Genomic DNA, 144,179 nt, shown 5'->3' with positions numbered 1-144,179 from the left:
AGTGTATCAGGTCCCTCTGAACCTCAGGTAATTATCCACAGTCCTGTTCTGACACTGATTCTTCTCCCCATGTCTACACCTTATGCTCCATTACCCGGATGCGTCTGTCAGTTTGTCCTACTGTGGGGGATTGTCTGTTGCTGTGATGCTGGAGGCTATGCCACCGGTATTCAAATACCAGCAAGGTCACCCATGGTGGACAGGTTTCAGCTGAGCTTCCAGACTAAGACAGAGTAGGAAGAAGAACCTGGCAGTCAACTTCTGAAAAGAATTAGCCAGTGAAAACCTTATGAATAGCAACAGAACATTGTCTGTTATACTGCAAGAAGATGAGCCCCTCAGGTTGGAAGGCACTCAAAATAAGACTGGGGAAAGCTGCCTCCTCAAAGTAGAGTCGACCTTAATGACATGGATGGAGTCAAGCTTTCGGGACCTTCATTTGCTGATGTGGCACAACTCAAAATAAGAAGAAACAGCTGCAAGGATCCATTAATAATTGGAAGCTGGAATGTACAAAGTAGGAAAATTGGAAATTGTCAAAAATGGAATGGAACACATAAACATCGATATTCTAGGCATTAGTGAGTGGAAATGGACTGGTATTGGTCATTTTGAATCAGATCATCATATGGCCTACTATGCCGGGAATGACAATTTGAAGAGGAAAGGTATTGCATTCATCATCAAAAAGAACCTTTCGGGATCTATCCTGAAGTACAATACCATCAGTGATAGGATAATATCCACGTCAATAAGGAAGACCAGTCAATACGACTATTGTTCAAACTTACACACTAACCACTAAGACCAAAGATAAAGAAATAACATTTTTGCGAACTTCTGCAGTCTGAAACTGATCGAACATGCAATCAGGATGCATTGATAATTACTGGTGATTGGAATGTAAAAGCTAGAAACAAAGAAGAAGGATCAGGAGTTGGAAAATAATGGCCTTGGTGATAGAAACGATGCCAGAGATCAGATGATAGAATTTTGCAAGACCAATGACTTCTTTATTGAAAATACCTTTTTCACCCACATAAACAGAGACTGTACACATGGGCCTTGCCAGATGGAATACGCAGGAATCAAATCAACTATATCTGTGGAGAGAAACAATGGAAAAGCTCAATATCATCAGTCAGACCAAGGCCACGGGCTGACTGTGGGTCAGACCATCAGTTACACATAGGCAAGTTCAAGTTGCAAGAAAATTACAAAACATCCACCAGAGCCAAAGTACAACCTTGGGTATACCCCACCTGAATTTAGAGACAATCTCAAGAATAGATTTGACATGTTAAAAGCTAATGATCAAAGACCAGACAAGTTGTGGAAGGACATCATACATGAAGAAACGAAGAGATCACTAAAAAGACAGAAAAGAAAGAAAATGTCAAAATGGGTATCAGAAAAGACTCTGAAACTTGCTCTTGAAAGTCAAGTAGCTAAAGCAAAAGGAAGAAACGATGAAGTATAAGAACTGATGAGAAGATTTCAAAGGGAGGCTCGAGAAGACAAAGTAAAGTATTATGATGACATGTGCAAAGAGCTGGAGATAGAAAACCAAAGGGAAGAGTACGCTCAGCATTTCGGAAGCTGAAAGAACTGAAGAAAATAATTCAAACCTCAAGTTGCAATAGCGAAGGATTCTATGTGGAAAATATTAAACAACACAGGAAGCATCAAAGATGGAAGAAATACACAGAGTCATTATACCAAAAACAATTGGTGGATGGTCAATCATTTCAAGACGTAGGATATGATCAGAAACTGATGGTGCTGAAGGAAGAAGTCCAAGCTGCACTGAACACACTGGCGAAGAACAAGGCTCCAGGAATTGACAGAATATCAATAGAGAAGTTTTAACAAACAGTTGCAGCGCTGGAAGTGCTCACTTGTCTATGCCAAGAAATTTGGAAGACAGCTACCTGGCCAACCAACTTGAAGAGATCCATATTTATGCGTATTCCCAAGAAAGAAGATCTAGCTGAATGTGGAAATTATCGAAAAATATCATTAATATCACACACAAGCAAAATTTTGCTGAAGTTCATTCAAAAAGGGGTGCAGCAATATATCAACCGGGAACTGCCAGAAATTCAAGCCAGATTTAAAAGAGGGTGTGGAACCAGGGATATCATTGCTGATGTCAGAAGGATCCTGGCTGAAATCAGAGAATACCAGAAGGATGTTCACCTGTGTTTTATTGACTATGTAAAGGCATTCGACTGTGTGGATTATAACAAATTATAGATGACATTATGAAGAATGGGAATTCTGGAACACTTAATTGTGCTCAAGAGGAATCTGTACATGGGTCAAGAGGCAGTTGTTCAAACAGAACAAGGAGATGCTGCATGGTTTAAAGTCAGGAAAGGTGCATCAGGGCCATGTCCTTTCACCATACCTGTTCAATCTGTATGCTGAGCAAATAATCGGAGAAGCTGGACTATATGAAGAAGAACGGGACATCAGGATTAGAGGAAGACTCATTAATAACCTGCATTATTCAGATGACACAACCTTGCTTGCTGAAATTGAAAAGGACTTGAAGCACTTACTAATGAAGATCAAAGACCACAGCCTTCAGTATGGATTACACCTAACACACACACAAAAAAAAAAAAACATAAAGGAAACAAAAATCCTCACAACTGGACCAATGACCAACATCATGATAAACGGAGAAAAGATTAAAGTCGTCAACGGTTTCATTTTACTTGGATCCTCAATCAACAGCCAAGGAAGCAGCAGTCAAGAAATCAAAAGACACATCGCATTGGGTAAATCTGTTGCAAAGGACCTCTTTAAAGTGTTGAAGAGCAAAGACGTCACCTTGAAGACTAAGGTGTCCCTGACCCAAGCCATGGTATTTTCAATCTCCTCATATGCATGGGAAAGCTGGACAATGAATAAGGAAGCCTTTAAATTGTGGTGTTGGAGAAGAATATTGAATATACCATGGACTGCCAAAAGAACAAACAAATCTGTCTTGGAAGAAGTACAGATGGAATGCTCCTTAGAAACAAGGATGGCGATATTACGTCTCACATACTTTGGCCATGTTGTCAGGAGGGATCAGTCCCTGGAGAAGGACATCATGCTTGGTAAAGTACAGGGTCAGCGGAAAAGAGGAAGACCCTCAATGAGATGGATTGACACAGTGGCTGCAACAGCGTGCTCAAGCATGGCAACAATTGTGAGGATGGCGTAGGACAGGGCAGTGTTTCGTTCTCTTGTGCATAGGGTTGCTATGAGTTGGAACCTACCCGGTGGCACCCAACGACAACAAACAACAACATGCGAAACTGAAACTCATCTGTCTACAATTGTCTCATGACACCACTGGTTGAAAGAAACACTCTTGCCTTGAAACCAAACCCACTGCCCATAAGTCGATCCCAACTCATAGTGACCCTATAGGACAGAGTAGAACTGCCCCATAGAGTTTCCAAGGAATGCCTGGCAGATTTGAACTGCTGACCTCTTGGTTAGCAGCCATAGCACCACCAGGGTTTCCTCCTACCTTGAAATCTTGTGTAAATTACGTTTCCTGTGATTCACTCAGAGTTCACAGTTTTCAGCTGAGACAACATTTGACATTAAGGTAGTGGATATAAAGGGCACCTCAAGTCCCCCATTTCTGTCATAGGAGACATGCATAGGTAGTGTCAGTGGTTGCTAGCCTATTTAAGAAGAGATACTTCCAAGCACAGGATACCCCAAAATTCTCACACCACAAACCATGAGAGGAAGTAGTCTTTCATGAATTATCTCATCTGGTAACAAAACTTACCTTTCAAAAGCTTTTTTGGCAAGAACAAAAACTAAAGCTACTAGCACAATTTTTTAATACACCACTAATGACAGCTTTCCCCACACCTGACAGATTTTATATAGGAATGCCTCTTCAGCAGACTGGGGCAACTATCGCATGATAACCAGCCTGTGGGTAACCACAAGCATTTAGCTCACAGGGTCCAGAAGCAACTAAACATGACAGCCTCGCCAAGGCCTGCAATGCTGTTCTCCATATCTGTGTCTTCAAATAGGCTCAATCCCCTGTCCTGAAACTTTCCCCTCTCTGTTGCCATAGGTAACTCTGTCTCATTTATAAACCACATGCCATGTACCTCCTCTCCAAAGCCTGTCCTGAAACACCTCCAGGTCTGCAGAAGACATCCTTTATCTGTCCTCCTGTACACAGCGCTCAATGCTGACAAAGTGACACTTGCCATACTACTGTCACTCTCCCTTTCAGTGTCTAGATCCCTGGACACAAAGTCCTCCCCAGGGCAGTGTAATTTGCACAAAGATTTCTTAATGAAAGATAGAGTTATAACCCAATCAAAATACCCCCAGAAAAAGAAAGCTGTGATCCAGAGACACTCACCTGTCTGAGAGAGGGCCACATATAAGTCCTCCCAGCAGCATTCCAAACATGAATAGGAATTGAGCCACCAATTTCAGTGACTGAGATTCACATACCAGGTCCCACTGGAAAACAAGGAAACCAACACTCTAGAGCTTCAGAGCAGCTTACAACACCTCAGTGGAAACCTGCCCCAAACACCTTACACCAACTTGCAAGTTTCAGTATATCAGGCCCCTATCTTCCCATTCAGCTTTGCTTTCCTGCATTAGCCGAACTTTACCAATCAGTTCTCAGCTTAAGCCTAACTTTTCTAGTAAGGCTCACATAAACCAGAGGGGTTATATTATTTCCTTGTCTTTACATTTATTTTGTACTCAGTCCCAAGTGTGTCTCATACCTGGCCACGGAGTGAAATCAGTTAAGGAGCTTTAAAAAATTAATAATGGCTGATTTTTACCCCCTGTGCATCTCTTAAAACTCTTCTGAGGTGCAGCCTGAGTGTGGAGGTTTGGTCAATCTCCCCTGATGTTTCTAACTTGCAGACAAGGTTAGCATTACCGACCTAGCAGACCATTTTTCATAAGTTATATAAATGACTTGTTTAAACTTTGGTCTCCGCAAGAATAAGAACAGGGTGAGAGTAGAGCTTACGTCTATTTTTTAACTCATTAGTCTGGCTTTCTGCACATGCCTGGCATTTAGTAGATAAGGAATAGATACTTGATGAAAGAATGAAGAATTCAACTTTCATAGCGACTGAGGGTTTGAAGCATGTTCATTACTTGTGTTACCTCTAAACACCCAGATCATGCCCTCAAAGGAGGAAAATGGTGCCTCTTACCTTAGCCACAGTGGTTGAGGGGAAGGTGCCTTTGTCATACACCCAGCCGTCCACACAGGGCTCTGTGTCTGGCTCACTTGTGTTGAGGGAAGACTCATTGAAATGAAGGAGCTGCCACTGGGGGTGGAGGAAGCGACGGCACTTCTGTGGCTTCAGATTTGAGTCCAGTGGGATGGAGATTCTCAGGAGGGCATCATGGCTGAAGATCCCAGTGCCATTATCAGAGTCAGTGTCATTGTCAAGGATGGGGACCCAGCAGCGATGATCAGGGGTGGCAGCAGTGAAGTTCTCCAATGGAACATGCATTTGCACTATGACATTGGAGATAAGAAGAAAAACCATCTGAAGGATCTGGAATCTCCCCTGGCCACCAACTTGATGCAGAAGGTCCTGAAATCCCATTGAGGCTGAGTTCGTGATCCCGAGAAGAGGCAAAATGACTCTATGTAGATAAGTTCAAAGGGAGGAAATGTCTGTTTTTAGTAAGTCCACTAAGTTAGTGTTGATGTTGACAGTCCTTTCTCCTCGATGGGTCCAATGTCACCAGTGCAGCAGAGCAGTGGAAGCAGCTTCCTCAAGTTGTTTTGGGATCAAGCATCCAGCTCTTTTCAGAGGTTATAATTTAGCAGAGAGAATTTAAGTTGTTTCAATTAAATCTGTTTAAAGATCTACTCTGCGAAAATCTTTGTCCTCAGAAACACCCAGTTGTCAGTATTGGACTTTGATCTGCAACATGTTCCTCATCAAATTAAGATAAAGTTGCAGTTGATTTGCAGTAATTTCCCAAAAAATAAATTATTGCACTAAAAAAAGGCCAACTGTTTTGTGATTTTGCCTGAAAAGAGCAGAATGTGGGTGTTTTTCTTGTGTAATATGAATTTTGATTATTAATGCCAAATTTTGATTATAAAAGCTAATGAAAGCAATCCTGGGTTAAATTTAAACAAGTGCAATGTGGTGTAATCACTCATTTGTGGCATCATGTACTCTATTTCAATACAAATCGTACCAGGAATCTACACTGATATAAGGTCAGTGTAACAGGGGAAGGGTCGGTAGAGATGTAGGGAAGAGAGGGCAGCCAGTGCTAAGCTCACGTAAGGGTTTATTTTCCCAGTTTATCGATTATTTGCATACCATTGTGATAATCTTTTCTGTGCTGGTTCTTGGAATAGAGCAACATGTAAGACAAGGTCTGTAAGAGTTTTATACTCCAGTGAGTAAGGGAAAGGCACGTAATTACACTTTGATATTCAAGAAACATTAATAGCATAAGCCCAATGTGCTGTGGAAAAATCGTAGAGAAAATACAGGAGAAAATGTCACCTTGATTAACACTACGTCTTTCATTAAAAAAATTTTTTACAGTGTTATTGAGATATAATTCACACACCATGCAATTTATCCTGTGAAAGTGTATGCTTATGTGGGTTTAGTTTATCACAGGTTGTGCAACCAGGGTTGTTTCTGTCATGTACCATTGAGTCTGTTTTGAGCCATGGCAAGGCCATGTGACAGAGTAGAGTTGCCCAGTAGGGGTTTCTAGGCTGTAATCTTTACGGTAGCATATCATCAGGTCTTTCTCCCGTACAGCCCTTAAAAAAAAAAAAATTTGTGAGCTCAAATAGCCACCTTTCATTTACCAGCAGAGCACTTAAAATTTGCATCACCAGGGCTGTTTGTGCAACCATTACCACTAATTACAGAAAATTTTCATCACCGCAAAAACAAATCTGTACACTTTAGCGGTCACTCCTCATTCCCTATTCCCTAGCCCTTGGCAACCTCTAATCTACTTTCTAACTCTATAGATTTGCCTACTGCATTTCATGTAAATGAAATAATAAATATTTGGTCCCTTGTATCTGGCTTCTTTCACCTAGCATCATGTTTTCAAGGTTCATCCATGTTGTAGCATGTATCAGTATTTCACTTCTTTTTCATGACTGAATAACTCTCCACTGTATGAATATACTGCACTTTTTTTTATTATTCATTAGTCAGTAGCTGGGCATTTGGTTTGTTTCCATTTTTTGGCTACTATGAGTTATGCTGCTAAAACGATTTGTGTACCTGTTTTTGTGTGAACATAAGTTTCCAATTCTCTTGAAGGAAATGGCTGGGACATATGTTAAGCCTGTGCTTAACACTTTGGGGATCTAGCAAGTTGTTTTCCATGTTGGCAGCATCAGTTTTCATTTCCACTAGCAATGCATGAAGGTTTTACTTTTTTCACAATCCTGCCAACACTTCTTATTACCTGTGTTTTTTATTATACTTATACTCTGGTTCATGCAAACAGTTAACACACTGAACTGCTAACCTAAAGTTTGGAGATTTGAGTCCATCTAGAGGTGCCTCAAAAGACTGGCCTGGAAATCTGAAAAATCAGCCCTTGAAAACCCCATGTAGCACAGTTCTATTCTGACACCCAAGACATCGCCATGAGTTGGACTCAATGTGATACAACTGTTACAGAGCACGCAGCTGTGCATAGGCAGGAAACTGCCATTTCAAGGTGAATTCAGAAGAGGAGATGGAATGAGGGATATCATTGCTCTTGTCAGAAGGATCCTGGCTGAAAACAGAGAATATCAGAAAGCTGTTCCCCTGTGTTTTATCGACTACACAAATGCATTTTAAACAAATTATGGATAACACTGCAAAGAATGAAAATTTCAGAAAACTTGCTTGTGTTCACATGGAACCTGTACATGGATCAAGAGATAGTTATTAAAACAGAATAGGGGTTATGTGTGGTTCAATATCAGAAAAGTCATGCAGGATGGTTGTATCCTTTCACCTTCCTTATTCAATCTGTATGCTCAACAAACAATGTGGCATTAGGATTGAAAGAAGACTTATTAACAATCTGTAATACTCATATGGCACAACTTTCCTTGACAAAAGTGAAGATGACATAAAGCGCTTGCTGATAAAGGTGGAACACTACAGCCATCAGAATGGATTACACCTAAACATGAAGAAAAGTTTCCTTAAAGGGGACCAATAAACATTATGATTAATGGAGGAAAAAAATTGAAGTTCATTCTACTTGGATCAACAATCAATGTCCATGGAAGCAGTCATCAAGAAATCAAACTATATATTGCATTGGGGGTATTTGCTGCAAAAGACATCTTTAAAGATTTGAACAGCTAATATGTTACTTCGATGACTAATGTACATCTGACTAGAACCATGGTCTTTTTTTTTTCCTGTCATTCATATTTTGGCTTTTTTTTAATAATTTTTATTGTGCTTTAAGTGAAAGTTTACAAATCAAGTCAGTCTCCCACACAAAAACCCATGTACACCTTACTACACACTCCCAATTACTCTCCCTAATGAGACAGCCCCCTCTCTCCGTCCACTCTCTCTTTTCGTATCCATTTCACCAGCTTCTAACCCCCTCCACCCTCTCATCTCCCCTCCAGGCAGGAGATGCCAACATAGTCTTAAGTATCCACCTGATCCAAGAAGCTCAATCCTCACCAGCATCCCTCTCCAACCCATTGTCCAGTCTAATCATTGTCTGAAGGGTTGGCTTCAGGAATGGTTCCTGTCCTTGCCCAACAGAAGGTCTGGGGGCCATGACCACCAGGGTCCTTCTGGTCTCAGTCAGACCATTAAGTCTGGTCTTTTTATGAGAATTGAGGTCTTCATCCCACTGCTTTCCTACTCCCTCAGGGGTCCTCTGTTGTGTTGCCTGTCAGGGCAGTCATCGGTTGTAGCCAGGCACCATCTAGTTCTTCTGGTCTCAGGATGATGTAGTCTCTGGCTCATGTGGCCCGGTCTGTCTCTTGGGCTTGTAACTACCTTGTGTCCTTTGTGTTCTTCATTCTCCTTTGATCCAGGTCGGTTGAGACCAACTGATGCATTTTAGATGGCTGCTTGCTAGCGTTTAAGACCCCAGACGCCACTCTTCCAAGTGGAATGCAGAATTTCTCCTCAATAGATTTTATTATGCCAATTGACTTAGATGTCCCCTGAAACCATGGTCCCCAAACCCCTGCCCTGAGAGATAAAAGGAAAGGGAAACAAGCAGAGAGTTGGGAACCTCATACCACTAAGAAAGCAGTTCCAGGAGCAGAGCAAGTCCTTTGGACCTGAGGTTCCTGGGCTGAGATGATCCCAGACCAAGAGAAGACTGAAGCATGACAAAGATCTTCCTCCGGAGAGATAAAGCATTCCTGTGGAGGTGATGCCCTGAATTTGGACTTGTAGCCTACTCAACTGTGAGAGAATAAACTTCTCTTTGTTAAAGCCATCCATTTGTAGTATTTCTGTTATAGCAGCACTACATGACTAAGACAGCGCTCAATGTGTCAAATCTATTCCTGAGATAGTCTTTAAATTCAGACAGGATGTACTCAAGATCATACTTTGGCTCTAGCGACTTGTTATAATTTTCTTCAACTTCAACTTCAACTTGCATATTAGCAACTGATGTACTGTTCGACAGTGGCCTTGTGGCCTTGTTCTGACTGTATTGAGCATTTCCATCCTCTCTTTCCACAGATGTAGTCAATTTGATTCCTGTGTATTCCATCTGGCTAGGTCCACGTGCATAGTCGCTATTTATGTTGTTGAAAAAAGATATCTGCGATAAAGAAGTCACTGGTCTTGCAAAATACTACCGTGAGATCTCTGATGTTGTTTCTATCACCAAGGCCATATTTTCCAAATACCAGTCCTTCTTTGTTTGCAATTTTTGAATTCCAATCGCCAATGCATCTTAACTGCATGTTTTATCAATTTCAGACAGCAAAAGTTGGTAAAAATCTTCAATTTCTTCATCTTTGGTCTTAGCGATTGGTGGGTAAATTTGTATGTCGTAGTTTTTTTTTTATTAACTGGTCTTCCTTGTAGGCATATGAATATTACTTTATCACTGACAGAATTGTACTTCAGGTTATAAAAAACTCATTGAGGTCACCACAACTGGACTAATCCAAAAGCAGTTTCCTGGATACAACGGAACAGGGGTGAGTGTTTGGGGACCATGGCTTCAGGGGACATCTAGGTCAACTGGCATAACAGAATGTATTAAGAAAATGTTCTGCATCCCTCTTTGGTGAGAGGCGCCTGGGATCTTAAACGCTAGCTAGCAGCCATCTAAGATGCATCAATTGGTCTCAACCCACCTGGAACAAAGGAGAATGAAGAACACCAAAGACATATGGTAAAGATAAGCCCAAGAGACAGAAAGGGCCACATAAACCAGAGACTATGTCAGCCTGAGGCCAGAAGAACTAGATGGTGCCCAGCTACCACCAGTCACTGCCTTGATGGGGAACACAACAGAGAATCCTTGATGGAGCTGGAGAAGTGTGGAATGCAGATCTCAAATTCTCGTAAAAAGACCAGGCCTAATGGTCTGACTGATACTAGAGGGACCCTGGAGGTCATGGTCCCTGGACCCTTTGTTAGCCCAAGACGGGAATCATTCCTGAAGCCAACTCTTCAGACAAGGATTGGACTGGACTATAAGATAGATAATAATTCTGGTGAGGAATGAGCTTCTTGGCTCACGTAGACACATGAGACTATGCGGGCAACTCCTGTCTGGGGGCTAAATGAGAAGGAAGAGGTGGACAGGAGCTGGCTGAATGGACGTGGGGAATACAGGGTAGAGAGGAAGAGTGTGCTGTCTTATAGGGGTAGGAGAGCATAGCAAGGTTTGTATAAGTTTTTGTATGAGAGACTGACTTGATTTGTAAACGTTCACTTAAAACACAATAAATAAATTTAAAAAAAAGAACTTGTTGCCGTCAAGTCTGTTCCAACTCATAGCAACCTTATAGGACAGAGTAAAACTGCCCCACAGAGTTTCCAAGGAGTGTCAGGTGGATTCAAACTGCTGACCTTTTGGTTAGCAGCCATAGCACTTAACCATTACGCCACTAGGGTTTCCACCTTAGAATAGATGTTGAAATGTTCTAGAATGGAGTATAGGCACGTAGAATATCAAAGTTTTTCCTACCATTTTGAAATTGCGTTTTTACTGATTCAGCATTTGCTTAGGTGCTGGTTTCCAGAGTTTTGACAATGTTAGTTCTGCTAGTTTTTGCTTATATTTTGGTGCTCCATGGAGGGGGTGGGGAGCTTTGGGGGGATGGAGTGTGAAACTGTTTACTCTGCCATTTTGCTCAGGTCCTGCACTCCATAGTTTGAATTCCATCCATCAGCAGTCTTTAAAACAACCTCATCAAAATTCATCCACAAAATTATAACTAGATTTTGAAATTGTGTCAAACCTAAGGCAACATGTTTTCTATTTCAAGGCTCAAAAGGGACCTGTTCAACTCTCAAAAATGACCTGATTTTTTTAATGGAACAATAAACACCATATCTAATAAAGAGTGCTTAAAAAAAAAAACCCATTGCCATCCAGTTAATTCCGACCCACAGCGATCCTAGAGGACAGAGCAGAACTGTCCCACAGGATTTCCAAGGAGAGATTAGTGGGTTTGAACGCCAGGCCTTTTGGTTAGCAGCTGTATCACTTAATCACAGTGCCACAACGGCTCCAAATAATGCATAGGTAGTTGTATGTAGTTGTTGTGGAGACAATATGTCTACATATAACATCTCTATAAAAAAACATATTTAAACACTGATGGACTGTGTGTCCAGACAATAGTCTGTGGTGACTGAGGCACAGCCAATGCCTCATAATTATCAGTAGCTCATTGGCTCTGGAGACAATGAAGTCTGGAGGAAGGGGCATATGTAATATTCTACTTGAATATTCTGAAAAGAGGATGATGTATCCTTGGGATGGTGAATCCAGTCTTTTAACAATTTTATGAAAGGCCCACTTGAGCTGGATCTCTAGTTCTCACACACTTCCTCTTCCTCAGCTCTAGCAACACCAATTTGTTCTACTGAGGTAGTAAGGAGCTCACAAAAATAATCCTCTGTACTGCTTATTCCATCAGTAAACACTCCTATTACTGGGACTAAGGAGGGGGTGGATGTTCAGTTTCTGAGTTTCTCTTATCTTTGGCTGTTGTTGTTAGTTGTCATTGAGTCAGCTCTGACTCATGGCAACTTTATATATAACAGCATAAAACATTGCCCAGTTCTGCACAATCCTTATGATCATTGGTATGGTTTGAGTGCACCGTTGCGACTATTACATAGTGTCTTGCAAATTAGGAGGTTCGTCATTCAGCACTCTATGGGGCAATATTCTGTTACCATCCATAAGAATTTTACTGGCTAATTTTCAGAAGTAAATCACCAGTTCTTTCTTCCTAGTCTGAGTCTGGAAGCTCTGCTGAAACCTGTCCACTATGGGTGACCCTGCTGGTATTGGAAACACTGGTGGCATAGGTTGCAGAAGCAGAACGACATGTAAGCCGCCACAGTACAACAAATGACAGGTGGGTGGTGGTAATTTTGGCTAATACATATCAAAGATTTCTTCATGCCTTGCTAATGTATGGCCTCATTCTTCTCAAAATTTTGACGTGTGGTTCTGATCAAACTACTATCTGGCCCACCTTCTTCACCAGAGCAATATTTCTATATTTGTGCTGATACTTTTCAATAAATATGTACCCCACTGTTTTTATTCCCTGCACCAGTGAGTATCTTTTGGGCCACTGCTGTGAATCTGTAACAGCAAAGGTTCATGAAGACCTGTGGAACACTCTCTCCCATGCAACATCAGGTACTGTTAACTGGTCGCAGCTCTAGGAATGATGAACAACAAGAGCCACGGTCTGTCTTTTGTCATGATGGGGACATAAACCCATTATTAAGTGGACGAACCTGGCTGGATAAACCAATGATGTTCCTTATGGTTTATTTCCCTGAAATTTCCCCTGTCTCTTTCCCACATTCCTGCAGGTTGTCATCTTTATGCTTCTTGATCACTTGGAAGGCTTTTGGCAGGTGAAAAGCAAAAGAAACCTATAAATACTGGCTTGACTTTTTTTTTCGAAACTAAAGCCCATAGGATAACTACGTACAGTGTGGAAGAAGCCACAAGAAAGAAAAAAAAGTTGAGTGTTTGGGAACAGCTGAGGATGGCAGAGGAGTATAGGGAAGCAAAGACCCAGCTCTAATCCCTGGCAGCATCCCAAGGAAGCCTAGACCTTTAAAAGAGTGGCCGCATAGACTTGAGTGGTCACATTGTAAGCCCCAGATTCCAGTATCTTACTGTGGTGGCACACGGCAGAGTCGCAGCACCTAAGTGTGCACAGGCCCATGACAACATGGTAATCTCTTTGAACAGATAAATTATAACCCATGCAGCCCCTCCTTGTTCCCACTTCATCCCCCTGCCACTGTATTCAAAAAAAAAAAAAAACCAACTCGTTGCCTTCCAGTCGATTTCCGACTCATAGCAACCTTTTAGGACAGGATAGGACTGCCCCATAGAGTTACCAGCAAGTGGCTGGTGGATTTCAACTCCCAACCTATTGCTTCGCAGCTGAACTCTTAACCACTGTGCCACTGTATATGCCCCTAGAATCCTGATAGCTCTGGTGCAGAGTATTTGCAGAAAACTGATTTGCAATTTCCCTCTAACCCTGAAGGAATGTGGATTTCTAATTAAAACTATGTTGACCTGTAGTAAATAAAAACGTGATGCCACACCTGCATTTGTGGACTCATATCTTCTACATGTTTCTATGCCTTTTTTGTTTCCATCTCATCTTTGCTTCCAGGGCTTCTAGCACACTGTTAGTAGCTATTACATGCTGAATAAAATAGTTGCTGAATTAATAGAAGATTATTGTAATGTTCTTGATAATGATGCCAAACTGTGATTTTAGCAGCTCCATAACATGCAGGTATTATTTTAAAATTCCTTTTTTTTTTTTTTTTTTTGCATTTCCAATTAATAGCACTCTCACAAACCTCTAGTAGACTTTAAAAATCTTTGCTCTTTTGGAAAGCAAATTTGGTACATAATTTTAGTTCCTAAGTCTTTAATTTCTAGTGAGATCATACAGGTTTTTTTTAGAAATTTACTAGTCATGCGACTTTTTTGTCTTGGAAATTATATGTTCTTGTCTTTTGCCCATTTTTCTGCTAAGTTATTTTTTCATGGATGCCCATACGAATTCTATATACTAAGAATATATACATCTAGAGAACTCTTCATTTTATCCTTTGCATTTTTTATTTTTGAGAATCTTACAATGTATTGAAATGTGATATGTTCCTTGTTTGAATCTTAAAGAAAGAGACTTACAACATAGAAAGTAAAAATCACTTAAAAGTCCACCATCGGAGTAGTGTCTGGGGTCTTAAAAGCTCATGCACAGAGATCTAAGATACTCCACTGATCCCACCCCATCTGGAGCAAGGAAGAATGAAGAAAACCAAAGACACAAAAGAAAGTTTAGTCCAAAGGAATAATGGGCCACAACTACCACAGCCTCCACCAGACTGAGTCCAGCACAACTAGATGGTGCCCAAAGGCTACCACCAACTGTTCTGACAGGGATCACAATACACGGTCCCAGACAGATGTGGAGAAACATGTAGAACAAAATTCTAACTCACAAAAAAACACCAGACTGACTGGTCTGGCAGAGACAGGAGGAAATCCAAAAGTATGGTCCCGGGACACCCTTTTAACTCAGTACTAAAGTCACTTCTGAGGTTCACTCTTCAGTCAAATATTAGACAGGCCCATAAAGCAAAACGAGACTAATGGGCACACCAGCCAAGAGACAAGGACAAGGAGGCAGGAGGAGACAGGAAAGTCAGTAATGAGGAATCCAAGGTCGAAAAGGGACTCTGTTGACATGTCATGGAATTGGTAATCAATGGCACAAAATGCTATGAGTAACTAAAGCAAAAGGAAAAAATGATGAAGTAAGAAAGCTGAGCAGAAGATTTCAAAGGGTGACTCAAGAAGACAAAGTAAAGTATTATGATGACATGTGCAAAGACCTGGAGTTAGAAAACCAAAAGGGAAGAGCATGTTCAGCATTCCTCGAGCTGAAAGAACTGAAGGAAAAATTCAAGCTTCAAGTTGCAATACTGAAGGATTCTATGAGAAAAATATTAAACAATGCAGAAAACATCAAAAGAAGATGGAAGGAATACACAGAGTCACTATACCAAAAAGAATTGGTTGACTTTCAGTCATTTCAGGAAGTAACATAAGATCAGGAACAATGGTACTGAAGGAAGAAGTCCAAGCTGAACTGAAAAAAAAAGAAAAAGAACTGAAGGCTTGGTGAAAACCAAGCCTCCGAGAAATGATGGAATACCAAGTGAGATGTTTCAACAAATGGATGCAGCGCTGAAAGTGCTCACTCATCTATGCCAAGAAATTTGGAAGACAGCTACCTGGCCAATCGACTGGAAGAGATCCATATTTATGCCTATCCCCACAAAAGGTGATCCAATGAATTGCGGAAATTATTGAACAATGTATTAATATCACAAGCAAGCAAAATGTTGCTGAAAACCATTCAAAAGTGGCTGCAGCAGTATATCAACAGGCAACTGCCAAAACCAAGCTGGATTTAGAAGAGGACACAGAAGCAGGAATATCATTGCTGACGTCAGATGGATACTGGCCGAAGGCAGAGAATACCAGAAGGATATTTACCTGTGTTTTATTGACTATGCTAAGGCATTAGATTGTGTGGATCATAACAAATTATGGATAACATTGTGGAGAATGGGAATTTAGGAACTCTTAATTGTGCTCAGGAGGAATCTGTACATGGACTAAGAGGCAGTCATGCGAACTGATCAGAGGGATATTGTGTGGTTTAAGTCAGGAAACACGTGCATCAGGGTTGTACCCTTGAATAGGTACACTTTCATCATACCTATTCAATCTGTATGCTAAGCAAATAATTCCAGAGTTTGGACTATATGAAGAAGAACAGGGCATCAGGATTGGAGGAAGACTCATTAACAACCTGCATTACGCAGATGACACAACCTTGCTTGCTGAAAGTGAAAAGGACTTGAAGCACTTACTGATGAAGATCCAAGAACACAGCCTTCACTATGGATTACACCTCAACATAAAGAAAACAAAAATCCTCACAACTGAACCAATAAGCAACATCATGATAAATGGAGAAAAGATTGAGGTTGTTAAGGGTTTCATTTTACTTGGATCCACAATCACCACCCATGGAAGCAGCAGTCAAGAAATCAGAAGACACATTGCATTGGGCAAATTGGCTGCAAAAGACCTCTTTAAAGTGTTGAAAAGCAAAGATATCACCTTGAGGACTAAAGTTTTTAATCGCCTCATGTATGCGAAAGCTAGACAATGAATAAGGGATGATCAAAGAAGAATTGACACATTTGAATTCTGGGGTTGGTGAAGAATATTGAATATACCATGGACTACCAAAAGAATGAACAAATCTGTCTTGGAAGAAGTACAACCAGAACACTCCTTGGAAGCAAAGATGGCAAGACTACGTTTCACACACTTTGGACATGTCATAAGGGATCACTCCCTGGAGAAGGACATCACACTTGGTAAAGTAGAGGGTCAGTGAAGAAGAGGAAGACCCTCAACAAGATGAATTGACACATTGTTTACAACAATGGGCTCAAGCATAACAACAATTGTGAGGATGGCACAGGACTGGGCGGTGTTTTGTTCTGTTGTGCATGGAGTCGCTATGAGTTGGAACCAAGTCGCCTGCACTGAACAACAATTTGCTTTGTTAACCTTCATCTAAAGGACAATTTTTTTTAAGTCTACCATTAAAAGTTAACAGTTTTTTAATCGTTGCATTAATTTTTTTTTTTTTTTTAGATTCTCTGATAAGTTTTGGGGGTTTTTCCAGCAGAGGCTTTAAATGAATAGTCAAATACTTACCTGTAAATTTCTGGTGTTTGCTTTACTATTGAGAACTATTTCTTATCCCAAGATTTTTATCAAAAGTTTTCTACTGAAAACTTTATTTGTTCTATTTTCTTTTTAGGGAAGTGGAAGTTTTTGTTTGTTTTAGGGTATAAAATCAAATTATTAGTCATTTATTTTCAGATATTAGTGCTCTTTTTGCATAATCCTTCATTTTCCCCATTGACTAAGATGTCAAAATTATCATATGTTAAGTGGTATACATAGTTCTGTTTGTGAACTTGTTTTGATTTGTAAAAGCATCTGCTATTACTGTTTTGACTATTGTAGCTTTTAATGAGGTTCACCGTATGCTGCCACAGGTGCCAGCCAGCCATATCCTCACTCCATGATCCTCCTTTTTGGAATCCTCCTGTCTGTTATAAATTTCCAGATAAATTTGGAACTACTTGTCAAGTTCTTCCAAAAAACGGGCTTTCTCATTATAAATACTTCATCAATTGCTCCACCAGTTAATCACTGAAGAATCAATATTTTTAATGCTACTCAATCTCCCTATCTTGAAACATGTTAAGTATCTACATTTATACAAATATTCTGATAGTCTTATAAAGTATTATGATTTTCTTCACATTTCTTATTAATATTTTATACTTAATAATTTACAACCATAGTTGTGAATGGGATCCATGTTCTTCATTATCTTTTTATTTTCTAAATTTGCAAGTATACAGGGATGGTCTTGCTTTTTTTCTCTTTAATTGGGTCTTTGATCAGCAGCAGTTCTGGAATTCCTTAAAATCATCTCACTTTTATGCTTTGCTTTTCTTGAGCCTTTTCTCCTGGGACAAATACAATGAAACCAAAAAATAAACACATAAAGGAAAAGACGTAGAATAAGCTTATGTCTGTATGCACCAGATCAAGTTAATCCTATGTTCACTAATTTTATATAAACCATGACCCATTACCCAAGGGTTTAAGTAACACTTGTGAAGTAAAAGACATTCTCAGGGCAAGAACTGGCTAAGTAGCTTTCAGAGTTGCTGTTCTCACCCTTGGTCACCATGTCATTGGTCAAAGGGGTCTTTGGAAAAAGGCAGGGAAGCACAGAAAAGGTTTGGAATGCTTTCTCATTCTTTACCAGTTTCAATCCCCACCCCCTCTTTTTTTTAATCATTTGAGGGGGGTTCTTTTAACACTTTCATTTCCAAAGAAAACCAGATTAACTGAATCTCACAGGCAACACAACAGGACTCCTTCCCTTTGGATGTACTGTCATTGTGTGAGGACACTCTTGTCCTCCATATGATCTTCCCCATTTCTTCCATGTCCAGGGTAGCCATCAGGCCTACAGCTAAGGGCAGTAACAGCCAGCTCATGGGCACTAACTGGGCTGGGGGGACACAAGGACTGAGGGATGGGAATCAGGTATTTGGTTTTGTGCAGACTTGCGAAATACCATCAAGGGGGTTTGCCTCATACTAGGGCCAGGGAGAGGGGAGCATAGGAGACCTAACTGTGGCCTCTTCTCCAATGAACCTGCTGGTACAACTGGGGAGAGCTGGTCTGTGAGATCTAGAGACTCTCAGGTGAAGTCTGACGTCACTGTAGGTGGGGATGGGGCTCCCACTGAACTGAAGGCGCTGTCACAAATGGAAACAGCCCAGGGCTGAGCCTGCCTAGGGAGAGAGGCCCCCAGTGGTGTTTTGTTTTTCTCATCAGAGACTAATAGCACATAGCATCCCCAACAGGCAGCTAGATGGGTTTACTCACTCATTTTCCACATCCTGGATGGTGTCAGGCAGAGGCCGATTCCTGGTTTCAGGAAGGAGGAAGACAACAAGACCAGCCAGGATGGATAAGGTGCCATAGATGATCCAGGGCAGGGGGGCAGAATACATTGCTAGGGTCATCGAGAGGGGAGCCAGAACTGCAGCACTACTATTGGCTATTTGCATGATTCCTAAAATTCTTGCCCCAGGGTGCATGCAACAATACAAAAATATCTGATAAAATCCACACATGAAATTTTGATTCATTATTTTGCCTTACGGGGAGGCACTATAGCAGCATTTGAATACTTGGAGGTTGACAGCATTCCCTTGCTTTTGAAATGTGCTGTCTTGTTTGCTGGGTATTAGCTTTAAGTTAACAAGTACATTAACACATGTAAAAAATAATGATCCCTTCAGCCAAAGTTTAGACAGACCCATAAAACAGACAATAATACACATAGCTAAATGGGCACACCAGCCCAGGGCCAAGGACAAGAAGGCAGGAGGGGACAGGAAAGCTAGACGAATGGAAGTGGGGAACCCAAGGTCAAGAAGGGGAGAGTGTTGACATGTCCTGGGGTTGGCAACCAATGTCACAAAATAATATGTGTATTAATTGTTTAATGAGAAATTAATTTGCTCTGTAAACCTTCACCTAAAGCACTATAAAAAAAAAATTTTTTTTTAAATAATGATGCCCATAGCACCTACCCTTTGAATGGTTCAGAATATTAGGTGAGATGATGCATTAAAGGGCTTAACATGGTGCCTGGCAAAAAGTCAGTTTTCAATGAATTTTGGCTATAATTTATTGTTGTTATTATTATTACTATAAAAATGGATGGCTTCTGATAACTAACCAGTCTGTTTTCTTCCTTCCACAAGGGCCAATTAGGTGGGAAAGTTCTGTTTTGACCCTGACAGGCATTTTGTACCTGATCTCTGTGGGAAAAGTTCACTGAAGTAAGCAACGGAACAGGTGACAGCAGCAGAAGCAGCGCCCATTCCCAAAGTTGCCAGAATCACATTCAGGGTCTGCATTTCTGGAGAGAGGAAGACCAGTCAGATCAGGAAACCTGAGCTGAAGCAATCAGCAATCCCAACATACAAGTGAACAAAACCCTATCAAAGGTGTTTGGAAGCATAAAACACATTGTATGGAAACTGCAGAGGCAGAGAATATGGAGTGGCTGATGAACTGAGAAATGTGACTTGTCTACTTATTACATCTTAAATTGTGTGATGGTTAATTATATGTATTAACTTAGTTAGGCTATGGTTCCCAGTGCTCTGGCCAAACGCTGGACTAGTTGCTGTTCCATAGTGTAATCTAATGCTATGTAATGCATTCATCTTCCAAACTCTGCTGGCGTAGTGGTTAAAAGTTTGGCAGCTAACCAAAAGGTCTGCAGCTCAAGTCCGCCAGGCTCTCCTTGGAAACCCTATAGGGCAGTTCTACTCTGTCCTACAGGGTCACTATGAGTCAGAACGGACTCGACGGCAATGAGTTTGGTTTAGGTTTTTCTATAATGTAATGTAATATAATGCAATGCAATGTAATGTAATGTAAGGTAACGCAATCAATCAGTTGAAAGGGAAGTTTCCTTAAGGTGTGGTCTGCCTCCAGATTATAAATAGATATTTTCAAAGAAGTATTCTCTCTCTGGACTGTGAACTCTTCCTGTCTCCTGACCTACGGATCTTGGGACATGAGCCAGCAGGATGCTCCAGCCTGACCTATGGATTTTGGACTTGCCAGTCTACCCGATTGAGTGAACCAATCCTTTGAAGTAAATTTCCCTCTATAAAAAATATATATGTGTGCATATATCTCACTGGTTCTGTTTTTCTAGAAAAAGCTGTGTAAGACAAATAGTGCATTAAAAGATCTGAGTTATTGCACCAACTCTTCCTTCATATTCAAGATTTTCCAGAGGACGAGAAGAGAGGGTGAGTCTGCAGGAGTTTCCTTCCATTGATTCTGCCAGGGCCTGCTATACTCCTACTATAGAGCATACGACTGTCATATGGGCAAATACTGAGGTGTCTAGGACTCATTCACGTCCTTGAAGAGTTTAAAACTTAAGTACAGATGCAATACTCAATGCTAATGGACAGGATGAAGAGAAGATTGACTTAGAATGATGTTTCAGCGATCAATAACAAGGAATTCTTTGGGGAAAAAAGATGTTGTGACTGGGGTCTTGCAGTGGGGTTGCAGTGGGATCTATTGTAAGGGAGCTGACTAGCTTCATTGCTGACATTCAGTAGGATTGGAGTCACCTTCTGGTCCTGTGGGATACATTGCAACACTGGGAGATTCATGAAGCATGGTTCATAGAGCACCTGGGGTTCACTAATTCTCACACCCACCCACTGCCGTCGAGTCAATTCTGACCCATAGCGACCCTATAGAACAGAGTAGAGCTGCCCCATAGAGTTTCCAAAGAGCTCCTGGTGGATTTGAACAGCTGACCTTTCGGTTAGCAGCCATAGCACTTCACCACTACGCCACTAGGGATTCCAATTCTCACACCGAACTCCACTGCCTTCTAGTTGATTCTGACTCACAGTGTCCCTATAGGACAGAGTAGAACTGCCCCATAGTTTCCAAGGAGCACCTGGCGGATTTGAACTGCCAACCTCTTGGTTAACAGCTGTAGCACTTAACCACTACACCACCAGGGTTTCCTAATTCTCACACAGGATCATTAAATTTAGTAAAATTAAAATCCTAAGAGATGAACTGAATCTGCTTAATCCCTTATTTCTACTGTACACTTCATCTCTGCCTGACACAAAGGGTTTTATTTCCTTAAAGTCAAAAAAGCCACCGCTAACTCAGGTTTGCAGTCATGGTGACCTAATGCCAGACATGCAAATAGATACATAGAGATCAGGGAGTAAATTGTTACTAAAGCTGTTGTAATGAGAGCCCAGACAGGGAAGTGTTTTCATCCTGGGATACAGTTGCAAGGCCTAGTCCCTCAATGATTTTATTAAATGTGTGATTGGACAAAGGGCAAGTGATCAACTGTGGTTCTACAGAAAATGTCAGGGAGAAATGGCATCATTTTCCACATATTTCTAAGGAATGATGAAGATAGCCATATGTCTGGGCCAAGCCTTGCTGGCCTTCAGCTTCTTTCCCGACAACTTAATGGCAGAATCTGTCCTAAACCTGCAGATTGGTTTCAAGGAATTTCTAAGTCCCTCTCCTCCTGGCCAAGGCAGGTGTGATAGTACAATCCCAGAGCAATGGGAGAGAGCCACTTCCTTTCTCTAAGACCTGTGATGTTTTCTCACCTTGAGGCACAAATGTAAGGATCATAATGGAAATTCCCAACAGGAACATAAAAACTATAAAACTTCCTCAATGGCCCACATGATTCATTGCCAAAAGCAAAGCACAATTGGCTGGAAGGGTGACAATGCCAAAGAGAACCTGGAACAGGAAAGCATTGTTCCCCAGGTGCCGAAGGTTGAGCAAGAGGCCAAAATAGGGTACAGTGCCTACAGATCTGTGGTGAACAAAAGAGGAAAGACACGTCATAAGATTTAGAGCTTATGTTCTACAATCGACCGTGGCCTTGGCCCAGGTAGCCAGTGACTGTTGGTAAAGTATTAAGGTTGGTATGTTTTATAGAATATTTCCTTCCAGGTGAGAACTTTTAAATTGTTCTAAAATAATTGTAGGTGATGGGAGTCAGAGTTTTTGTTAAGTTTTTTTTTTGGGGGGGTGCTGGAGAGTATGTTATGGAGGATGCATGATGGGACTTCTTAGAAATTAGACTGTTTCTATATCTCAATCTGGGTATTGGGCACATATTTACACACGGAAATATTCATTGAGCTGTATATTCTTTAGTAAACTTTGCTGTTTATAAGTTTTCCTCAATTAAAATGGCAACAAAAATGAAGAAACTTAAAACTCAAGGTCTGCAGTGTGATTCACATTCTCACCATCAGTCCCCTGGGATGGGCGAGACTCGTAGGGTGATGTGACATACGTACTCCTCATTGTATAATTATCTCCTGTGAGACTCGTAGGGTGATGTAACATACATACTCCTCATTGTATAATTATCTCCTCCGAGTCTTTTCATAACCCTTTGACCAACTCCAAACACAGAAATTATTTTGTGTTTTCCTCATCATTTATCTCCAAGTCTGTCCCCCACAACACTGTTGTATCCTTTGAAATAAGAAATAGACTCACACGCTGTGTGAAGCCTACCTCACAAAAAGTGTGAGGTAGATCCATTTACGCAGGTTGGGTGCGTGGAACAAATCACACACAGAGGCTGTGCTGCCTCCAACTCCTTCTGCATGGTGGATCTCAAAACCTGCAACAACAACAGCAACAACAAACCTTCATCAGTTGCACCAAAGTGCTAGGCTTTGGGAGGTGGACTGGGCACCCAACAGAAGGAGAAAGGGACAAGTTCCTTTCTGTATAGTGGAAAATATAGACATTAAACCTGCATTTAGAGGTGTGAAAATGGTATGAACAGTAAGTTAGGGAGTTAAAGGAGCCTCAGGGAAATTAATGCAGCGACAAGACATTTTAAATAGGAACTAGAGAAGGCTGCAGGGCATCAAAAAGGGTAAATAGGTTAGATACTCAGATCAGGAAGTGAACCTGGCTTTCAGCTGGTGTCCTTGGTAGCAAGTGTGTCTCGTGAAGGAGAGAATTTCTTGAGAGCCCTTATTTTAGTCCTCAGCTCAGCCTTTTTCAGAGAAATCCTGGCACATGTGTCTTCATGAATGAGATGCCTAGAATTAAATCTGAAGAGAAAAGCAGAGAGGTCTTGGTATAGTATGATTTATTCCCAGGCCTGGTTATAACCTGGTGTCATATTATGGCTCTGCCACTTGCTTGAGGAAGATAACAGCTCAGGATGTCAATTTTCCATCATGTAGAAGACAGAAAAGGAGAAGAAAAAAAGAAGAGAAGTAGGAAGAGGACATAGGGGAGCAGGAGGAACAGGGATAGGAGAAGGAGAAGAAGATAAGGAGGAAAAAGATAATGCCACTCTCATAAGAATTTCATAGGTAAAAAAATATGCATATGAGCTGTCAGGCATTTATAATTATTCAAATAATATTAACTCCATTCTGATCCCACCTGTATAAGTAAAACAATGTCTAAGGAGCCATTTTGAATATTCTAGGAAGAAGTTAATTCAGAAAAATGAAAACCCACCCTAACGAACAGAACTTACCCAATCAAGAGCGTCCTTTTAGTTTGCGGTACCAGCCTGAGCAACAAAATATTTGGTTTCTGTTTTTGGTAGAGAGAAGTCATGGCAGCATCTCCTTCCTGCTCCCGACACCAGAAACTTATGACCACAGACCATTGTCATGGGTGGTGTGGTAAGAAAGGATTCCAGCATGGGCCAGATGAGGGATGCAATGCCTGTGAGACTGAGCTTCAATTCCATTCAGTATCAAAGCAAAAGCTAGGGATTTGCTGGGATTGTTTTGTATTGGTCTTTCTTTCATGGTAAGCACACAGAAACTGTGAACACAGTTTCCAGAACTATTCAGGAAGGGGCCATCAGATCATTTATTGGAATGCATGAGGCTTCACCTATCTGGTGGAATCCTTACTGAACACAGGTGCTAAGATATAAAGCTCTACCTACCTCTAGAAACTAGGGTACCAAAAAAAAAAACCAAACCCACTGCCGTCGAGTTGATTCCGACCCATAGCAAACTAAGGTACAGGAGACCTATATTCTACTGGGAGTATGCTGTTGCTCCATCTGTTTTATGAATCTTCCTCCTTAATTTTTACATCCTATTTCTAATCACAACACCATAATGTGGTGAAAATCATGAAACAGCCTCCTGTGTCAAGCCTCGCCCAGTGTTGTACTAGAGTCAGCTGGTAGAGGTTCACAAGAGCCACTTGTTAAATATTTTAATAATTTTTGAGCCCATTGCTGTCACAATGGTATCCTGATGGTGGTATTCACAACAGAAAAAAATGACAGTTGTCACACATCAAGAGATCAGGGCTTTAATTTTTTTTTTCCTTCTGGGAAGCTGGCTGTTAAGCATATACCAACACACCACTGGCCTTGTTCCTCTTCAGTCATTCAGACTGCTCTCATTCAGACTGCAAATTTCATCATATCCCTGCCCTACTTAAACCTGGCTATTTCCACCTCATCCTCTAAGACTCATTTTAAATATTACTACCCCTAAGACCGCCACTGGTCTGTCAGTTTGTCATACTATGGTGACTTGCATGTTGTTACTTTACAGGAAGCTTTGCCACCAGTATTTCAAATACCAGCAGTGTCACCCATGGTGGACAGGTTTCAGCAGAGCTTCCAGACAAAGAGATTTTGGGAGAAAGACCTGGTGATCTACTTCTGAAAATTAGCTAATGAAAACCCTATGAATCACAACAGACTATTGTTTATACGGTCCTGGAATATAGACGAGCCCTCTGTATTGGAAGGCACTACGCAATTGCTGCTTCAATGGACTCAAACACGACAATGATCATGAAGATGGTAAAGGACTGGCCAATGTTTTGTTCAGTTGTACATGAAGCTACCATGAGTTGGAGCTGACTTGACAGCAATTAACAACAACAACACCACCTCCAAGATGCATTCAATGCCTCTATCTCTGCAATCTTGTTGTTGTTAGGTGCTGTCGAGTCGGTTCCAACTCACGGCGACCCTATGCACAACAGAACAAAACACTGCCCAGTCCTGTGCCATCCTTACAATTATTGTTATGCTTGAGCTCATGGTTGCAGCCACTGTGTCAATCCACCTCGTTGACGGTCTTCTTCTTTTCCACTGACCCTGTACTCTGCCAAGCATGATGTCCTTCTCCAGGGACTGATCCCTCCTGACAACATGGCCAAAGTATGTAAGACGCAGTCTCACCACCCTTGCTTCTAAGGAGCATTCCAGTTGTACTTTTTCCAAGACAGATTTGTTCATTCTTCTGGCAGTCCATGGTATATTCAATATTCTTCACCAATACCACAATTCAAAGGCATCAATTCTTCTTCGGTCTTCCTTATTCATTGTCCAGCTTTCACATGCATATGATGCCATGGAAAATACCACGGCTTGGGTCAGGTGCATCTTAGTCTTCAAGGTGACATCTTTGCTCCTCAACACTTTAAAGAGGCTATTTGCAGCAGATTTACCGAATGCAATGCGTCTTTTGATTTCTTGACTGCTGCTTTCACAGCTGTTGATTGTAGATCCAAGTAAAATGAAATCCTTGACAACTTCAATCTTTTCTCCATCTATCATGATGTTGCTCATTGGTCCAGTTGTGAGGATTTTTGTTTCCTTTATGTTGAGGTGCAACCCATACTGAAGGCTGTGGTCTTTGATCTTCATTAGTAAGTGCTTCAAGTCCTCTTTACTTTCAGCAAGCAAGGTTGTGTCATCTGCATAACGCAGGTTGTTAATGAGTCTTCCTCCAATCCTGATGTCCTGTTCTTCTTCATATAGTCCAGCTTCTCCAATTATTTGCTCAGCATACAGATTGAATAGGTATGGTGAAAGAATACAACCCTGCCGCACACCTTTCCTGACTTTAAACCAATCAGTATCCCCTTGTTCTGTCCGAACAACTGCCTCTTGAAGTTACCTAAGAAATGTTGGGGATATAGGGAGTGTTCACTGCCTAATCCTCATGTTTCCATGTGCAGGGACTTAGAAATATTAACACTTCTGGCCTTCTCTACAGAGCCCCGGTGGCCCAGTGGTTAAGCATTTGGCTGCTAACCAAAAGGCCAGCAGTTCGAATCCACCAGCCACTCCTTGGAAGCCCTATGGGGTAGCTCTGCTCTGCCCTGTGGGGTCGCTCTGCTCTGCCCTGTGGGGTCACTATGAGTCAGGATCAACTCAATGGCAATGGGCTTGGGCTTGGGCTTGCCCTCTCTACATACCCTAAGCAGACCATGGGGGACTGTGTTAACAGCCTGGGAGAACACAGTGGGCCTGCACTTGCATTTCACTCTACATTTTCATAATGGTTCAGTGCATCAGGGCCTCAGGGCCATGCCATCTATTTGAAGGACAGGCCCTTCCCCTGCTGGGAAAACCTGTGACTGTTGAGTTAGCTCAGTTCAGTGAAGAAGTGATAGCAAAGTTATTGTTGCCACCAATTTAAAGCTGTGTCTTCTAATCCAGTTTTCATAGTAGTAAAAAATGTAAATTCTGATCTCCATCTCTCTGAACACTTCAGCTATAAGTTGTTTTTGTTTTGCGAAGAGGAGGTGTGTATTATTTACTGGGCTACAAAACCCCCTTACTGGAATAACCATAGGCTGATATTTGCATGCATATAAATTGGAACAGCTTTAAGTCAGATTGTCTAAATAGGATGTGTCAGGCAATCTGTTGGATTTAGGTAAAAACAGGACTAAGACCACAAATCAAGTTGATTCACTAATGGATCACAATAGGCGTGACAGTTTTGGTGGATGGGACACTGAGAAGCAGGTAAGAGCTTTGAAAAGAAAAAGAAAGCGACCAGTCTAGAAGTCATGAACTTGTCTGGCAGGCTGAATCTGGTTCACGAGTGTGTTATATTTGATTAGAACAGTGATCTTATACAATATGATTTCGTTGTCAAAATTTTCACATGGGAATTTTGGCAATACAACCCAATTTTTCATTATCTTAAAAAAAAATCAAATTATGGTGCCTTGGGGTACTCATTCTTGTATAGGGTCCGCTGACTAACACAAGCTCCCATTGCTCATTTTGTGCAATGCTCTTTTTTCCACCTGGCACTGATGTGATTTTCAATTGACATTCACCTTGGTAATACATTATACTTATCTAACATCTGAGTTGTATTACTTATTTTTGCTCTCCACCGGGACCCTGTAAGTGTTCTAGTTTTCATGCTCTGGATTAGGTCAATCTGGTAAATAAAACTGTGGTGAAATGAGTTCCTTTATGTGCCTTTTGTTTTGGTTCTTTGGAAAAACACCTTGAAAGATTTTTTTCCCTAAGCCTTGAGGTGTTAACTTTGCCCTATTTTTGTACCCCAGAGGGTTTGTTACTTTTGTCCAGATTGATTGACATTTCCTGGGTAAGCTGTAAACAACTTGGTTTTCATACTTTTTGTCTGCCCCTGGCCTGCATCCTGCCCTGTGACTGGTGTGCACCTTGCAGAGATTGGTCAATAGATTACTGAAATGAGGTGAGTTGTAGCCTACTATGTAAGTTAAGCATCTATGGCCTATCAAGAGGGGACTGGTCAGGCCGTGGGAGTACCCAGTGGGAGTGCCATGTCTTGAAATTGACAAGGAGTTTGTGTATTTAAGCATCCAGCCCCACAGAGGCTTTTGAGACAAAAAGAAGCAAGAAGAGAAGCAGCAGGAAGAAGCAGAATGAAGAAGAGAATAAAGAAGAAGCAGAGAGAAAGAAGGTAAGGAGTCTCCTAAAAGAGACATAACACGAATCAAGGGCTGTAACACTGAAGACAGTGAGTTCGAGCCCAGGGACAATGCAGACTGTGACGGACAGAGCCCTGAGAGGACCAAGAGGAGCCAGTCTTGAGGGGGCTAGGAGGGGCCTATTCTGATGGGGCCAAAAGGAGCCTGTCCTGAGCAGGCCAAGAGGAGCCTATCTTGAGGGGCCAAGAAGAGCCTGCCCTGACAAAGCCAAGAGGAGGCTGTCTTCAGGGGGTCAAGAGGAAGACTGTCCTCAGGGAGCTGAGAGTAGGCTTGCACAGTTGAAGGGAGCTGAAAGAGTTGTCCTACATGTCTACGTGCTTCCTGATCCTGAGTTGTCACCTGTTGATTCTGATCCCAAGTTATACCCTATTCCTTAATAAATCACATAACAGTTCTGTGTGGCCTTTGAAACAGATTACAAACCCAGAAGAGAAGTAGAAGGTGCTGTGGGATGGATCACTGGTGTGAGAATTGGTAAAAGGTTGAATGGTGGAGGTATGTCTTACCTCCACCTCATAGGGAGCAGCCTTAGACTGATTTTGATTTGCATTATCCCCTCTGAAGTTAGATAGCTTCTCATGATGCTAATATTACTATTACCATTCAAATTTTACAAAAATTCTTGATACAAAGACATTTCCTGAGAAATTACTTAGTCCAATGCAATTTTATATACTTTAGGCATATAAACAGAATTCTTAGGACTGCTGTATAACTCTATCCCCATGTGTCTGTCAGTTTTGTTGTACTGTGGTGACTTGCATGTTCCTGTGATGCTCAAAGCTATGCCGCCAGTATTTCAAATACCAGCAGTGTCACCCATGGTGGATAGGATTCAACAAAGCTTCCAGACTAAGACAGACGAGAAAGAAGGACCGCAATCTACTTCTGAAAAAAATTAGCCAGTGAAAACCTTACAAATAGCAGCAGAACATTGTCTGGTATAATGTCAGAAAACGAGTACCTCAAGTTGGAAAGCACTCAGAATACGGTGGATTAGACACGGTGGCTGCAACGATGAGCTGAAGCATAGCAAAATTGTGAGGACGGCACAGGTCCGGGCAATGTTTCGTTCTGTTGTACACAGGGTCGCTATGAGTTGGAACCAACTTGATGGCACCTAACAACATAAAAAAAAAAAAGCTCCACCTAAATTTCAAAGTTTCCTTGTTTTTAAAAAACCAATGCCAATGGTGTCCCATCAAATCAGTACCCTCAGTGCATTGTTTCTGCAGTGGCTTCATATTTGTGGAAACCTTTAATTCTTTCCACCATCTTCAGTGGGATCTGAACTCTCAGGAGCATTTTTTTCTTCTTCATTAAAGTATTCTGCTAAATGATCTTCTAATTTTTTCTGGGCCTATATAGCCTGTCACATGTGCCATTGAACATATTTTTAGACGTGTTTTTTTTTTTTTCTTCCTCTTTGTCTGTCTAACTCCTAATCTTCTCCTTTCACAAGGAAATAAGAGTAGATGTTTCTTCTTGTGCTCCTGTGGGGAAATTAATTCCCTTATTTGGCCTTTGCCCTTGGTTTTTGGAAAAATAATTTAGGGGATTTCCTATGTAATTGACTAAACCTGTGTATTTGTTGGAGCCCTGGTGGCACAGTGGTTAAGATATCAGCTGCAAACCAAAAAGGGGGGAGCTCGAATCCACCAGCTGGTCCTTGGAAATCCTGTGGGGCAATTCTACTCTGTCCTATAGGGTCACTATGAGTCTGAATTGACTCAACAGCAATGGGTTTTGGGAGTTTTTTGGTGGATTTATTAGACACCAGTATAGCTAGGCAGCCTACCTAGTAACTTACTGGAACACGTGGACTGGCTTTAAAAGCCCTGTTACATGGGGCTCAGAGAGCTTTTTCCTCTGATAACAGTCCTGATCCAGATCTGGCCTGATTGAGAGCTGTCCTAGTCAGGAGCTTTTTGTTCCAAGAGCTGTTCTGATTGAGAGTGGTCCGGGATGAGGGATTTTTGCTCTGAGAGCTTTTCTGACCAAGGGCATTTCTGCTTCAAGAGGTGTCCTGCTTTGTGAGCTTCCCTGGTTGCCTAAGGGAACCCTTCTAAACCTTGTCCATGTACCTCTTCATGAAGCGGATCCTGAAGTTATATCCTATTACGCTAATAAACCTCATAACCGTAAGATTAATCCAAGAGCTCTTGAGAGTTTACAGTGAATTATCAAAGCCAGCAGAGAAAGGGCTGTAAGGTAATGCCTGGTATCAGAGATAACAGAGAGCTTAGAAAGCGGGGATATGCTTGATCGCTGCGTCTTAGAAACCAGCTTTATGCCTATTCTTATTAACAAAATTATCAGTGTAGCTCCATTGTCACTCTTTCCATTCTCTTATCATTGTGTAAATTTGGATTTACAATTGGCTATTATTTTTCTTTCTCATAATACTGTGAAAACTCATTGAAAGCTGAGTTCCTGACTTATTCTGTTATTCATGGTCTAGCCACCTGCCTGGCACACAATCATTGCTCAGTAAGTGCCTATATATGTGCCTGACATGGTGAATAATTTACTTAATGGTCCACAACAATATCTGCCTTTTGTACCTGGAGCGAAAAACAAAGAAAAGAGAAAGACTTCTCTGAAGTATTTCCACTCAGTTATGCTCTTGGAACTTGTAATATGTAGAGTATAAACTCCACGAAGCAGAGATTTGGGGCTGTTGTGGTCACTGCCATGTTTCCAGGGCTAGAACAGCACCTACCACATGGTTCATTAAACACATCTTGAAAAGGAGTGGGTGACTGAATGAAGAAATAAGTGACTCTCCTTATGCTCTCTTCTGCATGGTCACTAACCCTTCCTTCTACTGGCCTTAATACCTTTAAAAAAAGACCCACAGATATTAATTTGAAAGGAACATATTAGTTTTAGTCACTTTACCTTGTACAATGAGAGAGACAAATATACAATCTCTCCATTTATGAATACTCAATGCTTTTTGCTTCTGTGGAGCCAAAATTCCAGTGTTCAATGCTTGTTACCATATTCTTCTTCAGTGACAAAACAAACAATGTTGATGCCCATCGAGATATAGGGCAGTCAGGATAGAAGATCCATAACCATACCTGCATCTCACCCTCTGTTCAACTTTGGACACCAACTAGTTTAGAAGTCAAGTTATGTCGTCCTTTCATCTCTTCGTCAGGTCTCCCTTTTAGCTCACCTCCATGGTCAAGGTCTCTCCAGCATTCTTTATTCCATTTATGTGTGCAACTTTTCTAAGTTCCGTTAAGCCCTCCTTGGGTTTATTGTTGACAATCAGCCATCGAGCAGACTCTGCCAACCACCTGAGCAAAGAGGAAGACACAGGAGCAATCTCTCAGTTGCTTATTTTTCATATAACCTCTGTCCCTAGAGGCCTTTTCACTTCCATCTACTACCCACTGCTTTTTTAGATACACCGAGGAATATAACTTACCTTCTCTTGTATCATAACTCGAAAAATATGGGGCTGACACTCCTGCCCCCATGCAGTACACCTTCACTGCTGAGGATGCTGACTTGGAGACAAAACATCTCCCTTCTTACTCGGGTGCAAATTTACCATGAAGCTCCTGAAGCTGAAGCTTGACTTCCCCTCACTTGTATAGACCTTTTCTACGGCCTTTATAGAAGCCTAGCAAATACATATTCAAAATATGTTGTCATTTTCTAAAAGAAGTACCTTCAAGACGGTTATGTACACTTACAGCCTCACAAAGACTGGACTCACTCCTGATTCTACCAGCTATGAGGGAAACTTGCTACACAAGCAAGGTACTTACTTAAATATGTATCAGTTTTTGTTTTTTTGTTTTTGTTGTTGTTAATGGAATTGGGGCAGTGGTGAGTGCCAACTGTCATGTAGGGTACTTTTAAGGATGTAAGGAGATAATGGATGAGCCTGACATGGAGTACATCCTCTTCTCTATTTGAATTCATCTCATTGTATTAAACCTATGATTCCAGATTATCTCTCTGAGGAAGACTCATTTCTAACCAAGTAAGCTTCCTCCACTGAATGAATCTTCTTAAGGAGAGGGGAACGTTTAGACACCTGAAGGCTTCTAAAGAAATTGTAGGGAAGAGGAGTACAGAAAATGTATACAAATCATCTACTCTTCCTGCATTTGTTAATTTTAATTGAATACTGAGTAGATGAAAGCTTCTCCTTCAATCTGTGTTTTACACCCAGCGAAACCATATATGACAGGCTGCTCTTTCTTCAGATAATTTTGGAGGTAAATTTGGTGCACCTCCCTCTCATCCAGTGTTGTTCTTGTTGTTAGGTGCGGTCAAGTCGCTTCCAACTCACGTACAACAGAATGAAACACTGCCCGGTCCAGTGCCATCCTTACAATCATTGTTATGCTTGAGCCCATCATTGCAGCCACTTTGTCAATCCATGTCATTCAGGGACTTCTTCTTTTCTGACCCTCTACTTTACTTTACCAAGCATGATGTCCTTCTCCAGGGACCGGTCCCTCCTAATAACATGTCCAAAATATATGAGACTAAGTCTCACCATTCTTGCTTCTAATGAGTGTTCTGGCTGTATTTCTTCCAAGACAGATTTGTTCGTTCTTCTAGCAATCCGTGGTATAGTCAATATTCTTCCCTGATATCATAATTCAAAGGCATCAATTCTTCTTTGATCTTCCTTATACATTGTCAAGCTCTCATATACATATGGGGCAAAAGCACCATGGCTTGGGGCACACACATCTTATTCCTCAAAGTGACATCTTTGTTTTTTAACACTTTAAAGAGATCTTTTACAGCAGATTTACCCAGTGCAATGCATTGTTTGATTTCTTGACTGCTGCCTCCATGGGCATTGATTGTGGATCCAAATAAAATGAAATCCTCGACAACTTCAATCTTTGCTCCGTTTATCATAATGTTGCTTATTGGTCCAGCTATGAAGATTTTTGTTTTCTTTATATTGAGGTGTAATACATACTGAAGGCTGTGGTCTTTGATCTTCATCAGCAAGTGCTTCAAGTCCTCTTCACTTTCAGCAAGCAAGGTTGTGTCATCTGCGTATTGTAGGCTGTTGATGAGTCTTCCTCCAATCTTGATGCCTCAATTTTCTTCATATAGTCCAGCTTCTCAGATTTTACTCAGCGTACATATTGAATAAGTACAGTGGAAGAATACAAACCTGACGCACACATTTCCTGACTTTAAACCACTCAGAATCTAATTGTTCTTTTTGATCAAACTGCCTGTTGGTCTAAGTTCAGCTTCCTCGTGAGCACAATTAAGTGTTCTGGGATTCCCATTCTTCTCAGTGTTATCCATAATTTGTTATGATCCACACAGTCAAATGCCTTTGCATAGTCAGTAAAACACATGTAAACATCTTGCCGGTATTCTCTGCTCTCAGCCATGATCCACCTGACATCAGCAGTGATATCCCTGGTTCCATGTCTTCTTCTGAATCCAGTTTGAATTTCTGGCAGTTCCCTGTCAATATACTGCTACAACCACTTTTGAATGACCTTCGGCAAAGTTTCACTTGCCTGTGATATTAATGATATTGTTCAATAATGTCCACATTTTGTTGGATCACCTTTCTTTGGAACCAATACAAATAGGATCTCTTCCAATCATTCGGCCAGGTAGCTGTCTTCCAAATTTCTTGGCATAGACAAGTGAGCAACTCCAGCACTACATTCATTTGTTGAAACATCTCAATTGGTATTCCATCAATTCCTGGAGCCTTGTTTTACACAAATGCCTTCAGTGCAGCTTGGACCTCTTCCTTTAGTACAATTGGTTCCTAATCGTATGCTACCTTCTGAAATTGTTGAATGCTGACCAATTCTTTTTGGTACAGTGACTGTCTGTATCCCTTCTATCTTCTTTTTATGCTTCCTGTGTCATTTAATATTTTCCCCTTAGAATCCTTCACTATTGCAACTAGGGGCTTGAATTTTTTCTTCAGTTTTTTCAGTTTGAGAAATGCCGAGCCTGTTTTTCTCTTTGGGTTTTCTATTTCCAGCTCTTTTCACATGTCATTATAATAGTTTTTCTTTTCAAGCCACCTTTTGAAATCTTCTATTCAACTCTTCTACTTCATCATTTCTTCCTTTTGCTTTAGCTACTCTATGTTCAAGAACAAGTTTCAGAGTCTCTTCTGACATCCATTTTGGTCTTTCTTTCTTTCCTTTCTTTTTAATGACCTCTTGCTTTGTTCATGTATGATGTCCTTGATGTCATTCCACAACTCTTCCGGTCTTTGGTCATTAGTGTTCAATGCATCAAATCTATTCTTGAGATGGTCTCTAAATTCAGGTGGGATACACTCGAGTTCGAACTTTGGCTCTCACGGACTTGTTCTAATTTCCTTCGGCTTCAATTTGAACTTGTATATGAGCAACTGATGGTCTGTTCCACAGTTGCCCCTCGCCCTTTTCTGATTATATTTAGCTTTTCCATCATCTGTTCCCACAGATGTAGTCAATTTGATTCCTGTGTATTCCATCTGGGGAGGTCCACATGTATAGTCTCCATTTACGTTGTTGAAAAAAAGTATTTGCAATGAAGAAGTCATTGATCTGTTACCACGTGTCTGTCAGTTTATCGTACTGTGATGGCTTGCGTGTTGCTGTGATACTGAAAGTTTTCCCACTGGTGTTTCAAATATCAGCCAGGCCATACTTGGTGGACAGATTTCAGCTGAGCTTCCAGACTAAGTCAGACTAGGAAGAAGGACCTGACAGTCTACTTCTGAAAAAATTAACTGGGGAAAACCTTATGAATAGCAGCAGAAAATTGTCTGATACTGTGCTGGAAGATGAGCCTCTGCCTTGTCGAGTTTTAACTTCCTCTTTCTTCTGCCAGGACCCTGATGATGTTCCATTACACTTAGAATAAAACCCTTCCAGACTCTAGAGCTAGGCTTTCTTATCTCCTACTACCCTCCTCTTATTTCCAGCTAGTCCTCAAACATCAAGTCAGTTCCCACTCCAGAGCATTTGCATTTGATCCTACCCCTCAATGGCACTGGGTCCTGGGTCTACCCCTAATACTCTTTTCCCTGATCCTCTCTCAACCTGTGCCTCCTAATAACTTAAGTTCACGTGTATGCCATCAAAGATCTTTTCCATTACTCCTTATCTAGTGTTGCCCCCACCTAAGCTACTCTCACTACATTTTCCAGCCTTTATTGTCTTTTTAATGTGAGTTTTACCACATGAACCTTTAAAGGTCATACTTCTCTATTGGGTGGTAGCAGAGCCATTTCGGAGGCTACTGAAATAGTCTGGAGGAAGGATGCTAGGGGTGTAAATTAGTGAGGTATCTATATAAATGATAAAAGGTACTTGGATTTGGGAAGTGTTTTAGAGGTAGAATTCTTTTTTTTTTTTTTAATATTGGGGAATTGCCAGTGAGATCAATAGATGAATCCAGGGAGGATACAGGGCTTGGCTTGAACAATTGAGTAAATGCTAATGTCACTGTACAAAATGGGAGAACACTAGGGTAGAAGCAGATTTGGTGGCGAAGACCAAGATGTCTGCTTTGGAATTGCTGAGATGGAGGTGACTATTGACATGCATATGGAACTGTCAGGTACATAGTTGAATATATAGATATGATGGTAAAGAGAGAGGTCAAGGCTGGGGACATAAACTTGATATTTAATCAGAATTTAAATAGTTCTTAAAGCTATGAGACAGGGAAGTATCACATAGAGAAGCCAAATTGTGAATGCAAAGGAGAAGTTCTTGCAGGAAATTAAAATTAAAAGTGTTACTACAGTGAACACAGGAATGATAAAAAAGCAAAACAGCCTTATTACTGATATGAAGAAAATTTTAGTGGTCTTGACAGAAGGTGAAACCAACCACAGCATTCTCTTAATCCAAAACCTAATCCAGAGCAACGCCCTGTTGTTGTTGTTGTTAGGTGCCATTGAGTCAGTTTCGACTCATACTGACCCTGTGTACTACAGAATGAAACACTGCCCAGTCCTGTGCCATGCTCACAATCATTGTTATGCTTGAGCCCATTGTTGCAGCCACTGTGTCAATCCATCTCTTTGAGGGTTCTTCCTCTTTTCTGTTGACCCTGTACTTTACCAAGCATGATGCCATTCTCCAGGGACTGATCCCTCCTGACAACATGTCCAAAGTATGTAAGACGTAGTCTCGCCATCCTTGCCTCCAAGGACCACCCTAGTTTTACTTGCTCCAAGACAGATCTGTTCATTCTTTTGGCAGTCCATGGTATATTCACCAACACCACAATTCACAGGCATCAATTCTTCTTTGTTCTTTCTTATTCATTGTCCAGCCTTCACATGCATATGATGCTATTGAAAATACCATGGCTTGGGGTCAGGTGCACCTTAGTCTTCAAGGTGACATCTTTGCTTTTCCGAGCAAAGGCCTTAACTCTCCAATTCTATGAAAGCTGAGAAAAGTGAGGAAGCTGCAGAAGCAAAGTTTGAAGCTAGCAGAGGTTGGTTCATGAGGTTTAAGGAAAGAAACTGTCTCCAGAACATAAAAGTGCAAGGCGAAGAAGCAAGTCCTGATGTAGAAACTGTGGCAAGTTATCCAAAGATCTAGCTAAATAATTGATGAAGGTGACTACATTAAACAACAGAATTTCAGTGGAAACCAGACAGCGTTATATTGGAAGAAGATGCCATCTAGGACTTCCAGAGCTAGAAAGGAGAAGTCAATGCCTGCCTTCAAAACTTCAAAGGACAGGCTGGCTCTCGTTAGGGGCTAATGCAGCTGGTGACTTTAAGATGAAGCCACTGCTCATTTACCATTCTGAAAATTCTAGGGCCCTTAAGAATTATGCTAAATCTACACTGCCTGTGCTCTGTAAATGAAACAACAAAGTCTGGATGAAAGCGCATCTGTTTACAACATGGTTTACTGAATATTTTAAGAGCTACTGCTCAGAAAAAAAGGATTCGTTTCAAAATATTACTGCTCATTGACAATGCACTTGGGCATGTCCAAAGAGATCAATGTTGTTTTCGTGCCTGTTAACTCAACTTCTTCTTGCAAGAAGTACAACTAGAATGCTCCTTAAAAGCAGGGATGGCAAAACTTCCTCTCACATACTTTGGACATGTTATCAGAAGGGGCCAACCCCCAGAGAAGGACACCATACTTGGTAAAGTGAAGGGCAATGAAAAAGAGGAAGACCCTCAATGAGGTAGATTGACACAGTGGCTGCAACAATGGGCTCAAGCATAACAACAATTGTGAGGATGGCGCAGGACCAGGCAGTGTTTCATTCTGTTGTACATAGGGGTCACTATGAGTCAGGATCAACTGGATGGCACCTAACAATGACAACACAACATCCATTCTGCAGCCCATGGATCAAAGAGTAATTTCAATTTTCAGCTCTTATAATTTAAGAAATACATTTTGTAAGGCTGCCATAGATAGTGATTCCTCTGATGGATCTGGCAAAGTAAATTGAAGACCTTCTGGAAGCATTCACCATTCTTGATGCCATTAAGAACATTCATGTCTCATGGGAGGAGGTCAAAATACAAACATTAACAGGAGTTTAAAAGAAATTAATTTCAACCCTCATGAATGACTTCGAGAAGTTCAAGACCTTAGTGGAGGAAATAACTGCAGATGTGTTGAAAATAGCAAGAGAACTAGAATTAGAAGTGAGCCTGAAGATATGACTGAATTCCTCCAATGTCATGGTAAAACTTTAATAGATGAGGAGTTGCTTCTTACAGATGAGTAAAGTGGTTTCTTGAGATGGAATCTACTCCTAGTAAAGATGCTGTGAACATTGTTGAAATGACAACAAAGGGTTTAGAATATTATATAAACTTAGTTAATACAACTGTGGCAGAGTTTGAGATGATCAACTCCAATTTTGAAAGAAGTTCTACAGTGTGTAAAATGCTATCAAACAGCATTGCATACTACAGAGAAATGATTCTTGAAATGAAGAGTCAATCGATGCAGCAAACTTCATTGTTGTCTTTTTTTAAGAAACTGCCGCAGCCACCCCAGCCTTCAGCAACCACCACCTTGATCAGTCAGCAGCCATCAACATCAAGGCAATACTCTCTACCAGAAAAAGATTACAACTCGCTGAAGGTTCAAATGATGGTTTGCATTTTTTAGCAGTGTTGTTGTTGTTGTTAAGTGCTGTTGAGTGAGTTCCAACTCATAGTAATCCTATATACAACAGAATGAAACACTGCACAGTCCTGCACCATCCTCATAATCGTTGTTATGCTTGAGCCCATTGTTACAGCCACTGTGTCAACCTATCTCATCGAGGGTCTTCCTCTTTTTAACTGACCCCCTACCCTACCAAGCATGATGTCCTGGGACTGGTCCCTCCTGATAACGTGTCCAAATTACGTAAGATGAAGTCTCACCATTCCTGCTTCTAATGAGCATTCTGGCTGTACTTCTTCCAAGACAGATTTGTTCCTTTTTCTGGCAATCCATTCAATATTCTTCGCCAATACCATAATTCAAAGACATCAATTATTCTTCCATCTTCCTTATTCATTGTCCAGCCTTTACATGCATATGAGGCAATTGAAAGTACCACGGCTTACCACGGCTTGGGTTAGGCACACCTTAGTCCTTAAAGTGACATCTTTGCTTTTTAACACTGAAGGGTTCTTGTGCAGCAGATTTGTCCCATGCGTCATTCGATCTCTTGACTGCTGCTTCCGTGGGTGTTAATTGTGAATCCAAGTAAAATGAAATTCTTTACAATTTCATATGTTCTCTATTTATCGTAATGTAGCTTACTGGTCCAGTTGTGAGGATTTTTGTTTTCTTATGTTGGAGGTGTAATCCGTACTGAAGGCTGTGGTCTTTGATCTTCATCAGTAAGTGCTTCAACTCCCTTTACTTTCACCAAGCAAGGTTGTGTCACCTGAATATCAAAGGTTGTTAACGAGTCTTCCTCCAATCCTGATGCCCTGTTATTGTTCATGTGGTCCAGCTTCTCGGTTTGTTTGCTGAGCATACAGATTGAACAAGTATGGTGAAAGGACACAACCCTGACACACAGTGTTCCTGACTTTAAACCACACAGTGTTCCCTTGTTCTGTCTGAATGACCACCTCTTGGCCTAAGTCCAGTTCCGTGTGAGCACAATTAAGTGTTCTGAAATTTCCATTCTTCGAAATGTTATCCATAATTTGTTATGATCCACACAGCCGAATGCCTTTGTATAGCCAATAAAGCACAGGTAAGCATTTTTTTGGTATTCTCTGCTTTCAGCCATGGTCCATCTGACATCAGCAGTAATATCCCTTATTCCATTACCTCTGAATTCGACTTGAATTTCTGGCAGTTCTCTGTCAACTTACTGTTGCAACCGCTTTTGAATGATCTTCAGCAAAATTTTACTTGTGTGTGATATTAACAATATTGTTCGATAATCTCTACATTCTGTGGGATCACCTTTCTTTGGAATGGGTACAAATATGGATCTATTTTCCAGCCAGTTAGCCAGACAGCTGTATTCCAAATTTCTTGGTATAGACAAGTGAGCATCTCCAGCACTGCATGTTTGCTGAAACATCTCGATTGGCATTCCATTAATTCCTGGAGCCTTGTTTTTCTCTAATGCCTTCAGTGAACCTTGGACCTCTTCCTTCAGTACCATCAATTCCTGATCATATGCTACCTCCTGAAATGGTTGAACATTGACTAATTCTTTTTGGTACAGTGACTCTGTGTATTTCTTCCATCTTCTTTTGATGCTTCCTGCATTGTTCAATATTTTCCCGGCAGAATGCTTCAACATCGCAACTTGAGGCTTGAATTTTTTCTTCGGTCCTTTCTGTTTGAGAAATGCCAAGCATATTCTTCCCTTTTGGTTTTCTATCTCCAGATCTTTTCACACTTCATTATAATACTTTACTTTGTCTTCTCAAATCACCCTTTGAAATCTTCCATTCAGCTCTTTTGCTTCACTATTTCTTCCATTTTGCTTTAGCTACTCTACATTCAAGAGCAAATTTCAGAATCTTTTCTGACATGCATTTTTGTCTTTTCTTTCTTTCCTATCTTTTTAATGACCTCTTGCCTTCTTCGTGTATGATGTCTTTGATGTCATTCCACAACTTGTCTGGTCTTTGATCATTGGCATTCAATGAATTAAATCTATTTTTGAGATGGTCTCCAAATTCAGGTGGGATATACTCAAGGTAGTACTTTGGTTCTTGTGGACTTGTTCTAATTTCTTTCGACTTCAACTTGCATATGAGCAATTGATGGCCTATTCTGCAGTTGGCCCAGGCCTTTTCTGACTGATGATACTGAGTTTTTTCATTATCTCTTTCCACATATGTAGTTGATTTGATTCCTGTGCATTCCATCTAGCAAGGTCCATGTGTGTAGTCGTCATTTATGTTGTTGAAAAAAGGTATTTGCAGTGAAGAAGTTGTTGCTCTTGCAAAATTTCATCATGCAATCTACAGCATCGTTTCTATCACCAAGACCATATTTTTCAACTACCAATCCTTTTTCTTTGTTTCCAACTTTTGCATTCCAATCACCAGTAATTATCAATGCATCTTTATTGCATGTTTGGTCAATTTCAGACTGCAGAAATTGGTAAAAAGCCTCAATTTCTTCATCTTTAACCTTAGTGGTTGGTTTGTAAATTTGAATAATAGTTGTATTAACTGGTCTTCATTGTAGGTGTATGGATACTATCCTATCACTGACAAAGTTATACTTCAGGATAGATCTTGAAATGATCTTTTTGATAATGAACACGATGCCATTTCTCTTCAATTTGTCATTCCCAGCATAATAGTCTATATTATTGTCTAATTCAAAATGGCCAATACCAGTCTATTTCAGCTTACTAATGCTTAAGATAGCAATGTTTATGTGTTCCATTTCATTTTTGACAATTCCCAGTTTTCCAAGATTCATACTTCATATATTCCACTTTTCAATTATTAATAGATATTTGCAGCTATTTATTTTCATTTTGAGTCTTGCCACATCAGCAAATGGTCCCGAAAGCTTGACTCCACCCATATCATTAAGGCCAACTCCACTTTGAGGAGGCAGCTCTTCCCCAGTCATCTTTTGAGTGCCTTCCAACCTGTGAGGCTCTTCTTCCAGCACTATATTAGACAATGTTCCACTGCTATTCATAAGGTTTTCACTGGCCAATTTTTTCAGAAGTAGACTTCCAAATCCTTCTTCCTAGTCTGATATTTGACATACCAGTGGCAAAGCTTCCAGTATCACAGCAACGTGCAAGCCACCACCGTACGACAAAGCGACTGATGATACCGAGTTTACTGTATGATACAGAGTGCCAATACGTAGTACCAATACTCCATGCATATTGTCACACGTTAATGCTGAAACAGTATCATGTTCCTGAGGACACACGAAGCTTCATGTTTGGAACCCTTCAAGACTCTGCCCTATGTGTCTCTGCCTTTTGCAGGTTCTAACTTGTATCCTTTTCCTATAATAACTGTGATTATAATGAGTTTCAGTGGGTTCTACGAGTCCTTCTAGCAAATTGTGGAACTTGAGTGTGGTTTTGGAAAATCTTCCTGAGTTTGAAGTTGTTGTCAGAAGTGATGGTGGTCTCAAAAAAAGACCAGACTTACTGGCCTGACAGAGACTGGAGAAACCCTGAGAGTATAGTCCCCAGGCACCCTTTTAGCTCAGTAATGAAGTCACTCCTAAGGTTCACCTTTCAGCCAAAGATAAGACAGGCCCATAAAACACAACAAGACTAAAGGGGTACACCAGCCCAGGAGCAAAGACTAGAATGCAGGAGGGGACGGGAAACCTGGTAATAGGGAACCCAAGGTCAAAAAGGGTAGAGTGTTGTCGAAATGTCCTGGGGTTGGTAATCAATGTCATGAAACAATATGTATACTAACTGTTTACTGAGAAGCTAGTTAGTTCTGTAAACCCTCATCTTAAGTACGATAATAAAAAAATTAAAAACCTACAAACGAAAAAAGAAGTGATAGTGGTCTTGTATGGACTCTTTTAACTTTTAGGTTGAACTTTCTAACTACGTAGTTGAACCCTAGCTTCTTGCAGTTGGGGTCGGAGGTCTTGGGCAGACTTGGCAATCTGAAGGACTGTGCCCTTAATCGTGAAAGTTGGCTAACTCCAGGTAGTCATCTTTTTGTCAAGTTTACCACAAATTATTTTTATTCCCATATAATCTTGTGTTTAATATTTTTTTAGGTTTGGGTGGAAGGTGATGTTGAGATGTTGTTTCTTCCAGCTCACCATTTCTGGTACTTGTATGGCCTTTGCTCCCACCTTCCCCATTTATTGTTTACTCCATTTTTTGGCAGGATTCTTTATCACATCTCTCATGTCAAATGCTTTTATTCTAAGTCAATAATTCAGACATTTCATTATCTCCATGCCTTGAATTGGCCTTGAAATTTTGCCCTACGTCTGAAATTAATATCATGCCTGTGTCTTTTTCCAGTGTCAGAGTGGACAGTGCCCAAATTTCAAGCCGCAGAGATGTCAGTGTTATTCATTGCCTTCAGTATTGGACAGATACTCCTGGGAGGACTAGCTTTTGCCATTCAAGACTGGCACAGACTGCAGTTAACTGTGTCTATGCCCATGTCTGTCTTTTTTGTGTCCTCCAGGTATAGATAATCTCCACCTGCTTTGCCTTAATGGAGACAGTGATAAGAACAGGCATGAGAATCAGGACACTTGGGTTTATTTGGTCCCTGGGTTAGTCCTGAGCCATGGTCCCCTGTCTGTACCCACCGTGCAACTTGGGAAACAAAAAGAGTAGAATGACGTTCTACCTGTGGGGCTGGGGATTTCTACTACTCATGGTTATTAACTCTTTGCCTGTATAGTCAACACAGAATTATAATTGTTATTTTTCTATTTTTCTTAACAGAAAAGCACCATAGGTTAGGGTAATTCATAAAGCAAATATACTATATTATTTATTTAACTTTGGAAATCATTGATGGAGATGTTTTGAGTGCTTTTAGTCTTTCTGGATGAGATTGGACAAAAGGTAAGGGGAAAAATTATCTCCATAACTATTATCTCCAAAATTATTCCATTTTATCCTCCTAACAACCCTACAAGTTAGCAGAACTACTTTCCCCATTTTCCACTTGGTGAATCTGAAGCAGACATTGGTTATACAACTTGCTCATGTAGCAAGTTTTCAACATAGCTGGTAAGACCCAAGTTGCAGTTTGTAGGGCGGAAGTGTACCTAATTTGGAGGCTTTCTTTAAGAAAAATATTACAAATTACTAGTACAAATTTGCTAGGGCCTCTCCTAGGGCTTTGGAAGGAGACTGCAAATTATGCAATCCAGCTCCCTGAGCTTCGTGATAAATCTACCTTGGCTTAAACCGTAGGGCAATCTAATCTGACTACACAGCCTGAATTACCAACCATGCCTCATATACTGCCTATGTTTTGTTTTGCCTAATGAGAGCATGAGTTTCTATTCCAGAGTGAAATCCAAGCATTGGTTTTATTAGAAGAAATGGGAAATGCATCTCAGGTATAAGGTTCTGTGGTGAAAACGAAGGGAAGACCTTATTGAATCTGTGCTCTTTTCTTTGATCACGTGGCTGATGGAGTCTGCTTGGTGGTTGATCGTCACCAACAATTTGAATGAGGGCTTCAAGCAACTCAAAAGAGTTGCACACATAAATGGAAAAAAGAATATTGGAGAGATCCTAAACTTGACAGTAATCTGGAAAGGAAATCTGGTTAGTGGGATGAAATGAAGATTTAACTTGACAAACATATTAATCTGGCTCCCTGGGGTGAATACAAGGCCAGAACTGGAGTTCTACGAATGGAGTCTTCTTAGATTTCTGTGCTTGTTCTCAAAGGGTGTCACTATTTCAGGAGCAGGGACATTGAAAAATGTGTCTTGTCTTTTGTCAAGGATTTGGACATAGATATTGCAATTCACTGGCATCTGAAGTGCATAAATTTGTATTGCTATTACCCTAGATATGTAGGAGGAAGTAACAGAAACACAATTAATTTCTTGCAATTTCACTAACCCAAGCACCCTTTTAGGGGAAATAAGAAAGCCATTAAAAGGAAGGGCAATTAGCCATGCAGAAGACAGCATAAAAATGATAAGATTTATACTTTCATGCCTTTATACATTTATTTATTCATTTCATTTAATATTTATTGAACACAAATTACAGGTCAGGTACTGTTTTAAACACTGCAGATATGGCAGTCAACTAGACAAAAACCTCTTTTCCTACAGGGCATATATTCCCCTCAATGGAACGTACCAAGAGTGTACATGAGTGGGAAAACTCCTACACATATTTCTTTTTTTAAGTCTCCCACCTCACACATGGAAGCCAGATCCTGATGTGTCTAATTCATTCACTTTCTCACTCATTCATTTAAAAATACTTGTTCATCTACATTGCTTCAGCCTAGTGTTGGATATTAATACAGCAATAATTCAGAGTCCCTGCGCTCAGGAAAATTGCATTTTACTGTGGGACACAGACAAATTAAGACACCATTATAATACAGAATATGTGCTATGACAAGATGTACACAGAGTTCTTTGGTCAACACAGAGGAAGCATCCACCCTAGCTTTAGTGATCCAGGAAACAATTAAGAGTTAGCTGGTAAAAAGGAGGAGGGAGGGTATTTCCGGCATCATTCGTGTGTACCAGTGTAGACAGAGGCACAACCGATAGAAGCCCAATGTCAGCCCGGAAAAGAGTAGATGCCTTATTCCATTGCCGTCGAGTCGATTCCAACTTGTAGCAACCCTATAGGCTAGAGGAGAACTGCCCCATAGGATTTCCAAGGCTGTAATCCTTATGGAAGCAGATTGCCACATCTTTCTTCCACGGAGCAACTGGTCAGTTTGAACCGCTTACCTTTCAGTTAGCAGCCAAGCACTTAACCACTGTGTCACCAGGGCTCCTTAGATGCCTTATAGGAGAACCTAATAATAAAGGAGAATTCAGTGGTTCTAAAAATGAAGAAACCCCTGAAGATGATAAGAAAAAAAGAATTAAGGTATCCCCAGAGGAGATGTCATTACACAAGGACAAGGGCCTAAGAGTCCTGATTAAATGAAGACATGGGCTGGCATGGGAACTCATACTTAAGGGGAATTTTAATACCAATAAGTCTTCCTTTTAAGTGGAACTGCTCTCAAAGACTTACTTCTTATGTATCTGTCCACATATGAGATAGATTAAGACCTTTGTTTCCCATTAAACAGAAATGCATTGAGGATAGGAAACATGTCTATCTCATCATATAGCACTTACCACTGTGTCTGGTGCTTTACTGGCATCTCATAAATGTCTTTTGTTGCTTTTGTTGTTGAAGTTTGTGAGATCCACCATGCAGGAAGTGTTGGATGTAGCCCAGATCCAAACATCAGTTTCTGACTTGTTCTGTACACATGAATTGCGTATAAGAATATTCTACTTGTCCTTTGTGAGGTAAGCTCCATAAATATATATGTAAATATATATGTAACAAAAATTTGTCATTTCAATGTTCTTCACATGTGCAATTCAGTGACATTAGTTATATTCATCACATTGTTCAACTATCACCATTATCTGTTCCCAAGTTTTTCCACTACTTTTAGAGAAGCTGAGTGCCCTCTGAGAAATGTCTCACTCTTTCTCCCCCGCTCCTGCCGCCTCTGGTAACCACTAATTAACTGACGCTGAACTCTTAAATCCATTTCTTATTTCAGAAAACTAACTGGAGCATTGTGCGGATACAGTAATAATGTTGTGGTGGTGGTGGTGGTGGTTGTCATTGTTAGGTGCCATTAAGTTGGTTCCAACTCATAGTGACCCTGTGTACTACAGAATGGAACACTGCCTGATCCTCTGCCAGCCTCACAATCGTTATTACGCTCGAGCCCATCATTGCAGCCACTATCTCAATCCATCTCATCAAGGGTCTTCCTCTTTTTCACTGACCCTCTAATTTATGAAGCATGATCTCCTCCTCCAAGGACTGGTCCCTCCTGATAACATGTCCAAAGTTTGTGAGACAAAGTCTCTCCATCCTCACTTCCAAGGACCATACCAGCTGCACTTCTTTCAAGACAGATTTGTTCTTCTGGCAGTCCATGGTATATTCAATATTCTTCACCAACACCACAATTCCCAAGGCATCCATTCTTAGGTCTTCCTTATTCACTGTCCAGCTTTCACATACATATAAGGTGATTGAAAATACCATGACTTGGGTCAGGCACACCTTTGTCCTCAAAGTGACATCTTTACCTTTTAACACTTTAAAGAGGTCTTTTGCAACAGATTTGCCCAGTGCAATAAGTTGTTTGATTTCTCGAGTGCTTCTTCCACCAGAGTTAACAATAATATACAAGAGTATTTTAAGATAGCCTAGTATTATGAGAAGACTCAATGGGGTCTAACTAAATAGATAAAAGTTATGAATGTCACGTTCCAGCACAAAATTCTTCACAGGATATTATGACGCTGAGAACTTTTATCATGAAATATACTTTGGCTTTTGATTTTTTTTTTTTTTAATTGACATATCTGCTGCTGTCGAGTCGATTCCAACTCATAGTGACCCTATAGGACAGGGTAGAACTGCCCCATAGGGTTTCCCAGGGGTGGCTGGTAGATTCCAACCACCGACCTTTTGACTAGCAGCTGAGCTCTTAACCTCTGTGCCACCAGGGCTCCTTTACTGGCATATAACTTTCATAAAGGAACATGTACACATCTTAAGCGTGCAGTCTAATCAATTTGACAAATGTATCAACCCACATAACCACTACCCAGATCAAGCATACCTGAATGATCTCTCATGTCCTCCTTCCCCCCAGTTACTACTTCTCCAAAAGTAACAATTACTCTTACTTCTATCACCATACATTACTGTTTACTGTTCCTGAATTTCATATGAATGAAATCATGCTATATATACTCTTTTCGTGTATGTGAAATTCATACATTTTGTTTTGTGCAGCAATAATTTGTTCTTTTTAATTTCTGGTCATTTTTCCTCTATATGAATATGCCATAAGTCATCTATCCATTCTTCTGTTGATGAACGTTGAGTTTTTCCCAGTTGTCTAGTCCACAACTAGGAATAATGCTGTTTTGTGAACAATCATGTATACACCTTTTGGTGGAATAACCAATAATTTCTGTTTGGTTTATATCCAGGAATGGAATTGCTGGATTTAAGGTATATGTATATTTGACTATAGTTACAAAGCAAATAATATTTCAAATTGGTTATGTTAATTTACATACCTACAACAAGAAAGTGTGAATTTTGGTTGCCCCATATCCTTATCAACTCTAGTTATTGTGTGTCCTTTTAATTTTAGTTATGCCTACGGTTGTATGTTGTATCATGCTGTAGTTATAATTTACTCTTTCCTGACTACTAATGGTGTGGAACACCCTTTCTTGTCTGGCTTTTCTCCATTTTTATGAAATTGTTCCTTTTTTCTTATTGATTTTTGGGAAGTTCTTTAAGATTTTTTAGATCTGTGTTACAAATATCTTCTCCAAGTCTGTGGGCTGTCTTTCCACCCCTTTAATGGTGTGTTTTGAGAAACAGAACTTCTTAATTTTATTGAAGTCCCATTTATCATCCTTTTATTTTATGGCTAGTGCTTCTTGTGTCCTGGTAAGAAATCTTTGATAACTCAAGTTTCTGAAAACATTCTCCTATGTTTTCTTTTCAAACCTTTTGTTAACCTTTCACACTTAAATCTATTATCCATTTCAAACTAATTTTTGTGTAGGGTTTGAGGTATGCGTCAAGGTTAATATTTCTTCAGATGGATGGCCAAATGGCTCAGTAATATTTTTTGAAAGAACCATCCTTTCCCCCATTAAATTGCAGAGATACGATTGCCATAAATCAGGTGATCATATGCGCATAGTTTCTGGACTCTCTATCCTGTTGCATTGTTATTATTTCTTGCTTAAATGTTTAGAAGAATTCAGCAGTGAATCTGTCTGGGCCTGAAGTTTTTCTCCTGGAAATATTTTAAATTAAAGATGTAATTCTTTTAGTAGAGATAGAAGCACTGAAAATCATTTTGTCTAGTCACAACAGTGAAATATGTAGTAATTTCTTTTTATTAGTGATAATACTATATAGTGCTTGTGATCTTTTTTCCTTGATTCATCTTGTTAAGACTTTCTAAAGTTTGATAACTTTTTCAAAGAAATAATTTTGTATGTATTATGTATCTGCTTTTATTCCTATTACTTCTTTTCTTCTACTTACTCAAGCTTAATTTGTTTGTTTTCTGGTTTCTTTGTGTATGTGTTTGTTTTTAGCTTCTACGCACAGAAGCTTATTTTTTTTTTTTTTTTTTGCAAGCTTCTTTTTTCTCTAAGAAATGCATTTACAACTATAATAGTCCCTGTTGTGTTGTGGCTGTTGTTAGGTGTCGTCAAGTCAGTTCTGACTCATAGCAACCCTGTGTACTACAGAATGAAACACTGCCAGGTCCTGAACCATGCTCACAATCGTTGTTATGCTTGAGCCCGTTGTTGCAGCCACTGTGTCAATCCCTGTCCTTGAGAGTCTTCCTCTTCTTCTCTGATCCTCTACTTTGCCAAGCATGATATCCTTCTCCAGGGACTGGTCCCTTCTGACAACATGTTCAAATTATGTGAGACCTAGTCTCACCATCCTTGCTTCTAAGGAGCATCCTGGTTGTACTTCTTCCAAGACAGATTTATTCGTTCTTTTGGCAGGCCATGGTATACTCAATATTATTCGCCAACACCACAATTCAAAGGTGTCAATTCTTCTCCCTTATTCACTGTCCAGCTTTCACATGCATATGATGCCATTGAAAATACCATGGCTTGGGTCAAGTGCACCTTGTCTTCAAGGTGACGTTTTTGCATTTCAACACTTTAAAGAGGTCTTTCACAGCAGATTTGCCCAATGCAATGCATCTTTGGATTTCTTGACTGCTGCTTCCATGGCTGTTGATTGTGGATCCAAGTAAAATGAAATCCTTGACAACTTCAATCTTTTCTCCGTTTATCATGATGTTGCTTATTGGTCCAGTTGGAGGATTATTGTTTTCTTTATGTTGCGGTGTAATCCACACTGAAGGCTGTGGTCTTTGACCTTCATCAGTAAGTGCTTCAAGTCCTTTTCACTTTCAGCAAGCAAGGTTGTGCCATCTGCATAACACAGGTTGTTAGTGAGTCTTCCTCCAATCCTGATGCTCTGTTCTTCTTCATAAAGTCCAGTTTCTTGGATTATTTGCTCAGTATACAGATTGAATAGGTATGGTGAAAGGATACAACCCTGATGCACACTTTTCCTGACTTTAAACCACACAGTATCCCCTTCTTCTGTTTGAACGACTGCCTCTTGATCTGTGTACAAGTTCCTCATGAGCACAAGTAAGTGTTCTGGAATTCCCATTCTTCTCAATGTTATCCATAATTTGTTATGACTCACACAGTCCAATGCCTTTGCATAGTCAATAAAACACAGGTAAACACCTTTCTGGTATTGTCTGCTTTCAGCCAGGACCCATCTGACATCAGCAATGATATCCCTCATTCAATGTCTTTTTCCGAATCCAGCTTGAATTTCTGGCAGTTCCCTGTCAATATAATGCTGCAGCTGCTTTTGAATGATCTTCAGCAAAATTTTGCTTGCATGTCATATTAATCATATTGTTTGATAATTTCCGCATTCAGTTGGATCATCTTGGGAATAGGCACAAATATGGATCTCTTCCTGTCAGTTGGCTAGGTAGTTGTCTTCCAAGTTTTTTGGCATAGATAAGTGAGAGCTTACAGCCCTGCATCTGTTTGTGGAAACATCTCAACTGATATTCCGTTAATTCCTGGAGCCTTGTTTTTCACCAATGCCTTCAGTTCCTGATCATATACTACCTCTTGATATGATTGAACGTCAAGCAATTCTTTTTGGTGTAATGACTCTGTGTATTCCTTCCATCTTCTTTTGATGCTTCCTGGGTCATCTAATATTTTCCCCATGGCATCCTTCATTATTGCAATGTAAGGCTTGAATTTTTTCTTCAGTTCTTTCAGCTTGAGAAATGCTGAGCATGTTCTTCGGTTTTGTACTCTATCTCCAGCTCTTTGTACATGTCATTATAATACTTTACTTTGTCTTCTCAAGCCGCCCTTTGAAATCTTCAGTTCTTTTACTTTTGCTTTAGCTGCTCGATGTTCAAGAGCAAGTTTCAGAGTCTCTTTTAACATCCGTTTTGGTCTTTCTTTCTTGTCCTTTTAATGACCTCTTGCTTTCTTCATGGTTGATATCCTTGATGCGATTCCACAACTCATCTGCTCTTTGGTCGTCAGTGTTCAAGGCATCAAATCTATTCTTGAGAATGTCTCTAAATTCAGGTGGAATATACTCAAGGTCATACTTTGGCTCTCGTCAACCTGTTCTAATTTTCTTGTTTCAAATTGAACTTGCATATGAGCAATTGATGGTCTGTTCTGCAGTCAACCCCTGGCCTTGTTCTGACTGATGATATTGAGCTTTTCCATCATCTCTTTTCACAGATGTAGTCAATTTGATTCCTGCGTATTCCATCAGATGAGTCCATGTGTATAGTCGCCATTTACGTTGTTAAAAAAAGGTATTTACAATGAAGAAGTCATTGATCTTACAAAATTCTATCATGCAATCTCCAGCATCATTTCTATAACCAAGGCCATATTTGCCAATTACTGATCCTTCTTCTTTGTTTCCAGCTTTCACATTCTAATCACCAGTAATTATCAATACATCCTGATTGCATGTTAGATCGATTTCAGACTGCAGAAGCTGGCAAAAAATCTTCTATTTCTTCATCTTTGGCCCTAGTGGTAGGTGCATAAATTCGAATAATAGTCGTATTAACTTGTCTTCCTTGTAGGTGTATGGATATTATCCTATCACTGACACCATTGTACTTCAGGATAGATCTTGAAATGTTCGTTTTGACAATGAGTAGTGCACCATTCCTCTTCAAGTTGTCATTCCTGGCATAGTAGACCATATGATTGTCCAATTCAAAATGGCCAATACCAGTCCATTTCAGCTCACTAATGCCTAGGATATCAATGTTTATGCTTTCCATTTCATTTTTTGAGGATTTCCAATTTTCCTAGATTCATACTTCATACATTCTATATTTCAATTATTAATGGATGTTTGCAGCTGTTTCTTCTCATTTTGACCTGAGCCACATCAGCAAATGAAGATCCCTGTTAGCATTACCAAAATTATAATCTACATTACGATGCTGTATTTTCACTCTAAAGCAGTTCAAATAATTTCTGATTTCCATTTTGATTGCTTCCATTTTGATGGTTTTTTGATCCATACGTTATTTACAAATGTGTTGGTAAATTTTCAAACATCTGTGGACACTGTAGTTATCTTTTTGTTAGAGATTTTAGTTTAATTCCTCTATGGTCAGTTCTAGCTTAATTATTCTGTAAATTTTATCCCTTTGAAATTTATTGAGAATCACTTAATGGTCCAAACTATAGTCTGTTTTTGGTAAATATTCCATGTGAAATTTTTTAAACAATGTGTTTGTTACAGTTGTTGGTTGTAGTGTTCTACTTAGGTTAATTAGTTCAGGTTTGTTAATCATGTTTTAAAAACTGCAACCACACTGTAGATTTATCTATCTTTCCTATTAACTCTGTAACTACCAGAAGAGATTCACAATTGCTAACGACCCACTGAAAGAAACTGTTTGCCAAATTTCCAACATCTAAGCCACTCTACGGAGCCCTGGTGGTACATTGGCTAAGAGTTCAGGCTGTTAACCAAAAGGTCAGCAGTTCGAATCCACCAGCCATTCCTTGAAAACTCTATGGGGCAGTTCTACTCTGTCCTATAGGGTTGCTATGAGTTGGAACCGACTTGACAGCAATGGGTTTGGTAGGTTTTTTTAAGCCACTCTATAAGCAGCCTTGGTGGCGCAATGCTTAAGCACTTGACTGCTGACCAAAAGGTTGGTGGTTTGAACCCATCAGCCACTATGCAGGATTAAAGACCTGGCGATCTGCTCCTATAAACATTATAACCTAGGAAACCCAATGCGGCAATTCTACTCTGTCCTATAGGGTTGCTATGAGTCAAAATCGAGTTGACGGTGCACAACAACAATAACAAGACAGTTTATATTCAACGTTTTTTACCCTCCATTTGGGCGATGAGCTCAAATTTCATGTTAGGGTTTCCTACCTTGACGGTTTTAAACTGTCACTTGAATATGTATCCATTTACCTCCTTTTTTCTTGGGATCTCAGGCAAAATTATTACAACAAATAGTCCATTTAAATATCCTGTTTCACAATAATGTTACGGTAATTTAAGACCACAGCCTTAAATAAATAGAAATATTCTACTAACAGAATGGGCCTTTTTCTTTAACACTCACCACCAACTACCTATGCCAATATTATTGTCAACTGTAGGACTTACCCTTAGATCTTAAGGAATGTTATTTTAGGCTTTAAATCTTATGGACAGTGTCTCTGTTCCTTTTTTCATTGCAGATTGGCCATCACTATGCCCTATTTTGGCCTGATTCTCAAGCCGCAGCACTGGGGAAGCAATATTTTCCTTTTCCAGGTTCTCTTTGGAGCTGTCACCCTCCTAGCCAAATATGTTAGCGTTCTGACAGTGAATCATATGGGTTGTCAATTAAGCCAGACATCGTTCACATTTGTTGTGGGACTTTCCATTCTGGCCACCATATTTATGCCTTAAGGTGAGAGAGACAAGAATTTGGGGAAAGGAAGTGGCTACTCCGAAACTAGGAATTGCATTGATCTCATCTGCCTGGAGCAAAAAGAATGGCATCTGCCATTGAAAGCCAAAGGATTACTTGCAATCAAAATGAAGATTTGAAACCAATTATGCCAAGAAGTTGTTAGTAGGACTTAGGCTGTTGCTGAGACAAGGTCAGCAAGGGGGGTTCAGACATATGGTGTGGTCTTTACATCAAAGTTGGACCTGGACATCAGTTCCCTTTATTCCTGGTAGTTTCTTGAGAACAATAATTGATCACTGGACCTTTAGACAATGACTTTTTTTTTTTTTTAATAACAATCATGGAGTGGTTATGCCTTATAATTGTATCCCAAACTAGGGACATAATGCTCTCACTTCCTCTGTTTAGTACCCTTTCTTATTACTAAGCTCTCCCCTAGTCATTTGTCTACCCTTTGGTCCCTATATATTCATTTGTGAGTCTGTTATTAAGTCACCATGACTGAAACACTTGTTTAGGGGAATGTCCTTGACTTCAAGGAAGTAAGTCGTTGTCTTCAGGTAGAGTGTACAGGAGAACAAGGAACTAAGCAGATTAAGAACTTAATGCAGCCACTGTTAGGTGACTGTTTTACTCAGTGGATGAAATGGTTATATATAATGATTATTGTTGTTGTTAGGTACTGTTGCATCACTTCCAACTCATAACCCCCTTGTTGGTAATGATTAGGGGGACCATATTGGTCACTGTGCTTCACCTACCTCTCAGATCAGAAATGTGTTTTAAAAGATCCCAAATTGGTGAGCTCCACTGCTCTTCTTGAATCTCATCAATAGTGCAAGTTCGCTACCAACAATGTCCACTCCAATGTTATCAAGCACTAATTATGTACCTTTTATTGGCCAGAAAGCTGGCTTTTCTGAAACTTCTTGTAAGTGGCTCCCAAGCTGACATTATTTATTTCCAAGTGATTGGACTTATGCTAAGTTTTTATTCTAAGGCTTGTTTCTTTTCACATTATCCTTTCCCAGATAAATCCAGTCCTTTCCTTACCATCTGAAGTAATACATTCCCCATGTCAAAAACCGTCTCCGCATCCTTAACTTTAAATTCCTCAGAGAAGTGGTGAGTCTTAAACACCTCAATTATTATCCATATATAGGCCCATGTTCTATAAACATACACAAAACCAGTTGCCACCATGTTGGTTCTGACTCACAGCGATGCCATGTGTGCAGAGTAGAACTGTGCTCTGTAGGGTTTTTGAAGCTCTGACCTTTCCAAAGCAGATTGGCAGATCTTTCTTCCAAGGTGCCTCTGGGTGGGTTTTAACCATCAAACTTTCACTAGTGGTCAAACAAGTGTGCAAAACGAAAAACCAAACCAAACCCATTGCCACTGAGGCGACTCCAACTCATAGCAACCCATTAGGACAGAGTAGAACTGCCCCATATGGTTTACAGGGAGCGCCTGGCGGATTTGAACTGCCGACCTTTTGGTTAGCAGCCATAGCTCTTAACCACCACACCCCCAGGGTTTCCAACAAGTGCACAGTAAATATTAAGTAGAATGAATAAAAAACAATATTTACCTGCCTCTTCTTCCCCCTCTCCTTTACTGGCTATACTCAAATATTTGGGGAGAGTTGAAACTACTAATTTAGATCTTTCTTTCAAAGTTTAAGGAATAGTTTGTTCTTAAGTCTACGATTCTCAGTTTATCAACCATTCCATAATCTCTGGCATGATTCCATCTATCTACCACGTATTTCACATTTGTAAACCCCACCAACGAGATTTTTTCACACGTGTTTGGGGTTGGCAAATTCTTCAGCCCAACCCTCCTGAGTCTTCCTGGACTTCCTTTCTACAGAAATACAGACTCTGCGTGTGGTTTTAGCAACATTGGGAATTGGTGCTTCTGCTGTCGCCAGCACTTCTGCTTCTATCCACCACAACGAACTCATCCCCACCATAGTCAGGTACAAGAGCTAATAGATCATCTGTCTAGGTCCAAAACGGGACTTTCCTAACTAATCGACATTTATTAGGAATAAAACTGAGACTGTTTATGTGTCAGAAGGAATCAGTTGTAATAGAAATAATGGCAGTTACTTATAGGCAACAATTTTGAAACCTGGCTTGGTGCTTGATACTATGCCAAATCCTTTAAAGCATCATCTCATTTAATCTTGAGAACCAGTCTACAAGATAGTGCTGTTGCTATCTCTGTGTTAATAATGATGAATCAGTTTTATAGCAGTTACAAACATGATGATGTTGAAGGTAGAAAGCAATAAAGATTAATCTCCTAACTAAGGGTCTGCTGTCAGGGCCCGTGTGTTTAACAACTATATAGTCTCCCATTATAAAATCAAAATGATTTTATTTGATGAGAACTCACATGTATAGACTTTTATTTTTTTGTATTGTTATTTGCACTCTAAGGGCAACAGTTGGAGGAATCAATTTAATGGTCAACAGGTGTGGGACAGCCCTGGCTCCCCTCTTGATGACCTTAGCAGTGTATTCTGCCCCCTGCCCTGGATCATCTAAGGAGTCTTCCCTATGCTAGCTGGCCTTGTTGTACTTCTCCTTCCTGAAACCATGAATCAGCCTCTGCCTGACACCATCCAGGATGTGGAATATGAGTGAGTAAACCCTCTAGCTGTCCCTTGAGGGTGCTGTGTGCTCTAGGTTTGTGATGGGGAAGGCAAAAGACCACTTGGGGCCCTCTACAGGAGTTCCTGGAAAACCTGGTGGCACGTGTAGTGGTTAACAGCTACAGGTGCTAACCAAAAGGTCACCAGTTTAAGTCCACCAGCCGCTCCCTGGAAACCCTATGGGGCAATTCTACTCTGTCTTATAGAGTTGTTATGAGTCAGAATCGACTCGATAGCTAAGGGTTGGGTTTTTTCAGGTTTTTTTTAAGGAGTACCTGGGTGACACAATCAGTTAATAACTCGACTACTAACCAAAAAATTGGTGGTTTGAAGCCACCTCTTTTGAACCCACCCAAAGGGACCTCGGAAGGAAAGCCTAGCAATCTGCTTCTGAAAGGTTACAGCAGTTCTACTCTGCATACATGGGATTACCATGAGTTCGAATCATCTCAATAGCCACTGATTCAGTTTTTTGTTTGGTCTTTCACGCAAGCACAGGCCTAGGCAATCTGCATATGTGTCCTTGTCCTTTAGTTCAGTGTTAGCCTAATCTTTAGATACAATGACATCAGACTTCTTTTGAGACTAGATAGCACAGACTCTCAGACCGAATCGACTTGACAGCAATGAGTCTGGGTTTTTTAGTTTAGACAGCACAGAGGAGCTCCTGGGTGGTGCAAAGTTAACAAGCTCAGATGCGAACCGAAAGGTTGGAGGTTCAAATCCAGCCAGGTGCACCTCAGAAGAAAGGCCTGGCTACCTACTTTTGGGAAAAATTAGCCATTGAAAACCCTGTGGAGCACAGTTCTACTCTGACACACATGGGGTCACCATGATTTGGGATGTACTCATACTGTTGTAGATAGTACAGAAGAGCTCTGTCAAGCCTGCACCAATAGGTTTAGTGTGAAGAAGACAAAATTAGCTTTGTTGTGAATGGCACATACTCTCTGCCTTTGTGGGAGATACACACCCCTGATATTTTTTCACAAATCTGCTAAGACTCAACTGTGCTATTCTCATCCCACTGGCTTAATTACCCACCAGTCTAATGAATGCCTGACATATTGTGGGAAATGGAATGAGATTGCCTCATGAATGCAAACCTGATTGCTGCTTCAGTGAAGGGATAATTTTAGGACCATAGCATAGAGAACAAGACCCTCCTTGCAAAAGTGACAATGTATTTGAAAGAAGTAGATCTTTTAAGATGCCTGAGAAGTTCAATCAGTCTTGCTGCCACAGGTCATGAAAATGTTGAGGAGAGAAAAACTAAGGAAATAGGAAAATGTTCTTACAGTTTTCAACCATCCCCTTGATTTTCCGAAGGTGTCACTGATCACAAGCAGGCCTAAAGAGACAATGATGACAGTAACAACATTCAAGCTGCCTACCCAGGTCTACCCAGGCAGCAGAGCCTTTTCCAGCACAAGATCGTCAATTCCTACGTGGTATTGAGTTATCCGGAGCCCTGGTGGTGCAGTGGTTAAGAGCTACAGCAGCTATCCAAAAGGTCAGCAGTTCGAATCCATCAGCGGCTCCTTGGAAACCCTATGGGGCAGTTGTACTATGTCCTACAGGGTCACTATGAGTTGGAATTGACTCATTGGCACCCAACAACAACAACATTGAGTTATCCAAGGCTGGTGGACAAAGGATCAGCTCATGCAAGTGCTATAGGACATATGCATTTATTCTATGCCTTTTCTTTGTTTCTTGGTTTTGTTTTTGATTGTGTTTCTTTTTCCCAGCAGAAGAGGCTCAAGAAAAGCAGAGCAGGAGGAAACTTCCATAAAAGTAACCCAATTTTAAGGAGTTTCCAAGAGCTCTCTGTTGATCAGAGGTGGAACAAAATGAGGAGAAAAAGCCAAGAGTGCTGTTTTATGCCTGCAAAACTAGTCAAAATGTATAATGTACAGATGAATGTCACTCAGATTTACAAAGCTAAATATATCAATTTTCTCAAAATAATTTCAGTGTATAAGGAATTCCATGGAACAATCTCATATTTTCTGGAAGAAGTTGCAAAAAATCATTCCAAATTTACCTAGAAAGTAATAATATCCAAGATTATTTAGAAAGAATAGGGTCACAGCATGAAAAGGGGGATGACTTGTATGATGAAGTATGTTTTATTAAAAAGCTGCAATAAAAAAAACAGTAATAGCAGATTCAACAACAAATCAAAGAAGTCCAGACAAAGACCCAAGTATGTATAAACACTTAATATATGATACGTTTGGCATCATATCACTAAGAAATCAATAATGTAACAAGTAGTGCTAATTATCTCTTTCACATCATCAGGAAGGATTAATCACTAGAAAGACCAACATTTAGAAAATATCTGATAAAGTAGAGGGTCAGCAAAAATGAGGGAAACCCTCTATAAGATGAATTGATATGGTGACTGCAACAATGAACTCAAACATACCGCAGATTATGTGAATGGCACAGGACCGGGCAATGCTTCCTTCTGTTATACATCAGGTCGCCGTGAGTCAGAGCCAACACAACAGCAACTAACCACTGAAACTCAGGATTCTAACGCAAGGCTGCATCTCAGCTGGTGCTGGTAGCTCAGAGCTTGTTGGAGGGGTCCCCCGAGCCTGGGACCTGGCCTCTGAGGAAGGTCATCTCGCTCAAAGTGATTGAGACAGATCAAAATAGAGCAACCACACAAGACAACAAAAGCCACATGCCTTTTATAAGATTGGAAATGACATCCCATTACCTCTGCCATATTCTGTCCATCCTATTCATCAGAAGTGCATCAATAAGCCTAGCTCACACTGAATGGCACGGGGTTACATAAAGGCATCAAAACCAGGAAGCATGGATAATTAAGAGACGTTTTAGACACTGCCTACCACATCATCCTATTTAAATAGCATCCTTATCTATTGCTGTCACGGATTGAATTGTGTCCCCAAAAATATCTGTCAACTTGGCTAGGTCATGATTCCCTTATATGATTGTATGATAGTCTACCATTTTATCTTCTGATGTGATTTCCCTGTATGTTGTAAATCCTATCACTATGATGTAGTAACATTGATTAGCGGCAGTTATATTGATGAGGTCTACAAGGTTAGGTAGTGTCTTAAGCCAATCTCTTTTGAGATATAAAAGAGAGAAGTGAGCAGAGAGACAGGGGACCCTTATACCACCAAGAAAGCTGTGCCGGAAGCAGACCGCGTCCTCTGGACCTGAGGTTCCTGCACTGAGAAACTCCCAGACCAAGTGAAGACTGATGACAAGGACCTTCCTCCAGAGCCGACAGAGACACAAAGCCTTTCCCTGGAGCTGGTGCCCCGAATTCAGACTTCTAGCCTATCGGTCTGTGAGAGAATAAACTTCTGTTTGTGAAAGCCATCCACTCGTGGCATTTCTGTTATAGCAGCACTAGATGACTAAGACGATCTCCATCTTCATCGTTAGTCTCCATTCTCTTTCCCTGTTCTGTTTTTCTGGTTTCTTTGTGTATGTGTTTGTTTTTAGCTTCCACACACAGAAGCTTATTTGGGTTTTTTTTGTTTGTTTTGTTTTGTTTTTGCAAGCTTCTTTTTTCTCTAAGAAATGCATTTACTATGCCTGATGGGTTTTTTTTTTTTAATTATTATTATCTTCCCAATGCTAGAATATAAACTCAGTGAAATAAAAAACATTGTTTTGTTCACAACTATTTCCTCGTCACCTAAGACACTGCTTGGAATATACTAAATACCAAGTAAATATATGTGGAATGTTGAATGAATTAATTACTATAAGGAATGTCAATACATGCAGCAAAAGGCATGGGGCCAGGGTGGTGGAATTGTGCAGTCCACTTCTGTTTTTCTCCATAGAGCACACTCCTTTCCTCAGCACCATTGCCTAAGTCATGTATCCTTTCCACATGACCTGGGATGCCACCTGTTCTGTATACCGTAAACATTCTCTGATGTCTCATCAATGAATTTGCCTGCTCCTGTTGCATTATCTCACTTAGTTTCATTACTATGGTTTTATAGAATACGTGTTTAACATCTGTTGGGGTGGAGCCCTGGTGGCGTAGTGGTTTTGGCTACTAACCAAAAAGTCGGTAGTTCCAATCCACCAGCCACTCCGTGGAAACCCTATGGGGCAGTTTTATTCTGTCCTATAGGGTCTTTTATAGGGTCGCTATGAGTCGGAATCAACTTGACAGCAACAGGTTTTATCTTTGCTATTTTCTTTTTCAGAACAGATATAGCCATTGTTGGAATTTCGTTCTTTTGTTACATTTTATAAATTTCTAAAACTATTGGGATATTTCATTCATTTGGAAGATTGTACAAAACATATATGTTCATCTTTTTTAAAAATTAGAGTATAAACACCTGTGTTCCCACTGTCCAAACTAAGAAATAGAACATTGCCAGTACCCAGGTGACCACCTGTGTGCTGATCCTAAATAACATAACTTCCCTCTCCTCTAGAGGTAACCACTATCCAATCTTTTGGGATAAGAAATTCCATGCTTTTCTAGTTTTACACAAAGATATGACTCCCTATGCATATAATTTAGCTTTGTCTGTCAATGAACTTTATCATACTATGTGTGACTTACTTTCCTCTTCAATATTACGTATGAGATTCTTTCGTGCTGATGTGTTTAGTGATTTTTTTTTCATTGCTATAGTTTTCCACAGTGTGAATAGACAAAAATTTGTTTTATTTATTCTACTGCTTACAAATATTTGGATTTTTCTACCATAATGAACAATTTTGCAATTAATACTCTTATACATGTCCCCACAAGTCAAGCACATGCAAGAATTTCTCTGGAGATTGCCTCTAGGGCTAGACTTGGTAGTAGTGAATATGTTTACTTTTGTGTTTCCTACTTAATAGAAAGTTATTTGCCAACATAGTTAAACACATTTACTTTGAAACATTTTAAAAATTATTAAATCCCAACTTTGGGGGCATCTGTGGGTCTGCTTCTGTTAGGTATTTTTCAGTTGGTTAAGAGTCAAATTTTCCTATATCTTCACTTGTCTCATATGTATGTCTTCACTTTTGTATACAATACTTGTATAAAATGTATGTTAGAAATAGAGACCATTTCTTCTCTTGGAAATTAAAAATTGGTATCTTATTTTAGTTTGTATGCTTCTCAATACTAGTGAGATTGAGTTTTTTTATTAATTTATTAGTCATATCCATTTATCTTGAAAATTTTATGTTGTTTCCCTTTACTCATTTTTTCTGTGGGAATGTTAGTCTTTTAATGAAGAATTTCTATAATCTCTAGATACAAAGAATATATACACTTTGAAAATTTTATTCTGACATCCATTAATTTTTGACAATATGTTCATTGTATTGTAAAAGTAATGTATGATCATTGTTTAAAAATTGAGTGCAGGAAAGTACAAAGAAAAAAGTAAAAATCAGTGAAAATGCCACCATTAAAGGATAACTATGTTTTTTTGGAGTCCCTGGGTGGTGCGAGGAAACCCTGGTGGTATAGTGGTTAAGAACTATGGCTGCTGATCAAAAGGTCGGCAGTTCGGTCCACCAGGCACTCCTTGGAAACTCTATGGGGCAGTTCTACTCTGTCCTATAGGGTCGCTATGAGTCAGAATTGATTCGATGGCAGTGGGTTTTTGGTTTTGGGTGGTGCAAAGGGTTAGTTAACAAGCTCAGCTGCTAACTGAAAGGTTGGAGGTTTGAGTCCAACCAGAAGCACCTCAGAAGAAAAGTCTGGTCATCTACTTTCAAAAAATTAGCCATTGAAAACTCTCTGGAGCGTGTTTCTACCCTAACATACATGAGGTTGCCATAAGTTGGAAACAACTCAACAGCAACTGGTTATTGCTACATCTGAATATCCACTGTTCTGATTTGTATTTATAGGGTTTTTATTCCACATAAATTTCTAATTCGTATTTAGCTCTGTTTAAATTTCTGCCATTTGCCTTTATGTTCAGAATATTTTTCATTTCTAAATTTCCTAATTAAGTTTACTATTGACTACTTTTGGTTTAATTGTAACCAAACTGAAATTTATGTTGATATTAGGTGTAGTATGAGGCTATTTATTATTCATTGACATCCAAACACCAAATTAATAGTTCCAGTAACATCTAATTCATAATCCTTTATTTGCCCAAGCAGTAATGTTTAACATATATCCTTCATTTGCCCAGTGATTTCTGATCTTAAAAAGCATCATATACTAGTAATTAATATGTATCAGGGTCTGATTTGGAGCTATTTTCTATTGTAGATCCACCTATTTGTTAGATAATGGAACATCACTATATTGAATAAGTCAGCCTTATAATAAACTTTAATAAAAGTGCCACCATTAACACAGCCAAACTCACCCTCTTTCTTATGATTCCTTTTTGTTCCTGTAAACAATATTCAGAAATATTTGGAGGCATTTTTTTAACTTTGTCCAAAACATGAGATTCTCATTAGCATTATCTTACACAGGAACAAACTAGAAATCTCTTCTTTTTTACTCCTTCTGACATTTCATGATTTTCTTCATACTTCTTGAGATTATTCAAAGTATTTTATATTTAGTACTACAATTGTAAATTTGGACAATTTGCATTATGTTTTTACTTGTTGTGAATGGTTATAAAAAAACACTTCATTTTTCTCTTTTCTAGATTGGTCTTTAATCAGCACCCAACTCCCGAGAACACTTTAACATCGGGTTATTTTCAGGCAGGTCTCTCCATGCTTTCCTATTGCTGAACTTTGTCTGTTAGGGGAAAGAAAGAGCAATCAAGAAAGCAAAAAGAAAATAACACATAGAATAACTTTATATATTCATAATGAACCAGTTCAAACTGATTCCTCCGCCAGTCAACATTGGTATAACCCATGACCCAGAAGGGTTTGAGTGACACTTGTGAAGGAAAGGACCATCCTTTTTGGGAAAAACTGGGGTAAACAGCTTTGGAAGTTGTTTCTTTAACCATAGTGCTCTATGGCCATTGGCTAAAGAGGCCCTTTGGAGATGCAAGAAAAGAGTTGAAAATTTTATGAATACTTTCCAATTACTCCTTATTTTAAAATACTCTTTCCTTCCCTGCCCTTTTTCTCTTTCCTCCAACAATTCTACTCCCAGTGACAAGTTCACGAACAGAACTGCACTGGTATCCCATCAAGATTCACTTCCCTCATATAGTCTGTCATCTGAGAATGGGAGTTCTATAAAATCCTTCACTATTCTTCCTTGACTACAGCAATCATCTAGGGACAGGATCACAGCCCTCCCCTGTGCCATTCCCAGGCTATCTTGGGGATAATAGGTGCTAAAGCAAAGGGGAGTATGAAGCTCTTATAGGAACCTAAGCAAAACTGAAAAATTCAGAAGTGAGTGCACACTTCCCAAGGGCAGGGAGAATGTCCCATGAACAATAGGCTTAATATTGGCCTCTATCCTCTAAAGCTAATGGTGAAGGTTGGGCAGAGGCGGTATATGAAATCTAGGGAGCCTCAGATGGAGGAGGACATCATTTTGTTTGGAGACACAAAGGCTCAATTAGTTGAGGCCTGGGCCTGAAAACTGGGAAAAGGACTCCAATGGTCTCTGTGTTTCTCGGGCATTAAATGCCTTCACCACAGACCCAGAGAACATATCATCACCAAACACTCATTTGAATGCTTACTCACCTGTTTTCCACATCCTGGATGGTGTCAGGCAGGGGAAGATCTCTGGTTTCAGGAAGAAAGACAACCAAAAATCCAACAAGGATGGGGGAAACTCCATAGATGATCCAGGGCAAGAGAGGCATATAAACTGCTAGTGTCATCATGAGGGGAGCCAGTGTTCCTCCAATCCTACTGGCCACTAAAATGATTCCTAAAGCTGTACCCCTGCAGGTGAAAAAAATCTTGTAAAACAGTCATAAGTCTAATTTTGTTTGTAGCATTTTTATTTGATATTGAGAGATAACAGAGCATCGTTGTTAGGAGCTAAAACTCGAAGGCAAATGCTTGGTTTTGAGATTTTCCTCAACCATTTCCTAGGTGTTGAACATTTGTGAAGTCCTTAACTGCCCTGATCTTTGAACTCCCCACCTTTAAATTATACCTTTAATTAAGTATACCTTTAACACCTAACTTACAGAGCTATCCTAAGGATTACATGAGATAAGGCAGTAAAAGGATAGGAACAGTGCCTAACACAAAGGGAGTTTTCATTAAATACTTGGTTGTTACTTGTTGATACTAGTCATAGCATTTTGTTATTGTTGGGTGCCATCGAGCTGATTCCAGCTCACAGCAACTTCATGTGACAGAGTAGACTATCCCATAGTGTTTTCTTGGCTTTAATCTTTATGGAAGCAGATCACCAGGTCTTTCTCCCACGGAACGGCTTGGTGGGTTTGAACCACCTGCCTTCTGGTTAGCAATCAAGCTCTTACCTGTTGTACCTCAAGGCCTCCTTGTAATAGTATTAGTATTATTTGTATTATTTATTGTTTCTGAGATTTATCCAGGCACAGCTTTATACCCCCAATGAGTATCTCTTAGCAGACAAATAACTTCTTTGGCTCTGCCAGAGAGTCCATTATCTCTAGTACCTGAGTGTGGTGGGTATGAGCTCATTGCGATAGACAGCAATACTGGTACTAGTGGCTGAAACTGTGCAGATTCCTAAAGCTGCCAAGGTCACAATCACCGTCTGCATTTCTGGAGAAAGAACGACCAGTGAGACACAGAAAAAAAGCTAAGTTGCAAACCCCTAGTTAAGGATGAGAAACACCAGGCTGATGAATTGTCACAAGGTTAAAAAAATATTGTAGGCAAATTCAGTGACAGAGAACAGGGTATGGTTGATGAGCTAAGTTACAGATGCATCAACCACGTCTGAATTAGTTGTACCAGCCCTCCCTGAATATCTGCCCACTGCCAGTGAAGATGCAGTGAAGGAGACTCTAGCAGAAGTTAGCACTATTTCGCTACCAAGTTTCTTCTGAAGGCTGGCTTAGCGTATGGGACTATCATGTGAGTAATAACAAAAAGGAAATAACTCAGTCTTGTCAGAGAAATTTACAATTTTGGTGCAAAGACTCTTTAGAACTAGGGAAGGTATTGCATCCATTAATGTTAAGAAACAAGACTTTGGAGACCAGAAAAAGGGTAAACAGAAGCCAGTCCAAGAATGATATTTCAAGAGTAAGTAACCAAAAATAGGGACTGATTTTTGAGAAAAAAAGAAATGTGAAATGTTGGGACCATTAAAGGGAAGATTTAAAGGCGGATTTCCTAAACAATATTGAAAAATCTGTTAAAGTACAGGACTACAGTGTCTTTCTGAAAGTACCTTCTGCATTACTCTACTACATTAATAAAATTGTCTCATGGCCTATTAAACAGAAAGGTTTCTTAACTGCTCTGCCTCTGACTCCCTATAATATGATGTCCTCGTGTTCACTTTTCATCACACAATCAGATATGTTTATTGCACCCAGAAAGACTTTCCTAAGCCAGTATGCCTACACGTAATCCACTGCTGTTGAGTCATTTCCAACTCATAGCAACCCCTACAGGACAAAGTAGAACTGCCTCATAGGATTTCCAAGGAGTGGCTGGTGGATTCAAACTTCCAACCTTTCGGTTAGCAGCTGAGCTCTTAACTACCAGGGCTCCAGTATGCCTACATGGTGACTTAATATCATATTCTTAAGTGGATGCATACCAAAACCAAAAAAAAAAACCACACCTGTTGGCATCGAGTGGATTCTAACTCATAGTGACCCTATAGTGGATACACAGAGATTGGGAAATACGCTAGTTCTGGAGTTTTTATTAGAGGAAGTCCCAAACCAATGGACTCTTCAGTAAGGGATAGCCTGTTTTGATCACCTGCTATTCACACCAATAGTGAGAGAGGGATTCCCACCCTAGGATTATGAAGATGGCTGAACATATGACATGCAACACTGGAGAGATGAGATTGAAAGCAGTTAATAAGCCACATATATTCACAGCCTGCACTCTTTAGAAACTCTATGGGGCAGTTTCTACTCTGTCCTGTAGGGTCGCTATGAGTGGGAATCGACTCGACGGCACCGGGTTTATATTCACAGCCTGTGGGAGGAGGACACCACATGCCATGCAGGGCCACACAGGGATTGCACTCCAGAACAGAGTGAACAATCAGAAGCTGTGGAAGGTAGGCTCTGTAGTATCAAGAGGGTAGAATGACCCCTGGTTCCCACAGGAAGACAACTGGTTTATTTGAGCAATTCCATAGGCTGTTGGGAACTGAAACCTACTACTCAGAAAAAAAAATTTTTTTTTTTTTTGAAGCAGAAATTGTGCCTGGTTCCCTTGACAAAGAGTGTTGTTTGGCTAGGAGACCTTATAGGTGGAAGCAGAGTAGGGAGCAGAACTTGTGGTTAGGCCAGACGAGGCTCTCCGGATTTTACCACATGTCAAGGCAGCACAAAATATGAGGCTTGATTTTAGGTCTTACACTATCTAGCCTGTCCTGCAATGTGATAGAGGGAACTACTTTTCTGAACATCCCCTTGCTGATCTTCGGTTCTTATACCTGTCAGCTACTTGCAGAAGGAGTAACAAACAGAATAAGTCCCAAACCTTCAGATTGGATTCAGGGAATCTATAGTCCTCAAAAGGCACTTCCCTTTTTCCCAGCCTGCAAGAATGTGAGCAATGTTAACCTTGAGGAACTTCCTTAAAGTTCAATCTTCTCTCACCTTTGGCCACAAACACAGTGGTCAGAATGAAAAGTCCACTCAGGAACATGAACAATATATGGCTTATTCTGCGGCCCATATGATTCAGTGCCAAAAGGGCAATACATCTTGCAGGGAGGGTGACAGCTCCAAAGAGAATCTGGAACAGGGAAATATTGGTCCCCAAGTACTGCAGGTTGAGAGCAAGGCCATAAAAGGATAGACTGGTCGAAAATCTGTGGAGTAAAAGAATGAAGACACATCCATTGAGACTTAGAGCCTAAGTCCCGCAATTGATGACAAGATTGGCCCCGGCAGTCAGTGGTCATTGTTGAAAAATATAGTCTTAATTTGTGGGTCCAAACAAGCTGGATTAAATGCATTCTATTATATCCATCCTAGCAATTAAACAAAAAACCCTGGACCAAATGCTTAATTAACTATCAGAAGACTCTGAAAAGTGAGAAAATGAAGGCAGGCTCACTAAGATCCTCAGAACTTGAGGAATGACACTACTGTTATCTCCCTACTTCCTCTTCCCCTCAAGGCTCCTGCCAACCCTCTCCAGCTTCATAGGATTTTTTTTCTTTTCTTTTTTTTGCCTTCTATATATCCCAGTCTAGGCATTAAGAAGCCTGCACCACACAAATAAAAATGAATATAGACACCAAATAAAGCCTCAAGAAAATCTGGCTCTCTTCAGCGAAAGGACAGGAAAGGCGTGATCCAGCAGGACACAAACTTTTAACCATGCCTACCATTTCCCAGATGAATACCACAAAGAAGGCTGTGCCCCTCCCCTTGTCCATCAGGTATAGGCAGCAGAGTCTGTAAGCGGAAGCCCTCCTCTGCTGAGTCTAAATTCCATACCTCCAATGCAGTAAGGAAGCAGTACCACCCCGACCTGAAGCTCTGGAAAGAATCCTGACTTCTGAAGCACTCTACCGCAATAAAACAGCACCTTCTTGTCTCACTCTTTGGATAGAAACTTGATGTCTATCCCCACCCTATAATGAAGAGATAGCATCCCTATGCAGACAAGCCTGGGAGTACATCCCTGTTTTCCATCTCCACTCTCCAATAATAAAGCAGCAACCATCCCTGGGACAGTCTGAGCAGAGCTCTGACTTCCATTCTGCCCAGCAGTAAAGAGGGGGTACCACTCCCCAGCTAAGTCAGTAGATGGAGTCCTGAATTCCATTTCTACCAAATAATAATAAGACAGCATCACTCCCTCTCCACAATGGTTTGCAATGGCAAGAAGCACTGTACAGTGGGACCCTGTTGCCTATACTAAACTATGCTAATGCATGCAGAGATGGTGCCCTTCCTCCCCTCCTTTGTGCTATGGAGATGTCAGAGTGGAGTCCTGTTCTCTGGATAGCACATGTGGTGCAAACCAGAATAACATTGCAAAGACTTTGTAAATTAAATTGGCATCTAAACTACAACCCAAAAAAGCAAGCTAGATTTGCATTCCGTACTTAAAAAAGTTGAGTGCATACTAAAAAAAAAAAAAAAAAAAAATTTATTTTTAATTGGAACCAGAGACTTAAAACACTCAAAATGTCCAGGATATAGTCCAAAATTTCTCATCATAAAAAGATCCAGGAAATTTCACATTAAGAAAACACAACAACAGAAGCTAACACTAAGACGACACAGTTGTTGGAATTTTTTTTTTATCATAAAAAACACTCCAACAAAAAATTATAAGCACTCTCAAATAAATTTAAAAAAAAAACAGAAAATTTCAGCTAAGAAATAGAAGATAAAAAGAAGAACCAAATGGAAATTTTAGAACTAAAAAATATAATAACCAATACAAAAACTCATTGGATTAACTATATAGCATAATGGACATGACAGAATAAAGAATCAGACAGATCAATAGAAACCATTAATCTAAGAACAAAACAGAAAACAGATGGGGAATTTTTTTCAAAGCCTCAGGAACCTCTGGGTCATTCTAACATTCTAAATTTCATTCAATGAGAATCCCAGAAGAAAAGGTAAAAGAATAGAAGACAGAAAAAAAATATTGGAAGAAATAATAGGTAAAAACTTCCAAAATTTGGTGAAAGACATAATCTACATATTCAAAAAGCTGAGTGAAACCCAAACAGGACTTGGGTAAAAAAAAAAAAAGGTATATAAGAGATACACTTTAAAACAACATATATAAATCATGATGGAATAGTAAAAATGTTCAAGTAATCCTTGAGGAAGACAGGAAAAGGGACACAGAAGAGAGAAGACAAAAGGGACAAACAGAAAATAAAACGGCAGCCTTCAATCCTAATATATCCAAAATTACACTAACAGAAAAATTCTAAACACACCAACTAAAAGAGATCAGAAGAGTGGATTAAAAACATGAATAAACTATATGCCATTTACAAGCAATTCACTTCAAATATAACAATATAGGCAGGTTCAGCAGGTTTGGGTGATTCAAGATCAAAACATAAAAATGTATCATATTTCTATATACTAGCAACAAATATGTGGAAATTGAAATGAAAAACACCATTCCGTTGACAATTGCTCTAAAACATGAAGTACCTGGCTACGTACCTAACAAAGTTACTATAGGATCTGCATGCTGAAAACTATAAAAAGCTCTTTAAAAAATTAAATAAATATATGGAGAGACACACAGCATTCATGGTTTGAAAGATTTAACAAAGTAAAAATGTAAATTCTCCCTGAATTAACCCTATAGGTTTAATGTAATTCTTATCAAAATATCAACAAGATTTTTTTGTAGATATAAGCAAGTTTATTCTAAAATTTAGATGGAAACACAAAGGAGGTAGAATGTAGCTAAAACACTTCTGAAGAAGAAGAAAAGGTGGGAGGAATCAGTCTACCTGATGCTAAAACTTACTTCATAGCAACAGTGATCAAGAAAGCATGGTATAGCCGGAGGGATAGATGTGTAGATGAATAATGAACCTAGAACCTAGAAAATGACCCATATGAATACACCCAACTGGTATTTGACAAAATTGTGAGACTAATTCAAGGGAGGAAGGATACTATTTTAAGCAAATGGTGCTGGAACGTTTCAACTGGATGTTCATAGACCAAAAAACTGAGTCTTAATCTAAACCTCACACGTTAAGCAAAATTAACATAAAATGGGTCATAGGTCTAAATGTGAAAATATAAAACTTTTAGAAGAAAACACAGGATAAAATCTTCAGGACCTAAGAGTTCTTTTTTTTTGTTATAACACCAAAGTCACAATCCATAAAATAAAAACTCAATTAAGTGCACTTCATTATATTTAAAGCATTGCTAGGCAAAATATCCTGTAAAGAGAATGAAAAGATCAGCCATAGACTGGGAGAAAATATTTGCAAATCACATAGAAAACAAACCAAAGGACTTACATCCAAAATAAACAAAGAACTCTCTAAATTCAACGGTAATACATAATCCAACTAGAAAGTAGCAAAAGGTTTGAGAATCATTTAACTGAAGAAGATATACGAATAACAAACAAACCCATAAAAGTATATTCAACACCATTAGCAATTAAAAAGAAAAAGCAATTAAGGAAGCACAAAATAAAGTTACAATGAACTATCACTACACATCTCTTAGACTGGTAAGTAAGTAGATAAATAAACATTGATGAGAAAGCAAAGTCTTTGAATCTTCCGTACATGCTCGTAAGCACGTAAAACGCTGTAGCACTCTGGAAAACAGTTTTGCATTTTCTTATGAAACGAAACATACATTTTCCACATGGCACAGCAATCATACTCCAGGGTATTTATCCTAGAAAAATTAAAACTGATGTTCACACAATAGTCTGTACACAAAGACTCAAAGCAGCCAAAAATTGCAAGCAACCCAAATGTCCTAGAATAGATTGGCGGTTAAGTAAACTTATGATACATCCATATCGTGGAATACTACTCAGCAGGAAAATGGAACGAACTATTCATGCAGCAAAAATTGGATGAATCTCAAAAACATTATGCTTAGTGAAAAAAGCAAATGGCAGAAGAGTGCAAACAGTATGATTCCATTTACGTAGTATTCTCTAAGTGATAGAATTAAGGTCATGGATACAGATCAGAGGTTGCCAGGGGCTAGATTTGGGGAGAAGTGTGATTATAAAGGGGTAACGTGGGGAAGTCTCTCAGTAGTGATAAAATAGTTCTTTATCCTGACCGTGGTGATAGATACATGAATCTATACATGTGATGAAATTTCATAAAACTATGTATCCAAAAACAAAAGCACTTATAAAAAACTAGAGAAACAGGAAGCGATGCCAATGAAAAATGGTGAAGTAAGGAGCTCCAGGGCTCTATCCTTCCACAAAAGCAACTAATGAGTTTACAAAAGCTGTCAGAATCAACTTTGACAAAACTCTGGAATCTAGTCAAAACTTTGAACAACTAGGTGAAAGCTTGCTGCAGAAATAAGCTGCTGCTTTACAGAAAGAAGGAGCCCCTGGTGGCGTAGCGGCTAAGCGCTACAGCTGCTAACCAAAGGGTTCGCAGTTCAAATCTGCCAGGCACTCCTTGGAAACTCTATGGGGCAGTTCTACTCTGTGCTATAGGGTTGCTATGAGTCGGAATTGACTCTATGGCACTGGGTTTAGTTTTTTGGGTTTTTTGTCAAGGAAAGATGGCAGTGTGGCATTTAATTGTCCATCTACCGTCCCCCAACCCCTCAACTGGTGGCAGCCATGAAGATAACAGTCTTCACTCTTGATGCAGGTTGCTAGTGCCAGACAGAGCAACATAGGCTTTATTCTCTGGTGCCTAACTGAACGACTGGTACAAGGAATTGTCTTTGTTTTGCCTGACTCCCAGGACTGGCATGGTTTCCCAAAAAGCACTTGCTGAAAGCATTTATAGGCACAATTATTGTCTGCAGCAGCTGTGACAAGACAAAACAGTTGGGAAAAGCAATAAACAGACTGAACAGCCTGGGAAGGAACAGGTAGGAAAGAGGTGTGTGGGAGGAAAGGGCTTTTAAAAGCTCTTGCATATACCGGGGAGCTAAAATGCCACGCATATGACCAGGGCTAGGCGCGTGTTTGGAAGAGAACTTAGAAATCTCTAAACTTTCACCTCTAGCTGACCTTCAAGTTGTACAGAAGCCAGAAGTGAAGACTAAAGCAAAGTTATGAACTGTGTGGCTAGGAACTGAAGGAGTGTCCAAACACAGAAACGAACTGCAAAGACTGGAAGAGTTATTTTTCTTTTTCATCCTTTCCTTTTTTTGAGGCGGGGAGCAGTCCAGGAATTTAAGGGAACTACTGAAACACTAGGTAACCACTGCTAAAAATATAACCAAGGGACTAGAAAGCAGTGACACCAACAGACATACGTACACCAATGTTCATTGCAGCACAATTTGCAATAGCCAAAAGGTGGGAACAACTTAAACGCCCATCAGTGGATGAATGGATAAAAAAATGTGATACATACATACAATAAAATACTGCTACTCAGCCAGAAAGAGAAAAGAAGTCTATTTCAGGACGTGGCATATAATCAAGAACCGGTAATACTGAAGCAAGAAGTTCAAGCTGCACTGAAGGCATTGACAAAAAACAAGACTCCAGGAATTGATGTTTCAGCAAGCGAATGCAACCCTGAAAGCACTCACTTGTATATGCCAAGAAATTTGGAAGACAGCTACCTGGTCAACTACTGGAAGAGATCCATATTTGTACCCATTCCAAAGAAAGGTGATCCAATGAATTTTGGAAATTATCAAACAATATCATTAATATCACATGGAAGTAAATTCTGGTAAAGATCATTCAAAAACAATTGCAGCAGTACGTCCACAGGGAACTGACAGAAATTCAAACTGGGTTCAGAAGAGGACATGGAACAAAGGATATCACTGCTAACGTCAGATGGATCTTGGCTGAAAGCAGAGAATAGCAGAAAGATGTTTACCTGCTTCATTGACTATGCGAAGGCATTGGACCGTGTGGATCATAACAAATCATGGATAACACTGCAAAGAATGGCAATTCTAGAACACTTAATTGTGCTCGTGAGACACCTGTACATAGACCAAGAGGCAGTTGTTCAAACAGAACAAGAGGATACTGCATGGTTAAAATCAGGGAAAGTGTGCATCATTGGACTGTATCGTTTCACCATACTTATTCAATCTGTATCCTGAGCAAATAATCTGAGAAGCTGGACTATATGAAGAAGAACATCAGGACAGGAGGAAGACTCATTAACAACTTTCAATATGCAGATGACACAACGTTGCCTGCTGAAAGTAAAGAGGACTTGAAGCACTTACTGATGGAGATCAAAAATAACACCCTTCAGTATGGATTACACCTCAACATAAAGAAAACAAAAATCCTCACAACTGGACCAATAAGCCACATCATGATAAACTGAGAAAAGACTGAAGTTGTCAAGGATTTTATTTTACTTGGATCCACAATCGACACTCATGGAAGCAGCAGTCAAGAAATCAAACGACATATCACATCGGGCAAATATGCTGAAAAGGCCTCTTCTTTAAAGTGTTAAAAAGCAAAGAAGTCACTTTGAGAATTAAGGGGCTCCTGACCCAAGCCATATTTTCAATCACCTCATATTGTGATAGCATGAGAAACCTGGACAATGAATAAGGAAGACCAAAGAAGAATTGATGCATTTGAATTACGGTGTTTGTGAAGACTATTGAATAAACCATGGACTGCCAGAAGAATGAACAAATCTGTCTTGGAAGAGGTATAGCCAGAATCCTCCTTAGAAGTAAGGTTGGTGAGATTTTGTCTCACATACTTTAGACATGTTATCGGGAGGAGCCAGTCCCTGAAGAAAGGCATCATGCTTGGTAAAGCAAACGGTCCGCAAAGAAGAGGAAAACCCTATGGACATGGATTGACACAGTGGCTGCAACAATGGGCTCAAACATAGCAACCATTGTGGGAATGGCTCAGGACCCAGCAGAATTTCGTTCTGTTGGACATATGGTCGCTATGAATCAGAAGTGACTCAACAGCACCTAATAACAACAACAAAATTGGAAAGAAGAAATAAAGCTATTTCTTTTGCTGATGATGTGATTTTATTTACAGAAAAAAAAAAAAAAAAAAACCACGAGAAAGTTACTAGTCCTAACAAATAAATTAAGCAAGGTGGTGGGATACAAGGCCAACACACAAAAATCTGTTCGGTTTTTATACATTAGCAATGAACATTCTGAAAAGGAAACTGAAGAAACAATTCCACCTAAAACAGCCCCGAAAAGAATAAAATGTCGTTGTTGTTGTTAGGTGCCGTCGAGTTCGTTCCAACTCATAGCGACCCTACGCACAACAGAACAAAACACTGCCCGGTCCTGCGCCATCCTTACAATCGTTGTTGTGCTTGAGCTCATTGTTGCAGCCACTGTGTCAATCCACCCAGTTGAGGGTCTTCCTCTTTTCTGCTGACCCTGTACTTTGCCAAGCATGATATCCTTCTCCAGGGACTGATCCCTCCTGACAACATGTCCAAAGTATGTAAGACACAGGCTCACCATCTTGCTTCCAAGGAGCATTCTGGCCGCACTTCTTCCAAGACAGATTTGTTCATTCTCTTGGCAGTCCATGGTATATTCAATATTCTTCACCAGTACCATAATTCGAAGGCATCAATTCTTCTTTCTCGGTCTTCCTTATTCATTGCCCAGCTTTCGCATGCATATATGACATGATTGAAAATACCATGGCTTTGGTCAGGCACACCTTAGTCTTCAAGGTGACATCCTTGCTTTTCAACACCTTAAAGAGGTCCTTTGCAGCAAATTTGCCAGTGCAATGCGCCTTTTAATTTCCTGAGTGCCGCTTCCATGGGTGCTGATTGTGGATCCAAGTAAAATGAAACCCTTGACAACTTCAATTTTTTCTCCATTTATCAGGGTGTTGCTTATTGGTCTAGTTGTGAGGATTTTTGTTTTCTTTATGTTGAGGTGTAATCCATACAGAAGGCTGTGGACTTTGATTTTCATCAGCAAGTACTTCAAGTCCTCTTCACTTTCACCAACCAAGGTTGTGTCATCTGCATAATGCAGGTTGTTAATGAGTCTTCTTCCAGACCTGATGCCCCATTCTTCTTCATATAGTCCAGCTTCTCCGATTGTTTGCTCAGTATACAGATTGAATAAGTATGATGAAACACTACAACCCTGACGCACCCCTTTCCTGACTTTAAACCATGCAGAATCCCCTTGTTCTGTCTGAACAACTGCCTCTTGATCTATGTAAAGGTTCCTCATGAGCACAGTTAAGTGTTCTGGAATTCCCATTCGTCACAGTATTATCCATAATTTGTTATGATCCACACAGTTGAATGCCTTTATATAGTCCTTAAAACACAGGTAAACATCCTTCTGGTGTTCTCTGCTTTCAGCCAGGATCAATCTGACATCAGCAATCATATCCCTGGTTCCATGCCTCTTCTGAAACTGGCCTGAATTTCTGGCAGTTCCCTGTCAATATACTGCTGCAGCCGTTTTTGAATGATCTTCAGCAGAATTTTGCTTGCATGTGATATTAATGATATTGTTCTATAATTTCTGCATTCAGTTGGATCACCTTTCTTGGGAATAGGCATAAATATGGATCTTTCCCAGTCAGTTGGCCAGGAAACTGTCTTCCATATTTCTTGGCATAGACAAGTGAGCACCTCCAGGGCTGCATTTGTTTGTTGAAACATCTCAATTGATATTCCATCAAGTCCTGGAGCCTTGTTTTTCACCAGTGCCTTCAGACCAGCTTGGACTTCTTCCTTCAGTACCATTGGTTCCTGATCATATGCTACCTCTTGAAATGGTTGAACATTGACTAATTATTTTTGGTATAATGACTCTGTATTCCTTCCATCTTCTTTTGATGCTTCCTGCATCATTTAATATTTTCCCCATAGAATCCTTCACTATTCCAACTCAAGGCTTGAATTTTTTCTTCAGTTCTTTCAGCTTGAGAAATGCTGAGCTTGTTCTTCCCTTTTGGTTTTCCATCTCCAGCTCTTTGCACATGTCATTATAATACTTAACTTTGTCTTCTCCACCTGCCCTTTGAAATCTTCTGTACAGTTTTTAACTTCATAAATTCTTCCTTTTGCTTTAGCTGCTCGATGTTCAAGAGCAAGTTTCAGAGTTTCCTCTGACATCCATCTTGGTCTTTTCTTTCTTTCCTCTCTTTTCAATGACCTCTTGCTTTCTTCATGGATGATGTCCTTAATCATTCCACAACTCATCCGGTCTTGGGTCATTAGTGTTCAATGCCTCAAATCTACTCTTCAGATGGTCTCTAAATTCAGGTGGGATATACTCACGGTCATATTATGGCTCTCGTGGACTTGCTCTGATTTTCTTCAGTTTCAGCTTGAACTTGCTTATGAGCAATTGATGGTCTGTTCCACAGTCAGCCCCTGGCCTTGTTCTGACTGATGATTTTGAGCTTTTCCACAGATGTAGTTAATTTGATTTCTATGTGTTCCATCTGGTGAGGTCCATGTATACAGCTGCCGTTTATATCGGTGAAAGAAGGTATTTGCAATGAAGAAGTGGTTGGTCTTGCAAAATCCTACCATCCCATCTCCAGCACTGTTTCTATCACCAAGGCCATGTTTTCCAACTACTGATCCTTCTTCTTTGTTTCCAACTTTTGCATTCCAATCGCCAGTAATTATCAATGCAACTTGATTGCATGTTCGATCAATTTCAGACTGCAGCAGCTGATAAAAATCTTCTATTTCTTCATTTGTCCCTAATGGTTGATGCGTAAATTTGAATAATAGTTGTATTAACTGGTCTTCCTTGTAGGCGTATGGATATTATCCTGTCACTGACAGCATTGTACTTCAGGATAGATCTTGAAATGTTCTTTTTGACGATGAATGCAACACCAATCCTCTTCAAGCTGTCATTCCCAGCATAGTAGACTATATGACTGTCCAGTTCAAAATGGCCAATACCAGTCCATTTCAGCTCATTAATGTCTAGAATATTGATGTTTATGCGTTTCATTTCATTTTTGATGATTTCCAATTTTCCTAGATTCATACTTTGTACATTCCAGCTTCTGATTATTAATGGATGTTTGCAGCTGCTTCTTTTCATTTTGAGTTGTGCCACGTCAGCAAATGAAGGTCCCAAAAGCTTTACTCCGTCCACATCATTAAGGTCAGCTCTACTTTGAGCAGGCAGCTCTTCCCCAGTCATCTTTTGAGTGCCTTCCAACCTGGGGGATTCATCTTCCAGCACTCTATGAGACAATGTCCTGCTGCTATTCATAAGGTTTTCACTGGCTAATGCTTTTCAGAAGTAGACTGCCGGATCCTTCTTCCTAGTCTGTCTTAGTCTGGAAGCTCAGCTGAAACCTATCTTCCATCTGAATACCAGTGGCATAGCTTGAGCATCACAGCAACATGCAAGCCCCCACAGTACGACAAACTGACAGGCACATGGGGGATAAGAATAAAATACCTAGGAATAAATTTAACCAAGGAGGCTGACAACTTGTGCACTGAAAACTATAAAACATTACCAAAATTAAAGACCTAAATAAACAGGAGGACATTTTGTGCTCATGACTGGGAAGAAAACATTGTTAAGATGTAAATATTACCCAAAGTAATCTATAGACTCAATATAATTCCCATCAAAATTCCAACAGCCTTCTTTGCATAAATGGAAAAGCCAATCCTCAAATTTATATGGAACTGCAAGTGACCCTGAATAGCTAAAGTAATCTTGAAAAACAAGGAAGTAGGAGGACTCACACTTCCTGATCTCAAAACACACTGTAAAGCCACAGTAATTAAAAGTCTGCTACTGGGATAACAATAGACCAGTGGAATGCATTGAGAGTACAGAAATGAACCCGCACATCTATGCTCAACTGGTTTTTGACAAGGGTGCTAAGTGTGATCGATGGAAAAAATAGTCTAATAAATGGTGCTGATAAAACTGGATTTCCACATGAACGAAAATAAAACTGGGCCCAAGCCTCACACCATATATGGATGAAAGCCCTGGCTAATGCTTTTCAGAAAATTACTTCAAAATGGATGAAAGCCCTAAATGTGAGATCTAAAACTATAAAACTCTTAGAAGAAAACACAGGGCTAATGCTTCGAGACATAATTTTTAACAAGGGATTCTTAACTATGACATCAAAAGCAAGAGTAACAAAAGACAAGATAAATGGCACTTCATCAAAATTAAAACTGCTTGTGTTTCAAAGGACTTTATCAACAAAATGAAGAGACAGCCTACAGATTGGGAGAAAATATTGGGGAAACCATATATCAGGGTTTAATATCTAGGATATATAAAGAACACCTACAACTCAACAAAAAACAACCCAATTAATAATTGGGCTAAGAACTTGAACAGACATTTCACAAAAGAAATACAAATAAACAACAAACACATTAAAGATGCTCAAGGTCATTAGTTATTAGGGAAATAACAAATCAAAATTAGAACGCTTCTCTACTGCTGGTGGTACTGTAAAATGGTACAACTACCATGGAAAACAGTTCGGAGGTCCCTCAAAAACTTAAGGACAGAATTACCATATGATCCAGCAATTCCACTTCTAGGTATATACCCAAAAGAATTGAAAACAGGAACACAAAGAGATAAATGTACACCAATGCCACTGCAGCACTATTTATAATAACCAAAATGTGGAAACAATCTAAATATCCATCAACAGATGAATGGATAAACAAAATGTGGTACATACATGCAATGGAGCATTACTGTGCCATAAAGAGAAATGAAGTCCTGATACATGCTAAATATGGATGAACCATAAAAACATTATTTGAATGAAATCAGTCAGTCACAAAATGACAAAAATCATATAATGCCTATAAAATAAAATATCTAGAATAGGCAAATGTACTGAGAATAAGGTCTATTAGTGGTTACCAGGGGTGGAAAGGAGGGCAAAGGGGGAGTCATTTCCTGGTGGACACTGAGGTTCTGTTAAGGGTGATGGAAAATTTTGGAAATGGATAGTGGTGATGATTCCAAAACATGGTGAAAGTAATTAATGTCACTTAATTGTGTATGTAAAAAAAATTTGATATAGCAATTTTTGTTTTATACACTGGGGTTATATATATATATACTCACCACAATAAATAATAAATACATGAAAATTGTTTTTTAAAAACTCATGAATAAAATTACTAACATCAGGGTGAAAAATCAGGTGTAGTTCTATACATGATTAATGAACAATATAAAAAGGAAATATTCCATCAACAATAGTATCATAAAGAATACTTAGGAATAAATTTAACCAAGGAGATGAAAGACTTTTGAACTAAAAACTACAAAACATTGCTGAAAGAAATTAAAGAAGCCCTAAATAAATGAAAAAGCATCCCATGGTCATGGATTGGAAAACTGAATATTGTTAAGATGGCCTACTTTTCAAAGAGATATACAGACTCAATGCAATCCCTACCAAAATCTCAACAACTTTTTTGCAGAAATGGAAAAGCTGATGCTACAATTCATATGCACTTGCAAGAGACCCTGAATAGCTTAAACAATCCCGAAAAGGAATTTAAAAAATGGAGAACTCACACTTAGTGATAAAAAACTTACTACAAAACTGAAGTAATCAAAACAGTGGGGTACTGACATAAGGACTGACATATAAACAATTGGAATAGAACTTCAGGTCCAGAAATAGACTCATACATGTATGGTCAGTTTATTTTTTAATAAAGCTGCCAAGAAAATTTCATGTAAGTATTTCTTAAATTATATGTATTTATGATTGTGCACATTAGTGTTTATCAGTCGTATCTCAGTAAAAAGTGAACATAAATGCATAAATAAAAGTCCATTTAGTGATGGCAACTCTCAACACCATAGTGACCAATGATGACCATTGTAGGAGAATGTAAGATATGTGGCTCATGATTACATACTTAGGTCCTAGTGAGTAGTTCCATAAGTTAGACTACATCAAAGCACAGCCCTTGCTAAAATACTTTCATGTACTGCTTCGTCATCTTAAATGTATTAGTCAGTCCCCCAAGACTGTTGTATTCTTTGAAAATAAAATAATGGATTGAGGTTTCCAATATCTTAGTGCTCCTCAGGACCTTATGGAGCCTACCTCAAAAGGCAAAGGACGCACATTCTTTTACGCATGTTGGGTGTGCGGAACAAGTCAAATGCAGAAGTTTTGGTCTGTGCTGCTTTCAACTCCTCCTGCATGGTGAGTCTCAAAACCTTAATTAAAACAAGAACAACAAACATTTATCAGTTGCCAAAAAAGTGTTAGGCATTGGGGGCACTATGCATCCAACAGAGCAATGTTCCCTATTTCAAGAAACTTTCTGCTTAGTTCAAAGACAGTCATTAAATAAGCATTACAAATGTGAAAAGTATTACAAAAGAACTAGAGACTTATAAGGAAACCCTGGTGATGTAGTGGTTAAGTGCTACAGCTGCTAACCAAGAGCTCAGCAGTTCGAATCTGCCAGGTGCTCCTTGGAAACTCTATGGGGCAGTTCCACTCTGCCTACAGGGTCGCTATGAGTCAGAATCGACTTGACGGCAGTGGGTTTGGGTTTGGTTTTTGTTTAGGGACTTACAAAGACAAAGTTATTTTAAATAACAGGGTTAGAGAGAAAAATGCATTGACAAGAGAAGCTAGATAAGAAATTCAGATCAGAAAAGGGAAACAAATGTGGACATAAAGCTTCATTATTAACAGCTTGGCAGGAAAGATCTGGGAATTGAGCCCGCATCTCAGCTGGCTGCCATTGTTAGAAAAGCAATTTGTCCATATCTGTAAAGGAGGAGGTGAATTTCTGGAGAACAGCAGTCCTCTCTTGTTTGGATCTGGGCACAGCATCTATCAGGATACCCCTAATATTTTTGCTGCCATGAATGGGATGCTAAGAATGAAATATTAAATAAAGAAGGAACTTCAGATCTTAATGTAGAGATCTTAATACAGTATAATTTATTCTCAGACCAGATGTTCTGAGAGACGATGGAAATGATGCCACAAGCATGAGTTTCAGGGTCTGACAAGCCTTCCATCAAATTCTGGTTCTGCTCTTACAATAGTTGACCTGGGGAAGTTCACCTAATGCCTTTAAGCTCCAGACTCCTTGCCATTAAGAGAGAAAGCAGCAATCTCACAGGGATATCGTCAGAATCACTTGACATCTAAAATGTATATGGGAATATTGACCCAACAAATAAATTTTGTAAAGATTACATGAAGTTTCAAATAAACATAAGAAAATAGATCCATCACAAAAAAAAAAAACAAAAAAAAAAACTTGTTATCTTCAAGTCGATTCTAACTCATAGTGACCCTACAGGATAGGGTAGAACTGCCCCACAAGGCTTCCAAGGAGTGGCTGGTGGATTTGAGCTGCTGACCTTTTGATTAGCAACTGTAGCTCTTAACCACTATGCCACCAAGGCTCCATCCACCACAGGGTGGGCTCTTTAGAACTGATTCGATAACATTAGCTCTGTTCTCACCTCCACTTTACCACAACCAATAATAAAATAACTGAAACAATATTTCCGTTTCAAGAAGACTCTTATCCTAGCTTTCTCACTGTCTTTATCCCTGACCCCAGCCACCCAGGTGGCACTTTTTCTCTCTGACTCTAGCCACCCAGACTTAGGTTAGGCCTTACAAGTTAGAAGGACTCTGCCCGGCAGATCGACTGCCTGCACAGACCTTTTCTGTGCCCCAGTCACCCAAAGCTGAGTCTTGACAAGTTATGAGGACTCTGACCTTCCAACTGCCACATAGGCAGAAGCCAGGCCCTGCTGGCTCTCACTGCCCCTGGTGCGTTCCATAATTTGTTAAAATGACTCACAGGCTATACTCACTATAGTATATATACACATGAAGAGATGCATAGGCCAGGTAAATAAAAAAAAACCAAACCCACTGCCATCTAGTCAATTCTGACTCATAGCAACCTTATAGGACAGAGTTACAACTGCCCCATATGGTTTCCAAGGAGTGCCTGGTAGATTCGAACTGATGACCTTTTGGTTAGCAGCCATAGCCCTTAACCACTACCCAAAGCCCAAATTGAGTTCTTTGTATCACACAAATCAAGAATAATTTTCAGAGGAAGTCATGGTCGTGTGTCCCTCACTCACTTCTTACAACCAATAGCCATGGCTGAGATCCTTGAAATTTTTGTTTTGTAAGAATGGACTGGAGGTAGACCTTAAACAGGGCACACTGAGAGATGCTGTACCTAGGAAACTTAATTCAAATTCAATCCTGCATTACCATATAGGAAGGTCACAGACTCTTTTGCACCAGTCACCTGCTCCTGGCCCAGCAAGCAGAGTTGTAAATGGAGTTTGCAGAAAAATATAGGGAATGTGGGGACAGGATATTTACAGGAACGCTGAAAACTTCTCACACCTGACAGAATCCTTACCACAGATGGTGTCATTGGCAGTATTGCCAGTCCGTGGGAATTTGAAACCACTGAAAATGCTTGGTAATATTTAAATATGTGTGTAAGAGAATAAATTATTAAACTTAATTTATTCAAATTACTGAAATGAATAATCCATATCAATATAGTACCTGCCTTCCATCCCTGAGATGAAAACAAAAAGGAACAGACTTTTCTGAAGCATGACCTTGGCACCCCCTGATAAGAATGAAAACTGCACAAAACAGGGAATGGGGGCTGTTGCATTTCTTGTCAGTTCTCCAAGGCCTAGAACTGAACCTGGCACACAGAGTATACTCACTAAATATGTCTTGAATGAAAGAAAGACTGAATACATGAACAAACAAGCGAATCTTATTCTTTTAATGCTTGTGTTATCACCAACCCCTTCCTTCTACTAGCCTTATTTCTCTGAAAAAAATATGGCCACAAATTAGTAACTGGAAGACATAAATTCGTGTTGGTAACTTTTCCCTCCGTAGCTGTGGTAAGAGCAGTACATAGTCTCTCCCATTTTAGTACATTCAGTGCTCTTTGCCCAGGTAGCATCAAAATTTCTGTGGGCAAAGCCTTATCACCAACAGGATTTACCCTCTCAAAGTCTGTCAAACAAACAACAGCCAGTGAGAACCAGGTCAGTGATGGATGAAGACCCTTAACAAAACCTACAACTCCAGCCCTGTAATCACCCCATTAAAAGGAACCCTGTTGGTGCAACAGTTAAGTACTCAGCTGCTAAATGAAAGGTTAACAGTTCGAACCCACCCAGCAACTCCATAGAAAAAGACCTAGTGACCTGCTCCCATAAAGATGACAGCCTGGAAGACTCTATGGGACAGTTCTGCTCTGTCACACAGGGTTGTTATGAGTCAAAATTGATTCAACAGCACCTAACAACAACAACAACAACAATCGGCCCATGGATTTAGATTAATGTAGTTTTCAGGTTATGTCTTCCCTACACCCAATTATCAGCTCCCCTTCTCTCTCACCTCCATGGTGAGGGTTTCTCCAGCATTCTTTATTCCATTTATGCATGCAACTTTTCTAAGTTCCTTTAAGCCCTCATCTGATTTGTCGTTGACAATCAGCCACCGAGCAGACTCCACCAGCCACCTGATCAAAGAAGACACAAGTGCAAACAAACATCCCTCACTTATTAGCCATATAACCCATGATCTAAGACCACACATCCCTTGCCATCTAATACATATCACTGTACTCATGTTTTCATTATCCAAAATAAACCATATTGAGAAAAATAAGAGAATGACATTGTGTAACAAACAGTTGTTGTTAGAAATCACGCTTTGGAGTTTAATTGGATCCTGTCTTAAAGACAGGTTTCCCAGGAAGCTAGCAAAGTTTGGGTTTCAGGAACTCTCGATTACTCCATAAATTATTTAGGTCAGGGGATGGAAACCCAAGCCTTCCTGTCAAATCCAGCCCACAGAACTCTTTTGCAAATAAGTTGTATTGGAAGACAGCCTGATTATTCATTTATAAATTACCTATAGCTGCTTTTGCACTAGGATGACAAAGTTGAGTAGTTGCTAAAGATACCACATAGCCCACAAAGCCTCAAATATTTACTGGGTGACTCTTTATAGAAAAAGTTAACAGACTCTTCACCTCTTAACCTAGGTTTATGTTCCTTTCTATTATAAAAATAGTTTCAGAGGAATTTTACTTCCATAACGTAGCACAGTCCCAATGTCCCTGACAGAGGGTCATTGCTGCTCCCACTTCTCCATTTGAAATGGGACAGAGAGCACAGATGGGACCATGAGTTTAGAACCACGAAAGGATCAAATAGAAGCCATCTGAATTAATTCCTATGTCTGTTCTCATGACAAGGGCCTCTGGAGACAAAATTTAAGAGTCGTCTCCTGCCTAGTGGTATGGTCCCACAACATGATGAACATCGTCAACGTCACTGACCCGTACACGTAAAAATTGTTGAATTGGCAAATGTTATGCATACTTTTATGACATTAAAAAAAGTGAGTAAACGCCTACCTTGAGGGCAGAATGAAGACAAAGAAGGGCACCGATACCACCAGCTGCAATATGCGCCACTCTTGAATAGCAACACCCAGGCCTCCCAGGATTATCTGTCCAATACTACTGGCACAGTTTCCCAGTGTTGTTACCAAGGCTTTGGATTTGGTCACTGTCCACTCACTGGCTGAAAGAAAACTCCAACGTGATTTTAAATTCAAAGGTGAAATTTTATAATCTACTGCAGCTCATAGAGAAGGCCTAAAAGGTTGACTTACTGAGCAAGCCGCAGTTGACCGTGACACCCATGGAAGAAAACCCACTCAAGAAGCGCAGTGAGCAATAAATGAGGAAGGTGGGAGCAAAGGCCACACAAGTCCCAAAGACAGCCAGCTGGAGGACACACCATCTGAGCACCAACCTCCGTCCAAACCTAAGAAGGAAAGGAGCCAGGTGAGATTACTTTGGACAGAAATCATCTGCGGTAACACTTAATAAAAGTATCATGTCTGGAAATCTAACACAAATTTTTTTTTTATTGTTGTAACCTAACATTTGCCATTTCAACATTTTTTACATGTACAATTCAGTGATATTAATTACATTTGCCATGTTGTGCAACCATCACCACTATCCATTTCCAGATTTTTCTATCACCCTTAACAGAAGCTCAGCGCTCCCTAAGCAATCACGCCCTCATTCCCTGTCCCTCCCACCTCTGGTAACCACTAATAAACTTAGGTCTCCATACATTTGCCTATTTAATATATTTCATATAACTGGGATCATATAATGTTTGTCCTTTTGTGACTGACTTATTTCATTCAACATAATGTTTTCAAGGTTCATCAATATTGTAGCATGTATCAGGACTTCATTTCTTTTTATGGCACAGTAATATTCCATTGTATGTATGTACCACATTTTGTTTATCCATTCATTGTTGATGGACATTTAGGCTGTTTCCACTTTTTGTCTATTGTGAATAAATGCTGCAGTGAACACTGATGTACCTGTTTGTGCTCCTGATTTCAATGATTTGGGGTATCTATATAAGAATGGAATTACCAGGTCATATACGATAATTCCATGTCTAACTTTTAGAGGAACCGCCAAAACGTTTTTCCACAGTGGCTATACCATTTTACACTTCCACCAACAACGGACGAGGTTTCAATTTCTCTACATCCTCTTCAACACCTGTTGTTTTTTTGTTTTTTGTTTTTATTTTTGTTTTAATATTTGCCATCTTAGTGCGTGTGAAGTTCTACCTCATTGTGGTTTTACTTTGCATTTCCCTAATGGTTGGTGAGGAGTATCCGGATGGCATAAACTGTTAAGTGCTACACTATTAGCCAAAACGTTAGCAGTCTGAACCCACTCAGAGGAATCTCGGAAGACAGGCCTGACACTCTGCTTCTGAAAGCTCACAGCCTTGAAAACTTTATGGAGCAGTTCCACTCTGCACACATGGGGTCACCATGAATCAGAACTGATTCAATGGCAACTAACAACGACAACAATGGTTGATGACATTGAGTATCTTTTCATATGTTTCTTGACCATTTGTATTTCTTCTTTATTGAAATGTCTGTTCAAGTCCTTACCCATTTTTTTAATTGGGTTGTCTTTTTTTTTTTTTTGTAGGAGTTCTTTATACGTTCTGGATATTAAACCCTTACCAGACAGATATTTCCAAAAAAATTTTTTTGCAACATGTAAGCTGACCCTTCACTTTGTCGATAAAGCCCTTTGATGTGCAAAAGTTTTTAATTCTGATGAAGTCTCATTTATCTATCTTTTGTTGCTCATGCATTTGGTGTCACATCTAAGAACTCATACTAAGTCCCAAAGCATTACCCCTGTTTTCTTCTAATAATTTTACTGTTTTAGTTCTCACATTTAGGTCCTTCACCCATTTTGAAGTAATTTTCATATATGGTGTGAGATATGAGTCCAGCTTTATTTTTGTATGTGTGGAAATCCACTTGTAACAGCACCAATTATTAAGGAGATTGTTTTTTCCCATTGAACAGACTTAGGACCCTCATCAAAAATCAATTAACCATAGATGTGAGAGTTCATTTCTGGATTCTCAATTCTATTCCATTGGTAAATTATTATACCGGTACCAGAATTTTGATTACTGTATCTTTACAGTGTGTTTTGAAATCGGGAAGTGTGAGTCCTCCTACTTTGTCCTTTTCCAAGATTGCTTTGACTATTCATGGCCCATTGCAGTTCCATATAAATTCAAGCATTGGCTTTTCCATTCAAGCAAAGAAGGCTATTGGAATTATGATTCAAGTTATATTGAATTTATAGATTGCTTTGAGTAATATTGACATCTAAACAATCTTGACTTTGTACCCATGAACACAAAATATCCTCCCATTTATACAGATCTTTAATTTCTTTCACTAATATTTTATCACCCATTGCTATCAAATCAATTCCAACTCATTGTTGACCGTATAGGACAGAGTAGAATTGCCCCATACGGTCTCCAAGGAGTGCTTGGTGGATTCGAACTGCCGACCTTTTTGTTAGCAGCCATAGCTCTTAACCACTACACCACCAAGATTTCCACCATACATGAAGAAAGCAAGTGGTCATTGAAAAGACAGGAAAGAAAGAAAAGACCAAGATGGATGTCAGAGGAGACTCTGAAACTTGCTCACAAACGTCAAGCAGCTAAAGCAAAAGGAAGAAATGATGAAGTAAAAGAACTAAACAGAACATTTCAAAGGGCAGCTCAAGAAGACAAAGTATTATAATGACATGCGCAGAGAGCTGGAGATGGAAAACCAAAAGGGACGGACACGCTCAGCATTTCTCAAGCTGAAAGAACTGAAGAAAAATTTCAAACCTCAAGTTATAATAGTGAAGGATTCTATGGGGAAAATATTAAATGATGCAGGAAGCATCAAAAGAAGATGGAAGAAATACACAGAGTCATTATACCAAAAAGAATTAGTCAATGTTCAACCATTTCAAGAGGTAGCATATGATTAGGAACTGATGGTACTGAAGGAAGAGTCTAACCTGCTCTGAAGGCATTGGTGGAAAACAGGGCTCCAGGAATTGACGGAATATCAATTGAGATGTTTCAACAAACAGATGCAGTGCTGGAGGTGCTCACTCATCTATGCCAAGAAATATGGAAGACAGATTCCTGGCCAACTGACTGGAAAAGATTTATATTTATGCCCATTGCCAAGAAAGGTGATCCAACTGAATGCAGAAATTATAGAACAATATCATTAATATCACATGCAAGCAAAATTTTGCTGAAGATCATTCAAAAACAGCTGCAGCAGTATATCGACAGGGAACTGCCAGAAATTCAGACTGGTTTCAGAAGAGGACATGGAACCAGGGATATCACTGCTGATGTCAGATGGATCCTGGCTGAAAGCAGAGAATACCAGAAGGATGTTTACTTGTGTTTTATTGACTATGCAAAGGCATTCAACTGTGTGGATCATAACAAATTATGAATAACATTGTGAAGAATGGGAATTCTGGAACACTTAACTGTGCTCAAGAGGAATCTTTACATAGATCAAGAGGCAGTTGTTCGGACAGAACAGGGGGATACTGATTGATTTAAAGTCAGGAAAGGGGTATTTCAGGGTTTCACCATGCCTATTCAATCTGTGTGCTGAGCAAATAGTCCAAGAAGCTGGACTATATGAAGAACGGGGCATCAGGATTGGAGGAAGAATCATTAACAACCTGTGTTATGCAAATGACACAACCTTGCTTGCTGAAAGTGAAAAGGACTTGAAGCACTTACTGATGCAGATCAAAGACCACAGCCTTCAGTATGGCTTGCATCTCAACATAAAGAAAACAAAAATCCTCACAACTGGACCATTGAGCAACATCATGATAAACAGAGAAAAGACTGAAGTTGTCAAGGATTTCATTTTACTTGGATCCACAATCAATAGCCATGGAAACAGCAGTCAAGAAATCAAACGACGCATTGCATTGGGTAAATCTGCTGCAAAGGATCTCTTCAAAGTGTTGAAAAGCAGGGACGTCACCTTGAAGACTAAGGTGTGTCTGACCCAAGCCATGGGATTTTCAATCACATGCAAGTGAAAGCTGGACACCGAATAAGGAAGACCGAAGAAGAATTGACGCCTTTGAACTGTGGTGCTGGTGAAGAATGGTGAATATACCATGGACTGCCAAAAGAACGAACAAATCTGTCTTGGAAGAAGTACAACCAGAATGCTCCTTAGAAGCAGGGATGGTGAGACTGCGTCTTACATACTTTCGACATGTTGTCAGGAGGGATCAGTCCCTGGAAAAGGACATCATGCTTGGCAGAGTACAGGGTCAGCAGAAAAGAGGAAGACCCTCAGTGAGGTGGATTGACACAGTGGCGGCAACAACGAGCTCAAGCATAACAAGGATTGTAAGGATTGCACAGGACCAGGCAGTGTTTTGTTCTGTTGTGCATAGGGTCCTATGAGTCGGAACTGAGTCAACAGCACCTAACAACAACAACAACAATATTTTATCACTTTCAGTGTACAAATTTTCCCTTCCTTTGTGATATTTATCTTTAGTACTTTATTCTTTTAGGTGCTATTGTAAATGGAATCGTTTCCTCAATTTCTTTTTTAGAATGCTTGTTGCTGATGTATAGAAACCAGACTGATTTTTGTGTGTTGATCTCATACCCTACCATTTCGCTAAACTCATATGTTTGGGCTCGTAGCTTTTTTGTGGATTCTTTGGGTTTTCTATATATAAGATCATGTCATAAGCAAAAAGGAATCATTTTACTTTTTCCTTCCCAATTTGAATTCCTTTTATTTCTTTTTCTTGTCTAATTGTTCTGGCTAAAACTTGCAGTACAATATTAAGTAGCAGTCATGACAGCAAGCATCCTTGTCATATTTCTGATCTTTAGGGGAAAGCTTCCAGTCTTTTTGCATTGAGAATGGTGTTAACTTGTTGCCGTAGAGTCAATTCCAATTCATAACGACCCTATAGGACAGAGTAGAACTGCCCTATAGGGTTTCCAAGAGCACCTGGAGGATTCGAACTGCCAACCTTTTGGTTAGCAGCTGTAGCACTGAACCACTATGCCACTAGGGTTTCCAAGAATGGTGTTAGGTGTGGGTTTTTCATAAATGCCCTTTATCAGATTAAGGAATTTCCCTTCTACCCCTAGCTTGTTGAGTTCTTTTATCAAAAAGGTTGTTGGATTTTGTCATAAGCCTTCTCTTCCATGATTGAGGTGATCATGTGATTTTTTCTTTGTTCTATTAATGCGTTGTGTTACACTGATTGATTTTCTAATGTTGAACTACCCTTGCATTTCTGAGAAAAATCCCACTTGATCATGGCATATAATTCTTTTAATATGCTTTTGGATTCAGTTTGCTAAATTTTTTGAGGATTTTTGCATTTATATTTAGAAGGGATATTGGTCTGTTTTTTTTTTTCCTTTCTTCTGGTGTCTTTGTCTGGCTTCGATATCAAAGTAATCCTAGCCTTTATTGAGTGATTTAATAAGTGTTCAGTCCTCTTCTATTTTCTGAAAAATTTTAAGGAGAATTGGAGTCACTTCATCTATAAATGTTTGGTAGGATTTCCCAGTGAAGCCATCTGACTCAGGGCTTTTCTTTTACGGAAGGTTTCTGATTACTGATTCAAGCTGTTCACTTGTTATGGATGTTTTGATATGATCCAATCTGTTCACTTGTTATGGGTGTTTTGATATGTTCTATTTCTTCTTGAGTCAGTGTAGGAAGTTTATATTCTCCAGTCCTTGGAGAAGGACATCATGCTCGGTAAAGTAGAGAGTCAGTGAAAAAGAGGAAGACCCTGAAAAGATGAATTGACACAGTGACTGCAACAGTGGGCTCAAACATAGCAATGATTGTGAGGATGGTGAAGAGCCAGGCAGTGTGTCATTCTGTTGTGCATAGGGTCGCTATGGGTCGAAGCCGACTTGACAGCACCTAACAACAACAACATCTTTTGTCCCCAGTTAGTACGCCCACAACTACCTTGATTTCAACACTATAGGTTAGTTTGTTTTTCTCAAATTTTTACAAAAATGAAATCAAGCAGTATATACTCTTCAGTGACTGTCTCAGGGTTCTCTAGAGAAACTGAGCCCAATGTACATATGTATATGAGAGATTTTGAGGAATTGACTCACACGATTGTAGGGGCTGGCAATTCCAAAATCTACAGGTCAGGCAACAGTCTGAAAATTCTGGCTGTCTTGTGTCCCAAAATTGGCAGATCAGGTAGTGGGGGCAGGAGAGGAATTCTGGCAAGATGTCTGTTTATAGTCTGGAGGCCAAATCCTTCCTCGGGAAACCTCTGGTTCTGTTCTTAAGGCTTTGAACTGATTGGATTATGCCCACCCACTTTATGGAGGGTAGTCTGCATTACTTCACTTGACTACTAGCTGAAAGGTTGGCAGTTCAAAACCCACCCAGAGACACCTGGGAAAAAGGTCTGGCAATCTACTTCTGAAAAATCAGCCATTAAAAACCTTATGGAGCACAGTTCTACTCTGACACACATGGGGTCTCCATGAGTTGGAGTCGGCTGGATGGCCACTAACAACAACTGCTTTACTTAAGACCACCTGATTTAAATGCTAATCACACGTAAATACTTCATAGCAACAACTAGACTAGTGTTTGAGTAAACAAAATGGCACCATAGCCTAGCCAAAGTGACACTAAAATTAACTATGACAACGACAGCCTTCATTAATATAATTGGAAGAAATTACTCACGTCACCAAATATCAAAATAGTTTTTTTTCATTTTCATAACTATATAGAAGACCACTTCATACTTACTACAATTCTACTTTGCCAATGAATGATATTTTCAGTGTGGGGATATTATGAATGCTTGAGCTTGAATTTTTCAAAATGTCAATGTGACCATTTCCCTCCCCTGCACAAACCATCAATGGCTTCCTTAGATTTCTGAAAGAAGTTCAAAGTCCTTAGCTTAGCATACGAGGCCCTGCCAAGCCTTGCCTAATTCTCTACTCTCATCTTCTACCTCTTTCCCTCAGTTAATACTAAATCAAAACTGCTCTCCCTCCTCTCTTCTCCATTTAAACTATCATGTAATTTTAATGAGCACCACCAAGTCTCAGGTCTGAGGATTGGTGAAAACGAGCAGCAAGGTCCCAGAAATATTATAGTTACACATCACTGCAATAAGCTCAAAAGACACGATTTTCTGCAGAGTTTACAAGAGGGTGTTAGGTTGCAAGATGATCACAGGCATCTCAATTTCCCCCAATTTTGTCACTGAAGAAAAAGGCTTGGGTGGTGGCAATGGTTGCCTGCTGAGATGCAGTGTGTTATTTAATATGGCCCTTCCATAGGGTTGCTATGAGTCAGAACAAACTAGATGGTACCTAACAACAACAGCCAGGCGTGGTCTTGTAACTCCCACAAAATGATTGAGTGGGTCTATGCAAATAAGGTGCCTGTGGGGATTAAATAGTCTGCTAATGCAAATAGGGTGCAAGGAACTCTTGAGGGAGTGGCTAATGCAAATTACATACATGGAATTCTTGCAGAGGATTGGTTAGTTCATGGTCTTGCTGGGGGAAGCTAGCCTTGAAATTGACAAGGAGCTTGCTATATAACCAGCTTTCCTGACAGAGATTTTAGAGGGAGAGAAAGAGAAGAAGGAGCTGTAACACTGAAGACAGAGAGAGACGGCAGCGCAACAGCACAGGAGACCGGTGCAAGAGGGCTGTGGTGAGGCTTTCCAATTCACAGAGGTAAGAACTGTAACACTTGCCCAAGAAGGCCCTGAGCAGGGCCCGGTGGCAAAGGGTGAGAAGAAGCTGTCTTGATCGAAGAACTGTATCCTGCATTGTTCCTGCTACTTCCAAGTTGATCCTGATCCCGAGTTGTACCCTATTACGTCCCTAATAAGCCACTTAACAGTAAGTACAGTTTGTGTGTTCTGTGAGACATTGCATGGAATTACCAAACCCGAAGATGGAAGGGAGAGTACTGAGGGGAGAAGGGGTAGTTGACGTTAGAGATGATGGAGTACTACAGCAGTTTGGAGAAGTTGGACATTTGGGACAACTTTAACCCCCACCTCATAGGAACCAGCTTTATGCTTATTCTTATGGGACCTCCAGGTCATAAGAAGCACAAAACTGAGCATTCTGAGCTTCTTATACTCCAAGCCATGAAAGATCCTTCCACATTTACCTTGTGCGGCTACAAAACAGTCTTTATCTAACTTACCATCCATAACTAACATCCATGGTACACACAAGTACCCTCTTGCTACCATCCAACTAATTTTATAACTATCTCAAAACATCATACCTGTGCAGCTACTTTGCAACTATGAAATGACGGCCAGACCCTGTGACACTGCAATTATTTAGCCCCTACATCACAGGTATAGGAGATTCTGGATATAGCTAAGGTTTAACGTGCTGTTTCATATTTCTAACCTAACCCTGTGTCAGGGTATCTCCTCTGAAAGTCCTTTCCTGATACTCTTATGTTCCTTTCTCCCCCTCCATGCATATGACACTTCCAACTCTAACTATGACACCAATTATAATTTCCAGTTCATTGATCCCATTAGACTGTAAGTTTCTGTGGGAGACATCAGAACCAAAGACAGAGCCAGAAAATAAATGTTTGTTGAATGAAGAAGCAAATACATGAGATGATAAAAAAAAAATTTTTTTTAAGTTGACACTCACCTGTCTGCCAGATGGCCGAACATGAGACTTCCCATCAGCCCTCCAATCATGAAAATGAATTGAGACACTGATTTTAGAATCTGAGATCCACATACCAAGTCCCACTGAAAGAGAATGAAGCAGCACATAGGAGCTTCTGAGTAGTTTAAACCCATCCAGGGGCCCCTGATTCAAACCTCCTTACATGTTCTGCAAGGTTCTTTGCTATTTTGATACTGCTCACCAACCCCATGTCCATTGTCTCTACCCTGCATCCTAAACTCAACAAATAATGAACTTCTTTCAGCTCTTTGTAAACAACAGTAGGATTTCTCACTTCACAAACTTCCAAAAATCTATTCTGTCTGGATATCTTTTTCTATTTCCTCCTTCCACTGTCTAACTACGATAGTTCACTAACCAACACACATCCTTCGGGTCTTAGCTAAAATATAACATTGTCCCAGAAACCATTCCTTAAGCAAGAGGTCTGTTTAGGAGTATGCAATGCAGTAAATTACTTAATATGACCCTTCTAGCCCCCACACATCTGCCAGTTTGTCATATTGTGGGGGCTTGTGTGTTGCTGTGATGCTGGAAGCTATGCCACCAGTAGTCAGATACCAGCAGGGTCACCCATGGTGGACAGGTTTCAGCTGAGCTTCCAGACTAAGACAGACTAAGAAGAAGGACCAGGCAGTCTACTTCTGAAAAGAATTAGCCAAAAAAAGGATTAGGCAGTGAAAGCCTTACGAATAGCCGCAGAACATTGTCTGATAAGGTACAGGAAGATGAGCCCCTTAGGTTGGAAGGCACTCAAAATACGACTGAGGAAAAGCTGCCTGCTCAAAGTAGAGTCCACCTTCATGACATGGATGGAGTCAAGCTTTCAGGACCTTCATTTGCTGATGTGGCATGACTCAAAATGAGAAGAAACAGCTGCAAACATCCATTAATAATCTGAATCTGGGCTGTACAAAGTATGAACCTAGGAACATTGGAAACTGACAAAAATTAAATGGAATGAATAAACTTTGATATACTAGGCATTAGTGTGCTGAAATGGACTGGTGATAGTCATTCTGAATTGAAAAATCATATAGTCTACTACACTGGGAATGACAACTTGAACAGGAATGGCGTTGCATTCATCATCAAAAAGAGCATTTCAAGATCTATCCTGAAGTACAACACTGTCAGTGATAATATCCATACACCTACGAGGAAGATCAGTTAATGACGTGGTTACTCAAATTTATGCACTAACCACTCAGGCCAAAGATGAAGAAATTGAAGATTTTTATCAGCTTCTGCAGACTGCAATTGATTGAACATGCAATCAGGATGCATGGATAATTACTGGTTATTGGAATGCAAAAGCTGGAAACAAAGAAGAATCAGTAGTTGGAAAATATAGAAACAATGCTGGAGATTGCATGATTCAATTTTGCAAGACCAATGATTTCTTCATTGCAAATACCTTTTTCACCAACATAAACATTGACGATACACACAGACCTCACCAGATAGAATACACAAGAATCAAATCGACTACATCTATGAAAAGATATGATGGAAAAGCTCAATATCGTCAGTCAGAACAAGGCCAGGGGCCGACTGTGGATCAGACCATCAGTTACTCGTTTGCTAGTTCAAGTGGAAAATGAAAATTAGAACAAGTCCACGAGAGCCAAAGTATGACCTTTAGTATATCCCACCTGAATTTAGAGACCATCTCAAGATTAAATTTGATGCTAATAACTGAAGACAGACAAGTTGTGGAATGACATCAAGGATATCATAAATGAAGAAAGCAAAAGGTCATTAAAAAGACAGGAGAGAAAGAAAAGACCTAAATGGATGTCAGAAGAGACACTGAAACTTGCTCTTGAATGTCGAGTAGCTAAAGCAAAAGGAAAAAATGATGATGTAAAAGAGCTGAACAGATTTCAAAGGGCAGCTCAAGAAGACAAAGTAAAGTATCATGATGACATGTGCAAAGACCTGGAGATAGAAAATCAAAAGGGAAGAACACACTCAGCATTTCTCAAGCTGAAAGAACTGAAGAAAAAATTCAAGCCTCAAGTTGCAATACTGAAGGATTCTACGAGGAAAATATTAAGCATCAAAAAAAGATGGAAGGAATACACGGAGTCACTATACCAAAAAGAACTGACCAACATTCAACCATTTCAGGAAGTAACATATGATCAGGAACCAGTGATACTGAAGGAAGAAGTCCAAGCTGTATCAAAGGCATTGGCAAAAAGGGCTCCAAGAATTGATGGAACACCAATTGAGATGTTTCAGCAAATGAATGCAAGGCTGGAATTGCTCACTCATCTATGCCAAGAAATTTTCTTTTACCGAGCCAACCAACTAGAAGTTGTTGCTGTTGTTGTTAGGTGCCATTGAGTCGGTTCTGACTCATAGCGACCCTATGCACAACAGTATGAAACACTGCCCAGTGCTAAGCCATCCTTACAATCGTAGTTATGCTTGAGCTCATTGTTGCAGCCACTGTGTCAGTCCACCTTGTTGAGGGTCCTCCTGTTTTCTGCTGACCCTGTACTCTGTCAAGTATGATATCCTTCTCTAGGGACTGATACCTCCTGACAACATGTCCAAAGTACGTAAGATGCAATCTCGCCATCCTTGATTCTAAGAATCATTCTGGTTGTACTTCTTCCAAGACAGATTTGTTCATTCTTCTAGCAGTCCATGGTATGTTCGATATTCTTCGCCGACAACACAATTCAAAGGCATCAATTCCTCTTCCGTCTTCCTTATTCATTGTCCAGCTTTCACATGCATATGATGTGATTGAAAATACCACAGCTTGGCTCAGACACACCTTAGTCCTTAGGGTGACGTCCTTGCTCTTCAACATTTTAAAAAGGTCCTTTGCAGCAGATTTACCCAATACAATGCATCTTTTGATTTCTTGACTGCTGCTTCCATGGCTATTGATTGTGGATCCAAGTAAAATGAAATCCCTGACAACTTCAATCTTTTCTCTGTTAATCATGATGTTCCTCATTGGTCCAGTTGTGAGGATTTTTGTTTTCTTTATGTTGAGGTGCAACCCATATTGAAGGCTGTGGTCTTTGATCTTCATCAGTAAGTACTCCAAGTCCTCTTCACTTTCAGCAAGCAAGGTTGTGTCATCTGCATAACGCAGGTTGTTAATGAGTCTTCCTTCAATCCTGATGCCCCATTCTTCTTCATATAGTCCAGCTTCTCACATTATGTGTTCAGCTTGCAGGTTGAATAGGTATGATGAAAGGATACAACCCTGATGCACACCTTTCCTGGCTTTAAACCAATCAGTATCCCCTTGTTCTGTCTGAACAACTGCCTCTTGATCTATGTAAAGGTTCCTCATGAGCACAGTTAAGTGTTCTGGAATTCCCATTCTTTGCAATGTTATCCATAATTTGTTATGATCCACACAGTCCAATACTTTTGCATAGTCAATAAAACACAAGTAAACATCCTTCTGGTATTCTCTGCTTTCAGCCAGGATCCATCTGACATCAGCAATGATATCCCTGGCTCCATGTTCTCTTCGAAAGCGGGCCTGAGTTTCTGGCAGTCCCCTGTCAATATACTGCTGCAGCCATTTTTGAATGATCTTCAGCAAAATTTTGCTTGCGTGTGATATTAGTGATATTGTTCTATAATTTCTACATTCAGTTGGATCACCTTTCTTGGGAATAGGCATAAATATGGATCTCTTCCAGTCAGTTGGCCAGGAAACTGTCTTCCATATTTCTTGGCATAGAGGAGTGACCGTATCCAGCGCTGCATCTGTTTGTTGAAACATCTCAATTGATATTCCATCATTTCCTGGAGCCTTGTTTTTTGACAATGCCTTCAGAGCAGCTTGGACTTCTTCCTTCAGTACCACCGGTTCCTGATCATATGCCACCTCTTGAAATGGTTGGACACCAAATAGTTCTTTTTGGTATAATGACTCTGTGTATTCCTTCCATCTTCTTTTGATGCTTCCTGCATCGTTTAATATTTTCCCCCATAGAATCCTTCACTATTGCAACTGGAGGCTTGAATTTTTTCTTCAGTTCTTTCAGCTTAAGAAACACCGAGTGTGTTCTTCCCTTTTGGTTTTTCATCTCCAGCTCTTTGCACATGACATTATAATACTTTACTTTGTCTTCTCGTGCCACCCTTTGAAATATTCTGTACAGTTCTTTTACTTCATCAATTCTTCCTTTTGCTTTAGCTGTTCGACGTTCAAAAGCAAGTTTCAGAGTCTCCTCTGATATCCATCTTGGTCTTTTCTTTCTTTCCTGCCTTTTCAGTGACCTCTTGCTTTCTTCATGGACGATGTCCTTGATGTCATTCCACAACTTGTCTGGTCTTCGGTCACTACTGTTCAATGTGTCAAATCTATTCTTCAGATGGTCTCTAAATTCAGGTGGGATATACTCACGGTCATATTTTGGCTCTCGTGGACTTGCTCTGATTTTCTTCAGTTCCAGCTTGAACTTGCATATGAGCAATTGATGGTCTGTTCCCCTGGCCTTGTTCTGATTGATGATATTGAGCTTTTCCATCGTCTCTTTCCACAGATGTAGTCAATTTGATTTCTGTGTGTTCCATCTGGTGAGGTCCATGTGTATAGTTGCTGTTTATGGTGGTAAAAGAAGGTATTTGCAATGAAGCAGTGGTTGGTCTTGCAAAATCCTATTGTTCCATCTCCAGCATTGTTTCTATCACCAAGGCCATATTTTCCAACTACTGATCCTTCTTCTTTGTTTCCAACCTTCTCGTTCCAATCGCCAGTAATTAGCAATGCATCTTGATTGCATGTTCAATCAATTTCAAACTGCAGCAGCTGATAAAAATCTTCTATTTCTTCATCTTTGGCCCTAGTGGTTGGTGCATAAATTTGAACAATAGTCGTATTAACTGGTCTTCCTTGTAGGCATATGGATATTATCCTATCACTGACAGCATTGTACTTCATGATAGATCTTGAAGTGTTCTTTTTGACGATGAATGCAACACCAATTCTCTTCAAGCTGTCATTCCCAGCATAGTAGACTATATGATTGTCCAATTCAAAACGGCCAACACCAGTCCATTTCAGCTCACTAATGTCTAGGATATTGATGTTTATGTGTTTCATTTCATTTTTGATGATTTCCAATTTTCCTAGATTCATACTTTGTACATATCAGGTTCTGATTATTAATGGATGATTGCAGCTGTTTCTTCTCATTTTGAGTGATGACACATCAGCAAATGAAGCTCCTGAAAGCTTTACTCCATCCACATCATTAAGATAGACTCTACTGTGAGGAGGCAGCTCTTCCCCAGTCATCTTTTGAGTGCCTTCCAACCTGGGAGCTTATCTTACAGCACTATATCAGACAATGTTCCGCTGCTATTCATAAGGTTTTCACTGGCTAATGCTTTTCAGAAATAGACTGCCAGGTCCTTCTTCCTAGTCTGTCTTAGTCTGGAAGCTCAGCTGAAACCTGTCCTCCATGGGTGACCCTGCTGGTATCTGAATACCAGTGGCATCGCTTGAGCATCACAGCAATATGCAAGCCCCCACAGTACAACAAACTGACAGACATGTGGGGGATCAACTGGAAGAGATCCATAAATATGCCTATTTCCAAAAAAGGTGATCCAATCGAACGCAGAAATTACCAGACAGTATCATCAACATCACACGCAAGCAAAATTTTGCTGAAGATCATTCAAAAGCAGCTGCAGCAGTATAATGACAGGAAACTGCCAGAAACTCAGGCCAGATTCAGAAGAGGATGTGGAACAAGAAATATCACTGCTGATGTCAGATTGATCCTGGCTGAAAGCAGAGAATACCAGAAGGATGTTTACCTGTGTTTTATTGACTGTGCTAAGGCATTTGACTGTGTGGATCATAAGAAATTATGGATAACATTGCGGAGAATGGGAATTCCGGGATACTTAATTGTGCTCTTGAGCAATCTGTACATGGATCAAGAGGCAGTCATTCGAACAGAACAAGGGGATACTGCATGGTTTAAAGCCAGGAAAGGTGTGCATCAGGGTTGTATCCCTTCACCATACCTATTGAATCTGTATGCTGAGCAAATAATCCAAGAAGCTGAACTATAGGAAGAAGAATGGGGCAACAGGATTGAAGGAAGACTCATTAACAACCTGTGGTTATGCAGATGGCACAACCTTGCTTGCTGGAAGTGAAGAGGACTTGAAGCACTTACTGATGAAGATGAAAGAAAACACCTTTCAGCATGTATTACACCTGAGCATAAAGAAAACAAAAATCCTCACAACTGAACCAACAAGCAACATCCTGATAGATGGAGAAAAGATTGAGGTTGTCAAGGATTTCATTTTACTCAGATCCACAATCAACACCCATGGAAGCAGCAGTCAAGAAATCTAAAGACGTACTGCATTGGGCAAATCGACTGCAAAACATCTCTTTAAAGCATTGAAAAGCAAAGATGTCACCTTGAGGACTAAGGTGTGCCTGACCCAAGCCATGGTGTTTTCAATTGCCTTATACGCATAAGAAAACTAGACAGTGAATAAGGAAAACCAAAGAAGAAGAACTGACACCTTTGAACTGTGGTGCTGGCAAAGAATAGTGAATATATCACAGACTGCCAAAAGAACGAACAAATCTGTTTTAGAAGAAGTACAATCAGAATGCTCCTCAGAAGCAAGGATGGTGAGACTCTGTCTTACATACTTTGGCCATGTTGTCAGGAGGGATCAGTCCCTGGAGAATGACATCATGCTCTGTAAAGGGTCAGCAAAAAAGAGGAAGACCTTCAATGAGATGGATTGACACAGTGGCAGCAACAATGGGCTCAAGCATAGCAACAATTGTGAGGATGACGTAGAACGTTCTGCTGTGTATAGAGTCACTAAAAGTTGGAACTGACTCGACGGCACCTAACAACAACGATCTAGCCTCATCTTTGTAACTCCCATCAAATTACTGGGTGAGACTATGCAAATGAGCACTTGCAGCCCACCAAGGAGATTGGATAGCTTGCTAATAATGTAAATAAGGTGCATAGCACCCTTGCTGGGGTGCAGCCATGCAAATAAGGTATATGGCACCATAATGAGGTGATTGGGCAGTTTTGCCATCCTGCTAGGCTTAAAGTGAGCCACTTCCAGAGCAGAGAGAGGATCTCACCACCACCAAGAAAGATGAGCCAGGAGCAGAGCACATCCTTTGGACTTTGGATCACTGCACTGAGAAGCTCCTGGAACGAGGAGACCAAGAGAAAGAGAGCTGTAACACCACAGACGGTGAGAAATGGCAGCAGAGAAACTGGCAGCGGAGGCAAGACAGTGGCAGGAGACAACACAGTAGGCTTCCTAGACCACGGAGCAACAAAGCTTAGTGCCTTTGAGCAGGAGGCTTGCTGACAGAGTAGGGTGCCTCAGGGCACTTGGTGGAGCTAAGTTTGCTGACCCACAGAACAAGAGCTAAGTACCTTTGGGTGGAGTGGGGTGCCTCTGGGCTCTTATCGGCAGAGCTAAAAGAGCTTTATAACAATTGCCCTAGCAAGGCAGAGGCCAGCCTGAGGGACTGAAGGCCAGAGAGAGACCTGCCTGTGGGCACAGCTGAAAAGAGGGCTTTCTTCATCTAAGATGCATCAATTGGTCTCAACCCACCTGGACCAAAGGAGAATGAAGAACACCAAAGACACAAGGTAATCATGAGCTCAAGAGACAGAAAGGGCCACATAAACCAGAGACTACATCAGCCTGAGACCAAAAGAACTAAATGATGCCTGGCTACAACCAATGATTGCACTGACAGGGAACACAACAGAGAACCCCTGAGGGAGCAGGAGAGCAGAGGGATGCAGACCTCAAATTTGCACAAAAAGACAAGACTTAATGATCTGACTGAGACTGGAAGCACCCCAGTGGTCACGGTCCCCAGACCTTCTGTTAGCCCAAGACAGGAACCATTCCCAAAGCCAATTCTTCAGACAGGGATTGGACTGGACATAGGGATAGAAAATGATATTGGTGAGGAGTGGGCTTCTTGGATCAAGTATATACGTGAGACTATGTTGGCATCTACTGTGGGGGGGGGATGAGAGGGCAGGGGGGTCAGAAGCTGGCCAAATGGACATGAAAAGACAGAGTGGAGGGAGGGAGTCTGCTGTCTCATTAAGGGGAGAGCAATTGGGAGTATATAGCAAGGCGTATATAAATATTTGTATGAGAGACTGACTTGATTTGTAAACTTTCACTTAAACACAATTAAAAAAAAAAAAAACAAAGAGGTCTTTCCTGATCGAAGAACTGTATCCTGAGTGTTCCTGAACCTGAATTGTAGCCTGCTTCTTCCCTAATGGAAACATTCGCAGTGTAGTGGTTAAGTGCTACGGCTGCTAACCAAGAGGTCAGCAGTTCAAATCCACCAGGTGCTCCTTGGAAACTCTATGGGGCAGCTCTACCCTGTCCTATAGAGTCGTTATAGGGTCGCTATGAGTCAGAATTGACTAGTCGGCATTGAGTTTGGTTTTACTTCCCTAATAAGCCCCGTAACTGTGAATATGGTCTGTGAGTTCTGTGTGGCCATCGCGACGAATTATCAAACCCAGCAGAGAAGTAGAAGTGCTATGGCAGGGACTGTTGGGGTCAGAATTGGTAAAGGTGGTGGAGAGAGGAAACATGTCTGACCTTTACCTCATAGGAATCAGCCTTGGGCTGTTGATCTTGATTCTCCTTCCCTCTTGTGAAGTTAGAGGAGGTCGGATGCCCTCGCCACACCATTTTTACAGACTACGTACTACACATTAACATATCACTTACTAATTCACATGTCACAGTTCTCCATCATGGCTATAGGTGGGAATATCTAGAAATACTGAAATAAGAATGGTCCCCTGTGAATTTGGACATTTTTCATGTGATCGCCAAAGCACAAATTATCGTACATTCAGAAATGTTAATGGGGCCTCTTACCTCATTCACAATGGTAGAGGAGAAGATGCTTCGGTCATACACCCAGCCATCTACACAGGGCTCAGTGTCTGGCTCACTCATGTTGGGGAAGGTTCCATTAAGCTGAAGGAACTGCCACTGGGTGTGGAGGAAACGACGACACTTTTCTGGCCTCAGATTTGAGTCCAGTGGGATGGAAATTCTAAGAAGGACATCTGAATTCAGGATTTCAGTGCCATTAGCTGAAACAGTGTCATTGTCCAGAACACGAACCCAGCAGCGATGACCAGGGACGGCTGCAGTGAAGTTCTCCAGCAGACAGTGAATGTTTGCTATTCCAATGGATGTTAAAAGTAAAATCATCTGAAGGATTTGGAATCTCCCCTGTCCTCCTGCTTTGTCCAAGAGCTCCTGAAAGGCCATCAAGCTGAAGAGTTAATCCCCAAATGAAGGCACAAAAATTTTATGGGGATATTTTCAAACACTAAAAATGTTGTTTTTCACTAATTCAGTGTTGATTCTACCTCACTTTCTCTTCAATCAGCCCTATTAAACCAACTCTGCAAAGCAGGGTTAGTTTCCCCAGTTCCCTGCCGAATAAGGAAGCCAGAAATTTTCAAGAAAGTCGTAAGAGAACTCTTTACCAGAACTAGTTACATATGTTAAAAATAAACCTGCTTGAAGACCTGCTCTGTGAATGTCTCTGACCTCTGTAGCTCGCCAGTACTCAACTATGGATCATCACACACTCTCTAACTAAACTGTGCTTCTCTAAATAGGCAATAGATAAATGGTACTTTGGTGAAGGGTAAGACAGTACACAATACTGGAGAAGCCAGCACAACTTGATGAAGGGAAGGTCATGGAATCTCCATAGACACATCCAAACTCCCTGAGGGACCAAATTGCTGGGCTGAGGGCTGTGGGGACCATGGTCTCAGGGGAACAACTAGCTCAACTGGCATAACATAGTTCATAAAGAAAATGTTCTACATTCTACTTTGGTGAGTAGCGTCTGGGGTCTTAAAAACCTGTGAGTGGTTATCTAAGATACTCCACTGGTCTCATCCCTTTGGGGGCAAGGAAGAATGAAGAAAACTAAACATACAAGGGAAAGATTAGTCCAAAGGACTAATGGACAACAACTACCACGGCCTCCACCATACAACTAGATGGTGCCCGGCTACCACCACCGAATGCTCTGACAAGGATCACAATAGGGGGTCCTGGACAGAGCTGGAGAAAAATATAGAACAAAATTCTAATTCACAAAAAAAAGACCAGACTTACTGGTCTGACAGATACTGAAGAAACCCTGAGAGTATGGCCCCTGGACACACTTTTAGCTCAGTAATGAAGTCACTTCTGAGGTTCACCCTTCAGCCAAAGATCACACAGGCCCAAAAAACAAAATGAGGCTAAAGGGGCACACCAGCCCAGGGGCAAGGACTAGAAGGCAGTAAGGGACAGGAAAGCTGGTAATAGGGAACCCAAGGTAGAGAAGGGAGGGTGCTGGCAGGTCGTGGGGTTGTTACCAATGTCATAAAACAGTATGTGTACTAGCTATTTAATGATAAACTAATTTGTTCTGTAAACCTTTATCTAAAGTACACTTAAAAAAAAAACCTGAGCTTCTGCTTCTTCAATGGACTCAAGTCATTTCCAAAAATGGAAACTATGAGACTCAAATAGGAACTATGTGAAGATTTTCCTTTGCAGCGGGGAGAGGGATCACATCATTCACTTGGTTGGACTTTATTCTAATCTAAAAAGTTAATGTAAATCATCTTGAGTTAAAATAAAACTGGGTACAATGTTCTGTGGAAAACACTGGGTCTTAGGTCAAGGTCTAAGGAGAGAGACAGAAACTATTCCAAAGATTCGATGACAGAATATAACATAAAATTCCATTAAATAAGTACAGAAAAAGTTAATAAGAAAACTGTAAAGTATAATGGAAATACCAACTTCAAGAAGCTATACACAATGTTCACTGAAGCACTATTCACAGTACCCAAAAGGAGGAAACAACCTAAATGCTCATCAACAGATGAATGGATAAACAAATTGTGTTACCTACATACAATGGAATACTACTCAGCCAGTAGGGGAAATGAAATCTTGATACATGCTACAATATGGATGGAGCTGGAAGACATTATGCTGAGTGAAATAAGGACAAATATTTTACGATCTGACATATAAAAAGACAAGAAAAGGCTAGTGTATAGAGACCAAAGTATATTAGTGGTTTCAAAACATTATTGCAAGAAACCAAAAGACACCTACATAAATAGAAAAATATACCATTGTGATGGTTAAGATTGTGTGTCAACTTGGCTGGGCCATGATTCTCAGTGTTTTGGCAGTTGAATAATGTTGTGATCACTTCCCTGTTGAGATATGATATGTGATCACCCCAATAATGGGATCTGCTATGAGTAGCCAATCAGTTGAAAGGCAGTTTCCTTGGGCATGTGGCCTGCGTTGAATATAAGTGGACATTCTGGCAAGGCTCAGGGGCTTTTTGTTCACGCTGGATCCTGCAGCTAGCTCCTGTTCATCTGACCTCTGGTTCTTGGGACTTGAGCTAGCTGCTTACCTGTGGTCTTGCCTGCCAATCTTGGGATTCAGCAATCTTTGCAGCCTGTGACCAAGAGCCCTGCTCTCTAACCTGTCGATCTTGGGTTTGCCAGCCTCTGCGGCTATGGAATCAGGAGAAGCCTCTATCCTGACCCACGGACTTGGGACCTTCCAGCCTGTACAACGCCGTGAGCCATTTCTTTGATATGAATCCCTCTCTCTCTCTCTCTCTCTCTCTCTCTCTATATATATATATACATATATGTATATATACCAAAACCAAACCCACTGCCGTCAATTCCAACTCATAGCGACCCTATAGGACAGAATAGAACTGCCCCATAGAGTTTCCAAGGAGTGCCTGGCAGATTCAAACTGCCGACCTCTTGGTTAGCAGCCATAGCACTTAACCACCACGCCACCAGAGTTTCCAACTATATATATATATATATACACATATACATATACATACACATATACATATATACATATATTTATACACTTCACTGGCTTTGCTTCTCTAGAGAACCCAGCCTAAGACAACCATGCTCATGGATTGTTTTTCTTATTGTTAGGTGCCATCCAGTCAGCTCACAGTGACCCTGTGTACAACAGAGCAAAACAGTACCCGGTCCTGCATCTTCCTTACAATCCTTGTTAGGCTTGAGCCCATTGTTGTAACCACTGTATCAATCCATCTAATTGAGGGTCTTCTTTTTTTTTTTGCTGACCTCCTACTTTACCAAGCATGATGTCCTTCTCCAGGGACTGATCCCTCCTGATAACGTGTCCAAAGTACTTGAGACATAGTCTAGCCATCCTTGCTTCTAAGGAATATTCTGGTTGTATTTCTTCCCAGACAGACTTGGTCATTCTTTTGGCAGTCCATGATATATTCAATATTCTTCACCAACACCACAATTCAAAGGTGTCAATTCTTCTGTCTTCCCTATTCGTCAGTCAGCTTTCACATGCATAGAAGGCAATTGAAAACACTATGGCTTGGGTCAGGAACACCTTAGTCTTCCAGGTGACATCTTTGCTCTTCAACACTTTAAAGAGGTCTTTTGCAGCAGATTTGCTAAATGCAATGGGTCTTTATATTTCTTGACTGCTTCTTCCATGGGTGTTGACTGTGGATCCAAGTAAAATGAAATCATTGGCAACTTCAATCTTTTCTCCATTCATCAGGATGTTGCCTATTGGTCCAGTTGTGAGGATTTTTGTTTTCTTTATGTTGAGGTGTAATCCATACTAAAGCCTGTAGTCTTTGATCTTCATCAGTAAGTGCTCATGGACAGGAAGCCTAAACATTCTGAAAATGTCAATTCTACCCAAAGCAATGTGCAGATATGATGCAACTCTGATCCAAGTAACAACAGCATTCTTTAATGAGATGGAAAAACTAATCACCAACTTTATATGGAAAGGAAAGATGTCCAGATAAGCAAAGCATTATTGAAGAAAAAGAACAAAGTAGGAGGCCTCACACTACTTGATCTCAGAAACTACTATACAGCCACAGTAGTCACAATAGCCCAGTACTGGTACAATGACAGACACATAGACCAAGGGAACAGAATCGAGAACCCCAATGTAAAGCCATCCATCTATGGTCAGCTGATTTTGTCAAAGGACCAAAGTCCATTAAATGGGGAAAAGACAGTCTTTTTAACAAATGGTGTTGACAAAATTGGATGTCCATCTGTAAAAAAATGAAACAGGACACATATCTCATACCATACACAAAAAACTAACTCAAAATGGATCAAAGACTTAAACATAAAACCTAAAACGATGATGATCATAGAAGAAAAAACAGGGACAATGCTGTTGTTGTTGTTGCTAGGTAGCATTAAGGCAGTTCTGACTCATAGTGACCCTATGTACAACAGAACAAAACACTGCCCAGCCCTGTGCCACCCTCAAAATCACTGTTATGCTTAAGCTGACTGTTGCAGCCACTGTCACTCTATCTCATTGACTGCCTTCCTCTTTTTTGCTGACCCTCTACTTTACCAAGCATGATGCCCTTCTCCAGGGACTGATCCCTCCTGACAACATCTCCAAGTATGTGATACGTAATCACACAATCTTTGCTTCTTAGGAGCATTCTGGTTGTACTTCTTTCAAGACAGGTTTGTTCATTCTTTTGGCAGTCCACAGTATATTCAATACCCTTCTCCAACACCACAATCCAAAGGCGTCAATTCTTCGGTCTTCTTCATTCATCGTCCAGCTTTCACATGCATAGGAGGTGATTGAAAACACCATGGCTTGGGTCAGGCACACCTTAGTCTTCCAGGTGACATCTTTGCTTTTCAACACTTTAAAGAGGTTTTTGCAGCAGATTCGCTGCAATGCCAGGGGCCCTAATACATGGCATAAATAGAATACAAACCATAACTAACAATGTACAAACATCAGAAGATAAGCTAGATAACTGGGAGCTCCTAAAAATTAAACACTTATACTCATCAAAATACTTCACCTAAAAAGTAAAAAGAGAACCTACAGAACTGGGGGAAAAAAACTGGCTATGACATATCCGACAAGGGTCTAATCTCTAAAATGTATAGAATACTTTGACACCTCAACAACAAAAATACAACTAATCCAATTAAAAAATGGGCAAAGGATATAAACAGACACTTCACCAAAGAAGACTTTCAGGTGGCTAACAGACACATGGGGAAATGCTCACCATCTTTAGCCATTAGTGAAATGCAAATAAAAACTACAATGAGTACCAACATTGTTGGTACTAATTTTTTTAAAAAAATCAGAAAACAACAAGTGTTGTAGAGGTTGTGGGGAGACTGGAACTTTTATGCACTGCTGGTGAGAGTGTAAAATGGTACTACCTCTATGGCATATGATGTGGCATCTCCTTAAAAAGCTAGAAATAGAAATACTATATGATCCAGCAATCCCACTCCCGGGAATATACCCTAGAGAAATAAGAGCCATCGCACAAATAGACATGCACACCCATGTTCATTGCAGCATTATTCACAATAGCAAAAAGATGGAAACAACCTAAATGCCCATCAACAGATGAATAGCTAAACAAATTATGGTACATACACACAGTGGAATACTACACAAGGATAAAGAACAATGATGAATCTGTGAAGCCTCTCACAACATGTATGAATCTAGAGGGCATTATGCTGATTGAAATAAGTCAATCACAAAAGGACAAATGTTGTATGAGACCTCTGTTATAAAAACCCAAGAAAAGGTTTTCACACAATAATTTTTGATGGTTACCAGGAATGGAGGGCTGGAGACAGGAAGTCACTAAGTAGATAGTAGACAAGGGATAACTTTGATGAAGGGAAAGACGACACACAATATAGGAGAACTCAGCTCAACTTGACCAAGGTAAAGTCATAGAAGCTTCATAGACACATCCAAACACCTCGAAGGACTGAGTTACTGGGGCTGAGGGGTGGGGACCATGGTCTCAGTGGACATCTAGGTCAATTAGCATAACACAGTTCATAAAGAAAATGTTCTACATCCTACTTTGGTGAGTAGCATCTGGTGTCTCAAAAGCTTGCAAATTGCCATCTAAGATGTGACTATTGGTCCCATCCCATCAGGAGCAAAGGAGAATAAAGGAAACCAAAGACACAAGGAAAATGTTAGTCAAAAGGACTAATGGACCACATGAACCACAGCCTCCACTAGCCTGAATCTAGAAGAACTGGATGGTGCCCGGCTACCACCACCTACAGCTCTGACAGGGATCACAATAGAGGGCTCAGAACAAAGCGGGAGAAAAATGTAGAACAAAATTCAAGCTCACAAAAAGAAGGCCAGACTTACTGGTCTGGCAAATACTGGAGGAACCCCTGAGACTATGGCCCTTGGACACCCTGCTAACTCAGGACTGTAACTACTTCCAAAGCCCACGTTTCAGCCAAAGTATAGATAGGCCTATAAAACAAACAATAACACATATAAGAAACATGCTTTTTCATTCAATCAAGTATAGGAGACCAGATGGGCAACACCTGCCCAAAAGCAAAGTCAAGAAGGCAGAAACGGACAGGAAAACTGAACAAATGGATACAGGGAATGCAGGGTTGAAAGGGAAAGGGGAAGAGTGCTGACACAACGTGGGAATTTCAACCAATGTCACAAAACAGTTTGTGTATAAATTTTTGAATTAGAAACTAATTTGTGCTGTAAACTTCTACCTAAAGCACAATAAAAAAAATTATTTTAACTTAAGCAAATGAGTTAAATTCAAGCAAAGTGGAGTTTCTAATATAATATACTGACTTTCATTAATGACTTTCTACTTCATGGGGATCATCAGTGTTAGACCTAAAACCATAAAACTTTTACAAGAAAACAAAGGGGTAAATCTCAATCTTCATGACCTTGGATTTGGTAATGGATTTTTAAATAAGACACCAAAAGCACAAACAATAAGAAAAAAAAAAAACAGATAAATTGTGCTGCATCAAAATTAAAAATTTTTGCACGTCAAAGGTACTATTAAGACAGTAAAAAGACAACCTAGAGAATGGAAGAAAATATTTGTAAATCATATATCCAGAGAGGGTCTAGTATGCATAATATATAAAGAACTCTTGTAAATCAACAACAAAAAGACAAACAACTCAATTAAAAAATGGGCAGAGGACTTAAATATATATTTTTCCAAAGAAGATATGCAAATGACCGACAAGCACATGAAATGACATTCAAAATCATTAGTCATTCCTGTTCCTCATTGCCATCGAGTTGATTCCGACTCATAGCAACCCTATAGGACAGATTAGAACTGTCCCATAGTGTTTCAAAGGCTGTAAATCTTTACAGGAACAGCCTGCCACATCTTTCTCCCTCACGGAAGCTAGTGGGTTCAAACAATTGACCTTTTAGTTTGCAGCTGAGCGCTTAACCACTGTACCACTAGGGCTCCCTTAGTCATTATACTTAGTCATTAGGGAAATGTAAATCAAAATCTCAATGAGATACCACTACACACCAACTGAGATGGTGTCTTAGTCATCTAGTGCTGCAGAAATGCCACAAGTGAATGGCTTTAACAAAGAGAAATTTATTTTCTCACAGTCTAGTAGGCCAGAAGTCCAAAGTCAGAGCATCAGCTCCAGGGGAAATCTTTCCCTCTCTGTTGGCTCTGGAGAAAGGTCCTTCTCATCATTCTTCCCCTGGACTAGGAGCTTCTCTGCAAAGGAACCCCAGGTCCAAAGGATGCTCTCTGCTCCTGGTACTTCTTTCTTGATGGTATGAGGTCCCCCGCTCTCTGCTAGCTTCCCATTCCTTTTATCTCCTGTAAGATAAAAGGTGGGGCAGGCCACACCCCCAAAGAAACTCCCTTTACATTGGATCAGGGATGTGACCTTAGTAAGGGTGTTACAATCCCACCCTAATCCTCTTTAACATAAAATTACAATCACAAAATGGAGGACAACCACACAAAACTGGAATCATGGCCTATCCAAGTTGACACACATTTTTTGGGGGACACAATTCAATCCATGATAGATGGCTATAATAAAGTAAAATGAAAGTTGAGAAATGTTGGCAAGAATGTGAAAAAATTGAAACCCTTATATCTTGCTGGTGGGATGTAAAATGATGCAGCCACTACATAAAATAATTTGGTCCTTCTTCAATAAATTAAACAAAGAATTACCGTATGACCCAGAAATCCCACTCCTAGGTATATACCAAAAAAAACTGATAACAGCCATACATACAAATAATGTACACAAATGTTCATAGCAGCACTATTCACAACAGCCAAAAGGTGGACACAACTCAAATGTCCGTCGATGGATACTTGGATTAACAAAATGTGATGTATCTCTACAATGGGATATTACACAGCCATATAAAGAAATGAAGTATTGATGCATGCTATAACATGAATGAACTTCCAAAGCATTACACTAAGTGCAAAAAAAAAAAAAAAAAAGGCCAGACACAAAAGGACACATATTGTATGACTCCATTTATATGAAATATCCAGAATAGGTAAATCCATAGAGACAGAAAGCATATTCATGGCCACCATGAGCTGGGGGCAAGGAGAATGGAGAGCGACTACATAATAGGCACGGTGTTTCCTTTTGGGGGTGATAAAAATATTTTGGAACTGGATAAAGGTGATGATTGCAGAGCATTGTAAATGTACTAAATGCCACTGAATTGTATGCTTTAAAAAGGTTGATTTTTTGTGCATTTTGGCTTTTTTTTTTTTAATAGATAGCAAGAGAAAAAGCAATGACCTTCCTTAAGTAACGTGAAGGCAAGAAATTACACAACTAAAGTGTCCTTCCCCTGGGAAGAGCTTATTTGGGCACCTGGCTGTTATTCCACCCCATGCTCTGTCCAACCACCTTCTGCCCCCATCCCAGGGCTTCTCCCAGATTTTGTTGGGGTTCATCTATCAGAGTCTCCCTCTTCTCCGGCATCTCTAGGTTTGGGCTTGAAAAAAGATGTCAGTAACATACGCTTGTTTCACATCTTGTCTAAAACTAGAAGTCTATGTTAATTTTTCTCCTTGTAATTAATAAAATAATTGTTCCTTTAAATTTTAACAGAAAGAACCTTGCAGGAGAGGATACAGCAGTTAGACAAGATCAAATGAGCGTGCTTACGACTCAGTCGGTTTGTTACCACATAACACAGATTTGATCCACCTGCCGCAAAGCCAATACAGAGACGGGTGAGGTAAGCAGCAACAGGGCTTTATTGTATACCAGCACACAAGAGACAGAGGGGAATGGGCTCCTGCAAAACCTGTCTGCTAGAGACCGACTGGAGGGTTTTATAGGGGTAGGGCTTAGGCTTAAAGAATCTGGAGAATGGCAGTTTCCCTTTTGGGGGGGGGGCATGTTGACCACATTTCAGACATGTTGACCTTCTGTGGGTATTCTTTAGAGGTCCTCTGATGCGATCCTGGTTTCAGTCACAAGATGGGACCCCATTGTTTAGTTGTCTCGTCCCAGATCTTACTGATTGCTGTTCTGCTTCTCCAAGAGGAACACAGGTTAATTTTAAACTTCATAGAATCATGGAGAAAGGGAGAGGGAAGGGAGGAAACAAACCACAAATCACAAAATCACTGGACTGTGTAAAAGCTAACTATGGAAGCCAGGCAGAAACAGTGCTACAATACCAGGACGCTAGACCCCTACAATCTTTTTCTCACCCTGCCCCTTACAGGTTTGTAACTCAGCTTAATTGCCAGCAGTATTGATGGTTTGGACTGTTTGGAATTTTCACTTGTTAATTCTTAATCATACACTGTTTAATTTATACACCTAAATGATGGCTGGTCAAGTACAGAAAGCATTGGAGAGACTGATGTTGAAATGCAAGTTAGTAGGGAGCATGATAATGATAATAATTTTGCAAATTTGTTTCAAGATGGTTTTAATTAGAACTTCCTTGCAATTATCTAAACAAATCTTACATAACACATATCCAGATGTCTCAAATATTTTGATAAGCAATGCAAAGAAAGAAAAACATAGAAATGATTAAAGCCAATTTGCCTTTTTTGGTTGAGATTTATTTCTATCTACACCTGCAATCCCCCACATGTCTGTCGGTTTGTCAAACTGTGGGGGCTTGTGTGTTGCTGTGATGCTGGAAGCTATGCCACCAGCATTCAGATACCAGCAGGGTCACCCATGGAGGACAGGTTTCAGCTGAGCTTCCAGACTAAGACAGACTAGGAAGAAGGACCCGGCAGTCTACTTCTGAAAAGCATTAGGCAGTGAAAAACTTACGAACAGCAGCGGAACATTGTCTTATATAGTGCTGGAAGATGAGTACCCTGGAGGTGGAAGGCATTCAAAATGCAACTGGGGAAGAGCTGCCTCCTGAAAGTAGAGTCCACCTTCATTAAATGGCTTTCAGGACCTTCATTTGCTGATGTGACATGACTCAAAATGAGAAGAAACAGCTGCAAACATCTATTAATAATCACAACCCGGAATGTACACAGGATGAATCTAAGAAAATTGGAAATTGTCAAAAATGAAATGGAATGAATAAACATCGATATCTTGGGCATCAATCAGCTGAAATGGACTAGCATTGGTCATTTTGAACTGGACAATCATATGGTCTACTATGCCAGGAATGACAACTGGAAGAGGAATGGTATTGCATTCATCATCAAAAAGAACATTTCAAGATCTATCCTGAAGTACAACGCTGTCAGTGATAGGATAATATCCATGCACCTACAAGGAAGACCAGTTAATGCGACTATTATTCAAATATACGCACCAACCACTTAGGCCAAAGATGAAGAAACTGAAGATTTTTACCAGCATCTGCAGTCTGAAATTTATCAAACATGCAATCAGGACGCACTGATAATTACTGGTGACTGGAATGCAAAAGTCGGAAACAAAGAAGAAGGATTGATAGTTGAAAAAATACGAACTTGGTGATAGAAACAATGCCAGAGATTGCATGAGAGAATTTTGCAAGACCAACGACTTCTTCATTGCAAATACCATTTTTCACCAACATAAATGGTGACTATACACATGCACCTCACCAGATAGAATACACAGGAATCAAATCGACTACATTTGTGAAAAAAAACGATGGAAAAGCTCAGTATCATCAGTCAGACCTAGGCCAGGGGCTGATTTCAGATCAGACCATCAAATACTCATATGCAAGTTCAAGTAGAAACTGAAGAAAATTAGAACAAGTCCACAAAAGCCAACGTACACCTTGAGTATACCCCACCTGAATTTGGAGATCATCTCAAGAATAGATTTGACGCATTGAACACTAATGACCAAAGACCAGATGAGTTGTAAAATGACATCAAGGACATTATACATGAAGAAAGCAAGAGGCCACTAAAAAGACAAGAGAGAAAGAAAAGTCCAAATGGATGTCATAAGAGACTCTGAAACTTGCTCTTGAATGTTGAGCAGCTAAAGCAAAAGTAAGAAATGATAAAGTAAAGGAGCTAAACAGAAGATTTCAAAGGGCGGCTCAAGAAGACAAAGTATTATGATGACATGTGCAGAGATCTGGAGTTAGAAAAGCAAAAGGGAAGAACGCGCTCAGCATTTCTCAAGCTGAAAGAACTGAAGAAAAAATTCAAGCCTCAAGTTGCAATACTGAAGGATTCCAGGGGAAAAATATTAAATGATGCAGGAAGCATCAAAAGAAAATGGAAGGAACACAAAGAGTCACTATACCAGAAAGAATTGATCGACATTCAACCATTTCAGGAGGTAATATATGATTAGGAACCGACGGTACTAAAGGAAAAAGTCCAATCTCCGCTGAAGGCACTGGTGAAAAACAAGGCTCCGGGAATTGATGGAATACCAATTGAGATGTTTCAGCAAACAGATGCAACCCTGGAAGTATTCACTCATCTATGCCAAGAAATTTGGAAGGCAGCTCCCTGATCAACTGACTGGAAGAGATCCATATTTATTCCTATTCCCAAGAAAGGTGATCCAACCTAATGCAGAAATTATTGAAGAGTAAAAAAAAAAAAAAATTTTTTTTTTTATCATTAATATCACATGCAAGCAAAATTTTGCCGAAGATCATTCAAAAGCAGCTGCAGCAGTATATCCACAGGGAACTGTCAGAAATACAGTCTGGATTTAGAAGGGGACATGGAACCAGGGATATCATTGCTAATGTCAGATGGATTCCTGGCTGAAAGCAGAGAATACAAGAAGGATGTTTACTTACGTTTTATTGACTACACAAAAGCATTGGACTGGGTGGATCATAACAAATTATAGACAACATTGGGAAGAATGGGAATTCCAGAACACTTAATTGTGGTCATGAAGAATCTGTACATGGATCAAGAGGCAGTCGTTCGAACAGAACAAGGGGATACTTCATGGTTTAAAGTCAGGAAGGGTGTGCATCATGGATGTATCCTTTCACCATACCTATTCAATGTGTATGCTGAGCAAATAATTTGAGAAGCTGGACTATGTGAAGAACGGGGCATCAGGATTGGAGGAAGACTCATTAACAACCTGCGTTATACAGATGGCACAACCTTGCTTGCTGAAAGTGAAGAGGACTTGAAGCACTTACTGATGAAGATCAAAGACCACAGTCTTCAGTATGGAATACACCTCAACATAAAAAAAAAAAAAATCCTCATAGCTACACCAATAAGCAACATCCTGATGAATGGAGAAAAGATTGAAGTTGCCAAGGATTTCATTTTACTTGGATCCACAATCAACACCCATGGGAGCAGCAGTCAAGAAGAAACCAAAAGACCCATTGCATTGGGCAAATCTGCTGCAAAAGACCTCTTTAAAGTGTTGAAGAGCAAAGATGTCACCTTGAGGACTAAGGTGTGCCTCACCAAAGCCATGGTATTTTCAATCGCCTCATATGCATACGAAAGCCGAATGATGAATAAGGAAGAAGAACTGATGTCTTTGAATTGTGGTGTTGGCAAAGAATATTGAATATACCATGGACTGCCGAAAGAACAAATCTTCTTGGAAGAAATACAACCAGAAGTCTCCTTAGAAGTGAGGATGGTGACACTTGTCTCGCATACTTTGGACATTTTATCAGGAGGGATCAGTCCGTGGAGAAGGACATCATGCTCGGTAAAGTAGAGGGTCAGTGAAAAAGAGGAAGACCCTCAGCAAGATAGACTGACACAGTGTCTACAACAATGGGCTCAAACATAGCAATGATTGTGAGGATGGCGCAGGACTGGGCAGTGTTTGGTTCTGTTGTGCATAGGGTCACTATGAGTCAGAATTTGACAGTACCTAACAACAACAACACCTGCAATAGAGAAAAACAACATCTTGAAACCTTCTTTATTCTCATCATTTAAAACAAGTTTTTTAAACTATGAAAATCAGCCAGATGATTTTTCTAGTATCATAATGCAAAAATTTCAGGCACTGTTTTTTAAAAAACACTTATGTCTATTTTGTTGTTGTTATGTGCCATCAAGTCGATTCCGACTCGTAGTGACCCTACGTACAACAGAAAGAAACACTGCCCAGTCCTGCGCCATCCTCACAATCATTGCTATGTTTGAGCCCATTGTTGTAGACACTGTGTCAGTCTATCTTGCTGAGGGTCTTCCTCTTTTTCACTGACCCTCTACTTTACCGAGCATGATGTCCTTCTCCAGGGACTGGTCCCTCCTGATAACATGTCCTAAGAACGTTAGATGAAGTTTCACCATCTTTGCTTCTAAGGAGCATTCTGGCTGTACTTCTTCCAAGACAGATTTGTTTATTCTTCCAGGAGTCCATGGTACATTTAACATTCTTCACGAACACCATAATTCAAATACATCAATTCTTTGGTCTTCCTTATTCATTGTCCAACTTTCACATGACATGAGGGGACTGAAAATACCATGGCTTGGGCCAGGTGCACCTTAGTCCTCAAGGTGACATCTTTGTTTTTTAACACCTTGAAATGAATAAAATATCTATTTTAGATGCTCTAAAACTTATTTAGATGAGTATATAAGATAGAAATAAATTGCAAATGATATTAACAATATACATTCCACCCACACGTTTTATTTATTGTAAAAAAAAAATTCCTTTTCCTGTATAGTTGACTTAGAGTGAACATTGTCTACAGCTGTTAAATGAAAAGAAAAGTTTTGAATATCATGTGTGTATATATATATGGAGTATTAAAGCCCAAGCAGGTACCACCCTTAAGACCTTTTCACTCGCCATTCCCTCAAATAGGAGTTCTTCCCTTCCCTTGCATTCCTATCACCAGTCTCTGATTTATTTTTCTCCGTAATACTTAACACCATTTTATTTTCTGGACAGCATTTATGACCAGTGTGTTCTACTTGTTGGTATATTGTCTATTTTCCGTATTGAAATGTAAACTCCATGGAGGCAGAAATTTTTGCTGAGTTTTTGTTTTTTATTATTTATTCCTATAGACTAAACCAGTTCCTAACACAAAACAGGCAATCGACAAATATTTGTTGAATGACCTACATAAAAACGAAGTGTGTCTTTTTATATTTAAAAAAATGTCAAGGTAAAATTTGGTAAAATGTAAAATTATTTATCATATTGTTATTCTCTGAGAGCTCTGAGAAAACTAAGTCCAATCTGCTGCCAAATAGGCTATTGTATTTTTCATTTCTGGAGGCCCACCTTGTTTTTTCTCAATTATGCTGTTACTTTTATAGCTTCCTTATCCCTACAAATATTTTTCATCTAGCTCTTATTTTGTTATATGTGTTGTTGTTGTTAGGTGCCATCAACTTGGTTCCAACTCATAGCAACCCTATGCTGAATCAAACACCCATGCCATCCTCACAATCGTTCTTATATTTGAACCCTTTGTTGCAGCCACTGTGTCAATCTACCTCACTGAGGGTCTTCCTCTTTTCTGCTGACCCTGTACTCTCCCAAGCATGACGTCCTTCTCCAGGGACTGATCCCTCCTGACAACACGTCCAAAGTATGTGAGACACAGCCTCGCCATCCTTGCTTCTAAGGAGCATTCTGGTTGTACTTCTTCCAAGACACATTTGTTTGTGCTTTTGGCAGTCCGTGGTATAGTCAACATTCTTCTCCAACACCACAATTCAAAGGCATCAATTCTTCTTCGGTCTTCCTTATTCATTGTCCAGCTTTCACATGCATATGATGTGATTGAAAATACTATGGCTCCTGTCAGGCACACCTTAGTCTTCAAGGTGACATCCTTGCTTTTTAACACCTTAAAGAGGTCCTTTGCAGCAGATTTACCAATACAATGAGTCTTTTGATTTCCTGACTGCTGCTTCCATGGGTGCTGATGGTGGATCCAAATAAAATGAAATCCTTGACAACCTCAATTTTTTTTCCATTTATCAGGATGTTGCTTATCAGTCTAGTTGTGAGGATTTTTGTTTTATGTTGAGGTGTAATCCGTACTGAAGGCTGTGGTCTTTGATTTTCATCAACAAGTGCTTCAAGTACTCTTCACTTTCAGCAAGCAAGGTTGTGCCATCTGCATAACATAGGTTGTTAATGAGTCTTCCTCCAATCCTTATGCCCTGTTCTTCTTCATACAGTCCAGCTTCTCGGATTATTTGCTCAGCATACAGATTGAATAGGTATGGTGAAAGGATACAACCATGACACACACCTTTCCTGACTTTAAACCATAAAGTATCCCCTTGTTCTATCCAGACAACTGCCTCTTGATCTATGTACAGGTTTCTCGTGAGCACAATTAAGTGTTCTGGAATTCCCATTCTTCCCAAAGTTATCCATAATTTGTTATGATCCACACAGCCCGATCCTTTGCATAGTTAATAAAACACAGGTAAACATCCTTCTGGTACTGTCTGCTTTCATCCAGGATCCATCTGACATCAGCAATGATATCCCTCGTTCCACGTCCTCTTCTAAATCCGGCCTGAATTTCTGGCAGTTCCCTGTGGATATACTGCTGCAGCTGCTTTTGAATGATCTTCAGCAGAATTCTGCTTACGTGTGATATTAATGATACTGTTCAATAATTTCTGCATTAGGTTGGATCACTTTTCTTGGGAATGGGCATAAATATGGATCTCTTCCAGTCGGTAGGCCAGGTAGCTGTCTTCCAGATTGCTTGGCATAGACAAGTAAGTACTTCCAGCGCTGCATCCGTTTGTTGAAACATCTCAGTTGATATTCCATCAATTCCTGCAGCCTTGTTTTTCGCTGATGCCTTCAGTGTAGCTTGGACTCCCTCCTTCACTACCATCAGTTCCTGATCATATGCTACCTCTTGAAATGGTTGAACGTCGACCAGTTCATTTTGGTATAATGACTGTGTATTACCTCCATCTTCTTTTGATGCTTCCTGCATCATTTAATATTTTCCCCATAGAATCCTTCACTGTTGCAATTCAAGACTTGAATTTTTTCTTCAGTTCTTTCAGTTTGAAAAACGCTGAGTGTGTTCTTCCCGTTTAGTTTTCCATCTCCAGTTCTTTGTACATGTCATTATATTTTACTTTGTCTTTTTGAGCCACCCTTTGAAATCCTCAGTTCTTTTACTTCATTTCTTCCTTTTGCATTAGGTGCTCAATGTTTAAGAGCAAGTTTTAGAGTCTCTTCTGACATCATTTTGGTCCTTTCTTTCTCTCCTGTCTCTTTATGACCTCTTGCTTTTTTCATGTATAATGTCCTTGATGTCATTCCACAACTCGTCTGGTCTTCAGTCATTAGTGTTCAATGCGTCAAATCTATTCTCGAGATGGTCTCTAAATTCAGGCAGGATATACTCAACATTCTTTGGCTCTTGTGGACTTGTTCTAATTTTCTTCATTTTCAACTTGAGCTTACATATAAACAATTGATGGTCTGTTCCACAATTGGCCCCTGGCCTTGCTCTGACTGATGGTATCGAGCTTTTCCATTTTCTCTTTCCACAGATGTAGTCAATTTGATTCCTGTGTATTCCATCTGGTGAGGTCCATGTGTATAGTCACCGTTTATGTTGGTGAAGGAAGGTATTTGCAATGAAGAAGCCGCTGGTCTTGCAGAATTCTATCATGCGATACCTGCCATCATTTCTATCACTAAGGCCATATTTTCCAACTGCTGATCCTTCTTTGTTGCCAACTTTGGAATTCCAATCACCAGTAATTATCAATGCATCCTGACTGCATGTTCGATCAATTTCAGACTGCAGAAGCTGGTACAAACCTTCAATTTCTTCATGTTTGGCCTTAGTGGTTGGTACATAAATTTGAATAATAGTCATATTAACTAGTCTTCCTTGTAGGAGTATGGATATTATCCTATAACTAACAGCATTGTACTTCAGGATAGACCTTGAAATGTTCTTTTTGATGATGGATGCAAAGCCATTCCTCTTTAAGTCATCATTCCCGGCATAGTAGACTATATGATTGTCCAATTCAAAATGACCAATACCAGTCCATTTTAGCTCACTAATGCCTAAGATATCGATATTTATGCATTCCATTCCATTTTTGATCATTCGTAATTTTCCTAGATTCATACTTTGTACATTCCAGCTTCTGATTATTAATGGATATTTCCAGTTGTTTCTTCTCATTGTGAGTCGTGCCACATCAGCAAATGAAGGTCCCAAAAGCTTATCTCCATCCACATCATTAAGGTCAACTCTACTTTGAGGAGGCAGCTCTTCCCCAGTAGAATTTTGAGTGTCTTCCAACCTTAGGAGCTCGTCTTCTGGCACTGTATCAGACAATATTCCACTGATATTCATAAGGTTTTCACTGGCAAATTTAATGGTACTACATATTGTTATATGTAGCGAGCATAATTAATTTTATCATGTGGCTGATAATTCCAACATCTGAATATTTCGAATCCTGTTTCTGCCTTCTGTTGTTTCTGCTGGTTCTCATTCACGGTGCCGTATTTCACATTGTTCTTGTTTTGTTGACTGTTCATTGTCCTTAAGAAACCATCTATTGCTGGAATATGAAAGTTCCTGAAGCTACTTGAGTTTTATTTTTTAACTCCTGTTTAAAAAGTCAGGTTTAAAAAAAAAAGTCTTTTGAGCAAGGCCCAAATACTGTAAATGAAACCTTCAGATACATAGATCAGTAATTATACACCTATGCTGTACTGGATCCTTCATGAAATCCTCCACTGACTTCTCTAAAGAACAGAAAGCCCATTTTTTATTTAGCCTAAAAGGACATGTGAAGAACACCACTGCATTCTAACTTGCAACTCATAATGTATATGATACAAGGCAGAGTCTTACAAATTACACCAATGTGAAAATCACTGGACTCCATCTAGACTAATCTGACTACTCAATGTGTGGTCTGGGGCCTAGCAGCATTGCTCCATCTGGGATCTTGTTAGAAACGCAAAATCTCAGGCCTCTCCACAGACCTACTGAATCAGAATCTACATTTTAACAATATGCCCAAGTGATTTATACGCACATTAAAGTTTGAGAAGCACTGATCTAGAACATACTAGCTCTAGAATGACATCTGAATTATAGCAACTGAGAAGCCAAGAAAGCAGCCAGAGCCCTGGTGTCAGGCTTGCTGAATTCCATTCTCTGATAAAATCCTGATCAATGTGAAGTCTAAAACTAAAAGGGAGCTTCAATCATTTCCCATACAACCATAAAGAAGACCAACTCAAGCCTACAGCTTCCATACAATAGCTAGGCTAAGACAATGTGACTCCTTATAAGAAGTCCAATGTGCCTGCACCAAATGGCAAAGCAGCTCACATGAGCCTTGTCCCTAGGAGCTTGCTGGGAAGAGCTAAAAATCTTATAACTTAAGCTGCGTGTTTTGTTTTTATTATAAATTCTCCTGGAATGCCTTCAGGCCAGTGTGAGTCAGAGAGAGCTCTGATTAACAGCAGGAAGAGAACAAGTTCCACAGGAAAGCTTCTGCAGGTGGCTGGAGGAATGGTGATGCAGAATGAGCCAAACAAAGACATGAAGGACCATGGACAGTCTAATACTTCAGCCTTCCTTGAAAGTGAAATTCCTGGGGAAAAACTAAGGTAATGATAAACCCTCTTCTCTGTTATCCTGAAAAAGTATGTTATGACCCCAACTTTCATACCCTATTCAGCAAAATAAAAGTCCTGAAGTTAATGGACCCATCTATTAGTGATCTCAACCTCCACTCGAAAGCTTATTATAGTATTTTTTTTTTCCAGCCACATAGCGTACTCTCCATGAGAAATTATTCTGACAAATGGGATTTTCTCCATCTTCTCATATTTTCGTTGATGTTTTAGTGATGGCTACAGCAACTGCTCAAGTGAATCAGAGTTCATTTGTCTCTGATTATTGATATTGTCATTTTGTGGGCATCCCCTAAAATGTATCTCCAAGAACTCAAAAAAGTGTTATCTTCAGATTAAAGCGTCAGATGAGATTATTATCTGTAGGAGTTAACTAATACATTTGGGAACACCTGAGGATCAAGGAATCCTCAAGAGAATCTGGGAGGAATTTCAGGAAAATGGACTGGATATGACTATAACACAGAAAGGTGAAGACTGATCAGTACAAACTATGCTCTGTTTGGAAAAAGACCATGCTGTAGAAAGGGGTGGATCAGCAATGAAGAGAAGAAGTGAGAGTTTCTGGGATAAAAGCCAGCATTTGCAGTACCCATCCCATCCTGTCCATGGAAGAATTCTTGGCTCAACAGAGTCCAGCAATAATAATTTCCTCCAGCTCTAATTTAGAGTGCCTAAGCTAACTTTCCTGAGAGACTCTTCTTAAAATTATCTAACTCTTCTTATCCTGATTCTAAGAGAAACACAATCTTCTAATAATTTTATTTCTGTACAGCTTTCCCATAAGGAGATAATGTGCTGCTCAGGCCAATCTGAGTTTTCCACTGTACCTGACTCTTGTGTATATCATTAACACCAATATATTAGATTCTAGTAATAGTTAAATCACAGTTTAGGAGCCTAGTTACTCTGGTTTGGTTTCACAAATTGATCCTCACTAAGCAAAATAACAAAATTAATCTTCTGAGCCTCCTTGAAGTGAATTTACTAAAGCACACGTCAGGTTGTGGATGAATACACAGCACCATTTCCTTCCTTGGAACACACTCTGTCTCCTGAAGCTTTCCTCAAACTGCAGAGATGGTAAATCTTCAGGGGAAGGGCGGTTTCTGTGATAGAACAATTCAGAAAACAATTTAGTGTAGGTGGTACTTGGTTACCATGGATACAACTAGTCAAAGCTCCTCATTTTCACAACTTTGGGGAGTGACTGAGAAATAAAGCTTCTCACGCATCTTTCCATTGTCTCAAAAGATAAGCACCTTTCCTCTTTTACCCCACGGTGTGCCTTTTAATGCATCTCACCTGCCTCTTCTGTGACTTCAGCCTATCATGCACACACCCTCTCCATCTCTACCTCTTCTCAGTCATTTCTCTTGGCCTATAAGCATCCTTAAGACTATTTACTACTAAAGACAAAATAAAAATCATTATATAGATACAACTTGAATCTTCTCTTCCTTTTTTCATTCAAACTTTATTAGAATACTAGCCTATACAGCCTAACAGTTAAAACCCTAGAAATACCTCATATTAAGAATAGGACTACTCTAGCTCTAACATCAGGGCTACTCAAGACAAACCCTGACAAGACTAACACCAAGACTCAACATGATAAAGCTGGACCACCAATAAACTAACTGCTATTCTCTACTCTTTAAAGGAAGATGACATAATTCAGATTCTCAATAACATAACACTGATAATGTCCAGTTTACAATCAAAAATTGCTACAACTCAATTGAAACAGGGCCAGAGATAACAAAGATGTTAGAATTAACATAAAATGACTTGAAAGCAGCTATTAAAAATGTGTTTGAGGATTTAAAGGTATCCCAAAACCCCACATAATACGTAAAAGATAAGGAATCCAAAATATGCAATGGAAATGATAAAAGAATAACCAAATATAAATTCTAAAACTGAAAACTTAATATCCAAAATAAAAACTTCACTGGATTGATTTAACTGCAAATTAGACACTGCAGAAGAAAAGACCAGTGAGTTTGAAGACATGACAATAGCAATAAAGAGAAAAAAGAATAAAAAAGAAAAAAAATCCATGATAAGTCTGAAACATCCTGTTATTGCCAGAAAGCAACGACACTGTCCAAATGCCTGGGGCAATGCTTAAAGAATCAAGAAGCCAGTTTATCAGGGCTCCCTTTTACTGTGTTGATATAATTTTAGCAACAAGGAGAAGCATAAGAAGAAAGAATAGAAGAGAGAGAATAGGGAAGGAAGTGGAAGGATGGTTAATTGAAAAAGTCTGAGTGTGTGAAATTCAAAGGATTCATAACAACACTCAAAAGAGAAAAGTTAATACAAAATGCGAAAAAAGGGAATTTAAATACACAAGTAAAAGGTGAATGATTAATTTTTGTTGATGTTAACAAGTAGAAGAATGTTTATATATTTGAGTTTCTTGTGACTTCTGATGGCACTGGGTTAGTAAATATATGCTTGTCTGTAAGTAATTAATAGGCGTTTGTTTCCATTTGTGTAAGTAAAGAAGGGAGTGAGACAAATAGTCTGGGAGGAATAGGAAGTATATGAAGAACCCAAGCCAAAACCAAAAACTTGCCATGAAGTCAATTCTGAAGCATGGCGACCTCATGTGTTACAGAGTAGAACTGCTCCATAGGATTTTCATGGCTGTAATCTTAAAAAAAAAAAATTTTTTCTTTTAATCTTTACTGAAGCAGCTTGCCAGGCCTTCCTTCCACAGTACTTCTGGGTGGGTTTGAATCTAATCTTTAGGTTTGTACTCAGGTGCAAACCATTTGCACCACCTAGGACCTGTAGGAATAACAGGAAGGACTGATCACCATCAATAGTAGATCAGGTAGATCAGAGCTTAAACAGTTAACCAGTGCCGGTGGTCACATGCAATGCCCAAGTTCAAGGGGTAGGGTCAACAGTGAGCTCCAAAGGGATTAATCAGCCAAATGTAAAAGGAGAACTCACTAGCTAGACTTCATCACTTATCTCCTAGGAAATGAAACTTCCAAAAAGCCCCACTAAATATAAGCTGCTAATACAGCAAAAAAGTTTTTAATAATGCTAATAGATTGGTTCAGCATAATCTTAATGACAGGATCCCAGCCAAAGAGGACTCTGATACAACATCACTCCCTGAGAGCATGGCTTCCGGACACCCTTTTAACTCAGTACTGAAGTCATTCCTGAGGTTACCCTTCAGCCAAAGATTAGACAGGTCCATAGAACAAACCATAATACACGTAGCTCAACCGTATATACGAGACTAAATGGGCACACCAGCCCAGGAGCAAGGACAAGAAGGCAGGAAGGAACAGAAAAGCTGGACAAATGGAAACAGGGAACCCACGGCTGAAAAGGGGAGACGGTTGACACATCTCAGGGCTGGCAACCGATGTTACAAAACAATATGTATATTAATTGTTTAATGAGAAACTAATTTGCTCTGTAAACCTTTATCTACAGTACAATAAAAATGAATGAATGAATAAAAAGAACATCTCTCAGGGGAGGATCCAGGTTCTAAAATCTAAAAATCTACTTAACGTAACAAATGTTTAACTACAAAGAAGGGAGCTAAGCCTAACAACCAGTGGCTTGGGTCTAAATCACCTTGGAAGACATAAAGCAAGCCCTCTGCCCAAATAAAAATTCATCCATTTATAACCCAGATTATTTAACCTCAGCTGGTTCGAGGCATTGTGGCAGAAACTGCCAGTTAACCTCCAACGTTCATTTTTCCCTTCTTCCACAGTAATAGAATTTGGGCCACCCAGAATAAAGCTTACATCTCCCAGCCTTCCTTGCAGAAAAGCGTGGCAATGTGCCTCCTTTGGCAACAGTGAGCTCTGGACAATGGGACAATGGGGCATGAACAGAAGTGACATGTACAACCTCCAGGTTGTGTCTTTAAGAGGAAGATGCTATTGAGTTTCTGTTTATGGAGATGGAACATTTGGCAACAGATATTGGTGATGGTTGCACAATATGATTAATGAAATGTAATTGATGTCACCAAATTGTACATCCGAAAAATGTTAAAGTAACTGGCAAATCTTGGGTTAGATACATTTTTACAAAACCCGTTGCCATCGAGTCAATTCCGACTCATAGTTACCCTATAGGACAGAGTAGAATTGCCCCATAGGGTTTCCAAGGAGCTGCTGGTGGATTCAAACTACCAACCTTTTTGTTTGCAGGCATAGCTCTTAACCACCGCGCCACCAGGGCTCCGTATTTTTACAATTTAAACAAACAAAAAAACCCCTAAGTTCCTAGTCATCGTGCTATGATGACATTTGGTTCAGCTTCCTCTTCTCTAGGCCATCCCTAGGGTATTGCCTTCGTCATCACGATCCAAAATGATTCACTCTCGCGTCTACATTCCACTCACCTGAAAAGAGGTGCAAACAGAGGAGGTGACTGCAGACCCCAAGCTCTGAACACAGTGCTCTCCTGCCCTCTAGTGGAATGATCTGGTACTTAACATAATTGTTGCATAACTGTCTTGGCCAGGCAGAGGGCAGTCTATGAAAGGGGCCACCAAGCCACAGGGGGCAGTGTGGGACAAGAAGAATATTAGGATATGTAAGGGTATCAGCAGTACCTACTGGATGGCACTGGGTTAAAGGGTATCAGCAGTACCTACTGTTGTTAGTTGCCATCAAGTCATCTCTGACTCGTGGCAACCTTATATACAACAGAATAAAACGTTGCCTAGTCCTCCACCATCTTCATGATCGTTGGTATGCTTGAGTCCATTGTTGCCGCCATGTGTGATGTCTTCTAACCTAGGGGACTCATCTTTCACCACTATATCAGACAATGCTCTATTGTCACTCGTAAGTTTTCATTGGCTAATTTTCAGAAGTAGATGGCCAGGGATTCCTTCCTAATCTGTCTTAGTCTAGAAGCTCCACTGTAACTTGTTCACCATGGGAGACCGTGCTGATATTTGAAATACCAATGGCATAGCTTCCAGCATCACAGCAACATCCAAGCCACTCCAACATGACAGGTGGATGGTGGTCAGCAGCACTTGGAAGAGGAGAGATCCCACTCATTGCCTCACCGCCTGGCTCAGGACTCTCACCACATCTGCAGTGAAAAGGGCTGAAAGTTGATATCTGGACTGAGTTCAGGATAACCATGGTTCGTTGTGTAAGTTTCTGTATACATCCTCTGCACTGTAAGCCACACTGATCGAGCACTTGCAGAGAATTATGGTTCTGCCTCTGATGCTCAAGACAAATAAGGTCTTGCTCTGAAAGGTTTACATTCTAATGCAGGGAGCGGGGGGAGGAAGGGATATGGGTGGGAAAGGAAAAAATGATAACTAGTAAGAAATAAATCAACACCACTGGGGCAGGATGGTCAACAGGTAAGCAAGGGCCACATTACATAGAACTTTGAACACTAAGGGAAGGAGTTTGAATTTTGTTCCAAGAGCACTGGGAAGTGACTGGAGAGTTTTAAACACAGAAACCATATGCTTGGATTCAGGTTTCTAAAATGTCAGTCTGGTTTCTAGGTGGAAAATGGGTTGTAAGAGACAAGAATGGGAGAAAGGACAACTTTTGGAAGATCACTGAAGAGATTCAGACAAGAGGAGAAGGTGGCTTGAATACAGAATGAGAGAAAAGGAAGGATGGGCTCCACTGTGGAGGTAAAGCCAACAAGATTTGCTAACAGATTAGGGAGTGGAGGAAAAGAAAAAATCCAGGATTTATATCATTCTCATTTAGGACCATGGGTTCCATCATTCTCAATCTATCTTCTTGTGTTCTTAACAAAATCCTAATTTAAGGTGCTGTCTAGGTAGCTGGACTGGATGGATCCCACCTAATAAAGAAGTGATTCTGGATTCAAGAGTGGGCAAAACAAGGTGAGAAATGCTGTGTGAGCTGACCACTGGGCCCACCTGGCCCGTGACCTGGAGCAGAGTGAGATGGAGCCAGCCCCCCATGGCCCAGCATCCTCCAGGCATGTAGAAGCTGTCAGCCCCTCATCCCCAAGCCCCATCTACCCCCAGAGGCTTTAGAGATGCCTTGGAACAAGCTCTCCCAGAAGTTCCAGGGACATCCCCTCCTCCCAACCTCAGTCTACAGCTCAGTATTTTGTGACAGGGACACTTCCTAAATAAAATACCCCTCCAGTCTTGAGGCCCTCGTCCTACACCTGAGAGCAAAAGAATTGCCCAGGTGAAATACTTACCTCTTGTGACAGCCCAATTAAACACCTCTGTGGCTGCTCAAAAAAAAAAAAAAAATTTTTTTTTTTTTGTGGCTGCTATGGATTGAATTGTGTCCCCAAAAAATATGTGTCACCTTGGTTAGGCCATGATTCCCAGTATTGTGTGGTTGTCCTCCATTTTGCGATTGCGATTTTATGTTAAAGAGGATTAGGGTGGGATTGTAACACACTTACGCATGTCACATCCCTGATTTAATGTAAAGGGAGTTTCCCTGAGGTGTGGCCTGCACCACCTTTTATCTCTCAAGAGACAAAAAGGAAAGGGAAGTGAGCAGACAGGGGGGACTACCAAGAAAGCAGTGCTGGGAACAGGGCAAGTTCTTTGGACCCAGGGTCACTGCGTAGAGAAGCTCCTAGTCCGGGGGAAGATTGATGAGAAAGTCCAAGATAGAAAGCCTTCCCCTGGAGCTGACACCATGAATTTAGGCTCTTAGCCTACTTCACTGTGAAGAAATAAATTTCTCTTTGTTGAAGCCATCCACTTGTGGTATTTCTGTTACAGCAGCAGTTGATAACTAAGACAACAGCTGAAGTTGAACATTCAACCTGTCAGGCAAACCCTAGAGTCAACGGTTTCTGAAAATATCAAGCTGAGTGAGCAGCCTCAATCACCTCCTTTAATAGGTAAATGAAAGTAGTTTTTAGAATTAACTTTTAACCTGATTCAGTGTCCTAAATTCTAAACTTGCCATATAAGGTAATATTCCTTTTTTCCTATATATATAAGGTAATATTCACAGGTTCTGGGCATATATTTTGGGGAGCCACCATTCAGCCCAATACAAGTAGGTTTTGGAAAACGAAGTTTACATAGCTCAGTGTTGTAAAGGCGTAGAAAGAAGGCACTGGGGAAGAGTCCAAGAGGAAGTAAGTTTATCATGAAGTTGCTGAATGGCTGTCATGAATGTGACTCAGGAACTATCCTTAACAGAGAGAAACACGTAGACCCAAAATGTGTGCTTCATCATTTTGCTGAAACTGGCCCAGCCCCTCAGTCCATCCTCTTAATTAGAGGAAAACCCAAACTCCAGTCTCCCTTCAATGATGGAGGACCAGCAGGGGCTCCCAGCCACCCAGCCACCCTCTGAGAGGGCTCCAATAAGAACTTTGTTTTTGCCTCATCAGTGTCCACTTTATTAAGCCGATTTCTTAATAGCCATTTAAAGATTTCCACCCTGCTGGGACAATTCCCTTTGAAGGCAGTCCTGAGGCTGGCAGCTGAAGCTCAGACTGGCCATAATTAAGCTTGGCCCAGTGTCAGGATCCACCCAAACACTCTCCTTTACTTTGATTATAACTATTACAGATAACAATAACCAAGAAATTCCATACTTAGCTTGTTTCTTGATATTTAGCATTTCCTTATGCATCCAGAGAGCTAATTCCTCAGGAGCTGGATCTATCATTTCTAATTTCCATTGACAACTTTTCCCTCTAGTAACTGATCACACTGTAGCTACAGTTACATACCATGTGTGACTCAGTGGCCATCCAGGAATCAAAGCTTCATTAACCCTCATTTTCCCACCCTTTTTTTTTTTTTTTCTCCCAAACCATGCTTTCACTTTGTTTCTGAGTCAGGTTATTCTAGCAAATTCCACTTTTGATGTCAACTGCAGATTTCAAAAGTCCCAAGAGCACCTTCAGGTTCAATTCACTAGAAGGATTTGCAAAACTCAGAAAAACGGTTGTATTTACAGTTACGGTTTATTACAGTGAACAGTACAAATTAAAATCAGCCAAGGGAAGAGGTGCATAGGGCAGGGTCCAGGAGTCACCAGGCATGAGCTTCCAGTTGTCCTATCCCAGTGGGATCGTGCAGACAGCACCTATTTCTCCCAGCAACAATGTGTAACAGTATGCACAGAGTATTACCAACCAGGGAAGCTCACCCAAGTCTTGGCATGCAGAGATTTTATTGGGGTTTGGTTACGTAGACGTGGTTGACCACCTGCATGCCTGTCCTTGGTCTACAGGCCCCCCACCATAAACCACATTGTTAGCATAGACTATCTGGCATGTCCTCAGACCCACAGGTAAACAAAGGCACTCTTTGAGACAGGACATTCCAAGGGCTTAGGGGTTACATCCCAGGACAGAGGGGCAAAAACTAAACCTTTCTGTGAGCAAGGTTACTACTACTGCACATAATACTAAACTTTCCTTTTACAAAATGATAACAAGGAGAGGATAAATGAAACAAGATTGGAAAAATTGTTGACAAATGTTGAAACTAAGTGATCTTAACATATGTTTGAATATTTCCATATGAAAAAGTTTTTGTGAATGACGGTCTGCGTCAGAGCTGGTGTTTGCACGTGTGAGCACGTGTGTGTCTCTCTACGAATTTTAACTCCAAAGTGGAAAAATTGGCAATTGTAAAAACCAAAAACAAAGAAGAGGAAGGAGGAAGGGGAAGAGGGAGAATTAGATAAATGCAGTAGAGTGCTTAGTACCCGTTACCGTCAAATTGATTCTGACTCATAGACACCCTATAAGACAGAGTAGAACTGTCCCATAGGGTTTCCAAGGAGTGCCCGGTGGATTCGAACTGCCGACCTTTTGGTTAGCAGCCGAGCTCTTAACCACTGCACCACCAGGGCTCCAATTAAAATGGAGACATTGATAATTGTGATAGGCAGAATGGCCTCCAAAAGATGTCCACAATCTAATCCCAAAAATCTGTAAATATTATGTCACCTTACATGGCCAAAGGGACTTTGCAGATCTTGGGACAGGGAGATTATCCTGGATAACCTGGGTGAGCCCAATATAATCACAAAGGTCCTTATAAGAGGGAGACAGGAGAATCAGAGAAGTAGATGTGATGACAAAAACAGTGGCCAGAGTGATGTAATTGCCAAAACGGGACCACAAGCCAAGCAATGCGAGCAACCTCTAGAAGCTGGGAAAGGCCAAAAAAATGGATTCTCCCCTAGAGGCTCCAGAAGGAACGAAGGCCTACCAACACCTTGATTTTAGCCAGTAAATCCCATTTTGGATTTCTGATCTCCAGAAATATAAGAAAACAAATGTGTATCCTTTTAAGTCACTATGTTCATGGTAATTTGTTACAGCAGCAACAGGAAACTAATACAGTAACCAATGCGCCATTCTTTCTCACTGAACCCGGGTGCAGGCACAGAATCCTTTCCAACACACACTTCAGGCAGCCATTACCTATCAACAGAAATCAGTATAGAAAAATCACCCATCCACCATCCCTGTGTAAGGAACACCCACCCTCTAGAGCCCTATCCCACCACATGGGAACTACCTACCCTCGCTGGGTTCCAGCTCTCACTTACCTGTGTCTCGTCTGCCTAAGCTGTGTCCATAGGAGCCACATCCGTATGGTTCTCTGTGTGAAAGGTGCACTCTGCAGCACCACACAGACAGCACTGGGAAGGGCGCCCCTGAGCTTACACAGGCTGGAGGCTCTGCTCAGCATCCCACGAGCTGCCTCGAGGGAGCCTGTGACAGTCGCCGTGTAGTCATTTGGGTCTGAGAGACACTGCTGAGGCTGCTATTTTTTTCAGGGACTTTTTTTTTTACTTTCTTTTTTTTTTTACTTTCTTTCTTTTTTTCTTTTTTCTTTTGTGTGTGTGTGTGTGCTTTAGGTGAAAGTTTACAGCTCAAGTTAATTTCTCATACAAAAATTCCTACACATATTGTTATGTGACATTAGTTGCAAGCCCTTCAATGTGACAGCACAATCCATCTTTCCAACCCGGTTTCCTGTGTCCATTCAACCAGCTCCTGTCCCTTCCTGCCTTCTCATTGTGCCTCTGGACAGGAGCCACTCATTTGTTCTCGTGTATCTCACTGAACTAAGAAGCACACTCCTTATGGAAATATATATATATTCCAGTCTAATCTTTGTCTAAAGAGTGGGCTTCGGGAATGATTTTTGTTCTGGGTTAGCAGAGCATCTGGGGGCCGTAGTTTCAGGGGTTCTTCCAGTCTCTGTCAGACCATTAAGTCTGGTTTTTTTTTTTACATGAATTTGAGTTCTGCTCTGAACTTTCCTCCCACTCTGTCCACGACTCTCTGTTGTGTTCCCTATCAGGGTGGTCATTGGTGGTAGCCAGGCACCATCTAGTTCTTCTGGTCTCAGGTTGGTGGAGTCTCTGGTTTATGTGGACCTTTTGTGTCTTGGGCTAATATTTTCCTTGTGTCTTTGGTGTTCTTCATTTTCCTTTGTTTCAAGTGGTTTGGGACCAATTGACGCATCTTAGATAACCGTTCGCAAGCTCTTAGGACCCCAGATGCCGCTCACCAAACTGGGATGCAGAACATTTTCTTTCTTATTTTTTTTAGATTTTTTGTTGTGTGTGTGCTTTAAGTGAAAGTTTACAGTTGAAGTCAGTTTCTCATACAAAAACTCATACACACACTGTTATGTGACCCTAGTTGCTCTTCCCACAATGTGACAGCACACTCCCCCTCTCCACCCTGTATTTCCCATGTACATTCAACCAGCTCCTGTCCCCCTCTGCCTTCTCATCTTGCCTCCAGACAGGAGCTGCCCACATAGTCTCATGTGTCTACTTGAGCTAAGAAGCACAATCCTCACCAGTATCATTTCATGTCTTATAGCCCAGTCTAGTCTTTGTCTGAAGAGTTGGCTTTGAGAGTGGTTTTAGTTTTGGGCTAGCAGAGAGTCTGGGGGCCATGACCTCTGGGGTCCCTCCAGTCTCAGTCAGACCATTAAGTCTGGTCTTTTTACTAGAATTTGAGGTCTGCATCCCATTTTCTCCTGCTCCATCAGGGATTCTCTGCTGTGGTCCCTGTCAAGGCAGTCATTAGTGCTAGTCGGGCACCATCTAGTTCTTCTGGTCTCAGGCTGATGGAGTGTCTGGTTTATGTAGTCCTTTCTGTCTCTTGGGCTCATATTTTCCTTTTGTCTTTGGTGTTCTTCATTCTTCTTTGCTCCAGGTGGGTTGAGACCAACTGATGCATCTTAGATGGCCACTTGCTAGCTTTTAAGACCCCAGACACCACTCACCAAAGGGGGATGCAGAACGTTTTCTTAACACACTTTGCTATGCCAATTGACCTAGATGTCCCCTGAAACCATGGTCCCCAGAGCTCTGCTCCTATTACTTTCTCCCTCAGAGTGTTTGGCTGTATCCAGGAAACTTCTTAGCTTTTGGTTTAGTCCAGTTATGCTGACTTCCCTGTACTGTGTGTTGTCCTTCCCTTCACCTAAAATAATTCTTGTCTACTATCTAATTAAGAACATTTTCTCAATAAGCTTTGTTATGCCATTTGACCTAGATGTCAGGGACATTTTGACATGGCCTCACACCAGGAGTCCCTGGGTGGCACAAACAGTTAAGCCCTTGGCTACTAACTGAAAGGTTGGCAGTTTCAATCCACCTGAATGTGCCTCGGAGAAAGGCATGGCAATCTTCTTTCAAAAGATCAGAGCCATTAAAAACTCGGGGGAGTACAGTTCTACTCTGACACACATGGGTTGGCTATGAGTCAGAATCCACTTGATGGCAACTGGATTTTTTTTTTAAGAGACACACCACTAAATAATAAAATGTCTTTATTATCAAGTAATGTGGGAAACAGACAACCTTTTGCAAGACCTTCCCCACCCCGAGACCCAGGGGGAAACATGGATGAAGTAGGGCTCAGGAATGTCTGGTGCGCCTATAACTTGTTAAACCCCTTGCTGTCCAGTCAATTCCAACTCATGGCGAGCATGTGGGACTGAGTAGAACGGCCCCATAGGGTTTCCAAGGAGCGGCTGATGGATTCGAACTGCCGATTTTTTGGTTAGCAGCCGAGATAGATAGCTGGTATTTTTGCAGACGGTTGATTAAGCCCTTTTTCCCCAGAGGCTTATGCTGTCCCGAGGTCGGCGGACAGTCTGGCTTCCTCACTCAGGTAAGGAAAGAAGTAGCAGTCTTGCAATCCACTGCGCTATCTCTCTTGCTGCCACACGGCGTCGCTGTAGAGCACAGCCCCAGGCGGATCCCAACTTAGCCAGGTTCGCGCCCCCGGGGGCTGCCCCACTGATTCTGCAGCTGCGCGGCCCCTGAGGGCAGCGCCCCCTCCTGAGGGCCCTATATTCGGGTCCCGGAGCTGCAGCTCTTGCCGCTTAGCCGTCACGATCCACGCGCGGCTGCTGCCTAGAGCCCCAGCTCGGTCAGGGCCTGCGCTTGATGGGCTTCCCACCACTGCTCCTTTCCAGCCCAGGAACCAAGCCAAGGGTCAGCCGCCGTCACGGTGAACCCCTAAAATGCCCCCCTTTCCTGGGCGAGGGGCCTCTCATCCCCTTCTGAGAAAGGCTGCCTTGCTGACCCCAGAATGGCTGGCCCTCCCCAAGGAGACCCCAAGTGATCCAACAGGCCGACGCTGACCCTTAAAGGAAGTGCTCTAAGTGCCTGCGAGGACATTTGCTGCCACCTCTCTATAGAAAAAACAACGTACACAGACAATCTCAGGAGGGCGCCACGGCACTCAGTACCCCTCAAACCTACAATCTCTGCTGCCCCAACACGGGCCCTACAGCTAGCCACCACACAGACGCACACTCACACACACAGGTGCAAACACAAGTCTGCATGTAAACACATAAGCGCACACATGCAAGTGTGCACACACACGTGTGAACGAACGTGTGTACACACACATACCCCCCCCATCCTTCCGGCTCTCCCACTTCCCAGCCTCACCCCCACTGCCTGCTAATCCTCTGCTTTCTGGACCATTTTCTTTTTCAAGTTAATCCTTCAAATTAAGCTGACCCAACCCAGCATAGGTCAAGAGTGAGTGTGGCTGGCTCTGCAGGGGTGTGAGGAGCAGGGATGAGGTGGAACCTGGGCTGGGACCAGGCACCTGGGTCTCTCTGGCTGCTTTGCTGTGAACTCTTGATCCTGTATCCCTGCCCACCCCAGCCCTGGCCTCTCTCTGGCTTCTCCTTCACCAGACAAACCCTAATAACAGCTCCCTGTCTATGCCAGCCTTCCGCAGAGCACCCCCTATGCTGTCTGCCATAAATCCTCACAACCCACTCCTTCAACTAATGTTGTACCTCTTATTCTCGGTCTGGGGACAGCGTGGTGAACAAGGCTGACAGGGACCCTGCGGGACTTTTCCTACTCTCAGGTCCCTGGATGGTGCAGTTTGTACTCAACAACTAACCTAAAATATTGGTGGTTCGAAACTACGCATCTGTTCCACGGAAGAAAGGCCTGGCAGTTTGCTTCCGTAAAGATTAAAACCAAAACCAAACTCCTTGCTGTCAAGTTGATTCCAACTCATGGTGACCCCACGTGTTACCGAGTAGAACTGCTCTGTAGGTGTTTCTTGGCTGCAACCTTAACGGAAGCAAATCATTAGGACTTTGTTCCAGGACTTTCTTTCACAGTATCACTGGGGGGGTTCAAACCACCAACTTTTTGGTTAGCAGTCAAATGCACACCATTTGTGCCACCTAGGCACCTTCCCGAAGAGTAAACCAAAAAAAAACCAAACCCGTTGTCGTCATTTTAATTCCTGCTAAGATTACAACAAAGAAAACCCTATGGAGCAGTTCTACTCTGTAACACATGGGGTCACCATGAGTCAGAGTCGATGGACAGCAACAAGTTTGCGTTTTTTGTTTTGTTTTGTTTTGTTTTTTCCCTCCTGCTCTTGGGGCTCTCTGCTGAGCTCCCTGGGCCAAGAGGCACAGCTGCCTCTACTGGACTATGAAATAATAAAACCAAGCCCTCGACCCTTAGCCCATCACCACCCCCAGCCTCTGCAAAAGAGGTTGAGAAATTCAACGGGGGGCTGTTCAGAGTGAGAATTTCTTCCTACAGAGTCATCTGCCCCAGAGGAAGTAGGGAGTGGTGTTTACACAGAGCCAGAAAACACTCAAGCCAAGTGGGGGAGAGGGGGCTCAAGGGCATCACTAGAGAAGAGGGGTTGCCAGAGAGGACTCTGGCATCTTATCCCCATCCTCACCATCCTGGGTGCTGGCTGAGCAGCTGGCCCTCGGGGGCTGCCCCTGCCTCTACTGGGGCAGAGTGTGGTGAGAGCCCTGGGGAGGAGGTGGGACCCAGAAGCCTGGAGCAGTCTCAAGTCTGACAGGATGAAGGGAGAGAGGAATGAGAGGTGGGAATAGGCTTCATAGAGAACACTCTGACACACATGAGGTCGCCAAGAGTCAGAATCGACTCGACGACAACTGGAACTGGCATTCTAGGCTGAGATATTTTCAAGAAGGGGGGAGAAGAGAAGCAACAGAGCAAGTGTAGGGATGGTGATGGGAGAGACAGAAAGCTATTTTCCTGCTTGCACCCTACAAAGTCCAACCTGTGGGATAAACCAGTTACCTAAACATGACCAGGTCAGATGACAACAGGTGCTCTGAAGAAAATAAAACAGAGGTGCTAGAGTAAGACAAGGAGGTGGGCCAACATTGGTGTGGGTGTCAGGAGGGACATCCTTGGGAAGAGGGGGTGACATGTGAGCTGAGACCTGAATGACAAGGAGGACCCGGCAATATGAGGGAATCAGAATTGGAAAAACAGTGTTCAAGACACAGCAACCAGCAAGGCCAAAGAGAGTGGTGGGCAGGGGCCAGACCTGTAGGCCAAGGAATGACTTGATATGACTTAGTTTTAGAGCCTCTGTCTGCTTAGTTGAAAAAGACTTGGGGAGGAGAGGGGGACGCAAAGCCGGGAGACCAGGGAGGAGGCTGTTGGCAATCCCCCAGGTGAGGGAGGATGGTGGCTTGGACTAGGGTGGTGGCAGTGAAGTAGGCATTATTCCCTCCCGTTTTACAGATAAGAAAACAGGAGCTCATAGAAGTTAAGCGACTTGACCAAGATCAAGCAGCCTGTAAGTGGCAGGTCCAGGATTTTAACCAAGAAATCAGATTCCAAACCGCAGTTCTGATTGGCTCTGCTCCAAGATCTCCCATGGGGGCCCAGCGCAGTGCACCCTGCGGCCACCAGAGGGCGCACGGAGAACACCAGGTGGGCGTGCCGCGGGCGTGCGGTGGGAGGGAGAGGAACAGCGTGCCCATCGTTTTGCACACACAATTGTACACGCAGAAACACGCAGATGAGAGGGAAGCTGACTTCAGGGACAGGGACAAGAGGACAGGCCCCTGAGGTCAGAGCAAGGAAAGGCCGCTGGGTAATGCTAGTCCAACCCCTCCGCAGTGGAGAGAGAAGCCCCCCTGCCCCCAGCCACCCAAGGCTTCCCTACCAGCTGTCCTCCAGCCTCACTGAACACCCACCCCTGTGCTGGGGAGCTCAGTGCACGTGGGGGAGACCTGGGCCAGCAGGGCTCAGGATCCTGTTGCTTCCCTGGCCCGTGTTCCTGCCCTGGCTCAGCAACCGGTGACCTTGGATCTATAACCTACGCATTTCACAGATGAGGAAACCCAGGCTTGGAGCTGTTAACTAGCCACAGCAAGTGGAAGAGGCAAGATGTGAACACCACCACGTGGCTCTTGTGAACTTCTCTCCTGCAAGCTCTACAATGCCTTGGCTTCTTCGACCCTGATAGCTCACACTGTGTGGTCTCTAGGCCTCATTCCTGTTCCCACTGTCTTGCTGGCAGGCCTCTCTGCAGGATGGTATGCCGTTCATGAGGCTGCTTTGACCACAGTGGGCTCCCTTCCTCTGAGCACTAAGCCTCTCATAATACAGCCCAAGCTTGGCCCGGCTGGCTTTGGCAGCCACATCATGTTGACCAGAATTTCCGTGGCTTAAATCCCTCAGCTTTTCTCACATGTGCTGTTGCTAAGCCATTTCTCCCCCACCGCATCCTTGTGCAGCTGGGTCTTTGGATCCAAGTCCAGGAACTGACATTTATCCCTGTCAAGTTTCTTCTTGTTCATTCATCTGACAAACATTTGTTCAGTGCCCACGCTGTGCCAGGCACTGGAGATATAGAAACGAAAGGCAAATCGCCTGCCCTGAAGGAGCTCACACGGTTACTAGGCACAGTGGCAGCCACCAGCGAGTGACGACCTACTATGTGCCAGGCCCTGGGCTGGGGGCTTTGCATAGGTTGTCTCATTAACTCTCACAATACTGCAGTGCACGTAGCATTGCCCCCATTTTGCAGATGGGGAAGCTAAGTTTCCATAATCTTATGTGACTTATCTGAAGCGCCTCAGCTAGAAAGTGGTAGGCTCAGCATTCAACCCTCCAATTGTTTTGGAACGTGATTCTGTTCTCCAGCTTACACACTTGCTATCCCAGCTTCGAGTCCCCAGGTGGTGCAAATGGTTAGTGCGATCGGCCGCTGAGAGGTTAGGGGTTCGAATCCACCCACAGACAACCCTGGTGATCTACTTCCGAAAAAATCAGCCACTGAAAATCCTACAGAGCACAGTTATACTTCAACACACGTGGGGTCACCATAGTTGGAATCAACTCAATGGCAGCTGGTTGAAGTTCCCTGAGTGACGCAGTCTGAGCTCAGCTGCCAGCATTGCAGAAGAAAGGCCTGGTGAACTGCTTCCGTAAAGATTACAGCCCAAACAAACCCTGTGGAGCACCGTTCTGTTCTGGACTTGACAGTAATCGGGTTTGTTTGTTTATCCCAGCTTTGGGTTGTCTGTAACCTGATCAACTTTACTTCTTTGGGTTTCATCAACAGCACTGATGACACTCAGATGCACTCAAAGCCCTGGGGTGGGCCACCAAAAGCCCCTCCCCCAGGTGGTCAGCCATCCATGATTCTACACCCTGCAAGTTCAGCATATACAAATGAACCTGACTGCAAACACCTCCCCTCTCCCACCCTCCCAGCCCCAGACTCCCTCTGCTGCCCAAGCAGCTATGTGTCTGGTTATGGTCTTCTTGACTGTCAAACCCATTCCCACTGCCAAGTCCCCCAGTGCAGGAGCCCACAGCACAGTAAAGCTTCATTTGCCAGTCCCCTTCCCCAGGAGGAAGACTTGAAACCCAGGGACCAGGAGAGGACAATCGAGCTGGAATTCCTCAGACTGGGAGCGTCCTCCCTTGTATCTGTGGCTTCTTTTCTACCGAACCGTCTGCTCCCAGAGGCTCAGCCCATCTTTTTCTCAGCTCCTCTGCCAAGCTTAGGGAAACCAACTGCAGGGTAGGCCTGTGCAAGGGCAGTGGAATAAACGCACTGCTCGGGGGAGGTGGCTCCAAGCTCCCAGCCAGGATCCAAGGATGCTGGGACGCAACACTCCAGACAGGCTTTGGGGCTTATCACCTCACAGGCCTTACAGTTCGGGATGTGGGCATGGAGACAAATAATAAGCAAGTACATAATTTCAGACAGTGATGATGCTACAAAGACCATAAGTCAGAGTAGAGAAATAGAGCACTGCTGGAGTTGGAGACAAGGTCCCTGGGTGGCAAAAATGGCCTGCTTTTGGCTACTAACCGAAAGATTGGCAGTTCGAACCCACCCAGCGATCGGCACCACGGAAGAAAGGCCTGGGATCTGTATCCGTAGATTACAGCCAAGAAAACCCTATGGGGCTCAGTTCTAGCCTAACATATGGGGGGGTCACCATGAGTCGAAATCAACTGGATAGCCACAGGTTTGGGTTTTTTTTTTTTTTTTTTTTTTTTTGGTGGGGACGGGGAGACGCTACTTTAGCTTCCATGTGAGGAGCTGAGAAGGAGGTGGCTTTCGGAACAGCACGTGTAAGATGCTAAGAGGGAATGAGTGCAACATGGCCCTGACTCCATCCACCCCCGCCACGCGATTATGGAGAGGAAACGACACGGCTCAGCAGGGAGGCATCAATGGGGAAGCACGTGGGGAAGTGTCCACGGGGCCCTTGCCACCTGGAAGGGGCTCCTTGGATTCTTGTCCCCTCCCCCTCCCCCCGTTGCTCTTTGAACCCCCCTGGGTCTGTCTTCATTTCCTCCCTTCCTCAACACCGGTCTGCACAAGGCCCCGCCCAAAGCAGGTGCCTGCGGGATAAATGCCGGCCGAATGAACAAAACCCTGAAGGCCCTGCTCGCCGAATCCTGAGGTCCAGCAAGGAGGCAGTGTGAGGACAAATTCAAGGAAACCCTACCTTCTTCCACGAGGAATCACTTAATGGAATTGCGGCTCCTACAAGTGGTAGAGGCGGAAAAGACAAAGGGATTCCAGAAGGTGGGAGGAGGGGTCGCCTACACAATTGGAAAATTTCACACAAAAGTCCAGATTTCAAGCTATTTTTAAAATATCTGGAGATCTGGCAACCCCGAGCCTGCATATCCCCATGGCAACACCAGCTGGTGCTGAGCGGCCGCTGCCCCCCTGAGACTGGACATGCGCACTGCAGTACTCCGCGGACCCGGCCCTTGCAGTTGCCTACACCTGGCCCACCGCATCCGTTCACATCACCTGGAGCTATGGGCATGTGAACCTCCAAGCCTGGTTGAAAATATTTGAGGAGCAGAAATCTTTGCTGGGGACGTGGGGACCGTGCCATTTGTTCCATTAGCCTGCAGCTAAGGAGGGTCAGCCTGGGGTCCCCTTCCTCACGTTCTTACAGTCGTTATCTAGTGTGCCCGGGCTTCCGGATCCACATATCATTGCTTATGCTGGCCTCCTGGTAGCGGGAGGGCTCCAAAACTCAACCACCAGGTGTCTAGGTAAAAGGTGCAGTTTCCGACTTGAACCAGCAGGGGGAAATCGCCCCACCGTTCCTTCAGTTCTGCCTCAGGAGAGCCATTTCCGGGCTGCCTGGAGCACAAAGAGACTTGGTCATCCTGGATCTCCGAAAGGTCTTGTGTCCCGACTCTTTCCCATTTTGGGTAACAGCTGACCCCCAGCCTGCCTGGCAACATGAAGGGCTTGGCAGGGATTGGGTAGGCCACATCATACTCCAGGTCCCCAGAAGGGCCCTAAGAGGCCAACCCACCCGCCTGAATCCCTTCCATCCTGTGCCCCACCAACCAAAGGACACCTCTCGTCTTCTCCATTCTTCCAGCAACCGTCTCTTCTCCTCTTCTCGTTTCAGGAAGTGCTCAGCCGTCCTAAGGCCTGTTCCCCCATCGCTGACCCCCAAATTAAGTACTTGCTTATGATCCTGGGTGGTACAAATTGTTAACACACTAGGCTGCTAATGGAAAGATTGGCGATTTGAGTCCAGCCAGAGGTACCTCAAAAGAAGGGCCTGGTGGTCTGCTTTGGAAAAGTCAGCCATTGAAAACCCTAAGGTGCACAGTTCTACTCTGACACACATGGGGTTGCCATGAGTCAAAGTCAACTTGATGGCAAGTGGTTACTGGTTATGTTCTTGGTAGTGTGTTCAGGGCTTTATATACTTTATTCAAAATCCCAACAATCCTATAAGGTAGCTATTAGTATCCCCATTTTACAGGTGAGGAAACTGAGGCTTAAACAAGTGCCATCACCTGCCCAAGGCCATATAACTACCAAGTGGTGGAGTCAAGATTCAAACCCAGGCCTGTGGAATCCCTCTCCCTGGACTGCCTTGTTCCTTCAAAGGAAATTTTAGAATCAGCCTACAGAGTGAGAGGGGAGGGTTGGGGTTTGAGAGCAGAGAATACCTCTTGCCCAGGTCCAGCCTGAAACACCACCACGAAAGCTACACATTATGCTGGAGTCACTCAAGGACTGGGACTGAATCTGGGTCCCTGTGAGGCTGGTGATGAAGTCTAGGGATGAGAATTTACTGAATACTTCACTAACCCCACCCTGGGGCACAGGACAGGGTCCCACACATACTACACCTTCTGCCTTGAACCCATGATGGGGTGGTGCGCAGCCAGCAGCCTGGGACAGGCATGAATGAAGGTTCAATGGTTGGGTCAGCTGGATGGAACCTTGATGAGGGACAAAAGATGTAGCTGCTACACAAAGTGAGTTTTTATCACCTTCAGGCACCACTGAGCATGACTTACTGGACCCCAGGTGCCTCAAGGGCCACAAGCCTCAGAAGCTTCCCCACCCCTACCCCCAGAGATAGAGAGAAGCCTGAGGGAATTATCCCTTCCGAGACTATAACAGAGAAGCCCTAGCTCCTGAGACTGAGGCCACCAGCCTGGGTGGGAAAACAGGTTCATCCCAAATTATTTCTCCAGACTTACCTCCCATTTCCCCAACACACCCCCACGCACCAGCCACAGAGTTCCTGCCTCTTCCCTAACACGCTTTGGCTTCCGCTACTGCTCCCTTGGTCTGTAGGCCCCTCCCCAATTCTGCCTGTTGATCCCTCCAATCATCAGTCGTTGTTGCTGTTAGGTGCTATAGAGTCAGTTCCAACTTCTAGCAACCCCGCACACAGCAGAACTAAACACTTCCCTGCCCTGCACCATACTCGCAACCCTTATGCTTGAGGCCATTGTTGCAGCCACTGGGTCAGTCCATCTCCTTGAGGGCCTTCCTCTTTTTCACTGACCCTCTACCTTACCAAGCATGATGTCTTTCTCCAGGGACTGGTGCCTCCTGATAACATGTCCAAAGTATATGAGACGAACTCTCACCATCCTTGCTTCTAAGGAGCATTCTGGTTGTACTTCTTCCAAGACAGATTTGTTTGTTCTTCTGGCAGTCCATGGTATTCAATATTCTTTGCCAACACCACAACTCAAAGGCATCAATTCTTCTTCAGTCTTTCGTATTCACTGTCCAGCTTTCATATGCATATGAGGCAAATGAAAACACCATGGCTTGGGGCAGGCACGCCTCAGTCCTTAAAGTGACATCTTTGCTTTTTAACACTGTACAGAGGTCTTTTACAGCAGATTTGCTCAATGCAATATGTCATTTGATTTCTTGACTGCTGCTTCCATGAGCATTGATTGTGGATCCAAGTAAAATGAAATCTTTGACAACTTCAACCTTTTCTCCATTTATCATAACGTTGCTTATTGGCCCAGTTGTGAGGATTTTTCTTTTACGCTGAGATGCAGTCCGTACTGGAGGCTGTGGTCTTTGCTCTTCACCAGTAAGTGCTTCAAGTCCTCTTCACTTTCAGCAAGCAAGGTTGCAACAGCTGCATATCACAGGGTGTTAATGAATCTTCCTCCAATCCTATGCCCCATTCTCCTTCATATAGTCCAGCTTCTCAGATTAGTTGCTCAGCATACAGTCTGAGTATGTGTGGTGAAAGAATACAACCCTAACGCACCCCTTTCTTGACTTTAAACCACGCAGTATCCCCTTGTTCTTTTCTAATGACTGCCTCTTGGCCTGAGTATATGTTCCTCATGAGCGCAATTAAGTGTTCTGGAATTCCCGTTCTTCACAATGTTATCCATATTTGTTATGATCCACACAGTCGAATGCTTTTACATAGCCAATAAAACACAGATAAACAGTTTTCTGGTATTCTCTGCTTTCAGCCATGATCCATCTGACATCAGCAATGATATCCCTTGTTCCACATCCTCTTCTGAGTCCAGCTTGAATTTCTGGCAGTTCCCTGTCCATGTACTGCTGCAGTAGCTTTTGAACGATCTTCAGCAAAATTTTACATGTGTGTGATATTAATGATATTGTTTGATAACTTCCACATTCTGTTGGGTCACCTTTCTTTCAAATGGATACAAATATGAATCTCTTCCAGTTGGTTGGGCCGGTAGCTGTCTTCCAAATTTCCAATCATCAGAGCCCAGTGCAAATGCCACTTTCTCCAGGCAACCTATCCTGATATGCTCCCTCAACCTGATTATTCTCTCCCTCTCTTGAGACCCTCTGGAACTGTGTGGACCTCTCCTGTGGCAGTGAGGTCAGACTATAATTGTTGTGGGAGGCTGTCTCCTCTGACAGACTGGAGGGTAGAGCAGGCACCAGCATTCCTAGCATGGGACCTCGTACATACAAGACTACAATGTATTTTGGATGGATGGGTGGGTGGTTGGTTGGATGGATGGACAGACGGACGGACAGACGGAAGGGTAGATGGACAGATGGTTGGATAGATGGATGAATGGATCGATAGGTAGATGGATGAAGGAGTAGATAGGAAGGTAGACGGCCCACAGGAAGTTCAGTCAGTCCCCCGCCGTGATTGCCCAGAACACCCAGACTCCCCCATAAAAAAAAAAAAAAAAAAATTTTTTTTTTTTAGCTCCTGGGAAATAAGATTTTCCTGTCCCCCTTATTTCCAATCCCTCCCCTGCCTCAGTGAGTTTAAGAATTAGAAAGACTATCTACTGTGTGCAGGTGCCAGGGAAGCTGGGAATCAGATCTGTGCTCCTTCCCCTCGTTGGACCTCAGTTTCCTCCTATGTCAGATGAGGACGTTGGACTGGATGAGTTTCTAGGACCCTTCCAGATCAAAAAGCATATCCATGCTGTGGCCCAGCAGAGAACAAGAGAAACTGACTGAACCCAGCTTAAAGGAGACTCTGGAAGAGTTTACACCAAAAAAAAAGGAAAGGAGAGAGAGGGGGAGGGCAGAATGAAAGAGAAAAGGAGGGAAGGAAGGGAGAGAAGAAGACAGAAGAGAGAAAGAGAATCTATTCCCATGTCCCAAACTTAAAATGCACTTGCCATGCAACATTTCTGAAGTTCATAGTTTCTTTTTTTAAAAAAAGTTGATTTCAACAAATTTAATTTAGGATCAGAGCATGTTGGAAGTAACAGACCCCTAAACAGTGGAGCTGCCTGGAGCAGGACTGCCTGGTGCAGAGGATGTCCAAGGAAGAGATGGATGAGCTAGCTCCCTCCTGCACCCCCCTCTTCACCACCCTCCCCACCTCGTCTGCTGTCTGCACTATATATTGATCTTATGAGCCCAATATATTGTTTGAAGAAAAGGTTTCTGGTGCTTTTTTTGTAAAAGCCATTAAACTAATGAAGAGAAACAAGAGGCCCAAGGTCGTACAACAAGGGCATGGCCACAATTCCCAGATGCCTGGCTAATTAGAACCCCTCAATTCAGATATCACAAATCTAATCACATGCACGGGAGGTGGGGGGAGCTGCCCTAACCCAGTTGCCCCTGGCTGGGCAGCTTGGAGATAGATATAGATTAGAGGTAGATATATAGATACATATATATATATGCACACTGTGGCTCAATTTCAGCAGCCTCCATGGGAAGTCACCAGGCTCCTCTAAACAGCATTCCACTGGCACGGGAACACCAAGCCAGGCCCAATTAGGAACCAGAACACCTGGCAGAGGGCGAATGCCTGGACCAGGGAGCTCAGGGCCACAGCCCAGCTCTCTGCAAGTCTCCCGGTCGAAAACCTTCCTAAAACATCTCGGCTGCCTTGGTGCATAATTTAATCTTCC

At 41.1% G+C, this 144,179-nt stretch overlaps 2 protein-coding genes and 1 pseudogene across 2 annotated transcripts in view; 1 reads left to right on the top strand and 2 right to left on the bottom strand.

Moving 5' to 3' along the window:
- Positions 1-5,621, bottom strand: part of LOC126080968 (solute carrier family 22 member 9-like) — a 22,625-nt gene extending 17,004 nt beyond the window's left edge. The window contains exons 1-2 of the mRNA XM_049892284.1: positions 5,220-5,621; positions 4,397-4,500 (exon numbers count right to left, since the gene is read on the bottom strand). Of these exons, the coding sequence (XP_049748241.1) occupies positions 4,397-4,500; positions 5,220-5,621 (506 nt within the window). The remainder of the gene's footprint in view (positions 1-4,396; positions 4,501-5,219) is intronic.
- Positions 5,622-42,112: 36,491 nt separating this feature from the next.
- On the top strand, positions 42,113-57,509 carry LOC126080672 (steroid transmembrane transporter SLC22A24-like; annotated as a pseudogene).
- A 5,715-nt stretch (positions 57,510-63,224) lies between these two features.
- LOC126080671 (solute carrier family 22 member 10-like) lies at positions 63,225-101,998 on the bottom strand. The gene is made up of 10 exons (XM_049891851.1): positions 101,597-101,998; positions 92,633-92,736; positions 84,162-84,316; positions 83,902-84,070; positions 82,875-82,998; positions 79,545-79,660; positions 66,416-66,630; positions 64,274-64,382; positions 63,360-63,563; positions 63,225-63,252 (listed from the first exon to the last, which is right to left on the bottom strand). The coding sequence occupies exons 1-10, from the start codon at positions 101,996-101,998 to the stop codon at positions 63,225-63,227; spliced, it is 1,626 nt and encodes a 541-aa protein (XP_049747808.1).
- Positions 101,999-144,179: the final 42,181 nt, after the last annotated feature.

The sequence above is a fragment of the Elephas maximus genome, chromosome 7 (genome assembly GCF_024166365.1).
Source record: "Elephas maximus indicus isolate mEleMax1 chromosome 7, mEleMax1 primary haplotype, whole genome shotgun sequence".
Taxonomy (NCBI): Eukaryota; Metazoa; Chordata; class Mammalia; order Proboscidea; family Elephantidae; genus Elephas; species Elephas maximus.
This window is presented reverse-complemented; position numbering and strand designations above follow the sequence as displayed.

Coding starts and splice junctions, on each gene's coding strand:
- LOC126080671 (XM_049891851.1), bottom strand. CDS start 101,998: ATGGCCTTTCAGGAGCTCTTGGACAAAGCAGGAGGACAGGGGAGATTC. Junction 84,317..92,632: donor TTCGGCCATCTGGCAGACAG/GTGAGTGTCAAC, acceptor TTTCCTTCTTAG/GTTTGGACGGAGGTTGGTGC. Junction 63,564..64,273: donor CTCATACCCACCACACTCAG/GTACTAGAGATA, acceptor TTTCACCTGCAG/GGGTACAGCTTTAGGAATCA.